We start from the raw sequence: 144,179 nt of genomic DNA, 5'->3' as shown, positions 1-144,179 counted from the left end.
TCTCCCCGTGCATGCTTTCGTTCCTTTCAGGTACTCCAGTTTCCTCCCACAGTCCAAAGACGTACTCGTTTGGTTAATTGGTGACTCTAAATTGCCCATAGATGTAAATGCGAGTGTGAATGGTCGTCCGTTATATGGATCAGCCCTTTTGATTGACAGGTGACCTGTCCACGGTGTAACCCGCCTCTCGTACAATGACAACTGGCAGTGACTCCTTCTTATAAATCCTCACATCTTATCCATATATTTGCAAAGTGCATATTGTTTTCTTCCACTGTATTGTTTATCCCATCCAAGTACCAGAGATATATTTAAACATGTGACAGCTACATCCACTCATTTAACTTGTTTATGTAGGTGAGGGACACTTTGTGCCACCAGCTGTTTCTTATTGCTATAAAACAAGGCCGTGTTTTGCAGAGAGAGGACACATTTACTATGACTCATTCTAACATTTCAGTGTCACATCCAAAGCCATTTATAAGAGGGAGGAAGAAAGAGACTTGTGCACTCTGTCAGCTGTTACAGGCGTGCTTATCTGCCCAGAAGGAGACAAGTGTTTGGTGAATGAAGACTGAACCGAGGTGACACATTGATGTTTTGTAATTGCACATTCAGAGAGAATGGGAGGATATTTTGTACAGTTCTCTCTGTCAGCTGTTTTAGGCGTCTTAACGGCATGAAAGGAGAGACGGACGTTTGAAACTGAAGCTGAATCACTCTCTGCGGCGGAGGGCCTGCTTTACTGTCAGGACCACCATCAAAAGACAGTGTGGTCCCATCCACAACATCTGCTGCAGAGCCACAGGGGCTGGCTTGCATGTGCGTGTCTGTGTGTGTGTGTGTGTGTGTGTGTGTGTGTGGTGATTATGAGTGTGTGCTGGGGGGGATGGAAAGGGGAGTCTTGTCAGTGATGTCCCATACAAAGAAGATAAAAGTACTAATGGCCTAGGCTTCCTGTAATGGAACGCTGAGCTGTGTGTTTGTGTGTTTGTGTGTTTGTGCATGTGTAAGTGTGTGTGTGTTTGTGTGTCAGTGCATCAACAAAGCAGCATTCAAAACGCCTCTTATTCATGGCTGTATTTAGGCCTGCTCTTTCTCTCTTCTATTTACAGCTCCCTCCCTCTCGTTTACATGTGGGCTTCCTTTCACATGCACCTACTGTACCAGGCTGTAGCTGCACGCAGCAGCCGCAGTGTGCGGCCTCTTTTCATCAACTCTCTTCCATACACCTCTATATCACACATATACCGGTTTATTACATCAAACCAGGGAACAGAGATGTATTTAACTGTTGATGGCCTGGTATTTCTTACACCGTACATACATGTACTCTTGTCCTTTGCAAAGGTCATGATACATTACTGACAAATTCACCTGTATAAAACAAAGAAATAACTTACAATGCATATTTTTTGTCTCAGTTTTGGCCTCCTTGATCAAAAGTAGCAGCCCAGCCATTTCACTCATTTGTGTTGGAAGTGAAAGAAAGATCCAACAGCCTGTTTTTCTTTCCTTTTGTTTTTCAAAGACCAGCTGTTTTCAGGATGAATGTTGATGGTTGTTTATGTATTTATTCAAGATTAATGACTTATTTAAGATTAAAAACAGTGTGACTTTTTACTCCTGGTTTAGTCTACAGCTCACAGATGTGGTTGCTCTGTAATAGAAATGTTGTTGATAAAGCTACAGCAAGATATAGCTCAGTAGCAGGACCAACAAGAATCTAACATTATATACGAAATTGGGGAATTACCGCCACCACTGTCCTAAGAACTTTACTTTCTATGTAATTTTTCTTTTGAAAACGATGGAAAGAACATCAGGAAGGAGTTAATCAGCTGCCGTAACAGTCGGGACAAACCTTAACTTTGGGAAAAAAGCTCATAATACACAAGCATTAACACCCTAAAAGGTCCCCCAGTATGAGACCGGACACTTAACACAGATTCACTGGCCGCACAGAGGACCACGATATCCTTCAGAAGTGGATCAACAGCTAGCTAGCATAATCAAGTAAGAGCTGCATGTAATCATTACAGACCAGCTGCACCAGCAAAAAATATATGTGCTCAATGAATATCTATATTAATCATATTTGCCAACGCAACAATTCTGTGATGATTAAATGCAACTGTTAAATAACGTTATATTACACAGCACTTCATCACAAAACATGGCAGATGGTCAAGTTTATTCTCCTTTTCTCCTTTATGTAATGAGGCTGTTGTTGTAACTGATGTCTAATGTTAAATCTAGATAATGTTAAGATGGCCTGATTAAGGTGTATCTTCATCAGTAACTGGAGGCAGCTGTCTAACATCTTTACTATCTATGCTGCTGTCACAATCAGCAGGCAGCAGCAGACACTGACTTGCCACGGCAGTAATGACGGCTACATAAGACAACACACAAATTGGTCACCAGATTCGTCTATAAGTCAGATGTTTTTCAACATTTTGAACCTGAAGTGCAGTAATGCACACGGCAAGGCCTCCAAATCTTTTTCATAATAAAATACACATGACATGTATCTATTTGTTTTTAGCAGTTTAACCAAAGAGAGCAATCTCCAAGAGGGTTTAATAATTATGGTCTTATGAGGAAATATTATCCATTATTTCACCAAAAAAGTCAAAAGTAGACAACATTCTGAACAAATAAACACAGTATTGTGTGTCAGGATTTTGTTTTTTCTTCTTCCCTACTCCATTTATCATCTCATGATCCCCTAGATTTATCTCAGGACCCTTTGGTTTAGGTTGGCAACCACTGAACAAAACTATCTACAGGACTCTATAAAGTTAAAATAGATCAGGCTCAACAAACTGAAACGGTATGCTGTTGACACAATGATAAATAACATATATTATTTACATATTTTAATAACATATCATGCACATTTCCTGCTTCCTTTTTTCTGAGTAATAAGCTCTACTTCAACCAGGTTCTTATTCATGAATGACTTATTTACATTTCATAACAGGAAAAGCACAGATGTTAATGATAACTCTATGTTTTTTTTTCTATAGATATTATGTATTTTATTTTGATTATTTACACCAGTGCTTCATCAACTGTCATTTTGAAACATCTTCCCTAATAATGTCAATATTAATGTGAATCTATTAGTTGCAGTAACAGTCAGTAGGTTACAGTGTAATATTGTAAACCAATGAGGATGAACATTCTGTTTGCATTTCACTTTTACACTTTAAAAAAAGAGACACACAGACCAAAACAAACATGTCTAAGTCCAATGCTTTGACTACATTTAGATAAACAGCGCCCTCTTGTGGTAAAAATGGTGTAGCATAAAATCAGTGGCAGTAGAAGTATTACCAAACTTCCAACAAAAGTACGGAAAAAATATCCCTGTGTGTGTGTTTTACTGTTATTTATGATGTTTTTGAATTAATTATCATTGGAATAATATTTTGTAATAGTTTTCTGAAGAAGTAGGAGGTTTTTCATAACCCATAAAGGAACACTTAATCTGAAAAATTACATTTGAAAACCGCAATATGCATGCTTTACTTTACCTTAGTACATAACTTAAGTACATGGACTTAGTTAAATTCCATCCCTGGGTTAAATAATAAAAAGCTCTATGATTTGTACATATTTTACTACTCTTTCACCAAATATTTAGGCATCCTCGGGCTTAGGTAAAGAATTGGGAGATGAGAGAACTGAAGAAAAGAATAAATATGCTCAGATTCCCCCATTCTCAAAATAACTCAAAGCAAAATTAGAGCTATAAGAGTTATGAATTGACTAGATACCACCTTCCCACAAGAAGTTCACAATATAAGATCAGTCAGAGCTAATCACATAATGACTTAATTCGCTAAGTGCAATAAGTGCATGAATTCATGTAGATGTCATTGGTGTAGAAATATCTACAAATAAAAAAGTAACATGCTTAATTTATCTGCATATATATATATATATATATATATACCAAATTCATGCACCAGTAATCTAATTGTAGGCTACAGAAGAAATACTTTTGACTGTTAGATGTATTTGATGACATAAAAGGCCTATATGCACCATGTAATGCAGGACGTTATTATTATCACCTTCCTTGGTAAAATCACAGTATTCCTAAAAAATCCTAATGGAATTTCTTTTCTCTTTTGGTTTTGTCATAATATATTTTATCAGTGCAGTAAAGTGCATAGGCCAAATACATTATTTCCAATTTCTGTTACAGCGTTTTTGTAAAGTATCTCTCAACATCACACCACCGTGCACGTGCGTTCACCGTAAAACGTGATGGTGGTTGTCGCATGATGGTTCGGTCTCTCCAAGAACCAATACGACGCTGTTCCGAAGTGAATGTGAACGTAATTGGGAATAGAGCGTTTTGCAGTTGGTTTGCGGAATTTACTGACAGCAACGAGTCCAATGGCAGATGCGCGAAGCGGATTGTTGGTAACGTAGTCTGACAGCGGAGAGACGACTTATTTTTAAGCTACAGCGCTACGCTTTCGACTACGTGTCCCATAACACACTGCGGCGTTCTGAGATGTGTGTATATGAGGCAGCGAGAGAGAGAGGGGAAGATTTAGGAATTCGTCTGCAGACTTGGAGCTGCGCTGTTAAAGAATAATGGTAAGAGCACGAACTAAAACCGAGCTATTGTTTAAATAATTGCCATACTTAGTATAAAATAACGGAGATTCTTCATCGGTTGTTGGCATAGTTTGCCAAAGACCGCTAACATCAGTGATTGCTCAAAGGAAATGAAACATTAGCTAACTTAAGCTAGCAAACAAGCCACTTTAGCCAGCTAATTATCGCAGCTTTAACGGACATTGGCAAAATGAGGGCTCGATAAGAAACTGCACTGCTGGTCGTCGTTTATAGTAGCTAACACGTATAAAGCTGTTACAGTCTTATGGGTAAGACGTTTGAACATTGAGCTAGCTAGCTGTCAGTATTCAACTTTAGTCCGTGGTGTGTGTGTTCCGCCCCCCTTCTCTTTACGGGAATCTCCTGGCTTGTGAAAAGGGACAGTGACGCTGGAGTGGATTAGGGGTCCTGGATAGTTTCTGCAGGCCATTAACATAAGAGCTGACAGTCTGCATACCTTTCTGTTTACATCAGTATCTCATTGTCCGCTTCACTGGTTTTTGGCTGTCACTTCTCCCTCTTCCCTTTGTCTGTGAGTTGCTCCCTCCCTCTGCCTCGCAGCCTTCCCTCTGTGTGTTTGAAGGTTTGCAGATGCTGGTCACTTTATACAGTTTCCTTCATTAAATTGTTGATAGGACGTGTGGTCAGTCAGACAGCTGTTCTGTGTTTTCCCAGCTTTCTTAGCTGCGTGTGTGTCAAGAGGAGGGCCACCAACTTCAACAAGGAAGCAAAAAAAGTGCACGGTTGTGTAGTATTGTATTTGTACATTATTAAATAAACAGTTAGTTCTGGAATTTTGCAATATTCTGCAAACCTGCTTAGTTAAGATGTTACTGTTTGCTGAATTTGTGCATTGAATTAATTTACATCTCTAGCTCACTTTTAATTACAGCAGGAAACAGTCGGCAGGAGAGAAACTATCCCATACTAAATGGCACATTTACTTAGACATTTTTTGTAGAGAATAATGCAACTTTGAGAACCTATAACATACATTGATATGAGAAAGTTCTTCTTTGCTGTAACAACTGAAGCAAAGTCACTATTTTTAATTGTGTGATTGTGCCTAAAGACAGTGAACTAGGTCAGTAATCTATTAAACAACGTAAATGCTATTGTGCAACTCCCATGATGCACTTATTTTTCACTCTACTTCCTTAAAGCTGTACTGTAGACGCTGGCAGTTGACAACATTTCTTGGGCCCATGTGTGGGTGTGCATTCTCTTTCTCTGTTAAACATAAAGCAAACTTCTGGCTTGCATTATCCTGATTTGAGTCAGGCTTCTGCAGTCTGGGTCAGAGGCAAATCCCCCTGGGATCTCATACTGTTGCGTGCAGGCCTTAAACAGGCGTACATCACATCCCAGCCAAAAGTTGTGATCTATGACAACAAACTTGATGGGAGAATATGCACACCAGTAAGCAAACTCTGAACCATGCAGGCAAACATTTTAGAGGCAGGGGAAATTGGCAATGCAGATGGTGGTGTGGTAAATTGAAGACAGATTGTACAAGATGCCTCTCAAATATTCAATTTCACTTCATTTCAAAGGTAAATGAGCGATCCACAGCACCATAAATCTTTAAATCAGCAGTGCTATTTGAACTCATGCCTCTACTGAGCCATAACTATCATCAAATAGCATTTAAGAACTTCATAACAGAGCATCAATCATTTTTACTCATACATTCTAATAGGGCTGCAACTAACAAGTATTTTGATAATCGATTAATCTGTTGATTATTTATACGATTAATCGATTATAAATCGGATAAAAAGAAAAAAGCGTAATTTTAGTATCAGCATTATATTCAAAACACAAAAAATATATCTTGTTTTCTTGTACAATGCAATGTTAATATATAAATTATGTAACTCAATTAATATCTTGCTGATTTACTTAATAATTTCACATGAAAAAGGAACGTACAGGCGAGGCCACTACAATAGAAAAACTGGACAGTGGGGATGAAGTGAGTATAATAGGGAAATTAAACTAACCAAACTATATTTAATGAAAGATTCACTCAAGTCTGTCTCTGACTAATGGCATGAAATATTCAAACTTCAGCATAAAGCATTAGCATTAGCTTAATCAAGAGTTGGCGCACCTCGTTCCGGTGCTGGTTACACAAACGGTATCAGGATTAGTCATTGAAAACAAACAAACTGGCGAGTTTTCGTTTTGCACTGAGCAACAAAAAAGTAGCAACTTTAAGTATTTCACTTAATTTGCTTCAATATTGCATGCCCTGCGATGTGAATATTGCACATGCTCAAATTGCAATTGCAGTTGTTAAGCGATATATCGTGCAGCCATAGTTCTGGCATTGTCATTGCATATCCTCATAATCAGCCCCAATAATAATGCAGGTCTAGTTCAAACCACTTAAATTACAAACTTCTGTTCACCAAACTTCCACCTTCAGATGATATCCCAGGGATAGCACTGATTAATGCAAACATTGTGACATAACGTGAAGTAATACTATGATTGCTGTGAACATAAATACTTTGACATTTGTGCGTAATGCTGGGTGATGGTTTGATGGCTCAACATCTTTCCTCCTCAACTCATTTCTACTTCCTTGTCCTCTTCCCTCTCCCCAGGCCTAGCCGTCCAGCTAGCTGCTAGCATTTCATCGTACATTTGTGTGCTTTTGGTTATGAGCAGTCGTAAGACACCTCACTACAAACAATATTTCCAAGGAGCAACAGCCACCACAACAGACCCCCCAAGCAGCTCCTCCAGCCCCCCACGCAGACTCAAGCAGTGGGGTAAGAGACTCTTCTAGAACATGAAGAAATATTTTAAATTAAAGCCCAGATTATACTGGTTTGGTGTGACATATTCCTTCTGCTACTACTCTTTTTGTTTTTAATAATGCTCTATTTAACTCAATACTGCCTCTTCACACATCTTCCTATCTATCCAACGCTCTTTTATAAAATGCAGAGCAGGATGGAGGCCTCATTTGGCCCAACCTTCGCAGCTGTGGCTGCTGGAACTAAAGGTGATACAAAAATATTCTCCACTCAAAATGCACTTTATTTTTCTTCTTTTTTTTTGTTTTTTGCTTAAAAGTAACTGAATTTGCCTTCTTGTGTTTTCAGCCGAAGGGTCCAGCAACTACAAGCAGCACAGGAGAACTCCCTCCTCCTCCAGCACTCTGACCTACTCTCCCCGGGATGACGACGATGGAATGGTACGATCTCACATCCTTTTAGGTTTTATTAGATATTTGAACAGGCTATGACCTCTTCTCTTCCCTGCTTCCTCCTGTCCCATCAGCCTCCTATCGGTACTCCTCGGAGGTCAGATTCAGCCATCTCTGTCAGATCTCTCCATTCTGAGTCCAACATGTCTCTGCGTTCCACCTTCTCTCTGCATGAGGAGGAAGAGGACACGGTATGATGCACAGGACACATATCACACTGAAATAAAAAGACAGTTTGTTTTGGAATTGAAACACCTCAAACTGGACAACATAACAAATGCTGTGCAATTGCAGGAGCCCCAGGTGTTTGCTGAACAGCCGTCAGTAAAACTTTGCTGCCAGTTGTGCTGTAACGTCTTTAAGGACCCCGTTATCACCACATGTGGGGTGAGTGTCCTTCTGTTTTTTCCCGCCTTTATCAGTTTGTCCATCTTGTTCTTTGTCTTTGCCTGTTTTCTGATTGTCTGCTTTCTTTTTTAAACCTTGTTAACTTTTTTTGTAAATGTTTTCAAGTTAACAGTTTGTCAATTGAGATATGCATCTATGTGTTCCTTAAAGTTGTAATCTTGAAGATCTCAGTTTCGTTCTCTTTGGTGGCACCGATAAATGGTAATTGCGGGAGCACACTTCCCAGATATCCGGACAGTGCTGCATGTGTGACATCCACGGTTGGCTCTCTTTGTAACGGTTGTAACTCTTGATTTTCCTCGTTTGCCTTCATTTGAGCGACAAATTTGTTTCTTTTTCTTTGGATTTTCACTTATTTTTGAAATTGCATCTGTAGCCTTCAATCTTTTCTTTGTTTGTTCAGCCATAGTAGATTACAGTTTACTCGCAACACTTTCAGAGAATGGAAAAGCAGCCGCTTAGCTCCGCCTACCCTCTCTGGCAGACCAACCACTGCTGGGTGATGGAAAACCCCTTACTAACTGGGCGCCGCTTGTGATTCTTTTCTGCGAATGTTGCACCAGTCACCCAGTCTGTAATACTGCAAATGCAAAGGCTTTCTTCAGTGGGCCATAGGCTCCATCACCATTAGTTTACCTCATTTGGAGATAGATAGTGACTTAATAGACATTTATTCACAAGAAAATCTTCGAGATTATACCTTCAAGGTGTTTGATGCACCACAAGCAAATTATAATTGGCAATTGGCTAAACCCCTCCACAAACTGTTACTAGGCACTGCAGGGCTTTTAAGCTTTGGATTTCAGGAAGTGGACAGTTTCTAGTTTTTACCCTCTCCAAAAAACAAAAATACAGAAACAGATGTGTGAAGGATACTCGTTTGCCGTTATGTCCAGCTAACTAGCTTTCTTCTCAAAAGCAGAACCTCAGTGTTTCTTCCAAGACCAAAAGCATTTCATACCTCATTATTTTTCAGACTGCTGGGTATTAAAAAGCGTTACTCTTTTACCCACTGAGCTGTGTTTGGCTACAGCTCCTGGATGCTACTATATCAGAGTTAGGTTGACATTAGATGAGCTCCTTGATGGATTATGGAAAGGTTACATGTCAGCAACTCCAGCCAAAGTCTTAATCTGAGGGAGCGTAACATTCTGAAAAACCCATTTGTTGGTTGTCATCCTAAAAGCCTTTTCTCTTATAAAATTAACAGTGAAACAGACTGTTTAAGAAAACGAACAATAAAGCAAAAAAGCTCTGTGTTGCTGATCTAATTAGATTAAAATAATGTTTCAGTTGGGAAATGGTCACTTGTGTTAAAAGATAAAGATTAAAAAAAAATGTGGACCTTTTTATAATGCTTGTTTTTTCTTGCTTCTGTAGCACACCTTCTGCAGACGATGTGCCTTGACTTCAGGTGAGACTTTAATGTATTGGTGAGCATAATAGATCTACGCCATGTTGGACATTGTCAAACACAGGTGGCAGAAATAACTAATGATATATGATATGTCATATTCAATTTTAATGAGCCAACATTACAGCTGTAGTAAAAAAAAACATGCAGTGAGAGTGTGATAACCTAACAATTATGTTTCTCCTCTCACAGACAAGTGCCCAGTGGATGCCGCTAAGCTAACGGTCGTAGTGAACAACATTGCAGTAGCTGAGCAGATTGGAGAGCTCTTCATTCACTGTAAATATGGCTGCAGGGCCACAGCCAGCAGCGCAGGCGCGGCTGCATCCTCCACCTCACAAGTGGCCGGTAAACCTGGAGCCTACGAGGTGGACCCCCTGGGCTGCCCGTTCACCATCAAACTGTCCACACGCAAGTAAGGACTACGGAGAGGGATACGATAGGATGTTGTCTCTCCCCTGCTTCCCCTTCCTTATGTGATATGTAGTTTTCTAAGGCAGAAACAAATGGCTAAGCTGGTACCAACTGTTGCCCTTGTATTTCTTATTTCTGCAGAGAACATGAAGCCAGCTGTGACTACAGGCCAGTCCGCTGCCCCAACAACCCCTCCTGCCCCCCACTGCTCACCATGAACCTAGAGGCTCACCTTAAAGAATGTGAACACATCAAATGTCCACACTCCAAATATGGGTGAATACCAAAAACATAAAACAATTTTTTGTACCTTTTTTTAAAAAATAATCTATTTCAGTCACTATTACCATATACCACATTCCTTTACCTTCCATCAATCTGCCTCTCCTCTCCTCCCTCACAGCTGTACATTCATTGGTAACCAGGACACGTATGAAACACACCTGGAGGTGTGTAAATTTGAGGGCCTGAAGGAGTTCCTGCAGCAGACTGATGACAGGTAAACATTAAGTACACTCATCTGATGAGCTAAGTGCTCAAATATCTAAATATATGTTGGATTGATTTTCTGTCTGCTTACCATGTGGTCAGCATACTTTCACAATTCAAATTAAGTTATACTGAATACATATAATAAAGTAATCATTGTATCTTTTCTCTCCGTATGTAATCTCTGACCTTTGACCTTGTTTAGGTTCCATGAGATGCAGCTGACTCTTGCCCAGAAGGATCAAGACATTGCTTTCCTGCGCTCCATGTTGGGCAAACTTTCAGAGAAGTTAGATCAGCTAGAGAAGAACCTGGAACTCAAGTTTGGTAAGATTCAGTAGAGAAAGAAGGGCCTCAACCAAACAAAAGGGATACTCTGAATTCAGTATTTTACTTCCATGAAGTTGAAGGACTTGTGAGAGATCAAAAGAGATCAAAAGAGGTCAAAATCAGTACAGCAGAGGCTGAGATATCCTGACTTTTATTTCGTAAAATGGATCAAGCTAAAAAAGGTTAATTCCACATTTTCAATGATGCAATTAGATAACCTCATTTAGAAGTTTAGAACCCCAAAGAACTACAGCTTGGATTTCTATTCTCAACCTTCACATGTGTTGCAAGCTAGCCACAAAACCACACTAGAAACACTTCAAATGGTGTCCCTAAATAGGTGCAGTATTATGGCCATGTATACATTTGACTCTGATATTCAGTCTGTATTCGCGCACAATTATACGGCCGGTGAAATGCAGAAGAACACGGGGCGACTCCACTGGTTGTAAAAGAAGTCTGGTTGTATTTTAGTCTATGAGAAAATTAGCCTGCTTCTCTCTACATGTATTGCCTCAGGAAACATCTTCCTAATGAGTTTATGGTCTCAAGCTCTAGTTCAAAGTCTTGTTCAATAAAGCATGATCTTTATTTAGTAAATTATGATACCATTTAGAGTCACATAGACCATAAAGCAGGGGAGGATTTAGTGTGGGGCTACCTGTGATTAACAGGTCGCTACTAGGCAACCTTAAAAATAACTATTAGTTGAACACCTACGTTAAGGCTGCTCATGTGCAATGCATCCTGGTAGATGTAGGTACTACCGATATGGCTTTGCAAGCAGGAGAACTTTGGTTCTGTCTGCTGATAGATAAATATTGATAGCAGTTATTGACTTCTTAAACACAGCATCCTTACTTTGTTGTGTATTGTGTGTTTTTCAGATGTGTTGGATGAGAATCAGAGCAAACTGAGCGAGGACCTGATGGAATTTCGTAGGGATGCCTCCATGCTTAACGTGAGTGTGTTTGTATCATACAAAGATAAATGTTTTAATTAGGTAGCCAGAATAAAAGCATTGGTGTTGCTGTGTTAGTGAAGCTTTTACTTGATATTCAGTTGCACTCAAGTAAATCTCAATCGTCTGTGTCTCTGCAGGATGAGCTGTCCCACATCAATGCCAGGCTCAACATGGGAATCCTGGGCTGTGAGTAATAGCCTTTTCATCTTCTATTTAAAGTCCTGTTTCTTCATTCTTTCTTATTCTGCACCTCCCTCAGTAAAGGAAAACGCTTGATAAGCCTTTGAGGTTTGCTGCAACATGTTAAGTTATTCAAGATTTTTCCATTTTAGCTCTTCTGATTTCGAACAAAATCTAGCTTTGACTGGTCTCTCAGACACACCTTTCTCCACTAACCTCCATCTGTTTCTTCCTTCCTCCTTTCCTCACCTACCTCTCAGTCCCCTTTTTACTCCCCCTGTTTCAGCTTCAGTTATTCTTCTCTCTTAAGTTTAGTTTACGTTGAAAAATACCTATCCAGTCTTACCCTTCTCTGTGCTTTTGTGCAGCATACGATCCCCAACAGATCTTCAAGTGCAAGGGGACGTTCGTTGGCCACCAGGGTCCCGTTTGGTGTCTGTGTGTCTACTCCACTGGAGACCTGCTTTTTTCTGGATCCTCAGATAAGACTATCAAGGTAATATCAAGTCACAAACGGAGGAAATGAAACAATTCAAATGTGGTTCTTTAAAGTTTCTGCCTCTCAACACCCCCTGTTGATGTAGACAGGAGCCTAGTCATGGATGTATTACTCAAACTTGACTCCAGGATTTCATCTTCTCCAGAGAACCTGCAGCACACACCCACACTTACCATTTTTTCTTTGACGCAGTGCTATTTTTGCCTGAATGCAGCCTACACCCACATACTTCAGAGATATTGTGATAAATTGTTTTGTATGAGAAATCAAGATTTAGCAATGCTTTAGAGGATACCTTACCTTAGGAAACCATAAACAACTGAAAAAATTGTTTGTTTAGAATGTCAATCCTTTTTCTCTCTCTTGCCTCCTCAGGTTTGGGACACCTGCACCACCTACAAGTGTCAGAAAACCCTTGAGGGTCATGATGGCATTGTTCTGGCCCTGTGTATCCAGGGGTAATTAAATACACATAAACAACACACAGACCTGAGATCATTAGATGCATGTCAACTGGGAATGACCATCCTCCCACAAAGCAGGACTCAGTGTTATCTTTCTTTGTCTCCATAGAAACAGGCTTTACAGTGGCTCTGCAGACTGCACCATCATCGTAAGTGGAGCTCCACGCTTCTTCTTTTTAAGACCAACTTAAGATTTTACTATTTAAGTAACATAATGACCGTGTTGCTGCTGCTTTGAACTTTGCGTAGGTGTGGGATATCCAGACCCTGCAGAAAGTCAATACTATCCGTGCCCATGACAACCCCGTATGTACGCTGGTCTCCTCTCACAACATGTTGTTCAGCGGCTCCCTCAAGGCCATTAAGGTAAAGTTGTGAACATGACACATCACCCAGTTTATGTTGTGTGGCGTTTAAAAAACGTACTGCATGTCTATCAGTTTATTTTCCACTTAAACTTAGTCAAGTCAGAATTAATTTAAAGTGCTTTTCACATTAAAGTACCTTTACACTTTAAAACAATAAAAAACCAACAGAAGTATCATACATACTGATGATATATACACACAAAGTGCAGTCTTTGATTGTTTTTGTTTTGTGTAGTCTTGGGAGGCATAAAAATAGCTTTTTCTAAGATCAGAAGCTCAAGGTGAGAACTTCCAAACACGTTTAGTGTGTTAAGGAGGAGAACTGAATGCATTTAACAAATCTCACTAAAACAGATAATTACAGAAATGGACAAATTCTGTCTTTATTATGGAGATGGTGAAAAGCAATATTTACAGTATGGTAAATGGACTGTACTTATACAGCGCTCTTCTAGTCATCTGACCACTCAAAGTGCTTTTATACATCATCACACATTCACCCTTTCACACACTGATGGCAAAGGCATCTATGCAAAGGAACTAACTGCATTTGGGGGATCAGTATCAGTGTGCAGGGATCAAACGGCAAACCTTCCGATTGGGAGACGACCTACTCTACCACTGAGCCACAACTGCCTTTACTAAATACAGGATTCAGTTAAAGGGCCGGTAAAATATGACACCAATTTTCCCTGAGAAATTACCCATCCATCAACACATCTTTGAATAAATGTATGCCTTTGGCTGGTCCCACAGTGAGAAGAAAACTAATATTTACACGATTCATTTTGCCATGTGTAACTTTGCATCACATGCTAGTAATGAAAATGGATTAGGCCAGTTGCAAACCTTGGAACAGAAGGTCACAGCCTGTCTGTCTCAAAGCAATTAATCAGATCATGGATGATCATCAAAGATGTCTTGTTAGACTCCACATCTGTCCTGTTGTGCTGAACCGGCTCTATGCTCCAGGTGATGTATCCTGACGAGCTGAACTTAATCTGAACTCTGTTCCACTACAACTGTCTCGTCTCGGATAAGCAATTGTTTGACCAGACCAAGACATGCAACGTGACTTAGCTTGACTTAGGTTAGTGTAGTTGCATGTTTTAGAATTCAATATCCAAATTAATCTTCACACATGATTAGCCAAATAAAAAATAACCTTATTTGGACATGTAAAGTATCTCTATGTGTAGTGCTGGATTAAATATTACCTTCCAAGGCGTTCTGCGACATATGTAGAGAAGGTAAGAGAGTCTGCGATGGGGTCTACTGTCACACCAGATCTTATCCTATAAGGGTCAAACAGTGCATAAATAGTTAAATTAATAATAAATAAGAGTAAAGAAATACCAAAGCACCGAGTTTAGACAGTCGAGATTAGTGTAAATATGTGGCTCAGTGAGGAGAGGAGGAGAGGCAGACATTTAAGTAAGATGTCTGTAGCCTTGTCTTAGTTACCATGGTTACAAGCGAGAGAGCGAGAAAAGGGAAGGGGTGACTGTGGGGCTGTGTGTGTATTTGTGTGTGTGTGTGTGTGTGTGTGTGTGTGTGTGTGATGTCAATCCTCCTACACAGGGACTTTCCTTTCTTACTCAACTCCACTCCATCGCCGCCCGCTCCCGTCTTCCAGCTTCTCCCTATTTCAGCTCAGTGACATCATGCACTTTAGTGGTTTTCCTGCTTTGTGTTTGCCCCAGCTCTGTTAGACACACTGTGTGTGTGTGTGTGTGTGTGTGTGTGTGTGTGTGTGTGTGTGTGTGTGTGTGTGTGTGTGTGTGTGTGTGTGTGTGTGTGTGTGTGTGTGTGTGTGTGTGTGTGTGTGTGTGTGGTGTGTTGAGTAGTGAAAAAGCCAGTGAAAGTACATTGTTAAAGTAATAAAATAAGTTCCCCATAAAATGTAATATAAACTTTGCGTGACAGAAGGCATGTCAGTATTAACTACTTGATCTCTTTGGTTTGAACTTTACTATTTTAATTTTAGTTTTCATCATCTCTATAAACCCTGTTCTTGTGTGTGTAGGTGTGGGACATCGTGGGTACGGAGCTGAAGCTGAAGAAGGAGCTGACTGGTCTGAATCACTGGGTTAGAGCGCTGGTGGCCTCCCAGAATCACCTGTACAGCGGCTCGTATCAGACCATCAAGGTAGGTGGAGGGGTGGGGAGTTATAGGGGAGACAGGTACATTCTGTCAGGCTGTGGATTTCTCAACTGGCTGAAGTGATGCGCATGTGGCTGTTGTATGGTAGCTGCCCCACATATACAGATGTGTAAGGGGCTGTATTTTAGCCTTTACGTCAATGGCCATGGTTTTTAAACATCTGCTCCTCTTAGGGGGGGAAGCTGCTTTTGTCTACTGAAGTGTGAAACCAAGGTGTGAAACCAGAGTGAACATTTCTGAGAATTTCAAACAGCATTTACCACTGTTTCATTGTAAACTTAATATGCTGTATGTAGAACTAAAATGGGAAGCTTGACATAAAGCAACAGTAACCAAGAAAGGCAAGTTTAAAGCTTGATCTGTCACTTCTATCTTGAATCTACACCTTAAGCCTCCCACATAGCCTGGCATGCATCTCAGCAGAAATATTAAATACACATTCCAGCAAAGCACACCACAACAGTTGTCACACTGAAACTTTGGAGGAAACTTTGCTAGACGTTAGTTCTGCAGCTAGCTGTGTTAGCGGGCTTCTACATAGAGCTATTACTCGAATGGTGTTTGCCCATCTCAACCATTGACTATAAAAAGACGGACGATATGACAGCTCCCTAAAAGTAAAGCCAAAACATTTCAAGCGCTCCCTGCTGACTGGCTACAGTATAGGTCATAAAGCCCACCTCCTCCATGTTAATATGAGTCAAACTATAAAATCAAAATACAAGTCAAATACAGTTTTCTCAAACATGGTTTCTGTCATTATAGTTAGTTGTTATCATGCTGATTTAAGTCCAAGTGTAAATTTTTCTGACAAGTTTAGTTTTAATTAGTTATTTGATGCTGTCAAAAGGATGATTGACAACTTAGTTGACAAATACGGCTCCTGCAGCCGATCTGTTCTGATTAGCTGAGTAGAGCAGGATCGGCAAGAGGAGACGTAACTAAAACAATCATTACAGTCATTGAAGTTCCCATATCCGTGAACGTTAACCTCAGACCAACACAAGAAGCTGTTCTGCTGTTAAATACGCCGATGTGTGGGATCCTTGCTGGTTTGTGTGTGTGTTTTGGTTAGCGGAAGTGGCTACAGCGGCTCCACCCGCTGGTCTCTACTGCGCAGCTCTGCCTCCAAATGACATCACCAGTGCAAGATGGCAGCGCCTGCCACGGGGGCTATTTTGGCATCAATTTTGTACAATAAGAGTACAGTATTTAGGCAGCCATTCCTTAAATATGTGCCCTACAGTAAATATTACTTTGTTTGATATTCATTTGTATTTTCTCTAAATCTATTTTGTGTGTGTGTTTTTTTTTTTATGTGATGCAGCAGAAAGTAGATTTGAAAGTGCTGTTTTTGGCATTTTTCTGTCAGTGACAAATTTGAGTGGGATTTGGAGGCTGGTGTTGACGAGTTGCTACAGCGACCAAAATAAAGCACCACTAGGTTTACTGGAAGGATCAGCCAAGTTTTTATCACTTGTGTGTCTTAGTTAATTAATAATAGTTAGCTTGTGTTGTAATGGAAACCTGGGCTAACACCTTCAAGTTGTTTAGCAATGTTTTCAAGTTCAAGTAAATAATGAACTTCTTTAGTTATTATATTCATCAGTGTGTCTCGGTTGTTGTCACCGCTGGCCACAGTCTGGGCTTAAGCTGCAGTGCAGAAACATTGTTGCTGTAACTGTGGAACTGTGTGTGTATGTGTGTGTGTGCGTGTGTGTGTGTGTGTGTGTGTGTTTCTATATTGTGCAGTGAAAGCTGTTAGGATATATTGTGTTCAGTAATTGGATTCTGTCCTCTCTATATAAAAAGGACTTTGTGTCTCTGTCTGACTGTCATCTTCATTCACTGCTCACTGTACAAGTTCTCTCTGTGCCTGTATGTGTTTCTCTGTCTGTGTGTGCATCTGTCTGTGTGTGTGCAAAAGTTGGTCACTAATGAATACCTCAGGGAGCCTGTAGAGAGATAAAGAGTAGAACAGAAAAGAAGGCAAGGAGAGGGGGACTTGTTTTGGGAATGAGGGACGTCTGTGGAAGGCTGAAGAATGAGGAGGGGGAGATGAAGGGACGGCTATTGAAGACTGAGCTTCTTTTTTATGGTGCTTAGAAGCAGAGCAGTTAGTCTCTGGCCAACACTTAGCCGCAGAGGTCGTTTAGAAAGTGTTTTGCTGCAGAAATTGCTTTGACAAATGTTGCCAATATTCTGTGAAACGACAAGATAGAAAAAATAAAGTTTTTGTCTGTGTCAAATATATTTGATTACCAAGTTAAGTTCCTAAAAAAGTCATAAAACAAAAACAATTTTGTACTGATTTCAATTCTAAAATTCAAGAAATTAACTTTTAGTTTGTATTTGTAATGTTTGATAAGGTAGAATAACTAGCTCGCGTGTAAACCTTTTTTAACGGTAATGTTTTTTTCCCAGATGTTTCTAATATGAAAATATATCCCTCGTCCTCCACCTTACAATTGTATATCTGTCAAGATTGCACAAAATACCGGTGTGACGGTTATTCTAGTTTTTACCTGCCAAAGGGGTCGTCATTGAATATTCTGTTGTTGTTGTTGTTGTTTTGAAGCCTACAACGAATCATATGTGTGTAATATTTAAGGTGCTAGATGTGCTGAACCCACAGAGAATTGCCATCCATCTCTGTAGTTCTGTATACATAAACCATAACAAAGACCTGAAAGATGTATTATCGGTTTGATTAAGGCTGTTAACTGTAACTGTTGGGCAGGCAGCTTCTTTTAGTAACTCTACAGGACCTGCATGGACAGACAAATCAATGCTAATGCTAATTGCTAATCAATGCTAATGAACATCGTGCAGCATTTACAGTAGAAAGGCCTTATAGACTAAAACAAAGCTACAAGGAGAAAGAAAGAGAATTACTTTCAATAGTTTACCGGAAAAATTTGCACGTGTTAGCTAACGGGTTGACCTTAAAGTGGTAATCTTGAAGATTTCAGTTTCGTTCTCTTTGGCAGCACCTATAGCAATAAATGGTAATTGTGGGAGCACACTTCCCAGATATCCAAACAGTGTCGCATGTGTGACATCCACACGGTTGGCTTCGGTTGTAACTCTTGATTTTCCTGGCTGACGGTCACTTTCCTTTTTAGACTGTTTGCCTTCATCTGAGCGTCAAATTTGTACTTTGTATTTTCACTTACTTTTAAAGTTGTATCTGAAGTCATTTTTTCTTTGTTTGTTCAGCCATAGTAGATTACTGTTTACTCGCAACACTTGCAGAGACCGGAAAAACAGCTGCTTAGCTCCGCCTACCCTCTCTGGCAGACCAACCACCGCTGGGAGATTTTTTTTCCGCGAAAGTCGCCACAGACACTCAGTCCATAATATTTCAAATGCAAAGGCTTTCATCAGTGGGTCATAGGCTCAATCACCATTGTGTTACCTCATTCACCAATAGATAGTGACTTAACAGACATTTATTTACATGAAAATCTTAGAGATTATCACGTTAAAATCTTTATAAAGACATAATACGTACCTATTGTGTTTCCAGCTTCCAACTTTTAGCTCTAGAAACATGGGATTTTTTTTTTAAGTACAAGATTAATCCAAATAAGGCTGCAACCCTCACTGATGCTCACAACAGCAAACTCTTTGTTCCTCCCTCTCTGTCAGATTTGGGACATCCGGTCACTGGAGTGTGTTCACGTCCTGCAGACCAGCGGGGGCAGCGTCTACTCCATCGCCGTCACCAACCATCACATCGTCTGTGGCACCTATGAAAACCTCATCCACGTAAGGGAGATACACACAAGCACACTTAAAGCGGACTAGACTGTGTTATTTTCCATTTTCTTTATTTTAATTTTACTTTAATTCATTCTTGCCTGATGGGCCAAACTGTCTCGCCCTCTCTTGCAAGGCATGAGGTAGCTTTTGGCTCCATTTATACTCAGCCTTGTTTTATTGTATTTTTGCTAATACTACTTCAACAAGCAAGAATGCTTTCTTGGACAAAGTTAAATTCTGGAATGTTTGTGTTTCAATGATGATGATGATAAGGTGTGTCTTCTCTGTAGGTGTGGGACATCGAGTCCAAAGAGCAGGTGCGGACCCTGACAGGTCATGTGGGAACAGTTTATGCTCTTGCTGTCATCTCCACCCCTGACCAGACCAAAGTGTTCAGCGCCTCCTACGACCGCTCACTCAGGGTGAGGACGGACAGTGTGTCCTTTTCTGTGTGTGTGTTAGTCGGTCAGTTAGTCAGTACTCAAGGAGAAAATTCTTTACCACTCTAGACACACAAACAAAGACATAAAGAAACAGAACAATACAAAAAACAGGATTTATAGGGACACTTCATAAACCAACAGAGACACAAACACCACAGTTCAGGTCAGTGTTAAAACATTAACGGTAACTGTGATGTGAAAAGTTTGAATGTTCATGCGCGAGTTTAGCGAGGATTCTTGTCAAATATTAACTCTCGAATTATGCTAATAAAGGGAGGGAGGTGGGGACATGCCAACAAAAGCTCTCTAGAATAGAGGGCTAGAGAAGCTAAGTAAATTTTAGCTTCTTATTATGAAACGTAGTTCAAAGCAAAAGTTTGCATTTGTGTGTTTGTTCTTAGGTGTGGAGCATGGACAACATGATCTGCACACAGACCCTTCTGAGACATCAGGGCAGTGTAACAGCTCTTGCTGTCTCCAGAGGGCGCCTCTTCTCTGGAGCTGTCGACAGCACCGTCAAGGTACCAAAGATCATCTCTCCATCAGATGCAACATACGTACTTCCTGTACATCTGTCTGTCTGTCTGTCTGTCGCTCTACTGCAATGTTTTCTGCTGTAGTCATTCAACATCCTGTATCTCCTGTCATGTTTGTTTGTTAATTCATACTTCATTATCATTTAAACATGTATTTGTTTTTCAAATGGCACAGAAGTATCAAACGTAACCATACTGAAAGACCAGCATCATAAAGAGCCTTTCAGAATAAAAGCCTTTAAAGTCCATTTAAAGTGGTTTTTATAGCTTTTCAACTTCATCCCTCAATTATGCTTCTTGATCTTTTCTTTATTCTCTAATCAGCCTAATGTTACATATTTACAGCATGCCTCCACTTTTATTTTATTTATATGATGCACTGTAACTTTAATATATCTTCTGAAGTATTTGTCTTTGTGTGTCTTTCAGGTGTGGACATGCTAAGCAAACAGTTTGCCCTACAGGAGTCCAATTACTTCTCTTTGTGCGTCAGAGAGACGCTTTTAACGGTAACATTACACATGATATCCTCCTCCACTTCTGTTTTCTTTGATTGTGAATTAACAGCCGCAGACCAGTTATAACCTCCACCTCACAATCAAGCTGCATCAGAACAGTTTTACTGTATGCATCGCTTTTAAAATTACAAACAAACACGCTGACACCTGGACCCCGAACGTCAGGGTCAAACCTGGTCCTGCTTCTTAGTGACCTTATCACCAGTGCATTATGGGGCAAAATAAGACAAGCTGCCTTACAGCTGTGCCGCTCTGCACCAGAACCGAAATTGACTGGACGCTGTACTCCGTGATCAGAGCAGGGAACGAGGAGTCTCCTGCCTGCATCCTGCGGGCACACCTGCCATTTAAGAACTGTACTGATGATGCCTACTGCATACTGTTCAAATACATCTAAAGGCTGGTTTCACAAACATGGAGTGACACCTAACTCACTCACTCCAAATCTATGTATTATGTTACCCAAAAATTGACCAAACAAAGACATTACCAGTGCAACATGGACAGGCGGAGATATTATAGCACATTTCTTTCTCCTTGCTCATTTTGGTTGTCATCCAGTTGAGTTGTGTGAAACCAGCCTTTGTATAAACATCTTTCTGTAAGTGAAGACTTTAAAGAGAATGACATTTCTATAGATTTACTGAGTTTTATATTAGTGCCATGATAGAGCTGTATTCAGAGCCACTCGACGGTTGTACAGTTGTGTAAAATAACAGATAGTGCCGAACCTGGACGTGTGCCCATGAGGATGACTCACACTGGCCTACATAACAGAGAGGGACAGCGAGAGGGGAGGACCGTCTGTGTGCATGAACATGTCTGTTATTGTGTATACGTGAGTGTGTTTCAATGAGTGCCATATGTGTGTATGAAAGAAAGGACAGACTGTAATGATGCGTCTTCTTCTCCCTTCTTTCTCTTTTCTCCCTCCTCCCTCTCTCTGATCCTCTCTAACCTCAGCTGGTTAGATTGAACATAACCACAGATTAACTGATTGTTGTTTTATGACTATAACACGCTGTGGACTTACGCCGGGAACACACCGGACGCCGAAGCGCCGCGAATAGCCGCGGAGCGGAGCCCGTTTCCTTTCGGTGCCCAACCGATTGTGTCGTTCACACCAGACGCGCCGCAGCGCGCACCTCCGCGGCCAGCTTTCGGCGTCTGGTCTCTCAAAACACACACGCAAACAGAGAGAGAGAGCATGATTAAAAAACAGCTCCAAATGTGAGTAAATGACAGCTGAGGAGCAGAGGCGCTTGTTGACCAGCGCGGAGAAATGCGCGTCTGGTGTGAACGGAAGTGCTCCGGCTCGCACGCGATTTTCAGTGCGCGGCGCTTCGCAGCGCTTCGGCATCCCCTGTGTCCCCGGCGTTATAGTGAAGGCGAGCAGGTGATTGTGTATTAACCTTTAAACTCCCAGAAGCAAACGCAAAGAAAGTGCCATGGAGTCCTGCTTTCCTAATTATTTCTCAGGACCCATATTGGGTTGAGAAAAAGCAAAATACCTAAATAAGGCTGGGAGGATAGTTTTACGTTCATGAGAACATGTTAATTCATCTAAATTTAGACGCATGGGCTAAAAGTTTTTACACATGTAAAAAAAAAAAGTATTTTGCCTTCATTCAAATGCAGATCTGACCACTACGTACAGTGGCCTTGGTGAGAGAGTTGTTGGGAAGAGAGGAAGTGTCTTCACTGGTCACAGTTTCAGTGATTTCTTGTATACATGTAAGCCTGAGTTGATCATTGATCAATAAAACCGTTGTACACTTTGGAACTCTTGATCTGATTTATTCACCTAAACTTTCTGCTTTTCATACTAATGTTCTTTATCATTTACATGTAATGCCAGAAACCATCCTTGAACAAAGACAGGAGTTAAGACCTTCATATACCTTCATACCTCCCTTCATATATGACCAATTATTATCACGGGATGGAAGTGTCAAAAAGTCTTGATGAAGACAAATTATTATTTTCACACCGGCTATTTTTCTCTGACGTCCAGCTCAAGGATGGATCTTCAAATGCTGCTACAATGTTGTACTAGTGTATGTAAGGTTTGCAAATTGTAGGTCTATAAACTCAAACGGGAATCTGACCAGTTCTCTTTGTTTATAAGCAACTAGAAAGACTGTGGAAATCCAGAGGGACATAAAGCTTTATTTTAGAGTAGGGAAGTATTTTGCTACAGACAGCTGATTCACAACAGCTGATGTTAAAACAAAACTGCCAGCTTACTTTTTTGATTGCTAGCTTACATTACCTATACTCGGGCGGCTGTGGCCCAGTGGTAGAGTTGGTCGTCTCTGAATCAGAAGGTTTGGGGTTCGATCCCTGACTGCTACAGTCACATATAGAAGTGTCTTTGGGCAAGACACTGAACTCCAAATGGCTCCTGGCCATCAGGTATAAATGTGCATAGATCTAATTGGAGATTGGCACTTAGGCCTTTGCCATGAGTGTGTGAATGGGTGAATGTGATGTACTGTAAAAACAGCTTTGAGTGGTCGTAAGACTAGAAAAGCTGTATAAGTACTGTCCATTTACCATTAGGCCCACTGTTAGCTAGGTATTTACGACTTTCGTAACGGCTGAATGTTTTTGTGTTGCTCTTTCATCAGAGCCACCTATTTATGTTGCCTTAGATGGTCGAAAGATAACTAGTGGCGTGGATACAAAAGTAGATTAATGTTTCATGCTATAAAAAAAGTTGGGACCAACTCATCTCATGGCTTGTTTTACAATTTATAGATAATAAAGAAGTTGGTATTATGTTGAAAAGTGACGTCAGTGCATATCTACCGTTATTAATGATGGTGAAACTGTTTCATCTATGCTTCCAGTAGTAGGTGGTTTGTTTTTTCTTCTTTTCAGTTGCTAATTCCAATTAGCTTTCAAGATAAATAACACACTAACTATGAAGTAACCAGCCAGAAGCCAGTTAGCTTAGCAGAAAGACTGGTAGCAGGAGGACACTGCTAGCATGTCAAATGTCTTCATACCAGCGTCTAAAGTTGTGGTTCTATGGAGGCGTCATGTGCCAGATCTAAACATACCATGTTGTCGTTAGACTTGAGTGTATATGAAATAAACAAACTAGAAAATTAATTTTAATTTGTATAACTTTATGAGCTTTGAAGGTGTTGGTTGGTGTATTTTGTTGCCTTTAGACAGAGGATAGCTAGCTAATACCTGTCTTTTTGCTAAGCTAACTGGCTGCTTCCTATAGCTTCATATTTACAGTAGAAACATGCGTTTAAGTCATTGGTGAAAACACCAGTGTGAGGTCAACAATGCTGTGAAGGGGCTTTCAAAGGCCTCATAAGAAATGCTTTGATAATTGAGTGCTGTATTGCAGTCATGTGCTGCCCCCTAGAGGAGGGGAAATACAAGGTTCACATCCTATCACAAAGGGAAACTGAGGACAGAGCAGTTTGTATAGAACATTTATTTATTCAGAGCAGATCGCCATAAGATGCAGTCACTGCAAGCACACCAATATCCAGTCATTACAACACACGCACTCACACACACAGGTTTCATACTGTCAATAGCAGAGCAACACATAACACACACGCTGCCTCTCTCAAGCATTCGCATACAGTCACTGCAGAGCAGAGGAGACACCGGTCCGGTATCTGTTCAGATAAGCACAGGCGGAAAATCAAATAAAAACAGCTTGACTTTCTCTTTTGATAAGAAAAAAAAAAAGAACAGTACTTTTGCTCCACATTTTTTGACCATCTGTGTTTTTTGTCCACCATCTGTGATATTTCACCTTTGTAGCTTCACCCCAATCCCAACACGCCAAACACACTTTATAGTAATTGCTTCAACATGAGAGATGACCAAAATGAGACCAAAGGAAGGAGGAGGAAAGTGTTGCATGACAGAGACGAGTTTATAAAGCAAGAACGTGTCAGTGTCAGTGCTGGAGCCGAGAGGTAAGACAGTCGGGTATGTCTGTGTTGTGGTATCAAGAGATCTAAAACTATAGCCTCAACAGGCTGATCAGGGAATGGAAATTCAGTTACCATGCAGTCATCGGCTATGATATACTTAGGAAACTCAAATTTATGATTGGAAAGTCCACATAAACTTTGTCTTGTTATCAACACTATGTATACTTACGCCCCAGATTAGATGTTAAATATACACCTACATTTATGACACATCTGGTAACAGCTGAACCAAACATCCAAACAGAGATTTTACTAATTAGTTTTCCCTTCAGGCATTTTTTTTTTTACAACATCCAATGTGATATTCTAAAAATAGGCTTATGTAGAGTAATAGATAAGAAGAGTGATAACCATCTCATGTAAGTACGCTTTTTACAAAGTTGCTAGCAATTGGTTAGCGTAGCTTAGCATAAAGGCTGAAAATAAAAAATAATAATAAACAACTAACCTGGCTCTTTCCAAAGGTAAGACAAAGGACATAAGGTGGATTTTACATTCAGATTTTGTACAAAGATCTTAAACTGTCAATTTGTAAGCTAGCTAGGTAGCATTTCCAGTTCTTATGCTAAGCTAAGCTTACTGGCTTCTGTTGGTGGCTTCATATATTTACTGTACGGACATATATATACTTGCCTTCATTTTTTTTATGTGAAGCTATATTTAGCAGATAGTTTGCTTAGCTTAGCACAAACACTGGAAACATGACAAAGCTAAGCTAGCTCTGTCCCAGAAAAACATTTTTTTAACAAGGTTTTTATAAAACTTTACCCACATTTACACTCTTTGTGCTAAGCTACGCAAAGCAAACCAGTTGTAGGCAGTAGCTTTATATTTAGTGACAGACACGAGGATGGTATCAATCCTTCCATATAATTCTAAGCAAGAAAATCTCTATTAATACCTTGAATTTTGTAATAAGATTGCAAATAGATTTGGCAGCTAACTTGGGCCACCCAGGTGTTGCATGCTCCTGCAAAAAAAATTCAAATGCCAAAAAAGTAAAGTTAACACTGTATGTGTTGACTTCAAACACTGATTGTGAATACCAGAACATCAAGATGTCACTTGTGGTTACCTTGGTTTTGTTAATGTCCGACGATTTCATGCTTCAAATATCACATCTCATTGGTGATGTTGGGAGGGCAGCACACTTTTTTATGATCGCATATCCATTAACAAAGCAAAACAGAACAAGAGAGATCCCCATATTTTTTTTACATACCCATCTACTGTATTGTAGTCTGACCAAAATCACAAAGCAAGGCACATGTTTCAAAGAAAAAAATAAAACAGAGCATTGCAATTCAAACAATACAAAAATAATAAAACAGAACAACAAAGAATCACTTTTATTATACACATCGCCACACCTGGACACATGTACACAAAAAATAAAAAAACAAACGCTTCCTTCAAATATCCCAACATGGTATCCTACAATGATTCATCAGCTTTGACCTCTGAAGCATGGAGAAGCAAACTCAGATTAGATCTGTTCACTTTGAAAAATAGTCTTCAGGAGGACACACACATCATAAATACACTTCTTTTTTTGCAAATATCCATATATATAATCTCTATCTGATCATAATTTAAATATCACAACTATTCTCTGAATTCGTGGTCATTTATATAAGGAGGTTGGCTTCTATAGGACTGTGAAACCTGGATTGTTATATTGGATGGAGGTGCTGACTGTTATTACACCTGGATGCAGTTTCTGGTTGATTCGAGTAACTTAAACAAACAATCCAGCTTCACAGATCTCTGCTGCCACTCGCTCCGTCTTTGCACATTTTTTTCTATCCAAAGAACAAGCTTTTATTGGCAACACACTGTGGAGTTACCATGGTGAGAGTAGTGAGGGTGATGATGTAGATTGTCATGGCAACAAGGGGTGGGAGGTAAGGAGAGTGTGGGACGAGAGCGATAGAGATGGAGAGAGGAGGGTTGTTCACTGAGGTGTTAGGAAGGGTTTTAGTGCTATTGTAATTTTACTCTTCATATAACAGTATACCAGACACAGATTCACAAAGGTTATGGATATTAAAATGAAAGATGAATCTTAAAAGAAGGAATGCACCGATATACTTGCCAGTACCAACCTCATTAACTTTTTGCTTTATTGTAAAATAGTAACTACCTCTTTCTTTTCCATTCATTAAAGTCAGGCTGCTGACTGGCAGGCTGAGATTTTAGAGCCATAGCAATCACAAATTACCTTTCATGAAAATCATTCCAATTAGTACCACAAATGTGGCACACATTTTTAAAGCCCCCCTCATGTCCAAAACGTGTGGGAGGCATCTAAAAGCTTGGGTAGGCAACTTTGGAGAAATCAGCAAGTTTGAAAAGTATCTAACTGTAAAATGGGTGTAAAATGTCAACTCCAAAACACATAAAAGCTTCTCTTACTGCTAATTTTGTATCGCTGGCTTGCTAGTGCCCAACATGTGCAGGCAGGCAGGCCATCCAATAATTTAATTAGGTCTGACTTATTGTTGGCAGACAGAAAATGCTTCTATAATAAATTACCTTGGCTTTAAACTAGTAGTGAGATAAAAAAAACCCAAAAAAACCAACATATTTATTCAAGAAGGACAATTTAACTATTTTTCCACTGATAATTTTAAAAAGCAGTTAAAGACATAATTTTTGTCTTTTGACCATGTAGCATAATTTTGTACAATTGCATTTTTCTATTCTGTGTTTTTGTATATTTTTTGGATCATTATCGTTGTTAAGATTGTACTGTGATTTTTTTTTGTGAAGCACTTTGTGGCCTCGCTCTGTTAAAGGTCCTATAACAAATACATTTTACTTATTTACTTACATATTAGATACAATTCATTATTATAATAATATTATTTCTTTATGTCCTACAATTGTGTTTGGAGTGGCACTAATAGCTACTGGTAATCTGTACCAGCCTGAGTTAAAGTGGGGTTATTATGCTGTTTTACATTTTAAGACACATATATAATGTTACAATGTTGGTGAAGTCTTGAATCTGCAGGTAAAAGTATGTTGGAGTTATCCCCAGGCTTCTCAGCTCAGTCTGCACGCTGCTGTGAACGCCAGGTTTCACACAGTTTTTTCTACACGCTGTTTGTGACATCACAAAGTGCAGCCTCAGCAGGCTTCAGAGAGCTGGCAAATCAGAAGAAAGTGAGTGAGTTGATTCAGGCAGAGGCTGTGTGAGGGCCTGCACAGAGCACCAGTGTGAGAAAGATGAGTTTTTTTTTAACTGTAAATTATGCTAAGCTACTTCACAGAGTGAAATATGAAGCTTTAAATAAGCATAATACCCCCCCGTTAAGGGACTGGAAGAGATAAAGTTAAGATCAATGCATCCCCTCTTAAAAGTGTTTTAAAATGAATCCATGTTCATGAAGCTCTCATATATTAAATCATAATCATAACTCAACAAGTTCATTAATCAAAAAGTTTCTGAGACTGAAAAAAACCCCTGAAACTATTTAAATCAATGTATTTAAATTAAAAGCTTGTGAGTGAGTTTGGGAAACCTGAACTTTGTTGTTGTTGTGTTTTTTCTAAATAGTTATCCTGAAAAACAGACCAATTCAATAACCTCTACCTTTCCCTGCTTACAACTTGCACCCCAAACATCTTTAACAGCCGCCTGAAATCCTTTTTTAAAACACTTTATCCATAAGACATAACATCTGCTTCCAGACAACCTGCTGTAGCCTTATTCACTTTTCTCCCTCCCTTCCCTTCTCTTGTTGAATTTATACTGTGCAGGCTCCCATGTGTGTGCAAGCTGGCTGCATGGGTCATTGTGCTTCTCCTAAGTAAGTGTGTGTGTGTGTGTGTGGTTGTGTGTGTGTTAAGGGTTATAATGGAAATGCAGCAGAGTGAATGGAAGCATCCAGGGCGTGAAACCAAATATGATCCTGAAATTCTGACAATCCGCAAGCTCAAATACACACGTCTATCTCTCACATACACACACGCACACACACATCAGGAGCTAAATAGTCTCGTTTTGGTCACAGATAAAAATCTTTCCACCACTTCATTTACGTCGTCACAACACCAGAGGTCACCATTCCACACAGAACCAAGACATCAAACCAAAGAGCTAGAGATTCATATTTATCGGTATATTATATATTACTGTGCTAATGCAGGACTTTTTCAGTAGATATAAACTCTCCATGCTTAGAATGTACACATACCATACTATGATTCATTACACAGTTGGTTTTTCAATCAGTATTAGTTTAGTTGAATTGTTCGCCACGATAGCTTCAAGAGTGTATGTGGAATTCTGAAAAGACCCACGTTTTGATTGCAGTCTCCTCCATCTTGTTGCATTTCTTCATCTTTCCATCATTTTTTTTTTTTATTTCTGCCCCACTTGAGTCATTTTGGTCCTTTTTTTTACCCTCTCTCTTTTAGTGTCCCTCTCTCTTTGTCCATTTTTCATTCTTGCACTCTCTCTGCCACTTGTCTTGTCCAGGCCTGTGGCGCCGGTCCATCATCATTTTCATCATCAGAGGCGAGAGATGCGAGGAAGAGGAGGACAAAAGAGGTTTTTTTTTTAAAGCAGCGACGAATGGACACCAGGAGGAGTTACAACAGGATGAGCACAGCAGAGAGAGAAGAATGAAGAGAAGGAGAGAGTTAAGAGAGAGATAGAGAGGCATGTTGCCCTATTGTGCCATCTGAGTCACTCCTCAAGTAGCGTTGCCATGGAGACGGGCTGACTGGTTTCTATGGTTACTCCAACATGGCGTCCAGCTGGTCGGCCAGGTCATCGAACATGCTGCCGATGTCGTCGAGGATGCTGACCGTGGTCTTCTGCTCAGCCACGGAGCTATGTACACACACAGAAACAGAAGCACAGCATTATACCAACTGAGGGGGACATACTTCATATGTTAGTTTGGGCCTGTATGGTTTTATAAGGGATAATGCCCACAAAAGGTGTCCATAATCAGGAATGAATGGACCAGAGGCCAGAACCGTCAGACCTGCAGGAAAGTCGTCACAAACTAGACTAAAGATTTCAAAGGCTAAAATGTGACTAAAACCAATAAGCATTTTTGTCAGAAGGCTAAGACTAAATCTAAAATGGCCAAAATGAACACTGGTCCATTACTTCATGGCAATGTGCACCTGAAAAGGCTTTATTTTGCTACCATGCTCCATTAAGTAGATCCAAGAAAAGAAAAAAATGTGGGTTTTCTTGCTTTTTGCTATTGAATTAGACTTGTGTTCCCTTTTAAACATCCACAAAAATGTAGCTTATGTGCACACTTTGGTTGGTACAGTTTGGTTCTCTTTTGTGGCACCTATGGCGATAAACGGTAATTGCGGGAGCACACTTGCCAGATATCCAGACAGTGGCTGTGTTCATATTGCCATACTATACTAGCAGTACATGGTGGCTGTGGCTCAGTGGTAGAGTCAGTCATCTTTCAATCGAAAGGTTGGAAGTTCAATCCCAGCTCAAAGCAGCTTTTTGCTATTGGTGGGCTATAGTTTACTTCCGCTTTCCAAAACTGGAAACTGGCGCTTGGCGTTGCATACTGCAAAATAAATTTGAACAGCTCTGTACTATATACTACCGCTGAAGCCAGTATGCAGAATGTAGTATGTAGTATCCAATTTTGAACACAGCAGTTGTTGCAAGAGTGACTCCCATTGTTGGCTCTGGTTGTAACGATTTATTTTCCTTTTTAGACTGTTTGCCTTCATCTGAGGGTCAAATTTGTTTCTTTTTCTTTGGATTTTCACTTATTTTTGAAGTTGTATCCGTAGTATTGATCTTTTCTTTGTTTGTTCATCCATAGTAGATTACTGTTTACTCGCAACACTTGCAGAGGCCGGAAAAGCAGCCGCTTAGCTCCGCCTACCCTCTCTGGCAGACCAACCACTGCTGGGTGATGGAAAACGTGTCACTAACTGGGCGCCGCTTGTGATTTTATATACAGCTACAGCTCTGAGGAGGCACCAGTCTATAAATGTTTAAGGGCCTATTTAAACAATCTATAGTGCAAGGTCTAAAATGTAACATGTAAAGTCTGTTTAGGCCGTTTCTCACTCCCCTTTTGCCAGTAAAATGGCGCACAATCTGGGCCCAAGTAAAGCGCAAGGCATAAAGGAGTTTATTTAGTCATATTTTTTACCACCATGAAAGAAGAAGCCTTGTTTGAACATGAGTGAGCATGGGAGTATTTGTTAGTGTGTGTTTGTTAGTGTATGCACAGGTGTGTGGTTCTTACTCCTCCTGCCGCATTATCTTATCCTCCACGGCCTGCAGAGCCGCAGCCAGGGATGCACTCGTCTCCTCCAGTTTCTGATGCACCAAAGAATCCACACCGAAGTCCGGTGTTGCAGGGGCCGGCGCCGTGACCCCCCCTCCCGTCATCCCGCTGTCCACCGACACACCCCCAATGGAAGAGCGGGGAGGCTTGACAGGTGGCGGGGTCGGGCTGGGAGTGGCGGGAGTCTGGGGCGTCTGTGGTGTAGTTGGGGTCTGCGGGGTATGCGGGCTCTGGGAAGACGGGCTCAGTGGCTTGGCGTTTGGCGGGCTTGGGATGTTGGAAGGCGGAAAACAAGGGGGTGAGCTGGTCTGTCTGGCCACCACAGAGTGCTTGATTGGGGCAGGGGCCGGGGTCGGAGAAGGTGGGCTGGTCATAGAGTGGATGAGCTTGGAAGGTTTGGGTGCCATGGGCGGGGGCGTCGGTTTGGGTGACACAGGAGGAGGAATCTTCTTTCCTTCCACTACAGAAAGAGAGAGGGAAAAAAGATGAATGCTGGAGCACTTACAGGTTTTGTAGTCAGCTGAGGGGCCTGAGTAAATTTCTGTAATCAAGAATTTGCACAATTCGCTAAATCTTCCAACCCCCGTGGAACAGCCATAGATACAAGACACCACTTCCTCACCTTCACCTAACAGAAACACGCAATCATACATGTGAGTACCTGGGCTTCCAGGCGTCCCAGGGCCAGGCAGGGGGACTCTCTTGTTGGAGACAGGGTGTGGGGGCGTCTGCGGGCCTCCCTGTCTCTTTATCTGTGCCATGACAGGCTTTGGGGAGACTGGAGGCTTTGGTTTTCTCACTGGGGCTCCTTCATTTGCCACTGGAGCCCCTTGGTCTGCACTGTTCCTGCGTGGAGCAGTGGTCACTTGCGGCTGAGGTTGAGGTTGAGGTTGAGGTTGATGTTGGGGTTGAGGTTGAGGTTGAGGCTGTGGCTGCTCCGTCACTCCAGCATCAGACACTGGGCGGCGTTTCACCGTACCCGTGCCGTTCTGACAGGACACCGGCTGCGTGGTGTTCGGCTGCCCACTCCCCACAGGCTCTCCGTTAGCCGCGTTCATGTCAGAGTAACCTTCAGGCTCTTTGTCGCGACTCTTGGGGCGTCGTTTGACGGTGGACGACTCCTGGAGGGTGAAGTCGGACCCGTTGGGGTGGGGCGTGGAGCTGCGAGGCCGTCGCTTTAGAGTAGATGTGGTCTCAACCCTGGGGACGTCCTCCTGCGTGTAGCCCCCGTCTCCCAGGGGACCCTCCCCGTCGCCCTGCAGACAAACACAAAATACACACTAACGGAAAATTCATACATTCATGACAAGAGTGAATTTTTGCACAAACATTCAAACAACAAAGATAAATGGAAAACACAAATATAGCTTACAGAATATAGAAGCTGCAATATGGATATGTAATGCAAAGCTGCACACTTTATTTTAGCACATTAGCATAACATTACATAAATGAATAATGTCAATACGATAGAGAGATAGCTATTTAGATCAACAGATCGACAGATAGATAGATCTATAGATAGATAGATAGATAGATAGATAGATTGATAGATTGATAGATAGATAGATAGATTGACAGATAGATAGATAGATAGATAGATAGATATAGACAAACATATATATAGATAGCTACCTGTCCTTCTCCTTCTCCTCGACCCTGGCGGCGGATCGTCAGACTTCCCTCTTCTGCAAACGGGAGGTTCTCAGATGAACTGCCGCTGCCTCCCGAGCTTGGGTGGGGGGAGGACGGAGGGTTGGGTGAGGTGGAATTTACCAGGACAGGGGTGGGGTCAGGCTGAGGTGAGGGAGAGGGTAAAGCGGAAGGAGTTGGCTGGTCACGTCTTGCAGCTGCGACCAGCTCACTAACAGGGCCGCTTATGGTCCGTCGTCGGTTCACCACTTCACCGTCCAGGCCAATGGCTTCACGTGTTTTCCCCACCTGGTAAACACACGACAGTACGACTAACTGAGCATGCTTTAACTTGTTTACAACACAAATTAATGTTTGTATTTTCCATTTAAGATAAGCAGATGTACTGTACTATATTCTTTTCTACAATACCTGCAGGAAATTCTTCTGCAGTGCCATGCCTTTGACTCCACCCCCTATAGAAGACATCTCCAACATGGCGGCAATGCTCCTCACACTACCCACACTGGTGGTCTCCACAACCCCCGTCTCCACAGACACCCCCAGGTCACTGGCTCGCCGCTGTTGGTTGAAAGGCACATCCAGCATCCCTCCTGTTGTGGTGGGCGTGTTTGGCTGTGTGTTAGCCTCCGTCAGGTTGGAGTTGGAGCTGGAGATGGCAGAGCTTGAGCGTTTGGGAGGCGGTGGGGGCGGACCCTTTTTCTTCTGACGCAGAGCAAAGGACTGCGTGTGGTTGCGGCTGATGGTTTTGTCCTGGTTGCGGACGGAGTGGCTGCGGCTGACACGGTGGGTCACTGTTGCGTATTTAACTCCTTCCCCTCTGACGACGGCAGGGCCCTGACCTCCCAACACCTCTGCGCCTCCTTCTCTGCCTCCACCTGCCTTCTCGTCACACTCACCATCCGAAGCAGCGTACCGGTTGAGGCTGTGAGCTCGTTTCTTCTGGAGCGCTGAAGGTTCTTCTCCTTCTCCCTCAGCCAGCTCAGCCTCTGGTGGGAGGCAGAGGAGAGGGACCTGGGGTTGTTGGCTCTCTCCCACCTCCATGACCTGTGTCTGCAGGTGGTGCTGAGGAGGTGCCTGTTGTTGCAGCTGGACTTGAGGCTGCTGTTGTTGCTGGGGCTGAGGCTGAGGCTGAGGCTGAGGCTGAGGCTGAGGCTGAGGCTGAGGCGGAGGCTGAGGCTGAGGCTGGGGACAAGGAGCACCACGGTGGGTTGGAGACTGAGGCGGATGGGAGCGTGGTGACTGAGGTCTCTCCCCCTGGCTGTACTGGGCGGACGGCTTGTGTTTGGCTTGCGGGGAAGCTGTGCTCTGGACGGAGGAGCTGGAGGAGGAAGAGGAGGTTCTAGCCTTCGTAGGAGTGTGAGGGGGGGTGTAAGGGGGAGCAGGCTGGGAATGGGAGTGGGAGTGACGGTGTTTGCCTTGAGAGGATACACTGCCTCGGTGAGAGGAGGTGCTTCCCTGGCTGCTCTGCTGCCTCATAGTCCGAGCCTCCTTCTTAGGTGGCCCACATCCTCCTCCTCCTCCTCCTCCTCCTCCTCCTCCTCCACCTCCACCTCCTCCTCCTCCACCTCCTGTTATCACCTCATCGTGCTCTTTGCTGAGGGTTCGTGATCGCTGAGCTTTGCAGACGTCTTGTCCTGGCTGGGTCATGGCCGTCTGTAGTTCTTTGCTCAACTCGCTGTCCTGGAAGGTGCCCATCTTTGGAGACATGACCTCTGCAGAAAGATAAAGAAGTGCTTAAAATGACAACTGTTAAAGAATAAAACTTTGATGGAAATATTTCTCACTACAGAAAGATCTCATTAGATAAGACATGCACACACTTCATTCATCATCATAATCTATTGGCTCACCTTCTTGAGGCGGGCCGTCCATTGACATGACGTCCTGCTGCTGTGTGATTGGTGGAGGCTTCTTTCTAAGAGAGCCTCGCCCTTCTGAACTGCGCTGCATTTCAGCGAGTCGCTTCACTGCCAACATCAGCTTTTTCTGGTGGCCTAAAACATTAGAAGATTGGTATTACAAGTCTTGTTTAATTTATATAACAATTATTATTCATAGTCATATTTTCATTTTTATCATCATTTTAATTGTATATAAATAGTTTGAATCACATCAATAAGTAATATCTGAAGGCAAATTGAAGGCAAAATTAAAATGGAGAGTAATCCGTTGGTCTAAATAAAGCATTTTTATTTTTGGTTGATTCAATTAAACTTTTAATATATTATTATTAAATAAAACATGTTTGCATCCTGCCTTTTTATTCTTTAAAATAATTTAATCTAATCATGCTAAAGCTAAACATTTGTCTAGTCTGTATATTTCCAACATAACATTTCCCTTTTTACAATCAGCTATTGAGCTAGCTAGCTTACACTAACTGGAAACACTTTTGGCTAAACACACTGGCTTTTACTGGTAACTCAAGCAGAAGCTTACTTATTCATAAATCCACACCAGCAAGTGTACAGAATCTCTGCACTGTACATACTGCTGTAGCATCACTGTTTAAACTCATCCTAAAAACACTAGCTAAAGCATTTTAGCCAGCAAGCTAAGAACAACGTACTTTTGTCTTTACATTAAAGTGCATGTGTTTGTCTTTAGTTGGACTCCAGTGGAAACGTTAAGTGGGGAATAAATACAAAATTACACATAGTTTATAGAATTAAAAGTAAGCTGGTTAAAGATAAATGGGAGCCAAATTTATCAAGTTTATGTTTTTGGACTGGAGGTTGAAGGAAAAGCTTTTTATTGTTTTGTTTTTTTCTTGTCTGATGACCATTAGTACATTTGGTCCATTTTGGGTCTCCATACGCAACATCTCTATGCGAAACTAGGATTATTTTGAACACATTCAACTCTTAATGTGTTACAATGTAGCTTTCTCCTTACAAAGTTCAGCACATAAATACTTGCCATGGATTACATAAGTCTAACCCTGGGTTAAATAAAGAGTAGTGCACACACTTAAAGAACCCTGCGTCAAAATGTATTGATATGATGAAAGTATAACTGTGGTTCTTACCCAGTTTGGTGATGCCTATCTCCTGCAGGTCCTCCCAGGTGATGTCGGTGATGAATTCGATATTCTCGTAGCCGTTCTGCACTAACACCTGGTGGTACTGGTTTAGACCAATAGCAGACAGCCACTCTCCCAGATTGGCCTACAGGAACACCACAAACATGAGTGCTCACCAGGCTAGCTGATACGGACGCTGTTAGCTTGCAGATGAAAACAGGTTAAGTAGCTAAACTAGAGCCTGACAGATATATTAGTCTGCTGATATTATCGGGACGATATAGGCCTATATTGTTTTGTTTTTTAACCAAACATATAATGTTGGAAAAAATCCATATTAATGTCATATATTCTTTACTAAAGGTATTTAGTTGTTATTTATTACATTTTAATATAAAATTAGTAATTGTATCTCAATTGTGTCTCAAAATTCCTGTAACAGTAAGTCTGTAGTCTAAACTATAGTGTTTGTGTGTTTGTGTTTTACTCACAGGTTTCTGCTCAGGAAGCCACTCATTGACACTTAGCTTGTTAATCTCTGATGTCATCTTCTTTCTGTGACCTGGTTTAGTTATTCCAATAGCTGTAAGATCCTACACACACACACACACACACATACATACAAAAGTAAGATACAGCAGTGGCACAATCATGCTTTTCCTCTACAGAGTAAATGAAAAGCGTCCCATGACTCCAGCAGTCTCTCTCACACATACACGCACACAAATATACATACACTGACTTACACACACACACAGAGGAAAACTTGCAACACAAAGAAACAAGTGACAGCGTGACATCTGATGGAGGCTTCTGCCAGTCGAGGAGAATAGAGCAGGAATGGGAATGTTTTAAAATCATACGAAAAAGCGAGGAAGGCAAAAGCAAATGTCTGCAGTGAAAAGGAAGCATCTAAATAAAGCATTGATTCTCCTTAATATTTCAGTTTAGCTATTAACACAAATTATTACTTAAGAAGCTCTTAATTAATTATTAACTAAGTGAAATAAAATTATAGTGTGCTGATTAGTTTGGAAATGTAATTAATGAATGATTCAGTGCATCATCCTGTCATTGTCTGTTCTGTTTTTTTCAGTGCTAATTGTGGTGGACAAGAACACATTTACATACAAACATGGACAATCCCCACACTCATCTCACACACACACACACACACACACACACACACACACACACACACACACACTTGGTTGTATAAGTCAATAATTAAATGCAGTTGCAGCAACACAAACATACAGTAGAAAAGGCCAGGATTCAACATCTATCTGGTAGCAAAACCCTTTTAAAGCCAGCTCAGTTCTAACCCATTCAGCATGCACAGCCCCAGAGTGTACATATATACAAATAATTTACGTATAATATAAATTATTTGTATGTAGGTGAGCGTGCCAGAGTGCATCAGTGTAGTTTCTCAGAAGAGGAGGGAGCAGCAGTGTTAAAGGTGATGGAGGGTCATGGGGTCGTGTAGATTCTTTGTATTAAAACGTTCCCTCTTTGGCTCATTGGTGCCATATGAACATAAGAAGCAGTTATGTTAAAGAGTATAGACAGGGGCTGATGAATGTATATATATATTTACTCTTTAAAGGGGTACTAGAGCCATTAAACATTGCATTTTCATTTTATTGGGGGACTTACATGGGACAGACGACCTGACTTTGAATCCCTAGTATGGCTCAAGGAATATGGATCTTACATTTCCCAGAATGCAACACATTTTTATTTGGGCTGTGTCCAAAATCACCCACTACTCACTTTATAGTAGACAATTATGAGTCTGAATAATGAGTGAGAATTATTATACCCTATATAGTGGACTCATTGTTTCCCACAATGCATAGTGCAAAGTAGTGTACAATCGATGGTCACTAACCAAGCACTATACTGTATACCATCATGCATTGCGGTGCAAGAGGAGACGAGAGGAGTGTGACCAGAGTGGTCTGAACTTCAAATGTAATTTGTTCGTAATTTGTATTGAAGTAATTTTCCTATTTCCCTTTTTATCATAAAGTCTATTTTATCATTTTCGGGGGGGTATGATGCTAATTTCAAGCTTCATATTTCACTCTGTGATACCTGTGGAGTAGCTTAGCATAATTTACAGTTAAAAAAACTCACACTGGTGCGCTGTGCGGGCCCTCATAGAGCCTCTACCTGAAACCACTCAGTCAGCTCTGTCCCTTTAAGAAACCCCGCCCCTACAAGCCTATTTTCTACTAATTGGCCAGCTCTCCGAAGCCTGCTGAGTCTGCACAAGTGCAGCGTGTAGAAAAAACTGTGTGAAACCTGGCGTTCACAGCAGCCTGCAAACTGAGCTGAGAAGCCTGGGGATTACTCCGACATACTTTTACCTACAGATTTGAATCTTCACCCACGTTTAGTCTGGACATCCAACATTGTAACATTATATAAGTCTATTTTATTATTTTTATTTTATCATTTATCGTTTTCGGGGGGGTATGATGCTAATTTCAAGCTTCATATTTCACTCTGTGATACCTGTGGAGTAGCTTAGCATAATTTACAGTTAAAAAAATTCCTCCGTTTTCTCACACTGGTGCTCTGTGCAGACCCTTATACAGCCTCTAACTGAAACGACAGCTCTGTCCCTTTCAGAAACCCCACCCCTCAAGCCCACTGCAGACTGAGCTGAAAACTGATTTGAAACTTCACCCACGTTTAGTCTGGACATCCGACATTGTAACATTATATATATAAATATATAACAAAATTGCATTGGAGTGTCACTTGAGCACTGGAGAAATATTAGCTGTCAGTTTATTTTATTCTCTTCAGGGAGTGATGACAATGTGGCCAAAATGATTCGGCTCTTTAGCAGGAAGCGTTTTGCTGCTGCAGCTGGATGGGAGAGAGACAGGTCAAATTCTTCTGAATGGGTCTCTTAATGTGATGTCATTTTATCATAGGTACAATTTACTATCATGACTAATTATATTGATACATTTGTGTCCTGTTTTTAATATATTTGTTACTTGTTATTACATTTTGTTGAGCAGTGTTGAAAGAGATGGATATAAATAAATGAGTTGTGGCGTGAAAATATGGTTTCATTATTTTATTAACAATACAGTATTTTATATCTTTTTTTTTTAAACTTATTTTGTGAAAATACGCTCAGTATAATATTAGTTATCACTTAAATCTAGGCCGTTTTTTATTATTGATCCTGGACACAGCCTTAGACAGTCCCTTCAATCAACCTCAGTTTTTTAACACAGGCTTTTTGATGACATCATAAAAAAGTGATTTGTGGGAAAAAGCATAGGTCAGTTTATGTAAGAGGAAGAGTATATGGTGGTTGACATAATAACTCACTGGTGTCATGTGATGTAAATTATTTAAAAAAATTAATCAGTTCAAAGGGCCCTGATATTTCCCCGATGCAAAAAACCTTGAAAATAAATTAAATAATAATTTAATAAGTTAGTAAAACACAGAATATCATGGAATTAGCCAAAGTGAAGATGCTATTTTAAAACAATTATTTTTTTTAATAACATATACATTATCTTCACTGCTCCTAGCCAGTGAACAGAAAACAACTGTGCTGCTTTGTTTTGGTGTCACTTATGGGCACGTTGCTTCTGTCCTCTGCTCTCTGTGTTGGTGTTGGGGCTCAGCTCCTCCATCAGACCAAACTCTTTTATTGTTGCAGGAAATGTTGCAGCTGTGTAAACTGTTGAGCTGAGACTCTGACGTCAACGGTGACTCAGCCTGTTAAATCCCAAGCAGCTGGTTTTAGAACTTGAGACACTTTTCAACAGCTTGTGGCAAAGTCAGCTGGTCAAAATGACATCACTAGTGGCTATACAAAATGTTTTGTTTGATATCTACTGAAGCCACTTCTTTGATAAAAGAAAAATGGTCTAACCACGTGATTATACGTCTTTCTGAGGCCAAAATGTGCTTCAATTGTAAAACACATTGATTATTAAGTTATTTTGGACCGCTAGGGGGTGGAAAGAGTTACCTTTAACCCCTGTATCACAACATCTTACAGTAAATCCTTTTATCTAATTGCTATAAGATAAGTACAAACCTATCATACAACATAAGCAAACAGAGTGGTTATTCTAGCCAACTGATTAGCTCATATTAGCTTACTTCATATGGCTATTACACTGTAGGGATGGTAAGAGCCACAAGACTCAACTGTACATAGTATGTGCAGGTTTTCAAGCATATACTAAAAAGGTAAAAGGGGTTACAATACAGTGATGGGTGAAGTTATTGAACCCGAAAAAGATCGTTTAACAGGGGTGACAGGTGAAAGGTTCAACCAGGACAGGGTTGGAAAAAGGGAAGGGAAAGTACAGCTGAGATCACTTCAGTTGATCATTTGAGAGGAAATTATGCACATGCATCTTAAAAACATGAACTTGAAAACAAATCAAAGTCGTGCAGACTTGTTTCCATTGTGGTCCTTGCAGGTGCCTGCAACCTCTCTGGGGTTCAAGGGTCAGGGTTTAGTTTGGTCTTACCTCTGGGGTCATTCGGCTAATGGTGGGCAAGTCATACCCAGCACCCAGGAAGTTTGGAGCGTAGGCCTGCAGCTGAAAGTCGCTCAGCCATTGGACAACGGCCTCTGAGCTCTACGGGAGAGAAGACAGGGGGCATGCTGTCACTTGCTCCATGTCTGCTTCTATAACAGCCACTTTTTCTCAGCAGGGCCAAGTAGAGCCAAACGGGCGGCACAATTAAGACACTGTAGCAAGTTTACTATATTCTATGTCAGAATATCTATAACACAAAGACAAATTCTTACACACTAATAGATGATTATTAATAACATAGCTGACTCCTGATCAAGTCTATGAATTTTGCCCTGATTAACCTTGCTTGGCCCTGTAGCGAAAACCAGGCTAAAGTTAGGAAGGAGAAGGACCTGCCTAAAGTGTCTCAAATGCTACAGCAACAGATGCAGTTTAGCAACATCAGGCTCTTCAGCATTTGACACTTTACAGCTGGAAAGTGAAGACATGGTATAAATGTAGTACATATTTTGCTCTTAAAATTGAGAGTACAACAAATGCTCTACTATGGTTGAGACAACCATCAACAATATATTGTAGACATGTACACAATCACTATCATACACTTGACACAAAATAAACTCGATCCTCAAATAATCTCAGACAAGTATGATGACGCCCTGTATATTAGATGTTGGTCCAAAATGTTCAGCCCAGTAAGACAAGACAAACAACGCTAACGCTAAGACATGCTACGATATTAACGCTAACGCTAAGATATTCGCCAATGGGGCAACTACTGATATGAAGTTTGGATAACTGTCCATCTCATGTCAGGCCAATTTCAAGCCAAAAAGCGACAATTAAATGCATGAGAGGTAGCACATAGTGAGTATTAAAAGCTTTAATACTGCTGCATGCAGCTAGCTACCCGCATCAGACAAAACTGATGCAATGAGGGCTGTGAGAGTGAAACAAAACAGTAAAGCTGAGTCCTTTAGAGCTACATAAGCCTTAAAGGGAGCTATGGGTTCAAGTGAGCAAGTACTTTTGTATTATATAGAATATTGATTAAAGCCTCTTTAACTGTGATATACTTTTTGAATTCTTTAAACTGTTAATGTTATGTTACACCTTGCGATGCTAAGCTGACTTCCTGTTAATATACAGTAGCTGATTGCTTTTATCTGGACAGCAATTTACACATTGAAGTCTTTACTAATAGACTGTTTATAAAAAGTGGATGGACAACTGATTTAAATCCTCGAGTTCGGATCGTTACACCGTCGCCATGTTGGTTTTTTGGAGCCAGAAGTGAGCACATATGGACAAAAGGGTGCGTAGCAGGTGTATCTACACCTGCTACGCCTCTATCTGGGGTGAGAGGTCACTGTGGTAGCAGCTTTTCAATCATTGGTAGTAAGAGCCTAAAGCATATCATCTTTTTAACCAAAATTGAAGTATTATTTACAAAGTAAACATCAGAAGTGTCGTCATTTTCTGGTGGTGTCACAGTCTGTCTCTCTCCGTACACCCCATACCAAAAAGATGGACGACATGACAGCTCCCTAAAAGTGAAGCCAAACAACTGTTGAAAAACACGACTCCTGCAGCCTATCTTTTCTGGATTAGCAGAGTAGAGGAGGAACAGCGAGAGGAAACGTAACTAAAACAATCACTACATTCATTGAAGTTTTCCTGCTGCTTGCTGTTGTGCTGTTAAATACACTGACGTGCAGGATTTTCGTTAAGTTTACCTTTTTTGTTAGCGGAAGTAGCTACGGCGGCTCCACCCCCCTATCTTTACTGCGCCATCTCTGGCTCAAAAAAACGTCACCAGCGCAAGATGACAGCGCCTGCCTTTTTTTTAACAATGAGAGTAGATGGAGATCTTTATATAAAGTCGTTGGTACGGGACTGTTATGCCTCGCTGTCTTTGTAAAAGTTACGGAGGCTGAAGTCGTTCTGGTGATGAGCCAGCAGCGGAGGTTGTAACAGGACAGAGCAGCATTGTGTGTATCTTCTAGCCTGCCTATCTACCAAACATGCCTGTAAGTCATCTATTCACAATAATGAAGGATACTAAACTACTTCAGCCTGCACTTAGGTGCTACTTTACTGCCTGCACTCATTGTAACAAGTAGATTTAAATACAATCCAATGTCTTTTGCAACCACAGGACCACAGGCTACGTCCACTTCTTTTATACTGTTTTAATGTTGAAACATGATTTTGTAAATCCGTACTTTAAAACTAACTTGTAGTTCCTACAATCTTAGGAAGGACTATACTGGTAAATAAGTAATGAGTTGGTGTAAGTGACTGTAGATTTACAACTGGGTTTAAATAGTAGATGACTCGCTGCATGTTGGACAGCAGGAACCAAAGCTACAGGACTGAGTGTAACTGTAAAACCTCTGCATCCCTTCTTCCCACGCTCTCCGTTTCTCTTTAAAACCCTTCATGCCTTTTGTCTTTCTCTATTCTGCCTCTCATTCTGTCTCTTCTTCTTCTCTTCATCTTACACCTCGACCCTCCTCCTCCTCCCTCCCTCTCTGACCCTCAAACCTAATTGGTTTTCCCTCCCATCTTACATCCTTGTTACCCTGCTGAGGGAAATATTAGGATGATGGGTGCTAAGGAATCAGGACTGAAGCTAACAGATGGCCATGAGAACATGGCTTACATGACAGCGCGTGCACACACACACACACACACACACACACATACACACGTACTGTAGGCAAGCGATGCAAACACAACCACCACGACCACCTGCTATTTAAATATGCTCATTGGTTTATCAAGCTTGAAATCGTTATACAACGAGACATGAACCTTAATGTGGGCCCACTCACGTATACAAGCACATACACACATTCTGCATTTAAACACACACACACGTACACACACACACTACAGTAAATAACAGCTTACTGTTCATGATGTAAGCTCAGATTTCACACTTCCTGGGCTGAGAAAGTCCGCCGGCCACATGCAAACTGCTGGGCACCTGCCAGCTCACACACAAACACACACACACACACACACACACACACACTGATATCTAGAGTTATGATTGCCTGAGGCACACCTACCAACCACTAATTGAGAGACACTTGTCTCTGCAACAGAAGAAAAATACCGCAATGGAAGAAGAGAAGCTGCAACTAAAAGGAGTGAATAAGGATGGATAGCAGGTAGCAGATAAACGAGAGAAGGACAGGACTCTCTCTCTCTAACACACACACACACACACACACACACACACATAAGATACTCCGCGGATCTTCCATTCACACACTCACCGTGTCATGGCTGCATCCGAACACTCGCAGAACGGACGAGGCCAGTTGGGAGAGAAACCGCTGGGACATCTTGTTGTGAGTGTGTGTGTATCACTAAGTCTGTGTTTGTGTGTGTGTGTGTGTGTGTGTGTGTGTGTGTTTGTGTGTGTAGAAGAGTTGTGGTTGAGGTGACTGAGGAGCTACATTCTCATTTTGCTGCAGTAAGATGTTGATAGTGATGATTGTCTGTGTGTGACTCGTGAGTGTTTGTATGAAAGAGGGAGAGAGGACTGAATATGTGGGAATTTGGGACTGTCCTACCTTCCCCTCGCCTGGCCCCTCCCCCTTCCTGGTTGCAGTGGCGTCGTAAGGCGGCGCCTCGTGGAGTGGACAGCCTGATTGGCTGGATGTCCGAGAGGAGCTGGCAGAGCCTGCTGGGAGAAATACCATTGGCCAGTTTCAAGCTGTCGCCCTATCACTGCACACTTGGGATCAATCAAAGATGAGTTTACTTGTCTTACAATCTGACCTGTCCACCAACTGATTTCACTTCTTTGCTTTAATATTGAACCAATCACATTCTTGCTTTCCAAAATATGAACAACATTAACCAATCACACCCTTCCACACTTCCTCCTACATCCCCTGCCTCCCCTGCCTTGGCCATCTGTCTGTTAAACAAGCCAAGATGTGTGTGTGAGCGTGTGCGAACAAGTGTTTGTGTGGAGAAGTCATATACATGACATTTTAAAAAGACCAGTGGATTATGACTCTTATTTTTCTAATTTAATCTTCTTCCTCATAACAATATATAACACTATGCACGTCTCAAATTCTAGTGGGCTTAACTGGTGAAATTGAAACACAGTATCTGGGTTGAAGAAGATCCTCTGTATGGCCCCTGTCTTACCTGGAGGCTGGTCCACAGACTTGGACTGCTCCATTAGATGCTCCTTGGCTTTGGCAGACTGGGACAACACTGTGGCTAGAAGCTGCAAACACACATACAAGCATACAAACAAACATGCATCAACATAAACAGGCATGTCGCAACTTACATTTTGTAATATTAGAGTAGCCGTCCTTTGTTCCAGGCTGCAAACATGCTTCGGGGTCATTCCTCCTACCTAGTAAGGAACTTACTAGACACAAAAGTCTGCAAAAGGTGTAGTTAAGATTTTTAACTAGTTGCCTATTTACACAAAATAGCATTCATTAGGAGTTGTGTTAGGAGCATAGGCTGTATGAAAAGACGGACGACATGACAGCTCCCTAAAAGTGAAGCCAAAACATTTCAAGCGCCCCCTGCTGACTGGCTGCAGTATAGGTCACAAAGCCCACCTCCTCCATGTCAACAGATGGGACATGAGTCAAACTATAAATTGACAATACACATCAAATAATGGTTTCTGTCATTATAGTTAGTAATTATCATGCTGATTTAGGTCCAAGTGTTCATTTTTCTGACAAGTTTAGTTTTAATTAGTTATTTGATGCTGTAAAAAGGATAATTGACAGCTCTGTTGACAAATACGACTCCTGCAGCTGATCTGTAGAGGAGGAACGGCGAGAGGAGAATTAACTAAAACAATCACTACAGTCATTGAAGTTTCCATATCTGTGAACGTAGCTTCAGACCAACACAAGAAGCTGTTCTGCTGTTAAATATGCTGACGTGCGGGATCCTTGCTGTTTTTTTTCGGTAACTTCACTGGCAGCGCCCACTTCAGGGGTATGATTTTTAGTTATCCTCCAGATTGCCTTTGCTATTTCTTTAAGGGGCAAACTGTCAATCAACTGGCTATCAGCTATGCTAAGGATCCGTCATTTTTCAATGTGGCTAATCAGAGGCTTTCAATCCTTGGTCAATCGAAATAAATTTCACCTAAGGGCCGCCTAAAAGACCAGGCGTCAATCTATTTTAATCTAATTAGAATTTTTAATTAACTTGATTAGTTCACGGTATTATAACAAGGCGGATTCAAAAGAGAGTTTATGGTATGATATTATATGATATATATGATGATATGATACATATATACACGCCCTCATATATCAGACATCCATTTTATTGCCTGTAGCGGTATATTTTGCTCATATGTTCCCAATTATAACCTACGGCAGCCGTCAGGAGACATATTGGTTGTGTTCTTTACTCTTCTCATTTGGTAACAAAATGATACAGAATTGCAACATTTATCACATTAAAATCTCAGCTCTGCTCCTTCCAGTGCCAGTGCTGCAATAACAATCTGACTGGTGCTGATGTGAATGGATTGAGACGCAGAGTAGCCAGATGCTACCAGGCAGTCGGGGCAGCAATTGGGTCTAGTTTTGCTGTGTAGATCTTTCTGGAGATTTAAAAAGTGCCTCGCTTGCAGCTTCTTAACAGGACACTTGCTGAAAATGTATGATATGTGCAGCTGGCTGACTAAATTAAGGCCTTGAGAAGCAGCTTTAGTGTGTTGGTGGTTGTACTGTAAATATTTGTATTAGATTAAAGCGCAGGGAGGAGTCGTGAGCCTCCAAATCACACCTACACAGTCCCAAAGAAGCAGTTTAGAATCTTAATAAATAATATCTTTACTTTTTTTTCTAAACTTGAATTGTTGGTAATTTAGTCTTAAGCTCTGTTCAGAACAAAAACGATGATAAGTTTTACCTTGCGTTATGTTTGTAATTTTTGTGTGTGCTTGTCGTACCTTAACCCCCTCAGCCTGTGCATGGAGGATGTGCGCGGCACTGCCGGCACTCTGACCACTGCCTGATGACCTCACACTGGTGACACTGCCAGAACTACCCACACTGCTGCGGTCTCCACCTGCAACACACACGCATACGCACATCCACGCAAAAACATACACATGCATTCACACACGCATGCAACCGCACAAACAATATGTATAGATTTTTCGCATACAAATGCACACATGCAACAACCAGATGGATGCATACATTCACACGCACACACGCACACACGCACACACAGGCACACACACATTGAGTGGTTTAGCTGATATCCAAAGCAGCGTGGTAACAGGTGTGACTCTCCTTTGAAATGCACTGGGCAGCATGTGGTCGGTTGGATGGACAGAACGGACAGACAGACGGGTTGATTGACGACTAAGCGACAAACACAAAGGTGGAGGAAACAAGACACACCTTTTGCTTTCATACACGACACGCACACACATCTTTTCTCTCAGCCTTCCCCTCTCTCATTTCTTGTCTCTCTCATCCAGAACATCTCCATACACCCAGTTGGAAAGACACACAGATTGTAGACCGATGCAGATGGCTGCAGTCCTACACATAAGGCTACTGAGCTCAGCTAAGCTTTAGATGGAGGGTTAAGCAGGACATGGGGGACTGTCAAGAGCAGGTCAAAGAGTATCTGAGAGCCTTCAAACGACATCATTTATAGGTCAAAGAAATTGATAAATGCTCTGGGGGACACTTGCTGACAGTGCCAGGCTGAATAGCTTTTTTTGAACTGGTGTCAGATACTGTTTGACCCCTGGTCAGACTTAGAGGAGTCAGGGACTGAGGGCTCAGCGCAGCGCGGCTTAGTTACCTGCCACGGGCTTGCGCAGTACCCAGATCTCTTCGTTGGAGCCTCCATGGGGCCCGCTGGATTGGGTGGGAGAGCTGTGAGGACTTGCCTCTGAGCCGCGACAACCTTTAACACAGAACACCACTGTTAGCCGCTAACCGACCCTAAACTGGCCTTGGAAGCATTGCTATTCTATTGCTATCAAAAACTAGCATTTAAAGCAGCAACGATTCATGATTTTATTAACTTTAGGGAAGTGGAACAGGTCGAAAATAAAACAATGAAAATTGTTTATCGTATGATCGTTACCGAATTAGCAAGAAGTGGCCTTCTCATACTTTGGCAGACACGATGCCATATTAGCATTAATTCATTACCTGTCATACCAACTGGTGAAAGTATGATTAACATTCACTCTGTTTAAGCTACGTTTAAGTTTGAGCCATCTCATAAAAAAGTTATCACAATAGCTGCTATATTCTCCACTATGTTTGCTAGCTAATTGCTAACTTTGTCTGTCTGCTGTGTGATGCTAGCTAGGTAAAGTTGCAGGCTGTAAAACCAAAAACATTAGCTTGAAGAGGCTACAAAGCCATGGCTAGCTAACATGTAGTGATAATTCTCTTTCAGTTAATCATTTCAACTGACTCATTTTACATTTAACATAGTTATTTGATCCATTGTGTATAACAATATTGTTTAGCGCAGCTTTAATGTTGGCTCAAACCATTATTTACATGAATGTATCCTTACAAATGACTTTAATTATGTGATAAAACCATGTTTGAAATTAGAATAATTTTATAGACGTAAAGTATTTAGAATTGGTTAAGGTTTTTAGTAGGCGCCTACATTTTATATGGTGGTAAAAAGAGGTCTATTTGAATGTTCAAGCTTCTCTGCACCCTCACACTATGCAAGCAAACTACCTCACTTGATTTTACAGATTACAGGTGTTGCTAGATTTTTCAAACAAAGAGGGTGAAGTAGGGGTAATTAAATCTATTTCAAACTATTCCGCGAAAAAAGACAACTTACAGAGGGGCCAGAAGGGTGGTTGGGTAAAGGCAGATAGGGGCGGCTTTTAGAAAAAAGGATATAAAAGTTTCACACTCACTTTCTCAGCACACTTACATTCTCACACATGCTCACACACACACATACACAGAAAAAATACAGCATATATAGATATAGATATATGAAAACATTTATATACCCATAGTACATAAATAAATCCATAACATGAATATCCGTGTATATACACATATATGCCATAATGTACATACACATACATATATAATGCATCCATATGTGTGTGATTATATATGTAAGTCTTGTCAGAATGGGGCTGCTGTAGTGCATTTGGAGAGAGTCATAAACCATTATAACCGTCTCAATAAGGGTTTATAAATGGTTTATATGTGTAAACCAACAGTGCTCCAGTGAAACACACATTAAAAAGTTTGCTTTCATGTAATGCCGCAGCTCCTTCTTGTGGCCATTTTGTATCCCTCCAAGTGACCTTGAACAAAGTACTGATCAGTCATTTAAAGACTGTGAGAAGCCTTCGTCCTCACATGAATCAATGAGTTCCAAACAAAAAATTGCTGTGGCAAAAGTGCTGTAGATACAAGCAAAACCAAATATGTTTTTTCTTAATTTGTGTGCCTCATTCCAATTTTTGTTTTTAGACAGGAAATCTGTCTAAGGGTGTTTAATAATCTCCTGGAGGAAACAAAGTGGTGTCCAGTGAAGGTTCCCATTCACAGAGTAAAAAGTTTACAGTCAGCAAATTCCTTACCTGAAAGTCATCCTGGGCGATATTTTCTAACTATGTGTTTGCGGCCCTTTGTAACTTGCAAATTCTTTCATGTAATTACGTGATTTCAAGCTGAAATGTTAATACCTTGTTTTCAAGACTCCAAGAATGGCTGTACCTCAGCTTAAGTTTAAAATATAAGATTACTTGCTGGATCTTTTAGCCAGACAAAAATATTACCAGTTAATTTAAGAGAGGTCCAACATGTCCAGCTAAACCTCTGACAAACTTCAATATCCTTAAAGCAAAGTCTTTCCAGAAAACAATGTTTGTACTCAGTAAGTAATTAAACAATTTTTTCACCCCTCCAAAGCCTGGCATGGACACTCAAATATTCAAGCCTTTCACTACCATTACAAACATTCAAACAAGCATACATTAAGGGTATAAGTGCAAGATGGGTAAAAGTGGTGTCAAAATGATCATCAGGCATGACGGTAACACACAGGACGAGGATTAAACAGAAAAGACGCTTGTACACAGTCTGGTCAGGGAGAAAGTTGTGTATGATGGATATGTGCTTAAAACTAGCAGGATCGTCTCAGTGGTTGGGACAGTGGTGGGATACAGGGAGAGAGGAAAGAACAAACAGGAAGGAATTAAGGAAAAAAAGAACCGCAAAATAAACCAAGGAACCATGAAGCATTAACCAACTCAGGTAACCTAGCTTAATGGTAAATACTTAGCTTTCCTCCAACCTGACATCCAATCCTCCTTACTGGCAAATAAAGCTATGAGCTATGTTTAAAGGTACACTGTTAGCGAATGTTTTTACTACCACCATAGTAGCACAGAGAGCAACTGTAAACTAGCTATGCTTGGAGTAGCTATCGTTAGCAAGACGTGGCTATCTTAGCTAGAGCTGTTTGGTACTGTTCTGTCTCTGTTTGATTAGTTGTGGACACTGCAAATAATGCGCCTAATGAAAATAAGAGTGTTATGCTGTGCTATGCTCAGTTCCCCAGTAGTAATAAAACTGAATTTTTATCTCAGTATATTTAAAAACTGGTATCCTGGCTAATCTCCATCACTACTAGGGGTGGGACAAAATATCGATACGGCAAAATATCGCCGTCCTGACTCGTCGCGCCAAATATCAATATTTAAATGTACTAAATTATGGCACTCTAAACAGATTTCCCTGTGATTTTGACACACCGTGTCACTACTTCATGCTGGCGGTGCTGCTTATGACATGAGTGAGGGATTAATTGGCCAAAGAACTTAATCAGATATCACGATGTATCATTATTTGATTGTCTTGCAATATATAAATTATCACAGAATCGCTGTATCACGATATTATCGTTATCGAAGGCCACGTATTGTGTATCGTGAATCGTGTATCGTTTCATATTGTATCGGAAGTTACCCTGCAATTTCCACCCCTTATCACTACCACCCTCTTGACTGCAGAAGGGCCAGCCCTGGTTTACTTGTAGGCCAGGATGCGTGTTTCGTCATGTACAAAAATAAAAGACTTCAAAATGTCTCATTCCGCCTGATCCAAAATCTTCTGTTCTGTTTTAACAAAGTACAGTTGCCTTTTAAATTGAACTTTAAATGACTTTAAAGCCTATTCAAGTGACCTTTTGTTGGATATGTTTTTAGGTCATACTTTGTGTAACTGTGTGACATATAAGTACTTCTCTTCTTATCTTCATTACATATTAAATAAGCCGTCATTTCAGTGCCCTTAACTCTTCACATTCCTGTCTTAAAGCTGACTTTGACTCGCAGTAATGGAGATGACAACAGCAAAAACAGAAAAACAAAAGTTACACAGTATGAGCAACACAATTACATAAAATTACATAAATAATGATCCATAACAGAAAACTTCAAAGGATGCCTTCCGCAAACAATATTTCAAATACGAATCAGAATAATGCATGACCAATCAAAAATAGAGATTACTGGCAGATACAAGATATAAGACGCCAGAGGAAAGCATCCCTTGAAGCTTTAACAATAATAATAATAATAATAATAATAATAATAATGAAAAGGGGGCGTGTACCTGGGGCAGTGGGTGTGTCTCCCATTGGGCTTGTCACGGGCGACTTGTTATAGCCAAAGGAAGTGAAAAGTGGAAGCAGTGGCTGATGGGAATGTGGTGGTGGAGGAGGCGGTGGAGGCAGGATATGGATCTGATGGAACGTGGTGTCGTTGCCGTTGACTACCGCGTTGGCAGGGGCAACCGTCGCCGGAGGAACCAGCGGTATCTTTTGAAACTGTTGAGTGCAAATGACTGTGCTGGCCAAACCTAGATAACACCCACCGTGACGTCACACCGACACACACACAACCAGCCAACAGTGAACCACCGCCACGGCACAAACAAACGACAAAACAGAGAATTACATGTAAGAAAAGGAGGAAAAAAGGAAATTAAAAACAAAGGCTGAAGTTACAAAATTAAACAGAAAATGAAAGGTGGTGAAAGACAAAGAGAAGGAGAAGACAAACCAATATGAATATTGTTGAAATGAAATGAATGGAAAGGTGAAAGAGAAGTGATCGATGGTGAAAGTGGAGATGGTTTGAGGGGCTGCAGGGAAGTTTACGTTGGCAATCAGTCGTGACGTATTTCTGTAAACGTGCTAAAATATTTCCGTCTTATTATGTGACACAGGATATGATTTATACAGTCCTATTGCATGCCATTAGCTACTTTCATACAACAATATGTGTAGCAAAAACATGTCATTCATAGCATTAAATGAATGCACTCATAAAAATAGTTAGCAAGCTGCATCAGAAATGTGTAACATGGTAACTTTTTAGGTGTCTCACTCCAAACTCACAGATCATTGTCAACATTTATCCAACGTGCCTTATGGCCATTTATATGTGCTGTAAGTGCTCCATTTGCACTTTGCTGCCATGCTCCTATACTCCTTCAGAGTATAGAGGCTCTACTTCAACACACCTATAAAGTAAATATTCTGCATAAACATTTCTTTTTGTGTCCCATGTGAGCTGACAAAGTGAACTGTACTTACTTCAAAGTTAGGCAAGGCTAGGCTAGGCTAGGTTAGGTTCGGATACTGGTTTGATTAACCTAGCATAGATCAAGAAGGTGAAGTTCTGTTCCGTGAGAATATAAATAGCTGCCATGTGTTGTTCTTGTATGGTTTTTGTGCATTCAAAAGCAATTATATTTAAAGTAAGCAGAGCCTACTAATGCCCTCGGACAATGATATAAGGTATTGATTTGGGTTCCACTTGTCCTTGCTAAATGCTAACAATATCAGTAAAATCTTTGGCTCATATAGCCTATTACACCAGAGTTCGTACAGTATAACAGGTTAAAACTTTGTGAACCAGACCATCCTTTTTTAATATATTTACAGCTGACTACTAGGACCTAGCTTAATTAGCTACTCATATAGACAGCCTTAAAAAGAATCCACAGGCTAACAGCAAGATTCCAACAGTCATTGTCACTATTTTTGTGATTTATTACAATAACCATAACAATAACAATAACTGTGTTGATCCCCAAAGGGAAATTAACTTGTCTGGCATCTCATCTACCATTTACTGAAGAATTAATAAATCCTGCACGAAGAGAAAGGAGCCGTCCACCACCGTTGTTTCTTTGGTCCATCAAGGTGTTATGAAATGAATGATCCGTGTTGTTTAAAGTAAAGTAATAGTTTAAAGTAATTTATATAGCTCATATGCTTATATGAAGTAGCTGCTAGCCTCCCACTCTGATTAGTCTAGAGAAATTTGTTCATATTTCTTTTTAGTTGAGATAAATCTGATGTAGTGTCCCCGTTAGCGTAAAAAGAAAGATGAAGTGAGAGGTAGAGTACATGTAGAAGAGACTGACTGTGGAGAATTGATGTGAAAAAAGAATAATTAAAAATTGATGAAGTTGAGTAAATGAAACCTCTTGCTAAAACAGCTGCTATAGCCCCAAGCGAGTGTGGCTGTGATTAGTCAGTATGTCTGTGCAGGCTGGGTGGGGGGTTTCAAGCTGTTTTCTACTGTATCCACAGCTGCTCTTTACTGTACGTCAGGCGAGATGCAGCCACAATTGAGAGCAGGTTCCATAGTGATATATGGGCAATGAAGTATAAATACAAGTGATCACAGAAGAAAAGTATGACCAGATGAGGTGACTACATAATAAAGGATGATGTGAATGATAGAGGTTAGTTAGCATTATTTGATCATGGAGGATTAATGCAGACATTAACAGAGAGACAGGCTACAGACTGAGACAACTAGACATAATACTACAGAGAAGACATACGAATGGACGGACAGAGACACCAGACCTACAGACGGACACCAATAAACAGTTAAAAACATCTGAGCCTCTTTGGGACTGTGCATGACACTTTGGGATGAAGGGATGGAGGTGAATGTGCTCTGTAGATCTCACCAGAGAGTTAAAAAGCTTATAATAGTGATATAAAATAGAGAAAGGGGGTTAAAATAGTTTTTGGGAGATTAAATCATTAGCTTAGCATTTAAAAACATAGAGATGACACCAAAATTATACCTGTAACCCCTTTGCTGATCTTTTGATTTGACTAGCAAACACTTTTTTTGCATTGCGCTTATTAGCTTTCTTTCCACACGTTAGATGAGAACGTATACCATCACATCTGTATGGTAAATAATATGGTACCTTTAGCCAGTTAGCTTACTTTAGCACAAACAATGGAAGCAGGTGGAAAAAGTTAGCCTGGCTCCACAGTAGGCCTAAGTAGTGCTTGTGAGTGGATTTTTTTTACCTTTGAACGGAGCAAAGCTAGATTTTTTTCTATGCTGATCTAAGCTAACTATCTGTTGTTTGCAGTTGCGCAATAACCCATAGACTATATATGAGAAGTAGACATAGCCTCTAAGTCTGAGAGCTGTTGCCTTAACCCTGCACTCTTTCTAACAGGGGGTGACTCCACTGGTTAGTGTTTGTTAGAAAATAATGTAAGGCCTGATTTTAGCTAGACAAAATTAGCATCTAAGTTAAATAATTAAATAATTTGTTCATTATCTCTGTTACCATGAATTTCATATAACACTTTGCTAACCAAGCTAGTGGACATAGCCTCTAAGTCTGAGAGCTGTTGCCTTAACCCTGCACTCTTTCTAATGGCCAACAGGGGGTTGACTCCACTGGTTCCTATTTTTTTGGTAACCATTTTTTTAAAAGCCTGATCTTAGTTAGTATGAAATTGGCATCTAATTTTAATAATTAAATCAGTAATTCATTATCAATGTTACCATTAATTTCAGAAGCACCTTGCTAACCAGGCTAGCACTAGCATTAGCCGATAGGGTTTGTTAACCTCTTACTCGTCTCCTGCATAGCTGACAAGTATTTTGTTACTCATTGAAAGAATTAGCCAAAGTGAAGCTTAGATAGCTATATTGGATCAATATTCAATATTCAAACCATAGACTGTATAAAAAGATGGACGACATGACAGCTCCGTAAAAGTGAAGCCAAAACATTTCGGGCGCCCCCTGCTGACTGGCTGCAGTATAGGTCATAAAGCCCGCCTCCTCCATGTTAATAGCTGGGACACTGGTCAAACTATAAAATCAAAATACACGCCCAATACATTTTTCTCAAACATTGTTTATTATAGCTAGTTATTATCATGCTGATTCACTTCCAAGTTTATTTTTAATTAGTTATTTGATGCTGTCAAAATGATGACTGACAGCTCTGTTGACAAATTCGGCTCCTGCAGCCAATCAGTTCCGGTTGAGCAGAGTGGAGGACGATCCGCAAGTGGAAACGTAACTAAAACAATCACTACAGTCATTGAAGTTTCTATACCTGTGAACTTTAACCTCAGACCAACACAGAGAAGCTATTCTGCTGTTAAACACGCCGGCATGCGGGATCCTTGCTGTTTTTTCGGTAAGTTAAGTGTGTGTTTGGGTTAGCGGAAGTGGCTACGGCCGCTTCACTCGCCGATCTCTACTGCGCAGTCTCTGGCTTCATATGACATCGCCATCGCAAGATGGCAGCGCCTATCACTGGGGCTATTTTGCATCAATTACGTACAATGGGAGCAGATGGAGACGCGTTGTCCATCTATATATACAGTCATTGATTCCAAACCCAGAAAGAAAAATATAATGTAGGTTAACTTTTTGAGATTGTTCAGTGTTTGCAAGCCATCATTCAGCAGGTACTGCTAAGTGTTCACAAGGAGCACACATCAGCAGCCAGGGAAATGTGGATGATTTTGGTGTCTATCTTTGTCCAGTTGAACTTATCAAACATTTGTGCTTTCATTCAGGTCAAGTGGTAGCACAGTTAAAGTGTAACTTAAATAGTTCACAAACATTAAACTTGCATACACTTTCAGTAATGTAGGAATGACAGCTGGGTGTTTGGTACCACTGTTCAACATGACCTCACACACGTTCGCTCTCTGAGTGTGTGAGATGGAAGACATAAAATTCTGTGATATGATTTTCATTCTAACCTGAGTTCATCCAGGAAAATTAACTAACATGAAAGTAAGGTTAGGTATCTTCATCTTCTTCTTCGTTCTTTTCTATATTCCTCCAAGTTCTTCTTCTGTGTTTAGCCCAAATATGTGCAATATATTCCCATGACACTCCCATCAGTAAGCCACAATTTCACAATACCAATAGTAACAGCACACTCACATACACACACATATACGAGTGCACACACACCTGTGCGTTTGCTGATGACTTCCACCATGGTCGAGGGGAAGTAGCCCACTCTGTCATTTCCTGTTCGGTTGTCATGGATACAGCCTTTCCAGCGTCCATCAGGGTGCTGCTCCAAAACCTGTAAGGTAGACATGTTATGATTTCTTTGACGTAAAAATTGATTCATTTTTGTTTCTATAAGAAAGCAAGAGCCGATTATTTTCAGTTATTTTTATCTTGTGATAAGAAACTGAAGCATACGCACTGCTTTCCTTTTTTATTGCTGTAATAGGTACCCAGAGGCTGTATAAAAGCTCATAAATATTCATTGGTGGTTGGCGGACTGCATGTAGCAAGAGAATACATGTTTTTGTAAAACAAATTCATAGTAAATGAGAGCGGCTGAAACCACTCATTCTTGCATATTCATTAGTAATCTCACCAAAACACGAGGCTTATAGATGACAAAGATTTGAGGGAGCCCAAAACAAACTGAATGTTCTCCAGCTGTTCAGGCTTCTGAGCACTTGAGATTGTGGAGTGTTGCTTGGCAGGCACATTTTTAAATCTACTTCAAGTATTTTTTACACGTAACACTCCAGCAATGCCTGATTTACACACATATGATACACGTAGAGACTGAGACACAGTTTCACAACCCTCTACACATGTCGTTTGCAAATAATGCTGCAAAAATATCACCCCCATACTTCATCTGCAACATTGGAGCGTGACATATAGCTCCCTCTAGGGATTAGAACAAGGAATTGCCATGAGGGAGGTTGTAATTAATGTCAGTAGTTTCCAACCTTTTCTGCATTTGACCCTAATAATATCAAGTCATGTCAACCTCTTATCAGAGGTTAGAGCAGTTCAATAGGGGAAAGATTTCCCCCTATTGCAACTGTCTTAAACCTAATTACAGTTAACAAATAGAGTTTGGCAAAGTATCCCTTTTCAGCATTAATGTTGAATGTTGAAATGCTCAGGATGTGAGTGTGTGGTTGTGCGTGCATGTGTGTGTGAGTCTTACCGTAATGACATCTCCTGCTTTGATGTTGAGGCTGGTCAGGTCGTAGTTGTTGCAGTAATCCTTCAGCGCTCGAACCTGAAGGGCCGCTGATGCATCTACAACTCAGAGAGAGACAGTAGATGAAATTATACTGTACATTACAATAAATGTAAATGACTTATTTTTCATCTATACCATGTGCAGTAAAAGAGTTCAGGTTATGGAGAATCTTTCTGGACCCAGAATGCTATACTGTCACGTATCAAAATGTCACTTTTGACTCTTGACTTTTGACCCTGTTTACAGTCTCTGTGCTAAGCTAAGCTGACAGGCCAATGCAATAGATTAAATATATACTGACAGACATGGAGTGTTATCAATTGTTTCCTTTAATTCTCTTAAGTTAATGACTAGATTTCCCAAAATCAGTTAAGCTAACTTTCCTTAGATCCATTTTTGTCAATTATCTTATTCATAAAAAAATACTGACTTCATATTTTCTAGTTTCCTCTGAAAAACTTCCTATTCTGCTTCATGTCTCCCCCTCCCTCCCCCCTCTATCCCTCCCCCCCTCTATCCATCATTTACCCTACCTCTCAGCAGCTGTTTGATCTCTCTGCTGGCTTGTGTTGCAGTGAACTGGTAGACGATGTCCAGCGCAGTCTGGCTGTAGGTGTTTCTTACGGTGGCGTTGATGCCACTCTGTAGAGGAGAAAAGGAGAAGGAATTTGTTGTTTACACATAAAATGAGAGATCACAAAGTAAAAAAAAAAAATCAATTTCAATAGAATGTGCAGCATAAATTAAACTTGTTTTTACAATAATAACTCATTTATGATCACATAAAATTATATGTACCAGTTCATACGAGAAAAATCAAAACGTTCAGAATCCAGTTACTTAACACTCATACGTGTGTCTTTAGTTTACCACCATGAGGTCAGGAGAAAATAACCATTTATAAAGAGCAGTATTTTATTTTGATATGTTAAATCAAATGCAGACCAAAGAACAGAGATAAATTCAGTTTAAAGACATGTCAGGGCATGGACTCGTAACCTTTCACAGCCCGGGGCCTAAATGACAAAGTTAGTTTCTCATGCTCTCATTAAAGCATATTGCCTCTTTTGTTTTCATAAACCCCGTGGCATTTTAGCGTCACCGGCACAAGTTGGTAATGTTCTTCACCTCACTCTTGCCTTGCATTTGAGCTACATTTTTCATAACTGTGCCTCAACATGATCACACGGGAAAGTAGGGATTTTCCAAGCCTTTAATAAACAGGCAATAAGCCTCAGACCCCCACTGCATTTAATGAATTTCTTCCCAAAGAAGCCTCTCTACTAAGAATACTTTTATAATGATGAGACTGTCTACAATAGGAGGGGTCACAACTGTAGACACATAGTAAAATACGTCTGAAGGAAGGAAGTAATATATTATATTAATATGTGAACCTTTACTTTTGGTTTTTATGAATGTTTTAACAAAATAAGGGTCTTTTAATAGCATATATGCTCTGTTATGTCTATATAGTTTATACTTAATATGCATTTTGTTTCACTGACAATTACAGTACAGTTGTACAGTTTGTCTTTAGCCTTTTTGTGTGATGGCCTTATTTTTCTTTATTTTTTATTTCCTAGTGACATGTTTGAGACATGTAAAGACAAAAAAAATATTTATTATATTTTAAAATGTTATTATATTTAAAACAAATTTCTGAAGGTAAATTACCTCATTTAAAACAATTTAAAGTAATCTACCCAGCTGTTGTAATATAAATTAGATTGTAATGGTCCTTTAAGTGAACTCCAACCCAGGAGTCAGTCAAGGAGACTTTCAGTGAAGTTCCACTTACGTCCAGCAGAAGTCTCACTGCCTCGGTCTTTCCACACAGGGCAGCTTCATGCAGGGCAGTGCCTGCTTTGGTCTGTCTGTTGATGTCGATACCCGCCTGGATCAACAGTCTGACAGCAGGGGCAGAGGGCAGAGGGAATGGAAAGTGAGGGAAGGAAGTAGAAAGAGTAGAAAGAGATGTAAAAGCAGGGATGGAGAAGAATAGTGTGGAGAATAGCAGAGAGAGTATGAAGACATGAGAGAGTGAGAAATGCAGATGCAAAAGTAAAATCACGGCAAACTGCACCTGTTTTAAAGGCTAATGCTGTCAATACTCAGAACATTTCTCTTATTATTACTAAATCTCATGAAATGACCAAAACTGACAATGTGTGTCCTCCTGCAATTTAAAATAGCCAGCTGGGTATTGTAGTTTAAGCATGTTATTCAAGCTGGTACAAATAGTACATAACGCATATTTAGTGAGTAAGTGAGCATTTACAGCAGCAAGTTAGTGTAGGTTTGGTTGACTTTAAAGTTTAACCACAATAAGGGAATATCTTTCTACTTTTTGCTGCACTTTGGCCTCTCTTGCAAAAGACATATTGATCCATTATCTATACAGCAGGTCGCAGGGGGCTGGAGCCAATCCCAGCTGTCGTTGGGGGAGAGGCGGGGTCACCAGTCAATCACAGGGCTGACACACAGAGACAGACCTTTCACCTCACACCTACGGGCAATTTTAGAGTCACCAATGAACATAACGAGCATGTCTTTGGACTGTGGGAGGAGGCCAGAGTACCTGGAGAGAACCCACGCATGCACAGGGATAACATGTAAACTCCACACAGAAAGGCCTCCTACGTCCACGAACTAGGAACCTTCTATGCTGTGAGGCGAAAGCACTAACCACTGCACCACCATTTTGATCCAGTGAGACCAAAAATAAGATCAAAATTATTAGTGTTACAAGTTTAATTTAACATTAATTTAATTCTGGACATCATCATAACATAATCTTAAAATGATCAGCTTGGCAATGACTGCTTGGTCAACACTCTTTGTCTGACAAAAAGAACCATATTATATTGAGAGAACAACTACATCATGACTTCCGGCTGCTTTCAAATAGAATACTCCCTTACTCCCTTGCTTATCTCCTGCTCCTCTCTGTCCCACACTTGTTCTGCTGGGGTGGGATGCATGAAGCCAGTGCATACAGCTACACATATTAAAATATGCCGTCTCTGTTACATGAGACATGCAAGTAAAAAAAATACTCTAAACAAAATTGAACTGATTAGCCTGCAGCTAGCATGCTAGCAAGCTCAACTCAGATGTTGACCTTGGCTATTATAACAATGCTAAACATAAGCTTGTTAGCATGTTTTCATTGTGAGTGTATTGGCTAATGCTGTTAGCATTAGGACCAGAGTACAGAGAAAGTAAGCCCTCGCAGAGCTGCTAACATGGCTGCAGAACTAGGCAGTCTGATTGGTGGAGAGGTTTATTGTTGTTGTTGTTCTTTTCACGAAATTTGCTGACATTGACAAGAACAGAATAACTCCAGCCTGACACTTTAAAGGGCAGGGTGAAGAAGAGGTGTGAGGTTGAAAAATAAACTGTTGTTCAGGGGAAAAAAAGCTGCTAAAAACACATAATTTTGTTTTGTCTAATGACTAACAGTCAGTGTTTGTAAGTGTGTGTGTTTATGTAAGTGTGTATCTTCCACAGACTGCTGGCCATGCCTTAAAGTCATTAATCAAAGTCAGTTGTATAGAGGCTCTCTCTGCTCTATCAACTATGACAGGCTTTATTCTCCCTCTGTTTCTTGCGTTCTGTTTTAAATCTCTCTCTCTTTATTTCTCTACCCCTCTTCTCTCCATCTCTCTCTGATCTTCCCCTGGTTGCAGTCTTCTCTCATCTCTCATCGTCTCTCTCCATAGCATCAACGCTCTGTCTGTGTCTGCCAGCCAAGCAAACTCCTGCACTGACACACATACAGCCAGGAGTTACTTAAAAGTGGTTTGGAGTGATGAGAGGAAAAATAGACTTTGTTGTGTGTGTTGTTGGTTTTTTTTGCCTTGGCATACTGTTCAGCTGGGATCATTCATCCAGAAGCTTTGTACTCAAAGCTGACATCACCTTGGCACAAAGTTACTTTGCCATGATGCTCTTTTACAAAAACATAAACAAAAATTAGGCACACTTCCCAGTCGAGAGGGGATTATAATGAGTTGACATTAAGTGCGACAGGGTGCCAGATCTGCAGAGTTTCCAGTCTCTAAATTGTATTAGTAGCATCTGACTGACGCATCACTTCATGACAACACATGTGTCCCATTACTCCTGACGGTAATTGGATTACATTGTTCCCCCTGTTGTGTTATATAACTGTTTTCTCAGCAAGCTCAGGTGGACTTCTAAAGCCAGCGTTTCATTAGAAACAGTTTGTTTTTGAGAGATGGACCTCTCTGCTTTGGCGGATTGTAGAAGCTAGTGTGTGTGAGCACGTGTGTGTACCTTATGATGTCTATGTGTCCGTTCTTGGCAGCCAGGTGGAGTGGAGATGTCCCGTTGGGGTCGTGGGTGTCTCCTTTTTTGGGCTCCAGCAGAGCAGCACACATGTTACTGGACAGCAACAACTGAACCACCTTTACACACACAGACAGAACACAAGAGACACATTTGATCATCACTTTCCTGTTGATTATCTCCAGTTGCTGCCGTTTTTGAATATAAACTAAAACTATTAGTTCTTACCCCAACTCTGCCGAACTCACAGGCCAGGTCCAGAGGTGTTTTCCCTGCGTTGTCCACAATACAAGGGTTGGACTGGTGCTGCAGCAGCATCTCCGACTAGTAATAGGAAACACAATTTTCAGCAGTGACAGAGACAAGAACGCTCTGAAACTGAAGTCAGTTCTGAGAAATCCCTCACACCCACTGCATGGCCTGGAGGTGATTCAGCAGAGCTCTTTCAGTCACAGAGTGTTTTCATCGAGGTTCAGGACTGAAGTCCTTTCTCTGAACTACCATCAGACTATTTTTAATGGGTAGTTATAAAATATACACGTATGTATACTCACGTAAAGGAAAGCAGTTTCATATGCTTATATTTATACATTGTATTTATACATATACACTGTACATGTTTATATTGATAATAGATTTTTAGACATTACAGGTCACTTTTGCACACAAGATATTTAATTACATACCATAGATATCTATTATTGTCTCATTTGTACATCTTTAGTACATTTTTAGAAACTTACATCTATCTATCTAAATATATTAATTGATTATTAAGGCAGGGCACATCCAGGAAATGTCACCAGCCAGACTATCACAAGGCTAACATACACCTAAACTTACAGAATATAGCAGTTTTAGGTATTAAAAATAACTATAGAAAATAATAAATTTTGTCGCTGATGGTCTGGTTTGCTTTTGTAGGTCATGAAGAGTAATCAGAATTAATTTCAGTCTGTTTTATAACCAGCAAAAAAACTCCTGACAGGAGCTTTAATTCATTATTCTTACCACTCTCCATACAGCAATTATGCAATCTTAGCTTAGCATTTGCTAAGTGATTGTGTTGATGTCCTTTTCATGCTAGCCTGTTCCACTACTTTTGGTATGTCAACACCTCACTTAGCTTCTCCTAAATTGCTATTTCATTGCAACATTAGGTTGTTGGGTTACAGGTTAAGTAAAAAAAAATAATAATCAAGACTGGCAAATCCACTGTGGAGTATCTCCTCAATACATAGTTTAGGCTAGTTATGGGGGTTGGCTAGATATGGGTTTACACGACTGAATTTAGCCTTAGATTTAAATTTGCAGTTAGATAGCAGTTATTAAAAGCCTCAAGACTCATATTAAAAGCCTCTGCTGTTACAACATTAAGCAAGAAAACTTACTGTTACAATACAAAAAACTAAACAGCATAACTCTGTCTGTTTTGGTCATTTAAATGTAAGCTAAGCAGCCAAACAGGTTATGTTAGAGTCTGATCTTACAATTTTCTCTATCATAATTACAACACAGTAGTAGGACTAAGTCTACAATGCAATACAAGAATAATGCTGTTTCCTAATTTCTATCTCCTCTATTTGGATTATCAGCTAGTGTGGTTGAACACTTTTTACCAAGGACATTTAGCGTTAGCCTCAATTTTTAAACCCAAAAATTGATTTTAATTAATATCATGCAGGTAGTCATCAAGTTAATACTTACTACCCCTTTTCACAATATTAAAGAAGTCAGCTGGAAACATTAAAATCAGCAGGAGACAGACTGACGAGTAAAAGATCCCAGCTAAGCACTAGCTTAATTAGCTAGAAAAATCTGCTAGCACCAACCCACAAAACTCATGCTTACCAGCTAAATATGAGAAGCCTGCTTTGTCTACCTCTGTCTGAAATCAAGGACCCATTGTTTCAAGAACTGCTCAGAATTGTAAGAGGTACATCTGTCGCTGTAATCGTTGCAGTGATTGCATGCTGTATGAGAATGGGAGGGTTAGCATGAAGCAACAATAACAAAAAAGGTGGGGGCTTGCTTTTCCTTGGACAAGGGCCAAGCAATGTTCAAAAATTACAAATATAAAAGGACATAATTATGTAATACATCCACAAAGACACAGAAATTATACAAAACCGAAAAGCTTGCTCAGAAAGATGTCATGCTGTATTAAAAATCAAAAGCACCACAGATGTCCTCAGGAAAATAGGGCTGTGCTGATAAACACATTAGCCAGGACACATTAATATGTTTTTAGATTTCCATGTAAAATATCTTTATACAATAATTCTGAACCTTAATGTTTTAAGCCTTTGTGTATGTTAAATGTGTATATAAATACGTATAAAAATCACAGTATGAAAATGACTCAGAGGGAAGGCAGCAAGCTTTTAGCTTAGAGAGGTTAAGTGAATGATTAAAAAAGCTGAGATTTGCTGGTTTTGAGATGATTCTCCGAGAATTCATCCCTGTAGGTTGTTCCTGTAAAGAAACCCTTTAGAGAAGCACTGTGACATGAAGTGAAAGTAAAAGCTTGGTTACAGTGGTTAAAGACTTAAAAGGATAAATTCCCCCCTCACTAAAGGAATTATTTAATTGTGCTTTCAGTTTTTTAATGCACTTTAAAATGGAACAAATTAGAAGATATGCCAAATTACATTCTCTTGTCCCAGATAAATACACTCTCTGACCATGCTTGTTTTTAAAGAAAATGTCTTTCAAATCTCTTCTGTGCCTCTCAGATGTTGAATAATTGATTTTTTTAAACTGTGGTCTGTTTCAATTTCTGTAATTTTTTATTTATTTGCCCTGCACACTGGGAGCAGCTGTGGATTACAGCCCCGGCCCCAGTTTCTTACCCTTCGTAAATCATGCGTATTTAATCAAATAGAAGCAGCCGTTCTTCGGTTTTCAGAGCCTGTGATTGCTGAGCAACACTCTCCTCCAGGAAATGTAAGGCTGTAGTGATTCTGCTATATTTCATTGTTGGTGCTTTGGCAAGCCTGCAGCGGCACTGCAGTGATTCCCCCTGATTCTCCTTTCTGAGCTGAAAAAGCTGCAAAGATAAAATCCTCTACAGCTCATTTTTTTAATTTTGTTTCTTAACACATCGGCCTTACATGGTGTTTTTTTTCTGTACATATTTGACTAAGATACAGAGGGCACTAAGTATAAGGCGGTCATAGTGCACTCTACACTACTGTTTATAACGTGGTGATCTAGGCATTGGGGCTTATTGTCGGTATCATGTGGGTATGATGGTCCCAAAGTAAAGTTAAAGGTAGTCTGATGCCCAGTCAGAGTCAAGGCTTGTGTTGTGGCAAAATACCCTTTTACAGCAGACATTCTGACTCAGCTAGGTAGCTCCAAAGCTACATGCACAAAACCAAAAACCAGAAATGGCCACTATTGTGTATGATCGTTTTATAGATTAATGTATAGCTTTATTACATATTTTTTTGATCAGTGTGAAATTCTTTAAGTTAGCTGTTTTAAGAATTGTCACTGCAAGATTTATTGTCAACTGAATGTCAGGATGAGTGGAGTAAAAATGGCAATTCAGTCTGATTCATAATAAGAATTATAATTGATATGAACATTTCATATAAGAAATTCAGCTATAAGTGCTTCAATAAGAAACATGAACACACTAAGTGCTTCACATGAAAAAAAACAAAAGATTACAAAAAAAGGACATAGTGCCTTGATTATAATAGGATCAAAGGTAAAGCCCAACTGATAATAAAATAAGATGAAAATAAAGATTCAGAAATATACTGCAATTACTGCTGTTTCGGAGTCAGCTTGTTAAGCTGTGTACCCACACTGACATATCATCCCCTTTTGAAATGATGTGGTAAGCATGTTTGCTGTTGTCTATTAACACATCTAGCATAAGGGGTAGATGGTAGTTGAGTCTGTGGGGACTTGGCTTGGGAACCAGAGGGTGGCCGGTTCAAGTCCAGGTATGGACCAAGTGTGGAATTGGGGCTGGTAGCTGCCAGTTTCTGTCCTGGGCTTCATTGATGTGTGAGCAAGGCACTGAATCCAACACTGCTCGAGGCGCATGTCCATGTGCAGCATCTCTCCATTAGTGCATGTGCTGTTTGTGCATGTGTGTATTCCAGGCCTATGTGTGTGTAGTATGTCTGTACTAACAGAGTGAAAAAATTGAATTTCCCCTTGTGGATTAACAAAGTTTCTCTTATAAAGAGCAACATAAGCACTGATTTTGTTTCTTGCCACCTGAGAAATGTACCGTATGTCACTGTTTTTCAACTCTGCTTTTGGTCACTACCTACTCCTGGTGTTAATATGTTTTTTTGTGCCTTGTTGCCCTCTTTGTCTGTCTACTGTAATAAGCTGGACAGGAAGTGTACAGTGACTTCAAAGAGATATTTTACTGAAAAGAGCTATGAGAACAGAGAGTCAACCAAAACGAAGTAACAAGCCAGAAAACTAAAACAATGCTGAAACTGAAAGCAACAGCAGAGTCAGTTAATCATTTTAAGTAGGATGTTCAGTATGACGTTTATCAACTGATATTAAAAAAGAATAAAATTATAGCAGCCTTAGAGTTGCCAAAAATTGCTACTGATTAGAAATGTGCCCAGCTGCCAAATTCAGCTACTTAAATATAGTTAATTAAATTTGAATTATGATGGATAAGCTGTTATATGAGTTATGTTTATTTAGTATGCAAACAACACGTCTGAACCTCACTCACCACGTCGTAGTGGCCGTGCTGCGCTGCCAGGTGGAGAGGAATCTGTCCTTCATCTGATTGGCCGTTGACAGATGAACCAGATTTCAGCAGCATCTTCATAGGTTCCGCCTTCCCCTGCCAGGCTGCGTAATGCAGCGGCCGCATACCTGCTCACACACAAACACACACAAGCGCAATGTTAACACACAGGCCATATATATCACACACTGAGATATATGATATTATTGATCGGTGAGGATTTATGTGTGAGAGGGCGACATGTACAGTACTTCCTGTATGTGCAAAGCTCAATTTTCTCTCTCCTTCTTTTGCGCTAACATATGTCTATCTATGTGTGTGCGTGTGTGTGTGTGTGCATTTTCCCCTTACCTTTCTGGTCTCTGATGTCGACAGCAGCCTGTGACTCCAGCAGCAGAGTGATGAGCTCTAGGTTCCCATTGAGCGACGCATGATGCAGCGGAGAAAACCTATAGTACACACACACAAACACATCTATATATCATATTTGTGAATTAGATGTATATCCAGCTTATTAAATAAATAAAATCCCTCTGTTTGCACTTAATGTATCTGGACTAAACAACCATGTCAAAACAAGAGCATACACATATAGACTTTTTTCTCTCTGTCTCTCTCCCGAGCACGCACATACACACACAGGTCAGTCATAATGGCAAAGCTTAGCATGACAAATAGCTTTAATAGCAGAGGATTAAAAGCAAATACCACAGATGGGATGGTGGGAGATGAAAAAATATACACAAGGGAAAAGGTTTTATGTAATGTAAAGTATACAAGTGTGTGTGTGGGGGTCTGTGTCTGTGCGAGACCAGAGAGTGTATGCTGAGTAGATGAGATTAACATGTCAGTCTTGATGGATAAGCACGAGAAAGGTTAGAAGGAGTAAAAAGCATCACATAACCTGAGGACAGAGACAGGCGAAGATAAAAACACACACAAAAAGATGATGATCTATCAGATTCAGTGACATTCGTCTCTTCGCTTCTCTCTGTGACTCTTCTTCTCTCTCGAGATTTATTGTTTGGTGTCATACAGACAGCTTTATGAGGAGTTCAAATGTGACCCATGAAGCTAAGGCGGCAGGTAAGTTCCCTTTAACAGTCAGATGTTCCATAAATGGAGCTATGTTCCCGACCAAGCCTTCCCCTTTAAGAAGAGAGGACTTTAATATATTTTGTGTGTAAAATCATTTACTAATAAAACTAATTTGTAACAAGCTGTCGATTTATAATAAACAAGCACAATACTTTAGTACATGTACTTAGTGATTCCACAGCTGGTGTTTTCACAGACAAAAGCACAGAGGACAGAGCTGCTTGCTAGCATGAAATTTCACCTGTTGAGGAAACGTGTTGTCATCATCGATCAACAACACATTTGACACCCTGTGGTGCCACGGCTGCTGGAGCAGTGTTGTTGTGTGTTGGAACACTTCTCCCTCTGGCTTGTTGCTGTCATCAATAATATGCTTTGGTGTGTTGGCTTTATAATTGTCGTTGTACATAGGCAAAATTACTTGTATACTATTACTGGTGTTTTACAACTGTATATCCATATCCATTTATATATACATAATAATATACCGGATATTGCACCATATAAAAAACAGGGTCCTTTTCCAACAACTACATCATGTCATAGTCAATGTTTCATTTCCATCCATCATCTGTGGATTCAGTACAAAGTAGTGCAACCTTCAGAGCTATAATTTAAAATCTATTCAATAAATGAAAATAAAAACTAAAGTGCTAAAAAAATTATAAATTTATATTTAAACTACAAATAAATACTTACAATGCAATCTTTGTAATAAAATGTTGCCAGATCAGTTAAAATGAATTCACGCTCATTGTACTTCATTACTGGCTGTAAAATACATAGCGCTTCACATTGACGTCAGACAGGCCTTTTCCTCGGCACTATGTCTTACTCTGCACAATGGCTCTGTATACCTACGCATGCAGCGCATGGTATCACAACAGCCAACAAATAATAGAAAATACAGTATTATGGAAACAACAAAATGCAGTTCACGGTGGGGAATAGAGAATATTGTTTTCCTACGCATTCTGTGAAGTGTATTATGCCGTATGTCAGCTGTTTGGGCCAGAAAGTGTCACGGCGAGCACAGACTGAAATCAAACTTCACTTTTCTGAAGATATTACTGTTGGTGCTAACTTGTTTTATTTACAGACTGTTAAAACAAAGAGTGTCCTGGTTAGCTTATAGATTACATCAAATTCTTGAGTGATAATAGCGTTAGATAGTGGAGGCTAGCTCGACTGAATGTAAACACCAACACTCCACAGGCAACACTGAGACAGCTCCACGTCTGCACCGATCATATTTCTGATTATGCAAGGATTATGCAAAACCAATGTCACTTTTGTCCAAAGCGACGTACATCTGAGAGTTAATACAACAAAAGCAACGATCAAGACAGGAGGGAACAAAGTCAAAGTGCCAAAAAACAGCTTCAAGTGCGATCAGACACTGGTGCCAACAGGCAGTGCACAGGGCGTTCTTTTTTGTTTATTTGTTTTTTGGGGGGGGGTTGGGGTTTTTTTTCGTTTTATAATCATGATCAGCAACATCAACAAGATCAGTATAGTCATCATCATCATCATGAAAATCCTAGTCAGCATAAACTACATCCTTGATGTCATCATCATCAATAGCATCAATATCATTAAGTGCAGAGGTGTTCATGAAAGAGCTGGGTCTTTAGCTTCTTCTTAAAGGTGGAAAGGGACTCTGCAGACTGAATGGTAGTTTGGTAGCTCATTCCACCACCTGAGGACTACTGAGGAGAAGAGTCTAGTTAGCGACTTACGGCTCTGTTGTGATGGGAGTACCAGGCACCTTTCATTGGCAGAGCGTAGTGGGCAGTAGGGAGTGTAGAACTAGATGAGGGCGTTCAGGTAGGCGGGAGCTGTTTTTGTTGCTGTTTTGTAAGCAGGCAACAGGGGTTTGAATTTGATGCGAGCGGCAACTGGAAGCCAGAGGAGGGATATGAGCAGTGGAGTGACGTGATGTTTTTGGTTTATTGAAGACCAGATGGCTGCTGCGTTCTGGATCATCTGCAGAGGTTTGAATGTGCATGCAGGAAGGCCTGCCAGTAGGGAGTTGCAGTAATCAATTTGTGATATCACGAGAGCCTGTACCAGCAGTTGTGTTGCATGCTCTGAAAGGTATGATCTTCCTGATGTTGTACAGGGCAAGTTAGCCGGTCGTCAATTGTGACACCCAGGTTCCGGGTAGACTTAGTGGGTATGACTTCAGTTTGGCCAAGCTGGATATTGATCTGTGGTTGCATGGAGGGACCGGCTGGGATGACAAGGAGCTCAGTCTTGGATAGGTTGAGCTGAAAGTGGCATTCTTTCATCCATTTAGAGATATCGGCAAGGTATGACGAGATACGCGCCAAGACTGTAGTGCCGTCTGGTGGGAATGACAGGAAGAGCTGGGTATCGTCCGCATAGCAATGATATGAGAAACTATGGGAGCGAATGATGTAGTACACTTACTATTGATAAGTACCTCATACAACCCCACTTTAAATAATCCAAACTATCCCTTTAAGTTCCATGTTTATTGGCGCCACTCAATACAAGTACCTCAAAATAAAAGCATTGTTTTGAAACACGGTTTTAGACAGTGTTGCCCAAATTCAGAATTCACCTACATGAACTGTGAACAACTAATTGGAAACCGGTGCCTTGAAGGCTAAAGTCCAAGGAACAAAAGTGTCTACTGTGCTGAATTAATTTAAATATTTAAATGGTGATTCCTCCCACCCAGAGGTGCATATAGGCCATATAGGCAAGGCTACACCTCTGCTGGTTTCTGTATGTAAAGCGTGAATTCACATGTCTTTAAAGTAGCCCTATATTTGACAGTGGCACGTTGAGCCCTCTTATCACAACAAACAGACAGAGGAGTGTTCTCACTGTGCATGTGTCATAACCCACTTCTGGATCTCAGCGATGACTGCATCTTCCTTCCTTCGCTTTCCCTCCAGGGTTAAACAGGGATACCGTTACACAATGCTGCACTAGGCTTAGCATTCTGTGCGTGTGCAGCCCTGCAGAGTGTGTCAGGGGGATGCATGTATGGTAGAGGGGGAGGGGAAGGGAAGCCCTCGCTTTTGCCAAGTAGTAAAAGCTGCCATGCAATATTCATACCCCCTTCTCCTCTTCCCCCCTCTTCCTCACTCTATTCTTCCTTCAGATTTCTCTCTTGCACTCTTCACCTGCCCCTTTAGCCTTTGACAATTTCACCTCTTCCCTCCACAGCTCCGTCCTGTCTCTCCTCCAGTTGCTTCCTTTCTGCCTCTAACTCTCTTCTCTTCCCTTTTATAAATCCATCACTCTCCATCAACCTGTGGCAGATCGCTACACCTCTCATTCGTGATAAGAAGTGTGTAGATGAAGGTATACCCCAAATACACCTTTCTAGACCGACTTGAATGAGGATTTGTTAGTTGTGGAATTCACCTTTCAAAATTCACAATAAAACTAGGGAAAAGAACTTCGCAACAAAAATGACACTCTACTGTTACACTAATAAAAATTCACAATCAGTAACTACCAACTGAAAAGGAGGAGCAGAAGATAAGATAAGATAAAACTTTATTAATCCCAAAGGAAATTTGAATGGATGTCTGGAATGTCTGAAATTTGTCCAACTTAAAGGATCCCGTATTTTGCAGACCAAACCCATCCATAGCCTTCTCTAAAGAAATGTTTGATATTTTGGCATTCTTGCCCAGAGTGAGATGAGAAGATTGATACCACACTCAAGTGTGTACGCTTAATATGAAACTACTGCCTGCAGCTAGTTAGCTTAGCACAATGACTGGAAAAGGGAAAAGCTAATCTATCTTACATATCTAACATAGTTTATCTTACAGCACCTACTGGTTGCTACCCTAACTGGTTTCCGTAAGCCAGCTGTTTCTGTGTTAACTCAACAGCAGCAGTTGTTTTGTGCCTCGGTCGCCGGATTCGCCACACATTCACAAACGCATCACCGACGATTTTCAACTCTCCTCTCATATAAACTGCGGCAAAAATGGTTGTAAAAGTGAGCAGCTCATCACAACCACCAACGAAAATAAACGAATGTAAGAAAATGAAGTATTTGCAAGCACGTGTCAGCCTGGTTTCGATCTCACCTGAGAAATAATATAATGCTCCATAACCCCACCCACTTACCGCTGTGGGCCATTGTGACGACACACTAGCATGGTCTGTGTCACGTATTAAATAATTATGTCAGCATTTATGTAACATTTAGTTTTGGGCTCATCTAAAACAACTGGTTTCCTTGAGCTTGTGTGAGGAAATACCCGAACACAGTATAAAATGAAATGAAATACTATATACTATATAAAATCGACCATAGCAATACACATGTATATCATGCACATATAGAAAAACTGGTATACTCATCTTTCCCATCAAACACTTCTTTTTAAGTACAAGTTACTTTGTGTGCACAAAACAACACCTATGCCTCAGTCACAACAAATGATCAAAACGTTTAAACTGACATCAATGACAGCCTGAGGGGTTTTGAGGTCAAGTGAGAGCAACTTTCTAAAACATCCCTGCACAGCTGCTTCTGAACCCACGTCTTATGCATCTCCATATCACGAACCAAACCCTGTTTCATATCCTGCTTTTTCAATCCCTCTCTCCAGCTGCTTCTGTTTACTGCCGCTCATCTCCGCCTCTCTTATGATCCACTCAAAGTCTGCACGACTTTCTCCTCCCTTCCTCTCACCCTGTCTATATATACTGTACATGTTTATATATATCGCTGACTAGTTTGATCACCCCTGCCACATTTTTCACTCATAAGCTTTTCATGCATCTGCACATCAGCCCTTAAACAAGCTTAACAACACTTCTGTTCACCTATCACACACACACAGGTTGACCCCATTCCAGGCCCTCCCAAAATGCACTGCTTCATGGACAGTGAAGGAAGGAATACGGCATCTATCTTCTTCCGTCTGCTGGTGTGTGCTCAGGTGTGTACGCAGAACAAGTCCACGTTCTGCTGGCTCGTGTATCATGTCGTCTTGTGTCTCTGTTCTTTGATAATCAGTGTCTGTCACTCTGCCTGTGTGTGTGTGTGTGTCCCAGGTGTTATCTGTCCTAAAAACACAGACTCCAGATTATCTAAGAGGGAGTTATGTTTTTGATGTCTTCCTGCTAGGAGAAGATGTTTCTGCTGGTCCTTTTCAAACATTAAATCGGGGTAAAAATGCCCTGGAGATGTGTTAAAGGAAACATGAATTAATTCAGCCATCGCTTAACACGGTGAAATCTATTCTCGTAAAATGTTCTTTCACAATGTATAACGTCATGGCCGTGTTGTCAGAAAACTCTGACTCACTTGTTAAATGGCTTCTCATAATCACATGTACCTTTAAGGCATCAATCGCTCAAGATAGATCTACTTTTTTACAGTGAAGAATGGTTGTTTTGATCGTCTCATTATTTCCTCTTTAGCTGCTAAAGACTTACGGAGAACAGACACCATGAAAGCAACAGCATTTCATTCCTTTTTTTGATGGGGTGAATTTGCAAAAAAAAAAGTCATAGATGTTCATAGATTTAACCATTTATTGCCAAATACATTTACACTTGGCACTGGTGGCTTCTCTCTTAAGATGCTACCTGGGTTAGCCAAGCAGCATGCTATGGTTTTACAGGAAGCACAATGCAAACAATCAATCAATCAGCAGGCGGTCGGCTCATAGAAGCTCAGGTGTACAACTTCTGTGTCCTAACAGTGACACTTGGTCAGAACCATAGACTGTATAAAAAGATGCACTGGCTGCAGTATAGATCATAAAGCCTGCCTCCTCCATGTTAACAGATGGGACATGAGTCAAACTATAAAATCAAAATACACGCCAAATAAATGTTTTAATTAGTTATTTGATGCTGTGAAAAGGATGATTGACAGCTCTGTCAACAAATATGGCTCCTGCAGCCGATCTGTTCCAGATTAGCAGAGTAGAGAGTTGAGGATTAAAGAGAGGAAACGTAACTAAAACAATCACTACAGTAATTGAAGTTTCCATATCTGTGAACGTTAACTTCAGACCAACACAAGAAGCTGTTCTGCTGTTAAATACGCCGACATGCGGGATCTTTGCTGGGTTTTTTTCAGTAAGTTAACTGTGTGTTTTGGTTTGCAGATGTGGCTACTCTACTGTGCAACTCTGGCTGCAAATTATGTCAATTATGAGAGCAGATAGAAATTCATCGTCCATCGATACACTAATCCGGGGAATTACCGGAAGTTGACAAGCCGCCACTACTGCAGTGGCGTCCCCATACAACATCTGTGTGTTTGAACGCAAGCTGTCGTCAGAAGTGAACAATTTTCCATTACTTTCTGTGTAACTTTACTTTTGGCAACCATGTGAATGACATCGGGAAGAACCTGTGGAGTCATTGGCTAAGGACTAATATATCCTTCAGAAGTGAAATAAGAATATTATAATTATTATATTATTGTTTCGGCCCTCTCTGAGGGACCCTTAGATGCATTTTTGCAAAATGATAGCGTAAATTATGTTCCTCTACTAGCTAGTTAGCATAATCAAGTGAGAGCTGCATGTAATCATTACAGAGCAGCTGTAGTAGCAGAAAAAAAGAAAATATGTGCTGAATGAAGTTAACTAATTAAGCTGCCGTCACAGTCAGCAGGCAGCAGCAGATCCGGAGTGGCCACCACAGTAATAGCAGCTCCACAAGAGGGCAGCACGCACAAATTGGTCACCGGATTAGTCTATATATACAGCCATTGGTCAGAATCAAGTTTACAGTAGGGGGGTTAAACACCCCTATCCTAAAGTGGTACAGCCCAGAGTAAAGACAAAAGCGACAATATAGGTGAGGAACAAGACAACATCTCAAGCAGGTTCAGTTTCTACATTTAAAATATTAAACATTGTATCATATTTTAGCATAAAATGTCCAGCTTTGGGAGACAAAAAATAGCCTGTTATATTGATAAGGATTTTAGCAAATGATCAAATAGAATATGGGAGGCGTAGTTCTTTCTTTCTTTGTAGCATTTTTTTTATCATTGCAGGATGACGATACAAGGCAGCATTAAATAGAAAGGTAACAATATATCTGTCAAGATTTTCTTAAGGTCACACAGAACTCCATGTAGGACTTGAAATCATTTATTCTGAAACTACAATATTTTGAGTTGATTCTAAGCTTCTGTATATAAATACATGACATGCTTCTTGTGTGTCTGCTCGCATATTTATACAGTTTGTCTCCATGCCTTTATATATAGGGTGAAAATGTGATGAAGTGCCTCCCTTTCTTATTCTTTCCTTTCTTCAAAACCTTCCTGCCTGCACAAACACACTCACATAGAGCGCATATAGAGCAGTGCATCTCTCCTGTAATGTTCTCTCACGTCTCAATGGGAATCTCCTTGTCAGGGTTTATAAAGAGCAGAGACTCTAAGTGCTTTGTTGCTGTCACATCCCCAGTCTCATGTGAGCTTCTCCACATACCCATGTGACAAACTCTCTCTTTTTTTCTATTCATGTCTCGGCTACGTATCCCTCCATCACATGTCCACTATGCTTCTACCGTGTTTTCTAATCATCTTAATATCACATAAACACTAACCATCGGCTGATTGACACCACTTAGCAATGCTGTGTTCTACACACACTGCAGAGGAGGAAAATCTCTAGTGAAAGATCCCAATTAAGAGCTTTTTTTTAACACTGTGCTCATTAAGAGTCTTCAAAGTAAGCCAATGAATGTAAAATGAATACGCGTGTGCAGACTCATTAGCCATGTGTGCTCATTAGAAAGTAGAATTCCCCTTGATCCATGCGTTTTCATCATAAACTTTATTTATGACTTATCCGTGCAGCAGACGAACGCACACATCCACATTAGCATCGAGCTAATATGGAGCACTTAATACTGTGGGAGGAATTAAGGGGCAAAGAGGCAATAACAGTAAACACACTAATTAGATTACACTGTTCGGTTTCACTTAGAGCGGCAAAGCAGCGCTGTGAGGATTACTTTTGATCTTTATCTTTACAGAAAACACTTTATTCAGCGCAGTTTGCAGTCTTTTAGCTCATTTAAAAGGACCCTCACAAGGACAGCAGCTGGCATGACTCATGGTTGTAGGAATCTAGCTGGTGTTTTTTCCTGCTGCACTGTGAGACAGTCGTGTATTGTGGATACTGTACAGAAAGCGCCAAATTAATGGAAATGTTAGGGAGCCACTGGGGGCATTTGGAAGAGTTTCAATGATGTTGAAGCCGTTCCAAAGTATGTGTGGAACAGCTTCAGCAATCCTCAGCATGGATTCACATGCAGCACCAGATTGTGTGTCTTTAAATTCACACATGCTTGTGTAAATTCCTCAACAACAGACCCGAAATTAATATTTAATGACGCATCTAATTGTCATCTCTTGTAAAGGCATTTTACCAGCATTTTTTGTAGCTTACACTATTTATAATATACAGATATACCACAGAGATTCAACTGGATTACATATGGGCACAAGGTACCATAGTTGAGCTGAATTATACTTGTAAATGCCTGTAACAATGCAAAGCAAAGTAACTCTAAGCTATAATGGAAATGTGACATGACAGAACTTTTGAAGACATTCAGGTAAAAGTGGACGCTAGAAGAGAAGGAACTCTCCCAGGGGACCAGGACCCTGTTGAGGAACTCCGAAGAACTTAACTACGGTGGCAATAAGGGCAATAGCGCTGCAACGGCCGACATTGTTTCCACTGGAAGAAACACACTGCAAAAGTCCAAACAAATGCAACAACGGAAACGCCCTGCAAATGTAAAAAAACGTGCCGCAAAAGGCCCTAACAAATGCATTCACATCAAACGCGCTGCAAATACGGAAACGATGCAAAGTCAAAAACACACAAACCCAGAAGACTGTCAGCTGATAGCACACAGCTAACTCGATCCGTAGCTAATGGAAACAACACATTGCTCCTAGCTGTTACACCGAGCGCCCCTACAGGCCTGGAGCACTTCCATTGTGTTGACTGGATTTGCAGCATGTTTTTCTTTGCATGTGTTTTTGACTTTGCATCGTTTCTGTATTTGTAGCGTGTTTGATGTTAATGCATTTGTTCGGGCCTTTTGCAGCACGTTTATTTAATTTGCAGAGAGTTTCTGTCTTGCAATTTGTTTTTGATTTTTGCATGCGTTTTTAAATCGCCATCGTTTCTGAATTTGCAGCCTGTTTCTTCTAATGGAAACGGTTTGGGCCGTTGCAGCACGATTGCCCTTGTCAGCCAAATTTCCAACCAGGAAGGAACCAGGCACTCCTTTTAGTTTCTGAACATTTCCAGGTTTAAATAATTGTATTAGTTAGGGACAAACATCCCTGTTTACATGACTGACTAGTATTAAAATGGACAAGGGCTGGACTTTAGAGAGAGGGTTGCAAACGACAGAGCGAGAGAGAGCAGCGCCCAAGAGAGCTAGTAAGTGAATATATTATATTTGCAGACTGTTTCATGGCGGTCATGTTCAAAAGTAGACACAAATAACCATTAAAATCGTTCTCCATCTTGACCTCTGCATGTCTCCTTTTCACTCAATTATCAAATCCAACACAAACATCAGAGTCACGCAACAGGAAATACAAACAATGGCATGATGACTCATCATCATTGTTTCCTCGTGCATGAAAAATTGCAGTTCAAAGGGACTTCTAACTCCAACTTTAATTCCTAAATATGGTTCCTCTTTTTCCATGGAACAGTTCCTGGAACTATTCGACCAAAAGATGGGCGAGAGGTGGTTCTTTGGGTGGTCACATGTGTTGAGATATAAAAACTTCCTCTTGTGTCGTGTATAAAAGCATCGTCATCTGTCTTTTCCTTTCTCTTTGGTGGTACTCTCAATGCTCTCTGTGACAAAACAAAAACCAGATTGGGAGGAAAGGCACGTATAGCCACAAACTGTACACATGCGAGGCTTTTTAATGACATTAATACTCCCAGTAGCACACACATAAACACGCCATTCTAGTCTGAACTTGAGCTAAGTGCTATCAGGGTTAATCCTTCATCTTTTAATACTATAGAGACACAAGTAAATCTAGCAGCTTTTACATGAATGGGACCGGAGGAAGAGCGGGAGGGGACAGACGGGGAGGATGGATGTTAAAAAGAGGGGGAAAGAGGAGGAGGGGAGAGAGAGATAATGGCAGAGGGAACGGGGAGAGCGAGTGTTAGAAATTGAGCTAACGAAAGAAGAAAGGAGAGGAACTCACCCGTCTGTATCCTGGAAGTTGACATTCACTTTCTTTGCAGAACCGAGGAGCTCTGAAACACAAAGAAAGAGAATATTAGTTTATTCCTAGAGACAAAAAAAGATAGTACGAGCCGGTGAATGCCTTTTTATGATGATAAGGCACGTGTTAAGTTTAGGATCTATGGTTTCAGCATCATTGTGTATCGGTTGTTATTTCTTTTCAAGATTGAAGATAAAGATACGATTCATTCATTCCAAACATTCAAAGATTTTTCCCTTTTTTCTTTTCCTTTCTTACATAATGACAGAGTGCCGTTAGAAGCTGTCACATTATGAGTCACATTGTCGTCATATTTCCTGGCCTGTGGTTTGCAGTCATTACCTCGAGTTCAGGCCCCGTGGTGATAATATCTGTCTGTCATTCAGAGTATTTACCTCATTCAGAGCACTGCGGCTGTGTGTGGTTATGCATTGAGTGATGTAATAGGAATGCAGGATTCCCAATCGAAACCTCACGCAAAAATTTAATTAAATTACCAAAACATAAAATATGTGCAGCTAGATAAGCTAGCATGCAAAGCTAGCAAAATAGCATCCTTGTAGCCATTTCACCATAAAGATATCAAATTAAATGACCCAATATTTAAAGACCAGGTAAAGCTAAGGCCTTCAACTATCGGTAGTTCTCTGGCTCTGTCTCAAGTAACAAAAAATCAGTAGTTGTTACATTAGCCTACAATTAGCTAGCTAGCCTTGCAGAACTACCCACAAATGCCTCTTCCCACAGTGCTGGAATTTGCAAAAAAGCTCTGTCACCTTAAAAAAAATCTCAAAAATGAGGTTAATGTTATTAAATGTTATGTTATTGAAATGTGATTTTATATAATCAATGATTTCATTCATCACTCATATTTGGCAGGGTGCCTGGTAACATGTTTTTCTGTGGTCTGACAAACTCAAAATCTGTTTTTGCTTTACCTGGTCTCTAAGTGCTCTTCATGAATACATTTTAATTGACTTTGCACACCTCTCTTATGTATTCATATTACAGTTGTGCAGGTTTTAAACAAACAATATACCTACATTTTAACACCAAAAATATAAAAAAAGACTAGGTTATAGCTTGATATGGTAATAGTAAGGCTGTGGCTAACAAGTAATATTACATAGCTACCAGCGTTAAGGGTATAACTATACATCCAATCATGTAATCTGAATGTTACGATTACAAGGGGGTATTATGCTAATTCCAAGCTTCATATTTCACTCTGTGATACCTGTGGAGTAGCTTAGCATAATTTACAGTTAAAAAAGAATTTTTCTCACACTGGTGCCCTGTGCAGGCCCTCATAGAGCCTCTACCTGAAACCACTCAGTCAGCTCTGTCCCTTTAAGAAACCCCGCCCCTTACAAGCCTACTTTCTACAAATTGGCTAGCTCTCCGAAGCCTGCTGAGGCTGCACTTTGTGACATCACAAAGTGCAGCATGTAGAGAAAACTGTGTGAAACCTGGCGTTCACAGCAGCCTGCAAACTGAGCTGAGAAGCCTGGGGATTACTCCGACATACTTTCACCTATAGATTTGAATCTTCACCCACGTTTAGTCTGGACATCCAACATTGTAACATTATATATGTGTCTTAAAATGTAGAACAGCATAATAGCCCCTCTTTAAAGAAAATGTATTTGTTTACGTAAGAAATCAGTCCAGAGACCATGTGGAGACTAGTATAGACACATAGAGCGCAGTTTAGGGCCCTTAAGTCTTCTCCTCCAATAACGGAACCCAATGTCATTTCTGTTCCAAACCAGTTAGCATGTGATGTAACTGAACTTATAAACTTCCCACTGCAAGTCACTGTGGCACCCTTCCACAGATGAGAGTGTGATGTAGTGGGGAGGGACAGTTTGCTTTGGCTCTTGTTCTCTGTGACGGACTGTCTCAATGCCAGGGCAATGTCGCACCTCAGAATACTACCTGCAGGGTCGATGTCCTTTCTCACGATATGACACTGCTAATTAGACCAACCAATAAAATATAAGCACAAATACAGCTTCTAGAATAACTTACATACAGGTAGCCAAGACATATTGATCATGTAAATACACAACCTCATATATGTTCATCACATGCAGACACACAAGTAAGAATGTATAACATTTATCTTCTATTTTTCATTGCCTGGTTTTTATTACTCGAGCTAGCTGATGATGCAGAACAGAGGCACAGCCAAGATGAGTCTGCTCTCTCTCTCTTTCTACTTTCTCTCTTTCACTCTCTCCACACACTCACGCACACACGCACACACTCCCTCCAGGGTGCAGGAAACAGGACAGTCCCTCTATTGTGGAGGAGACAGCTCCCAGCGCCACTGGGAGAGGAACATTGATTTCCTAACAGGCTATTTCTGGCCGGTAAATGCAGGGATTCACTCGCTCACTCTCTCTTTCGCATGCAAACACACACACAAACATATGGACGGATGCACTATCTATATCCTTTGTGTGTGTAAGTGTGTGAACTTGTAAGAGGGGTGTAATACAATAGAAACTGATATGTAGCCAATTCATTAATAGTGTCAGAGAAACTGAAATCAAACTTTCAAAAAGAAGGAGACAAAGATAAAATGAATAAAATACTTTAAACATTTTAATATCACTGACAGGCTCCAAACAATGACTGCTTCAAAGACACACACACACGCACGCACACACACACACGCACGCACACACACGCACGCACACACACACACACACACACACACACACACACACACACACACACACACACACACACACAGTTGTCTTTGTCCACAATATTTAACATCTGTACAGCAGCCGTCAGCTGTGACCCTTTACTCCATAACATCATGGCTACCAACTGTCTGACCCCTGCTTTTATGCAGCAATGTTATATGAGAGGACACACCCGACAGAACAGGGAGAAAATCACTTCTTTGATCTGTTGGTGTTTTATAGGCCAGACCATTAAATAAGGCAGCTTTGCTTTTTTAGTTTAAAATGTGATCATGTTGGTACCATTCAAGCATCATTTCTGCACTCTCTCCTCTTGACTAAAGACGTGAGACTTTCACCCTTGCAACTGGGATTCCCGCATTAAACCGTTGTTAATTAAAATGTTGACATCTTTGTAAAGGTCTTTTCCTTAACCTGACCAGGTGCTTTCATTGCCCAAACCTAACCAAACTGCAACAGCGTCCTAACATTAACCACATGTCTGTTAACCACATCGTTACCAACCAAAAACTACACCACAATAATTTTTTATTTGTTTCAGTAGCTTTATTTTGAAAGTTTAACCTCACTTTGCTATTTATTAGACTGCTAACTAAACCACTTTATATTGAAAGTCTAGCCAGATGTTGTAAATCTATTATTGTTAATAGGAATGGGTATTGTTAGGATTTTATAGATACCGGTATTGATACCGATACTAAATGATTCTAGTCTCCATTATTTGGTGCAAAAAATAATGATGTCTTTATTTAGGATGTCTTGGGATGTGCCTCTGGAAGGGGGGGTTGTAGCTGTTAAGCGCTGTAGTCATCTTCCGACAGTAACAACAGTTAACATTATCAGTCAGTAAATGTAGTAACAGTAACAATTATAAGCAATACAAAAATATTTTTTCTGGCTGTCATGGCAACTTAAAATTCATACTTAGGCGAGTTATCATTTATTAGCATACCTAAACCAACTGGACTTCACTGTAGTGAAGTAAATCTTCTACCCCAATCTTGGTGACAGCTCTGTGACATTGTGCGTTTTTTTTTATGTGTAATTTTCCCTTGTTTATCGATGGAGAATGGGTTTAACTGGGGTGTCTGACTTCTGCAAACATTACCCACTGCAGATGAAGCTGGGGCTGCTCCATCACTGTGGATTCAATTGGAACATAACTTAGAAGTGATAATAACCGAAGCTAGCTAACAACAGTGACTGAATAACTACAGGCTTATTTATAAGAAGCATGCGTTTTAACTGACTACGATTTTAGTTGGTTAATCCCATCTGCAGCACTGCCATCTGAGCCATCGGGACTCAAAGGCTGCACTGAGGAAGTAATAGCAGTAACGCTAGCAATGGTGTTAGCAGTCAAACACGCTGCACTGCTTTAGATTTATAGACTGTTGAACGCTTCTGATTTTCATGTGGAAAAAATCCACTTTGATTTCATTTCGTATTTTTGTCTCTTGCTTTTTCAATATTTATTGTTGTGGCTCAATAACAACTGTTGCAAAGAGAAGTGTCAGCCGTAACTTGCATCCAACAGACTTTTCAACATTTCCAGCTAGCTCATTTCAAAATGAGATCCATGAAACAGGTCACCACTTTGGAGGGCATTGCTGTCTGCTGTTACCATTCCTGGAAAAATTTAGAGACCCTTGGCTGAGATGGACACACACCCAAACACACTTAAACACACAACGAGGAACGCCCACACACCCAAATACACCTGGTTTATAAGGAAAAGTTCGTAATAAATAACTCATATCGATGGTTTGGTATTACATCACATAACACATTACGTGTTTGTTACTGTTGCTCAGAGATGCTGAACAGAAACATATTAGTACACAGTCATAACTAACTGTGAAACCATGGTTATAGAGAAGCCAGCCAGCTGAAAAGAACACATTCCTTTAAAACACTCCACACCCACAGATCTGCAGCCTCACGGGATGGACTCTGTGGACACACATAAATACATTCATGTCCCAATAAAAAATGATGCAAAAACTTAGATGCACGAAGAGTACACACAAACACATTCAAAAAACCATCTGTCTCTGCCTTTCTACTTCATATGTAGGTGTTGTAATGTTGCAAAGGCTGCAGGCCTTAAAGAGTCGCTGCCACAGTATCAAGATACCAGCCTTGACCTGCCTGCAGCAAGGCCAGTATGTAGTGTAAAGTTAAAGTGATTTTAAAAAAATAATAGTAATAAGTAAAATACGAATATCATCACCAGTTCTGGAATCTAAAAATCAACTTTCAAACTAAAAAAAAAACTGGACTAAAAATGCTGGAGGCAAGTTAACTTTATGAAAATAGCAAGACAGAAAAAAGAAGTAATAATGATTCAGCCTTGGGGATTTTGGGAGGTGGTTTTCTGTGCCTATGTAAGTCAGGATGTTGGCATACTGCCACTGTTAATAAGATAAAACTGAAAACAACATAAGACTGAGCTGCATTAAATACACTGTTTATACCAAATACAGCAAATTATGGCCTGCAGCTATTGGGGTGAGTAAAGTACAGAGTGCATAATACCAGAAACTGATGCAAGAAATTAGTGGTAACACCCGCTAATGATTTAAATGCAAGTCCTACACCAATTAACTTTTCAGGCGGTTTGACTGGTGCAGACACTTTTCCAATGTTACAGTAGAATCAGCAGAGTTGTGCCAAAGTGCAAAACTGCTGCTCTCTATTTTTTGGTGAAAGGTTGTCCCAAAACTCGGAACTGTTTGTACCCGTCCTTTTCCTGTCTAGACATTTCATTCAAGTAACACTTTAATCTTGGCAAACAAATTGTGAAGTTCAATGACGTGAACATTGCTGGACACTGTTTTAACCATGTTAGCAGCAGTTAGCCCTGGTGAAGGTTTAAAATTTTAAGCAAGAAGGAAATAGCTTGCTAGCAGCCTGCTAGCTAATAATGCTAAAGCTAACGTGACCTCAATCAATACAAATAACACAACCCACTGCACACACAAGAGCTGCTGAGGCCAAAAGCTGCTTCTTTTTGTGTTCCACTGTTCCACGATTATAACATGTTAGCAAGACATTGCATTCAACAGAAAGTACAGTTAAAGCTAAAGGGAATGTCATAGGTTTGGTCTGTATTTTAATTGGCCCACAGTGTAAGTGATGCAACCGATGTTACAACAACTCATCTTGAGCATTACATGAGTTTTTGTACCAAAGTTCAGGGCAGTCTGTCCTACAGTTTTTCAGATATTTCATTCTGGACCAATGTGCTAGCTAAAATAATAGAGCCATGCCGCTGGCGTGGCTAAAAATCACCCTCCTCGTCCAGACAAATTAAACTGCTCTGTTGAGTTGTTAAATAATGTTGTGTTCCTGGCTGGAGTTTTAGTCATTTGCATTATTACAAATGCCCATTGGGGTTTTGAAATGAGGTTTTCTTACTCATTTTCTTCTAGTTTCTGTTTCACCTCGGCAATAGACATGAGGCACAAGTGTGTGAGACTCTTAGGGAAACCATATCCACCAACCCAAAGCTGGATTAACACCACAGTCCACTCTTCTCTGGTTCTCATGTCCATCCTGATGGGCTATTGATCGCTCACTCTTAACATGCCCCAGTAAAGGTCCAAGGTCGGGAGAGCTGAAAGGCATGGTGACTTTTAAAGTGTGGTGCCTATGCATGCGTAAGCGTGCATGTTGGAAAAGGTTAAATATACCCTCATTCCAAAAATAAAGGTAAAATAAGATAGAGTGTTTTTTTTCCAGAGAGGATTATTTGCAGTCTGATGATTCTTTGTTTTCTTACCCTTGGCAAAATGGGCTGTTTAATTCTCATGGGAAAGCAAAAGGGAACAGTGTCATTGCTTTTCTTAATATGCGGTGCTGTTACATAATGTCTATCCCTGGGAAGACTGAGTCTGTTGAACTTAAAAAAAAGGGAGTTGATTTTGTTCTATCACAAGAAATACATTTGCATTACAGAAAGGAGATGAAGGGACAGGAAGATTCCATGGCCCTGTTAGCTTATAGCTTTAACTCTTTGCCTCTCTTCTGTCTCTCAAAATCTCTTTTACCTCCCTCTCCTCCTCTCTTTCCCCCGCTCTCCCTGGCAGTGATGATGGAAAAGAGTGCGCTGGACCCTGGAGAGCTCTCTGAAAGTAGACCTGTTGTCTTGGCCACTATCGATCTGTCCCCATTTCCCCTCCTTTGAGTATTTCCTTCAACTTTCTTTGTCTGTTTCTCCATTTTCTCCTTTCTTCTTGTGCCATCCTTTCCTTTTGGTAGGCAAAAGAGAAAGGTGAACTCTTTTGTCTCTCATGCAATCGTTCTCCCTCATGCATTTATTCTGCATCATCAAGGTGGAATCTATTCTTGATTTGGAAAACTACACTCTCATGCTCTTCAACTTTTCTCTCACTGTGGTTAACCCAAAAATGTCCTGAAATGTTTTAGAAAAAAATTAATTTCTTTTTCTATTTCACAGGTGCCAGGGGCTCCAGCACCCACGGTCTATTGTGAGCACCCACCAAGATACTGTATTATAAATTGTGTTGCTCTGATGATCATGATGAAGCAACAGAAAATGATTCCTTGTTTAACAGGGTTTTGGTTTTGTGAATGGCTTTCTTGTTTCGGTTCTGAAGTATTGTTTTTGGCTGCAGGAGGCAGCTATTTCAAATGATACCCTTACGTATCGGTCCAGCACTGAACAACGTTAGCTTGCTAGTAACATAGAGGAGCATCTAAAGAGACAGGTATTTCTTTCAGGAGCTGGTTGTGACCAAAAACAGAGCTAAAAGTCAAGTGAATGTTTTCACTTCATATTGCCAGACACGAATCCACATGCATGTTGCTCCTTATTTGCTATATGTGTAAACAGGCAACTGTTTGCTTACTTATACAGAGGCAGTTGCAGAGTGAAGTTGTGTTGACCACTATAAAACTTTTCTTCTATCGCCACTCCAACAAGTCTCATGCTTAACCTGTAAGATTCACATTTATCAGAGTATTCCATAAAGTTATAAGCCAGCTGCCTACTTTTTGAGTATTTCAAGAGACATCAATGTTGTTTTATTTTGACGGGTTATGGAATTTAAGTCAGCTCAGGTGCTACAGTTACTGCTAGCTTGGCATGCAGTCCCCAAGGCTCTACTGAAGAGTGTTGGAGAGACACTGATTTTAATCTGGAACTGCTTTATAAAGTGTTTTAATTACTGGTCTGTTTTGCAGAACATTGAACATTGAAGGAATAGATACGAACCTACAAACAAGCTAGCAGCAGCAGCTATGCTAGCAGTTCCTTCGGATGTGCCGTCAAAAAGCAAAGAAAAGAAGCAAAGAAACACCAGCCTGTGAGACGTCAGATGTTAAACTGCTTTATTCAGAGTTTTAACTACCTGGTCTGTTTTGCTGAACATTGAAGGGTTATGAACATACGCACAAGCTAGCAGAAGCTAAGCTAGCAGTTCCCTCAGAAGTGCTGAGGCCGTTGAAAAAGCAAAAAAAAAAAAAGGAGACAAAATCAAAGAATTGCTAGTTTATGAAACGTGAAATGTTAAACTGCTTTATTCAGTGTCTTACCTATCAGGCCTGTTTTGCCAAACATTGAAGGAATAGCCTACTATCCTACAAACGAGCTAGCAGCAACTGAGTTAACAGTAACGCTTTGGACGTGCTGAGGCCGACAAAAAGCACAGAAAAGAAGCATGATCAAAGAAATGAAACATCAAATGTTAAACTGCTTTATTCAGTGTTTTTGCCTGCTTTAAAAACCAGCTCTGTTTGTTTTACAGAGGAGGCGACCTTTGCAGATAATTCTGCTACTGGCAAAAACCTTCTGAACAAAAAAACAGACCTTTGCAGTCTGCCATTATGCTCCTGCATTGCTCTTTGTACATTGACACAACAAAGGGCAAAAGTGCAGAGGTTTGACTGACAAATGCGATCCAACTTAGGGTGTCTCTAATGAGGTTTCAAATTTTAAATTTTATGGGAGCAGCCCTCAAAAGAGATGTTTGCAAGGTTAAACAGATACAGCTAGAAATGTGGTAACAAGGAGCATATTATACGAGCTGCTCCAGTTTCTGATAAAATAAACTTTAGTAATAGTTAGCATGTTTAGCTTGTCTGTATTTATTTAGCTGTGATTATTTTCTTTGCTTACACACACATACTGTATATACACACAAACAGCTGGTTCAGTTAACATACAGAGAGCATGCCTGCGTGCTCGTGTGTGTGTTAGATGAATACTTGTTTTGTTATAAGGACGGGGTCTTTGTGCGAGACATCATATAAGGACAGAGTGGGTAAGAGTGGGAGCGCTGCCAACATCATCCTCTGCCTGCCAGATGTACACACACAGTAAATCGGCCGACACACACATTCATCTCAAAGTGCTGCATCATGAATGTATACACACACAGTGACAGGCAAGATCACATCCAAGCTAAATACACATACAAACGCGTGGCACACACACACACACACACACACACACATACACATGAAAGTGATTTGTGAACAAGCACATAACTCTGATGTCTCAGTATAAATAATTAGCAGTAATAATTTATCTGCATATAAATACTACTGGACAGATGAACCGTGTGTGTGTGTCTGTGTGTGTGTGTGTGTGTGTGTGTCAGCATGGTAACTGCAGGAGCTGTTTGATCCTCATTGACCCTCTCTGCTTCCTCCCTCCTCATCAACACTTCCTGGTCAGAGCTTCCTGAGCAGGTAGCACACACCCGCCATCTGTTCACGGCCCACACACACACAAACACACAAAGACACGCACACCCACACACAACACCCGCACACCTTTTTTTTTAATGAAATCCTTCAAAACCCAATAACCCAATAAATAAGGCCAACCAATGAGCAAACATCCTGGTTTGCCGCCTCTTTAACCCAGATAAAGCTGTCAAACACCGCACTGTATTTTCAGAAGCAGAATTGAGCCAACTATTATAAAATATGCAGAGATCCTGAAAAAGTGGGTCGATAGATCAAATGTGCAGCGCCGCAGGAACTCGGCGAGTCCAGCCAGGAATAGTGTAGCGGCGGGAATTGGAGGTAATTTTGGTGTTAGTTCCACATCTGTTGATGTTTCAGTCCAAGTAACCAAAGCTCAGATGAAAGCAGGTATTACAGCTGAGCACAAAGGCATGGAGTGGGTGCTACAATGTACAATTATATCTATATATATTTGTACGGATTTATATGTATTTAGACTGTTTTTCAACTCTTAATGTGAATGGAATTTAATTTAGAGCATTAAGACTGTACTAATACAGCGCTTTTCGAGTCTTCCGACGATTCAAAGCGCTTTTACACTACATGTCACATTCACCCACACACACATTCACACACTGATGGCAAAGGCCTAACTGCCAATCAGGAACTATGGACATTCATAGAGCAATTTGGGGTTAAGTGTCTTGCCCAAGGACACTTTGACATGTGACTGTAGCAGTCAGCGATCGAACCCCAAACCTGATTGAGAGACGGCCGACTCTACGACTGAGCCACAGCCGCCTCATCATAAGACCCTGGGATAAAATGTAGGCCTACATGTTTCCTAGTGTTAAAGATGGAATATACTTCAGAGTGCCCTAAATATGTACCTTTGTTAAAGTCTATATTTGTTTACACCTTGGCAAATTGGAATCATTATCATGTTTTCAGCATTAGCTATTAGAAGTTGGCTTCTAATAGCTAATGTGGCTGTACAAATAACTATCACTGAAAATCTCATTAATCTCAGGCAAGTGGATTTCTAAGCAAATTTATTGACGATTATTTGCAATGGATAGTTTGTGTACCTCACTATGAGGAACTTTCCAGAATAATTTTTATGACACAAAGCTGGAGACAACTGTGGAGTAAAATATAAACAGTAAAGCCGCCAAAACAGCCCTGACCCGTTGAGGCATGGACACCACTAGACCTCTGAAGGTGTGCTGTGGTATCTGGCACCAGGACATTAACAGCAGATCCATTTGTTTGGCCAGCGCATCCCACAGACGCTCGATTGGATTGAGATCTGGGGAATTTGGAGGCCAAGTTCCCCAGATCCCGTTGTTGTGTTCCTCAAACCATTCCTGAGCCATTTCTGCAGTGTGGCAGGGCACAGTGGAGATGTGAAGTCGCTCACATCCTTACGCTTGCCCATTTTTCCTGCTTCAATTACATCAACATTTAGGACATTAAGTTAACTGGCTGCATTAACATATCCAACCCACTGACAGGTGCCATTGTAAAGAAATAATCAATGTTATTCTCTTAACCTGTCAGTGGTCAAAATGCAGTCCAGTTTTCTCTCTATGGCCCTGAGAATATTTCTCTTGTTTTGTCATAATGAGAGCAGCAACTGGTCCTTGACTCTTATATTAGTGTTGCTCGTGTATGTGCTTGCTAATACTAGCTGACATGTTTCCTCATTATTCATTGTTGCATGTACCTCAGAGGTTTTAGTGACAGCAAGACTCGCTGTGAATTGTGCTAAAACTTTTGGTGCATTTTATTCGGAGTGACAATTAAAGCCCATTGGCACAAATGTTATTTGTACCACCAATAAAGCCCTCTTACTTTAGCACGCACATGCAGTGTAAGTGAATGAAGTTTGTTCTTTGTCCATTTAGTCCAGAAAACACCTGTGTGGGTCGACTGTGTGCAAATACCACAGGAAATCCAGTTTTAAAGCAAGTAAAGCATCTACTGGAATAATTGTGGATTGTTTGTTGTATCAGCTGCTTGTCTCATTATGTCCCTGTTCCACACACACACGCACATATATCATGCATGCATACACACACAAACACACCCTGAATAACTTCACTATTTCATAGCCTGCCGCAGCAGAACTCTGGAAAAATACGGATTTCATGATGTTGCTGCAACCCATCAGCCTGCAGCCTAACTCTCTGCTTCCCTCCCTCCACACACACACACATACACGCACACACACTCAAAACTGCATAGAGCTGGTTGCTAGGCAACAAGCATCCCCTAGCTCTCCCTATACATGGAGAAGCGTTCTGCGCACACAGCCAAAACACAGGGACTCAGAATCACATTCACACACGCAGAGAAATTCATATTATCGTAATGACAGTTGTGACAGTGTGAGTGTGACATCCTTATTTCCACATGAACTATGTGTGAAACAGAATCTGCTTCCTCCGGAGAGACCCAGAGTGAAGAAATGCGATTAAATGAGGACTCTTCCACTCATTTAACCGCCTGCTCTGGTCTGATCAGCTGGGCTCAATGCAGCATCAGTTCATTACCGCAGTTAACTCATTTATTACTGTAAGTATAGAATATCGCTCTTGAATTAAACGCACTAATTGTGTATTTTAACGTCTTTCAAACAGCCTGATTCTCATTTCCAGGGAGCTCTGTGTAAATGAAAGCAAAGCAAAAGGGAGCAGTAAGTCATTAAAACAGAAGGCAGTGCAATTATAATCATAGACGGGAAAAACAAAGCACAAACACATTAAGACAAACCACTGAGACACCTGGGAGAAACTGCAGCAATTCATGTTATAATGAGGGATTCTTTTCTTATTATCATTATTTAAGTGAAACTCTGCTTTTAAAAGTCTGTTTTTATAATTTTGCGTTGATTTGTGGAGTGTTGCGAACTCTCCTGCCCTCCTGTAGCTGTGTAGATTAATTAGATGATCTATAACAAAGTACTGTGGTCAAATTTCTGAAGAGCCCATAAATCACACACAGAGGGGACAAGTTGGCTCAGATAATATTCTAAACATAATATGCAGCATGAATTAAACATACATGGGTGTCTGGGATGCATAAACAGAGGATTGATATATTACATGAGCCGAGTGTCTGTCGTGTGATTTGTCTTCCTGCTTGTTCATTGTAAGGAATATTTAAGTGAATCATTGAGATATTAAATATGGAGGATATTGGTAAACCAATATTTCTTAATCTTGTACTTGGTCATACTGCAAAAAAAAATTAATTAATTTATGGACTCAAGATTCAGTCACTGTCTTTTTTGTGGCTTTCGGGTGCATCTCACACTCGGGTGTCAGTTGTTAAAGTTTAGTGCCTGCACGGCACTACACGAAACACTTGAATGTGTGTGTGAAAGGGTGAATGTGACCTAAAGTTTAACAGAAAGAAAGAAAGGCACTATATAAGTACAGTCGATTTACTATTTTGACCAATAAATAACCATTTGAGATTCTTAAAAGTGATGTATTGCTGCTTTTCTTTTAGTTGTACAGGAGACTAAACCTTCTATATTTGGGTTTCAGAGTGGTCTAAAGAAAAAGACATTTGAATTTGTTACCTTGGCTCTGGAAAGGGATCTAGGAAATGTGTGCGTTTTCCTTATTGAGACCCCTTTTGGAGGTTTCACTGTGCAGAATGATGAATGCATGTTAGTCTGTTGTTTGGTGTGTTGACATCACACACCCTCTAGTTCAGAAGCTAATCAGAGTCCAATATGCAACTTAAAGGGGGGGTATTATGCTAATTCCAAGCTTCATATTTCACTCTGTGATACCTGTGGAGTAGCTTAGCATCATTTACAGTTTTAATAAAATCATCATTTTTCTCTCACTGGGTGCTCTGTGCTCTCACACAGCCTCTGCCTGAAACCACTCAGTCAGCTCTGTCTCTTTAAGAAACCCTGCCCCTACAAGCCCACTTTCTTCTGGTTGGCCAGCTCTCCAAAGCCTGCTGAGGCTGCACTTTGTGACGTCATAAAGTGTAGAAAAAACTGTCTGAAACCTGGTGTTCACAGCAGCCTGCAGACAGAGCTGAGAAGCCTGGGGATTACTCTAACATGCTTTCACCGACAGATTTAAAACTTCACCCACGTTTAGTATGGGCATCCAATATCCAGCATAATAGCCCCTCTTTAAGGATAGAGAAAGAGTAGATGTCAGTTTAAGAAGTTGAAATAAGGAAATGTAACTTTTTATTAACGTAAATATATCAGACACAAATAAGCAACAAAAAAGCATTTTATTTTTATATCCCTTGAAACATGTCCGCAGGGGCCTTTGAAGATGTATACTCCTATAAAATAGTTCCTTTAGCGACACACTCATTTGATTATGAGGGTCGTATAAGCTGTATAAATAGCTATAAAAAAAATAATTAACAAACTCAATATTACAACTAGATTAGTCTTAAATAGATTACTATCAATGACCACACTGTCTATATAATCTCTGTCACTATGAGTGCTGCCATGGGACAACTTCATTGATTGACAGCTGCATTATGAGAAAGCAGCAGTCAATAACTGTGCGCTGTGAGGCTGGACGACTTCACATGATGGATGCATCGCAACACATAAGATGGAACTGCTAAGCGTGCAATGGCTGTGTAAACACAACGACATGATAAACACATGTACAACCAAAGCATGCAGGCAGCCAGTACACACACACACACACACACAAACCTACACACACACATATACACGTACACTCATACAAACAGATGAGTATTGTTCAGAGTGTGTGCCAGAGGAAGTCAGAGGTCCTGCCAGCAGAATACATTTACTATAAATACACGTCATATCCTTGCTAACTCTACACACACACATACACACAATTATGAGAGCACAAACACTCTGAGAGCCCTTGTGTACTCCCTCAAACACATGTGATCCTGACACATCTGTTTCTGAGGCCTCCGACACAGAAGGGAGGGTGAGAGTAGAGGAAAATCATCTGATGGGGGAGAGGGAGAGAGTGCGTGCGCATGTTTGTGTGTGTGTTTGTGTGATAAACTGACTGCAAGATGAAGCCAACAGACCAACCCATCTTTCTGATTCCATTACCTGATCAATTACTCCGTTTGCTCTCTTGTCTTCTCCGCCATATCTGCCTTCTCCTCTCTCTGATTTCCCTCCTCTTCTCTCCTCCCATCCCGTACATCTTTCCTCCCATCTGCTCACTCAATTTTCTCCTGGTCCTTTCACCTGCTATCTTTACTGCCCCTTTATTCTTTCTCTTGACTGCTGAATCACTTTCTGTCTGGCTTTCTGTGTCATGCTAGTGTGGCTAAAAGTAGCAAACCTTATAGTTAAAAGCATAATCACAAACACAAAAAATGATGTTCCAGCTAGGATAAAGTCCTGGTTATGTTGTAAGCAATAAATGCTATCACATGTGAACTACAGAGAATATGACACAACACATCTCGGCAGTTACCCCATTAATAATTCAACAATACTTCATCGATTACTACTGTTGCACTTTGTCAGTTCATCCAGAAATATCTCAAGAACTACAGGATAGATTGAACAGAACATTCTGCACAGATATTCATGGTCTCCAGAGGATTAATCCTGCTGACTTTGACCTACTGAGGCTTGAAAACAAAAACCTAAGCAGCATGAAAACACATGATAAATATCATACTAATAAATATTAGCAAGATAGCATTGTCTCTGCAGGCAGCATGCTGACATTAGCAGTTAGCTTAAAGTTCATCCTGTGCATATAGAGCTTCTAACAAGGCTGAATAGGCACACTGGCATGCTGAAGCTTTTGCACCAGCCTGCAGGCTGCAGTATAAATAAGGCACTTATGTGCATGTGTGCATGAGTGTGTTTTTGTTTGTGTTCACAATAGTTGGTTAAGTGCACAGGACAGGATGACAAGTGGTGATTAGTTCAAAGCTACCGATTAATATTTGCTCAGCTGCACACACACTCGTGCTGCTAGGTAAACAGGAAGTACGGTGATTGAATTACAGAGCGGAGAATATCCAAATGGATACAGGACCATCTGAGAGAAAAGAGAGCAAAGATGGAAAGGGAGGGAAAGTAAGGAGAAAAAGCAGGACAGGAAGCACTAATACAGGAAGTGATTATGAGACAAACCGATCAATGCAGGCAGACTGTAATAGACCACATTATGTCTGTGTTGTTTAACAATATTACGAATGTGCACCAACATGCCTCTTATGTTTGCTGACAGCTTGATTTATAGGAGTTTTTATTAGTGTCATTTGCCATTTATCCGTGTGCTTTCCCTTTGCTGTTCCGGGATCTTATTTCTATACAATTTACCGACATGCTCTTTGCCAAGAAACTGAAATGTACTCAACTGGAAGGAAGAGAGTAGCATTGCTTTTAGCAACTGGCAATTCTTTTTTTAGCCAAACCCATACAATAACAATAAACTAATTATGCTAATAACAACAACAGAATAAAGCTATCCATATTAAGGAATTGGGGTGGTTTTGTTTTATACACATAAACAGTGTGTTTTTCTACAAATGTTGATTCTATTGTATGAACATGAATAGTATGAATAGTGTTACTTGCAAAGAGCATGTAATTCACTCACTCTCAGTCATCTTGGGCTTTGTTTGTTGTATTTGTCCTCAGTCTAGAAGCTGTACAAAATGCTACCAGAGTTTAGGCTAACGTTAGCTGCTCTGTCCAGCTCCTTGTTGTATTGGGAAAAGTTTGCACCCCAGTGGAATAACTCTTATTAACTATAATACATGAATGTTACCAGCTGATTAACATCCACATGGATAATAAGTTGGTGAGGATGCTGACAATATGCCCGGAACATGAAGGCCTAGCTTATCCTCATTATCTCGTTAAGCATTGAACTCAAGCTGTAGCCATTCAGTGCAGAATAAGGGCCTTTTAGGGGAGGCTGTGGGGACAGTTTGTCGTCTCTCAATCAGAAGGTTGGGGGTTCGATCACTGACTGCAACAGTCTACATGTCGAAGGGTCCTTGGGCAAGACAGTGAACCCCAAATTGCTCCTGAAGGCATCGCCCTCGGTGTATGAATGCAGTTAGTTAGGTCTTGATTGGTAAGTGACACTTTGCAAAGAAGCTTTTTTGCCATCAGTGTATGAATGTGTGTGTGAAAGGGTGAATGTGACAGGGTGAAGTGCTTTGAGTTGTCGGAAGACAAGAAAAGCACTCTGTAAGTGCATGTACCATTTTACACAGTTCTCGTTGTACACTTAGCCAGCTAGAAGCATTGAAAGGTCAGCAGGAGATAGTAGTTGTATCACAATCCAGGGGCTGCATCCTTCGAAGGGCGTATTTGAAGGTCGATTGCGTCACAGCGGCGTGTCCCAATTCTAAGACTGGTGATGAAAACAGGAACTCCGTAGACCAGACCGTCTCGTTTCAGTTCGGCTTTAGCGGTCTACGCAGGCTATGAATGGCGCATCCTCCTTAGATCGCCAAAGGCTGCAGCCCCTTAATTGAAACACAGCTAGTGTTTTTAACCAACTAACAAGCTAATATTACTGTTGTCAGCTAGCTAGCTACTTAAATCTGCCGGCAACAGCTGTCATTTTAGCTTGCAAAATAGCTACTGTTACAGCTACATCAACAGTTACTGGTTTGAAACGAGAAGCTTGGTTTTTATCTATCAAATTTTGATAGCAAATCTTCCTAACTGAATCACTGTAAGCTGAATAGGTGCCATGTGAGAGTGGAAGGCGTAGCAACATAGCTAAAGGGGTGAGGCAATCTGTTTATTCATTGTCAATTGTAACCAAGAGTTATTCAGTGTTGCCAACTATATGTTTAACCTTTACTGTTCAAGTAGGCTACTATGTCTCTAAAGTTATAGTAGGCGTAAACCAGAAAAGCATCATGGCGGTGGTAGTAGTGTGTGGTGCACTATAGGCTCCCGCAGACTGGAGGCTTGTACTGGGATGGTGGGTTGTTTCCATTATAACCTGCTATTTATACACACAGTGAAACTCTAACCTCTGCTCGGTTTGACCACACACTCACACACACTCAGCTTACCGCGGGAGGCAGTCTCCATGGATACAAGAGTGCTCCTTCATTGAACTCCTGCTGTATTATCTAACTAACAATGACACTTACTGGCCGGCCCCATTGAAACCAATCAGAAAGGGGGAGGCCATGGCTCTCTATCTCTGAGACGCAGAATGAAGCAGTGCTGTAGAGATAAGCTGAGCGGACATCGTACAGAGCTGAGAGGTCAAACATGGCATCTTGTGACCTCGATGTGTTAGGACTAACCGTATATGAGCAGCTAGGGGGAGGGTCGAGGGAGCAAGGGGGGTATTGGGTTTCCCCCAAACTGATCAGATGTCCTCAGGATTACATAAAAAGAGATACCAGAACAACAACAGGACATTTGTTTCTGTTTGGCCTCATCATATTCAACATATCCCTGCATCTAGTATCATATCAAGGCCACTTTTTAATATGTGTCTGATTAACAATGGGCAATTATGTGTACAGAAAACTGCCTTTCGACAGGATCATAACAAATCCCTCACTGACGTCCTGTAAACAACACTGCTGCCGTCACCGTTACAGAAATAACTTCTATTAGTAGAACTGAGCATCAAACACATCTAAAGTCCTAAAGCTCCATCTGGTTATCAGTGCCTTTCTACCTCCTCATCATTTTCCCTCAAACCACTTATATTCCAACAAAATCAAATGCCTCATGAGCCCGAACAGAACAAGTGCAGTTTTGTCAACAGCCGACAATAGAAGGGCTCACAGTCTCTTCAAACAGGGCCCAGCTGCGAACCAAATTAAATTAAAAAAGGATGAAGTGTGTGTTTTATGTATTGATTATCATTACCCACAAGCCCTTGTACTTGAAACTTTACAACTGCCACAGTCAGAGGTACACTGGCACTCTATAGTTATCTAGCAACAGTTTTCTCAGCCGCTATCAAGGTTATCTCCTGGGTGGCTAACAAGTTTGTCATAGCCACACACACACACACACACACACACACTGATGCGTGTTTGAATGCAATGCACATTCCTGAAAACAAGCAAACATCTGTTCTGCTCTACTTCTTGTAAGTGTATGTAAGTGGAAGAGGAAAGATGCATTACATATAGGCTAAGTGTAATGTATTTGTCCATGTGTTGCCTTTACTACCTGATCTGATGTAATAGTGTTTCCTGCGGATGTCATCAGACTGGTATATTAAATATTAAAGTCTGCATTAGACATTTTGGATAGCTTAAGTAGATCCTCAGATTTATCCAGAATGCATAGGTGCCCAATTGATTTCATTGCTTTTTGGCCATTACATTTTTGTATTTAACCTGAGCTGGGCACAATTAGCATGCAAAGCTAATTTTGTAGGAATGTGAGCATGTTTACTTTGTAATTGAGCAAGTTTACTTTGTAATTATAAGCATTTAAGCATGATAATAATGTTAGCATTGAGCTTAAAGCACTACTTTACTGTAAATAGTTGCAATATATGCAATAACTATTATTTATAAGATCATTTTAACAGCTGTAAAATTTATCAATCACCGAGCTGGACTCAGTGGTTCAGAGATGTGATTAAGCATCTCAAACTTGAAAAAGTTAGATTTTCTTTACATGGCTCCTCTGACAACTTCGAGAACATGTGGAAACCATTCATGGACTACATTAAAGTTAAGCTTTTTATTTACCATTATATGGCTGCGTTGTTTGTTAAAAAAGAAAACCAATTAAAATCTCAGGGAAAAAGTGCTGTATTTCTTCTTCTAATATTGTCATTCTGAATAATCTTTCAACTAGCTACCTACAGCTTAAATACAGTTAGTTGTAAAGGTGCACAAAAACTGAGTAAATGATGCGAGGCAAAAGTTTGCTTTACCTTCTGCCTGAACACACATTTAGTCTTGTTAAAACTACATCATAGCATTTTTGGCTGGGATTTTTTTTTTTTTGCAATACTTTAGTCATGATACTGTACTATGATTTTAAAAAGTGTTGAAATATACTTAGTATTGTGAATATAAAGTATACTGCCAATTATGTCCACAAAGAAAATCTGACAACATTGTTTTTTTTTTAGTTTGTTCATCTGACTTCAGTCATTTTTATGCATTAATTGTCAACCATAAATGTTTCATTTATTTTGAATAATGAACTTGTATTACTTTTATTTGTACTTAAACTTGTTGACATAAATACTATTAACTGCTATTATGTATTTAACTTTTATTCTGGCAATTATATTGAATTCTGGCATTCATATTTAAATGACCATAGATACATTTCTCAGCATTTAATCTTTTATATTTATTTCTTATTTTATTGTATATATAATGCACATATTTCTCCATACTAATCTCTGTATCAGAGCAACTGTAACACCCGAATTTCCCCCCTGGGGATAAATAAAGTATTTCTGATTCTGATTCTGATCACAGTCTCTATAATACATTTTATGTACATGGTGTGTACTTATGTTTAATTACAGTAATTTTGGATAACAATAATAATCTAGCTACAAAAAAACTTCTGCTCAGGTTAAATGGTTGATATGATAATGACCTAGGAGAGGAACATCAATGATCAACTGTTGATAATGTTTGTAGTACTCCTTCAACACTTTAAATCAAAGTGTCTGAGCTGTGTCTTGGGCCAAAATGAGACACATAAACATGCAGTCCAGTCTGATTGTCATTTGACATCGGAGCCTGTTTGCCTGGAGAAATGCTAAACACAATGAAGTCCAAGTGCAGACACACACGCCACTTCCAATCCGCATATTCTTAACACGCCGAGACATGCAGACGGCGTGAGGACACCCACACAGATGGGCGAGCACACTGGCGGGCAGAGAGAGACTTACAGAGGACCATAACACACCCCGGGGACAGTCACATGGCTCAGTGATCAATAGAGACCATGTGTCTGCTGTATAATGCTCCTCTCTGCCTGTCTCTCTGTCGCTCTCACTCTTTTCACTGCTTTCCCACACTCTGCTCGCTCCCTTTCCGTTTCTCTTTTCCTGAGCCACGACCATTTCTGTGTTAATTATTTCTTTTCCCGCACTGTCTCATTATCACCCCAACACAATTTCATGATTTCTCTGAAGTGGTCCTTCTTGACTTCCCTCCAGTCGCCAATTCTTGGTTCATTGATTTTTTCTTTCTCTCTCGACCTGTTCTTCTCTGATCTGCAATTAGGAGATTCTAATCAACTGTGTCCACTTCTGTGCCTCCCGATGTGACCTTGCACCAATACTTCACACCTCATAAAGCATATTACAGCTCATTTAACAATCTACAGTGTACTGAACCACTAACTTCAGTTCAAAAGACTTGATATCATCAAGAAAATAGGATTCACAATTTCACAGTATGTGCCATCTTCCAGATTTTTAGTATAGCAGATTAGCTACGGTAATGAAGCATGGTGTTGCCAACCCAAAATCCTAACTTTGTGCAAGATAGTGAAATAATTGACAGTAAAGCTGGGCAAGTATGTACTAAACCACCCAGAATAGGATTGCTGATCCTGCATTACTCTGTAATTCATTCACAAGGATGAGAAAGGAAGATTTTCTGCTGAGACAGCACTCCTGCTCTCAGAAGCCTGATGTATTATAGATACTGGTGTATATCTTATAGTCTGAGATCTCATCTGGGTCTTGAGCAAAAATCAGTTTACGGTCGGCTTCTTTATCGTCATTTAACTATAAACATAGGATACTGTTGGTAGCGTTTTATTTGTGTCGAGGTTTGCAAACAAAAAAATGAGTAGAGGCCTTTTGAGATAGCTGTGTACAGAGGGACTCTGTCTGCTGGTTAGGTAAAAAGCATTATAGGCAGAATTCATGGCATTTAGAGGTAATCCAAAACACTGCCTTCAAGCCAGAGTATCACTTAATGGGTCGAGTACAAGGCTAAAAGAAAATACAGCTTCTGTTACTTGTGAGCTGTTATCGAATCTAACTGATGTTGTGTCCTTTTGAAAAGTAAAAGGGATTAAACAAGACTTGACAGCCATGCTCTGTGACGCCGCACAGCTAATTTCTTGCTAACACACTCACCATTATATTGCCAAGCAAGTATAATGTCTAACCATCTTAGCTTGATGTTGGCATGTTAACAAGGGCGCTGATCAGTACCATGAATCTGAGGAGCACATGACAATGACCCCATGGTGGCGCTAGAAAAAAAGACAGGGCATCAACAAACTCAGAAATCACCCTTCAAGGGACCATGAATGTCAACTTGAATGTCCATACCAAATCTCATAGCAATTGGGGAGATATTTTTTTAAGGACCAAAGTGGTGGACCAACTGAAAATGCCATATATAACACAGCTAGCATGGCTTCAAATACTTTTATAGATTTAAAATTAGATTTAAAAAAGAATATTACTTGTATTTGTCATTTAAAAATCCAATGAGACAATGAGTACTTGACCATTTCACAGTGCAATATCCATTCAGTGTCAAATGTCAATAGAGTTGTTTTGGTGGAGGATTATTGGATTAGCTTGGAAGACGACTGAGTGTCTTTTAATTAAGTAGTCTGGTGCACTTTAACAGGCTACAATACAGGAGAAATTTAAGTAAGCTGTATAAGTGTATAAGTCGTTGGGGCAATGGGTTGACTGCAATGTGACTATTTTAAATTCCCACGACCCCCCTGACCTTTCATCTCCCTCTGCCATCAGGTGTAAATATTTCCTGGACCAAAACTCTGTAATTACAAAACACAAATGGCTGTACTTCCACTGACCTGTGCTTTGTTTGAAGTGGGACATCACCGGAGGAAGAAACATGTGATTTTCTCTTCCGATCCTCTTTTCTGTCTGTGCTGCTTAACATCACCATAGTAACAAATTACCAAAGACATGATCTTAAAAGATGAACAAGAGGTCAAATGCTGCTTCGAGGTTTCCCTGCAGTGCAAAAACAGAATGCATGATATTTGCCGGACAAAGACACACACACACAAACACACTAAAATACCATGTATGACAATACTTAAGCCATGTACCAAAATTCTTATAAAAATATAGCATGTTTTGTATTTGAGCCAGTAGCGCTATATAAAGTGCTTTAACTTTTTGGATAAAACATGTCATTGGGGCGGCTGTGGCTCAGTGGTAGAGTCGGTCGTCTTTCATTGGGAAGGTCCGAGGTTCGATCCCCAGCTCCCTCAGGCTACATGTCAAAGTGTCCTTGGGCAAGACACTGAACCCCAAATTGCCACCGGTGGCATAGCCAACGGGTATGAATGTGATAGCTGATTGACAGTTGGGCACTTTACGTAGTGTGAATGGGTGAATGTGATATGTCGTGTAAAAGCAGCTTTGAGTGGTCACAAGACTAGAAAACCGCTATATAAGTGCAGTCCATTTAACATTGCAATAACTTTTTGTTCGGCGATATTTATTGTGATTTTAATAAAATACAGGTAATTATATCAGATAACCGCTGTGTTTTCATGTCCATATAAACAATTTACTATTGTATTTGTTATTATTTGTGACTTTAAAGTTGGGAATTTAAATTGTCCTCTAACAAAAAACCCCTCTCCTACTTTTAACACACTAGGTTCAGCGACTCTGACGCCTGAATAGCCACCTCGCGTAACGGAGGGTCTGCCTTGAACATCCTGCTGACATGACCTGTGACAGCAGCAGCGCGTGCATATTTACAGTTTACAGGCAGGTGACACACAGACTCTGCTGCACAGCAATCAGTTCACTCTGTGAACTCTCATAAAAGGCTGCACCAAAGATTTTGATTTTGGTTTTGCACCGAGCAACAATAAAGTAACAGTTGATGTGTTTCTCTTAATTTGCCTCACTATCGCACGTCCTGCGATGTGACTACTGCACATCTGACATCCCAATCGTGATAGTTAAATGATGCGATCTTTATTGTGATGCAAATCGAATGCCAAATTCTTCCCAGTGTAAAGCCTTGTTTAACGATCAGAAAATATAGTTAAAACATAATGCATTCTTTTTCTCAACTGCATTTGAACTGGAAAAACTATTTTTAACCATTTGTATGCACTTTTGAGACGGTCCCTTACTTTTATCTCATCAATTCAAGAGCAGTTTCCCAGTTTCCCAGCCACAATGTTAATGTTATAGAGACTGTGTCTGCCCCCCAACCCAGGCCTTTTATTACAGTTAATTCAAACTCAAATAAAAAAGGAGTAAATCAAAAACATTTAATAAAAATTAAAACAACAACTGAAGTTATGCCAAAAAATATTAAGAATTAAATGTGGTCTGTTAAATATCAGATCCCTGTCATCTAAAGCTCTATTAGTGAACGATCAGATATCAGATTATCATATTGATTTACTCTCTTTAACTGAGACTTGGCTGTGTCAGGAAGAATATGTCAGCTTAAATGAATCCACTCCTCCCAGTCATCTTAATGCTCATATTCCTCGAGACACTGGTCGAGGTGGTGGAGTGGCAGCTATCTTCAGTTCTAGTGTTCTAATCAACCCTAGACCAAAACTTAGTTTCAGCTCTTTTGAAAGCCTTGTTCTGAGTTTTTCACACCCAGCTTGGAAAACTTTACAGCCTGTTTTATTTGTGATAGTATACCGCCCTCCTGGCGCATACTCTGATTTTCTAACTGAATTCTCAGAGTTTTTATCAGATTTAGTCCTGAGTTCAGATAAAATAATTATTGTAGGGGACTTCAATATTCATGTAGATGTTGATAATGATAGTCTTAGCATGGCATTTATGTCCCTTTTGGACTCTATTGGTTTCACTCAAAGTATAAACCAGCCTACTCATCGCTTTAACCACACCCTCGACCTTGTTCTAGCTTATGGCCTTGAAACCGAAAACTTAATTGTCTTCCCACAAAATCCTCTTCTATCAGATCACTATTTAGTAACATTCGATGTCCTATTAACCGACTACTCTCCAGTTAACAAAAATGTACTCACAAGATGTTTGTCTGATAGGACTGTAGCTAAATTTAAGGAAACAATTCCAGCTGCTTTTAATTCTTTACCACATCTGTTTACTACAGAAAGCTCTTATGCTAATGTTAGTCCCTCTCAGCTTGATCAGTTTGTTGATAGTACTGCAGGTTTGCTGAGAAGTACTCTAGACTCGATTGCCCCCTTAAAAAAGAAGATTATTAAACGACAGAGGCTAGTTCCATGGTATGACTCAGAAACTCGTAACTTGAAGCAAATGTCGCATAAATCTGAAAGAATGTGGCGATCCACCAAAACAGAAGAGTCTCGTTTACTCTGGCAAAATAGTCTTAATAAATACAGGAAGGCCCTACAGCATGCTCGAGGTGTCTACTACTCCTCCCTCATAGAAGAAAATAAAAACAATCCCAGGTACCTTTTCAGCACTGTAGCTTGGCTGACAGAGAGTCACAGCTCCACTGAGCCAAGTATTCCTATAGGCCTCATCAGTGACGATTTCATGAGCTTCTTTAATGACAAAATCCTAAAGATTAGAGACAAAATTCGTAACCTCCTGCCGTTAACTGGTGCAGATGTATCTTTGGAAACTGCTCAAAAACCTGACGTTTACCTTGACTGTTTTTCTCCAATTGACCTTCCTGAGCTAAATTCTCTGATATCTTCGTCTAAACCATCAACCTGTCTTTTAGACCCGATTCCAACCAAGCTGCTTAAGGAAGTCTTTCCCTCAATTAGCACTTCTTTACTAGATATGATCAATATGTCTTTATCGACGGGCTATGTACCCCAGTCTTTTAAACTAGCTGTAATTAAGCCACTTCTTAAAAAGCCTACCCTAGATTCAGGCACCTTAGGTAACTATAGACCTATATCTAACCTTCCTTTTATCTCAAAGATCCTTGAGAAAGCAGTCGCTAATCAATTATGTGACTTTCTTCATAACAACAGTTTATTTGAGGACTTTCAGTCAGGATTTAGAGTCCACCACAGCACTGAGACAGCACTTGTGCGAGTTTCAAATGATCTACTTACTGCTTCAGACAGAGGACTTCTCTCTGTACTCGTCCTGTTAGATCTTAGTGCCGCTTTCGACACGATAGACCATCACATCCTGTTACAGAGATTAGAACATTTAATTGGCATTACAGGATCTGCACTAAGTTGGTTTAAATCTTATTTATCAGATCGATCTCAGTTTGTTAATGTTCATGATGTGTCCTCTATGCACACCAAAGTTAGTCATGGAGTTCCACAAGGTTCTGTGCTCGGACCGATTCTTTTTACCTTATATATGCTTCCTCTGGGTAATATCATGAGGAAACACTCCATTAATTTTCATTGTTATGCAGATGATACTCAATTATACTTATCTATGAAGCCAGACGAAACCAATCAGCTATCTAAACTAGAAGCATGCCTTAAGGACATTAAGATCTGGATTACTAGAAACTTTCTGCTACTTAATTCAGACAAAACTGAAGTTATTGTGCTCGGCCCAAAACACCTTAGAGATTCTTTCTCTAATGATATAGCTGCCCTAGATGGCATCAGCCTGGCATCCAGCACTACTGTTAGGAATCTGGGAGTTCTATTTGATCAGGATATGTCCTTCATCTCCCACATCAAACAAATATCAAGGACAGCCTTCTTTCATCTTCGCAACATAGCAAAAATCAGACACATCTTGTCTCAAAACGATGCAGAAAAACTAGTCCATGCATTCGTTACTTCCAGGTTGGATTATTGTAACTCGTTACTATCAGGCTGCTCTAATAAGTCACTAAAAACTCTGCAGCTGGTACAAAATGCTGCAGCGCGTGTGCTGACAAGACCTAGGAAGAGAGATCACATCTCTCCTGTATTAGCCTCTCTGCACTGGCTTCCTGTAAAATCTAGAATAGAATTTAAAATTCTTCTTCGTACTTACAAAGCTCTTAATGGTCAGGCACCATCATATCTTAAAGAGCTCATAGTGCCATATTACCCCTCTAGAACATTGCGCTCCCAGGATGCAGGCCTGCTTGTGGTACCTAAAGTCTCTAAGAGTAGTGTTGGAGGTAGAGCCTTCAATTACCAGGCCCCCCTCCTCTGGAACAATCTACCAGTCAGGGTCCGGGAGGCAGACACCCTCTCTTCTTTTAAGAGTAGACTTAAAACTTTCCTCTTTGATAAAGCTTATAGTTAGGGCTGGCTCAGGCTTGGACTAGCCCATAGTTACGCTGCTATAGGTTTAGACTGCCGGGGGATCTGACACACCAAGCTTCTCTCTCTCTCTCCCTCTCTCTCTCTCTCTCTCTCTCTGTGTTTCTCTGTCTCTCTCCCTCTCTGTCTCTCTGTCTCTCTCTCTGTCATATTAATGCAGCTCATTAACTCTGTATCTTCTGGTCCCATTAACATTACTAACCACATATCTTCCCGGGAGTTCTTGTGCTCCCTTGTCTTGAAGGTTCCTGGGGATCGTTGCTGCAGACCACCTGCTGCTGTGGACCTGCTCAACTGCAACAACTACTAACATCAGCCTTCCCCATAGTATCATTATTGTTGCTGCTATCATTATTGTTGCTGCTAATGCTAATAGTAGACCTGTTGACTTCAACTGTTACAATTACGATTACCTCAGCCTTTATCATTACTCTGCTTCTCTCGCTAATTTATTTATTTATTTATTTAGCCAATCTTCACCCTAGTCTACCACTATTATTGGCATTGTAACAAGAACATATGTTGTTGTTGCTCTCTTTGCCTGTCTCTATCCTGCATCTCCTTCTATCCCATTTTCGGCCCATCCAGTCGAGGCAGATGGCTGTTCAACATGAGTCTGGTTCTGCTCGAGGTTTCTGCCTGTTAAAAGGAAGTTTTTCCTTGCCAATGTGCCGAATTGCTAAGTGCTACTCATGGTGGATTCATGTTGGGCCTCTCTTTAAATAACTTAACAAAGAGTCGGTCTAGACCTGCTCTTTCTGTAAAGATAACCCTGGTTATGATTTGGCGCTATACAAATAAAATTTGATTGATTTGATTGAATTCCTCTGAAATTCAAGGTGCTAGGGCCCTAATGTTGGTTAGAGTGTAACGATTTTTGTTTATATTTTGGCAAATCTTTATTATGTAAAGGCATGACGCTTTAGCAATTTCTGTCTGCGTTGTACGTTCTGAGCAAAGATTTTGCAGTTATAACGAAGGAGCCATTCTTTTATATTGCAAATTTAATTTCGAAATGAATCCATGACTGTGTATCTTCAATTGACTCCAGACATGCCACCACTGTAAAAAGTGAGTGAGTTATGACTCTGACAGAAGAAGTAAGTAGTATGTGGGTCATTATTTGGAATATGAGATGGTTTATTTTCATATATTTTGCTTTGCAAAGTAAATATGGCCACACACAAATTCACAAACCCAGGCAAATACAGACTTAACTCTTGCGGTGTTGATAGCGCAGCTAAGTGCCTGTCTATCGACTTGAGAGGATCTCATTATTGTCAGATTAAGCAGCTCTGGTGCAGTGTAGACTGTGCCACTGTCGGGACTAAACACAGCGATAGCGAAGCCCTAAAATCCCACAAAGAACAAGACAGGAAGTGAGAGGGGAGGGATTAACAGGCGAGGTCATGACTTCAAGGTTTGATGTCAAAACAAGAAACTTCATAAAAGCATTCATGCTGGTTATATACATGATGGCATTTGAGTTTAATACATTCATCTTGTGAATTACAGAGTGCGTGTTATAGAGTGTTCTCTAGAAGTCTTTTTATTTTGTCAGGCTTTACCAGTATGTGCTGCTTAGTAGTGTTTGTTTTGTTGAGTGTGATAATTGACTTTATGGCCTTTCTTCAAAAACCTCAAGGCAGCAACATGATTACTCAACTCAACTAACAATGACCTAAACACACACACGCACACACACATAGAGGATGGAAATACTCTACAATAAGTGTAAACACCTGGAGGACATTTAAGTCACAGGCCATCATTATGTCGCCAGTCTCCTTCATCAAAGAAGCCACATATTTGTTTGTCATTAAGCAGAAGCAGAGGGAGGCGAGAGTAAAGGAGGAAGAGGATCAGCAGAGTGTGGGAGGAAAACAAAGATGGCTGGAGGGCTGGAGGAAAACACGACTTACAGACTAAACAATAAGTAAGGATATGTGTGTCAGTGCCCTCAGAGGTGACCCATATGAGCTTATTATTTCAGGGATGGAAAGAAACTGACCACATTTACTAAACTGCTGTACTTAAGCACAAATTTAAGATGGTTACAAGGTGGTGCAGTGGTTAGCCCTGTCTCCTAGTTCGAGTCCCAGTTTGGACGAAGAGAGCCTTTCTGTGTGGAGTTTGCATGTTCTCCCTGTGCATGCGTGGGTTCCCTCTGGGTACTCCGGCTTTCCCAAAGACATGCTTGTTCGGTTAATTGGTGACTAACCCGTAGGTGTGAGTGTGAGCATGAATGGTTGTCTATATCTATGTGTCAGCCTTATGATTGACTGGCGATCAGGTTTTACCCAATGACAGCTCCGATTGGCTCGAGTGTTGTTTTTAAAATAACAATACATTTGGGTGCTTGGGGACCACAGGACAAGCTATAAATACTATTTTTCAAGTATAACATAGTATCAGTTGTATAAGAAATTAATATATTTTTAAGGCCTGGATATGATTGCATCCACTTTTGCAAATGGCCATCCAGGTTTTGCTTCGACATATTGTCCTGAAACGCTATTTTCCCATAGGCCACATTATAAAAGAGATATCTATAAAACCATTTACATGACTCCACGAAAGCAGGGTCAGTAATGATGATCTATGGTGGATTATATTAAATCCTCAATATAAAATCTATGGGCCAAGTATGAACTTTGGAGCCAGGCCAAGGGGGGAAACACTCCTGAGCCAGGTAAGCAATTGTTATTGGACTGAATCATGAAAGATGGAAAATGCTTCTCCATCTACTCTACATTGTACTCATTGCTTGCATCACGTTTTTTTTTTTGTCATCTTGCACTAGTGACTTTTTTTGGAGCCAGAGTTGCGATGCCGAAATCGGCGGGTGGAGCCACCGTAGCCACTTCTGCTAACCAAAACACAAAGTCCAAAGTATGTGGGCACATACAAGGAATAAAGAATTTGACTCCGGGTTTTCTTTGCTCTCAATGTACAGACACGCATACTAAACAGACACACTGAACGTAAAAACAAGTACAGGTTAGACAAGGTAACATAGACACTTAGACACTAAAAACTAAATCTAAAAATATTATATACAGACCTAGACCAGAGACAATAGACAATAGTGCAGTGAAAGAGTGCAAAGGTGCAGAGATAAATATGGTTGTGAATCAGGTTGTTATGTACACAAGGTAGGTGGTTGTAGTATTGACAGTATTTACAGAGAATGTGGATTGACCTTTGATGTAGTGATAATATATACAAGGGTGAATTAAGCAATAAATAAACAATAAATAATAAATAACATATCTCCCATGCACAGTGGATGTTTGTAAAACTCACACATTTAACTTACAAAAATAAAAAACAGCAAAGATCCCGCACGTGTTGGTATGAAGCAGACGTTCACAGATATGTAAACTTCAATGACTGCAGTGATTGTTTTGGTTACGTCTCCTCTCGCCGTTCCTCCTCTACTCTGCTAATCCGGAATAGGTCAACTGCAGGAGCCATACTTGTTAACAGAGCTGTCAATCATCTTTTTTACAGCATCAAATAACTAATTAAAACTAAACTTGTCAGAAGAATTAACACTTGGCTGTGAATCAGCATGATAAGAACTAACTATAATGACAGAAACCATGTTTGAGAAAAATTTAATTAGCATGTATTTTGATTATATAGTTCCACTCATGTCCCATCTGTTGACATGGAAGAGGTGGGCTTAGAGACCTATACTGCAGCCAGTCAGCAGGGAGCTGTCATGCCGCCCATCTTTTTATACGGTCCATCGACTGAACATGTGGCAACTTTGGGTCAGGTCTTTATAACACACCCATGGGGTAGGGGGTCTCTGTCAGATATTTTGCACCCAAAAACCCAAACAAACATTTTCTTCTTTCAGACAACGCTCATTATTTGCAGCATCACAAGAGATCCCTGTCTTGTAAGCATCCCTTTAGGATATTTGAGCAAACAACCATTGCTGCCATTATTCCACTGAGGGCGGTCTAATGAAAGAGGGCCTACAACATGCTGGGGAAAGAGGTGGAGAAGACAGAGAAGATATAAACAGGACAGTGAAAATCTCAACAACACGGGCTAAGAAAGTGGTGAAATAAGGAGAGACCGAAGAAGTGGAGGAGTACTTGGAAAAAATACGCCGAAGGCTGTGTTGGGTGGAGTGAAAATGAGAAGGGGGAAGAGAGATAGAGATGACAAATTCATCACAAACCTGGCAACGATCATGGCCAGGAGTATGCCAGCGCTGGATTAGAAAACAGACTCAGAGCTGCAGGCTTAAACACAACAATGACAACAACAACAAACACCACTACCCTGCTGGTTTACAGTCCTCTTCCTCCCCCCCTTTAACCCTTTCAATTTTACATTCTCCATTTCTCCCTGCGCTGTTATTCATCGCCTATCAATATCTCCCTCCATCTTTCTCTCTTCTGCTCTCCGTCCCTCTATTATAACCCAGCAGCGTGGGCTCACACTATTATGGAATATTCTGATTGCTCGCTACATTTAGACAGTGAGAGGAGGAGAGGGGGAGGTGAAATGGAGAGATAGAGTGAGATGGAAAGACAAAGATAGAGATAGAGTGAGATGAAGAAAAAAAACGTGTACGACCTTTCACGTAAAGCTTGTTAGCCTTGGGGTGTTAATAAAGCAGAAAAGGTGTGTGTGTGTGTGTGTGCGTGTGTGTGTGTGTGTGTGTGTGTGTGTGTGTGTGTGTGTGTGTGTGTGTGTGTGTGTGTGTGTGTGTGTGTGTGTGTGTGTGCATCTGTCTGGCCTTTCCAAGCTGCAGTAAATCTGTGCCTATACAATAGATGAGAAGAGAAGAGGAGAGGGGAGGAGAACAGAGGAGGCGTGGGGAGAGGAGAACTTTGTTGTCCCACTTTTACTTTGACCTCTATTTGTCTATCTGTCCCTCTCCTCCCTGATGACACCACACAGATTATGTGCAGCTCCAGAAGGCCTTTTGAAGCCTGGGACTGTCAATGATCTGTTTCCCCAGCGGCACCCATCCTCCCTGGGTATGACTCATAATAAACACCCCCCCTTCACACCACCACCACTCATCCTCCTCCTCCTCCTCTTCCTCCTCCCCATTCTTCTACCAAGGGTCCTCCACTTACCAGCAACTCTCCACTCCAGCTCTCACTCCTCCTCCCATCTCTCATTGCACCTCTGTGCTATCTCTTTCCTCCTCCTGCACTCCTTTTCCTCTCTCTTATTCTTGTCTTGCTGCGCTCTCCATCATCCTCCTAAACCATCCCAGCTGGCTAGTAAACTCCCATTTCCCTTTTCTCTCCTAGTTGCTTTTTAGGCTCTCCCTCCTCTGTCATCCGCTTACTCCTCTTCCGAGCAGTGCCGTGTTATCTTCTGCTTTCAGGCTGAAATTGACTCTGGAAAACAGCCAGGACTGGTTAAAGCCACCCGCCCGCACACACACATACACACAAAAACACACGATTACACATGCACACAACATATCAAACATAATTAACAAATAAAACAAACACGTCTTATGATATAGTACTGGTGTATGTCCATAAAATCAAATGTGTGATTGACCACTCTAGCGAACTCGACAGCCTGGTCTGGGGCACTATGCTGCAAATTATCTAGCAACCCTGTTAATCCGTTTGACATGTGCAGGACTCCTTGGTCAAGTAAGATACATATAAACTGTCATGTTAGAAATTTAAAGTAAAGCAGTCAACTTAGCTAATACAAATAAGCAACATTTCAAACATTTTCAAAACAAGACTTACTGACAAACATTATTACTATTTGTTTTATAGGGAAATCAAACCCCTGGTCAACTTGATATAAGTCCCATGATTGTTTGTCCCATCCATCCCCCCTCCATCTACTACATCACCTGACTTCGACATCACATAAAAACAATAAGCTTAAGGAGAAGGTCCAGAAATTACGCTACAGCATTTTGATTTTAAATGTTTGGCTACTAACCAAGCTGCCATATTTGACAACATGGGAGTAAAACATTGTAATTACTGAAACAAAAAGTCATTTATCCAGGCTTCTATTTTCCAGCTGATGGCCACTGTTCGTATTGGTTAAAATGACAACTGTTGCTTGTGAATTTTATCAGCTGTAGCTAGCTTACTAATTACGCTAACGTTAGTTTCATTAGTTGGTTTACAGTACAGTATTTCCCATATTGTTAACCCTAAATAAAATCATAATACGAATATTAAACTTGTTTTGTCTCCGTCATTATTGCCTAACAAAACATAAACACAAATGCATCACACGTCCAGGCTGTTACTAGCCTATGAGTCTTAGACAAGCGTCAGACACAGCTTTCTCTGATATTGCCAGTTTGCTAATGGTTAGCTGTCATGACAAAGAGAAAGACTATTTTCTTAACATCTCCAGGAGGTTTCTTTCAGGTAACATATCCAACAAATGCTGGTAACAAATGCTAATGCTTGGCAGATGTAGGCTAATGCTAAGTTGGGTTACAGTACTGGTGTTGCTAGCTTACCCAAATTTTTAAAAGCCAGACAAATACCTTCCTGTAGTGTTGTGGACTACACTACAACACAGGGGAGTTGCTAGTCAAAATCAGGGCTCGCTTGTATGTAACCAGTTACCTCACACAACATATAGTTTGTTAAAGATCCCTGGCCTTGGTAGAAATGCTATGTTACTAGTGTAGACATAAGCTAGTCGGCCAATAAATGCTAACAATTTTAACTTTACCTGCGGGCAGGTAAACACAGTGTTAATATAATGTGTTTTTGGTTTTGGGAAGTCTTTAACATAGACTACATTCTTATTTTAAGGAATGCTGCTGCTCTGTAATATTACAGTACCAAGGACACTGTTTCAGCAAGTTGACAAAGCTTGACAGGCCTGCTAGATGCTAAGCTGACTGGGCCATCACTGTTGAGAGAAGGGGTTAGCCAACAGTTAATTAGATAAACTATAATCCCTCACACACACGAGACATACAAATGCACAACCACCTACACGTGACAATGATGTCAGCAGCCCCTGGACTATCAGAATGTCGTATAAAGCAGTGTGGGACTCTAAAATCTGGCTCCTGTTATAGCTCATAAATCAGGCTGGCTGCTCTGATTCAACAATGCATCACTCAGTCGGTGTGTTTGTGTGTGTGTGTGTGTGTGTGTGTGTGTCTGAGTTTGAAAGCAAATTGAATATAGCTGCTGTGTATCTCTAATTATTGTGCAGATCAATTACCAGCAGTAAATTACCCTGCCGCTATACTTACATAATTATCACAGACAAATGTCAGCTGAACAAGAGCGTGCAGGCAAATGTCTGTGCAAATTCATTCTTTTACCACCATAGTAATCAAATATTTTATCATTACAGCTGAATACTTGAGCAGGTAGGGTTTGTGACTGGAAAATTAGATGTTTTCCAAAGTGAGCAATTACGTCTGAGGTGGGTTTGGAACTTATTAATTTAAAATTACCTGACATGACTTTTATTTTGAAAGCATTTAATATTTGATAAGAAAAATGGACAAACTCAGCATATGGGAAAATGGAACCAGATAATGGTCCGACGCCTGGCCAATAAAGCTAATTCTGATTCTGATTAGGCCTAATTATTCTAATTATCAAAAATAGATAAATTTACTTATTTAGTTGATTCTTTTAATTGTTTGGTAATATGCTAAACTTAATATTTAAAACCCGAAATTAACTTGACAATGAAATGTAATTGCTAACCAGCAGCAATAGAGAGGCACAAATGTTGTCATTAAGTTGCTGATGCAGTGGCCTGTTCTGAAAAGACATTAAATGACAATCTGAAAATAACTAAATTACACAACAAATAAGCACTACCCAGGTTACACATATTGAAGGACAAAGTGCTTCCCTAACAGGTGAGTTTAAACAGCTTTTTAAATCTGTTCACTGACTCTTTTTATACCTGAAAGAAGACAGTTACAGAGTCTGGGAGTCTGAACTGCCAACGCTTGTTCACCTTTGGTTTTGAGCATGAAACTTGGAACAGCCAGGAGGCTTTGGTCAGCAAACCTGAGTGATCTCACCTTGGCCAAGGGACACAATAATCCAGAAATAGAAAGTGGAACCAGCCTGCGTCGTGCTTCTTAGGTGATTAAAGAATTTTAATATCCACTCTGCATTTCTATTGGTGATACTGTTCGACCCACATCTTTTACAAGTTAAAAGTCTAGCGGCTACATTTTGGACCAACAGGTGCTGAGACATAGACAAGTGACTTGGGGTGGTAAACAGTGAGTTACAATATTGAAGATATAACAAGATTTATAATACACTTTTAATGTTTTTTGAAGGAAAAAATTACAGGATTAGACAACTTTCTCTGTGTGCCAACCAATGCCTTACAGCTGTTAGGCACTCTTGCATTTACTGAGGCCATTCGAATTGCAAGATAAGTATAGCTGTATGTTGTCCCCCCCAACAGCGCTTAGAAATGCCCTACAATCAACTAACCAAGGATTCAAGGGGGAGCATGAACTGGGGAAAAGAATAGGACTAAGTATAGAACCCTGGGGTACACCACACGTCAGTTGAGGAGTTGCAAAGGCATAATGATGAATGGCCACAGATTCTGTCTGACAAACAACACAGCCCCTGTTGTACTGACCTATTGCAGAAGCCTATTAAGTAGAATAAAGCAGTCAACAGTGTTTTAAGCTGCACTTAGGTCAGCCAGAAACATAGTGTGATAACCTTATCATTTAATTATGGAAATACCATCCATTATCCCAGATTTCTAGTTTGTTGCACACTGAACCTCAACGCCTTTGGGACCTCTGAGGTTCTAAGGTCATTTTGCTAATCCAGTCTTGGTGTAAATGATATGAAAAAAGACCAAAAGATACAGAGGCATTAAGTATTGTAACACTGAATTAAGGAGTTACAGACACAATCAATTAGAGTACAAAAGCAACAAACTATCAATGTTGCTGTTTTCTTTCATCAAAAGCAACTTTGAGGAGGCAATAAGTGATAAATTATAAATCAGCTGATTATCAATATCGTGGCATCAAGGAACTGTAGTTGACATGAATATTTTAATACAAAAATAACCTTCTGGGTTAGAAGAAAAACAAATTTAAGATAGCAAACGCCTGGTGTTAGAATTGACAGGAAATATGGGCAAGTGCCTAAGAGAGAGAGAGAGTGAGTGAGAGAGCAAGAGAAAGGCCAAGTTCAGGAAGGCTTTGAGTGCAAGATGGTGCATCCTTCTCACAGTGTAAATGTCAGGTTTCTAACAGAGAACGCCCAGGGAGAGAGTCTAACCCTGTGTGTAAGTGTCTGTGTGTGTGTGTGTGATGTGCAGCAGTGTAGCACTCAAGCACACACACACACAGACACTTACACGCAGAGAGGTCCTGGTAGGGATCTATTCCAGTTCACTACTGGTACACATAGGGCTATTTCTGTCTGACTGCTGGGAAACAAGGACCCAGATGGATGGATGAAGATTAAGTGGAGGGAAGGAAGAAAGAATGGAGAATGCATATATTATAATAACAATATTATAATAATAAAATACATTGATTAAAGGAGGGGGGACAGAAAGAAGAACAGGAGATTAAAGCGACAGGTGTTGATAAAGATTAACACTATTTTTAATTACAGTTAAATTAACATGACGAATTCTAAAAAGGCTGACATTATGATTCACCCTAATGTTTGAAAACACTTTACATACTGTAGCAATCTTGAAAACAAGCCTGTAAGGTTTAAGATTCTCCGATATGACGTTTTGACCTAAAAATACCAAAAGCAGACCTAAAAAGCCCAAATCGGAAGTGCACAGAGTTAAAATGAGGTTACAAGAGAGGGAGACATTTAAGGAGGGATACGCAGAGAGGTGGGTGAGAAAGAGAAAGCACAAGAAAGTTAAAGAGACAAGCAGGGGAGAAAGGAGGATTTGGGGGATATTAAGAGATTTTTCAGGACTTATGGGCATGGGAAGAGTGGCTGAGACAAGGGTCTACGGCTTTGCTAGCAATCTGTGTCTGTTCACAGTGGTGTTTTGAGCTGAATGCTGGCCTTAACATGCTAACATTTACACACTGACAATGTGTGCAATGTGACTCTGACTGACAATGCTAAAATGCTGATTACAATATATAGGGTGTTCTCTATTATAGCTTAGCATGTTAGCATGCCTGTCTCTATCCTGCATCTCCTTCTATCCCATTTTCGGCCCATCCAGTCGAGGCAGATGGCTGTTCAACATGAGTCTGGTTCTCCTCGAGGTTTCTGCCTGTTAAAGGAAGTTTTTCTGCCAATGTGCCGAATTGCTAAGTGCTACTCATGGTGGATTGATGTTGGGCCTCTCTTTAAATAACTTAACAAAGAGTCGGTCTAGACCTGCTCTTTCTGTAAAGTGTCTCGAGATAACCCTGGTTATGATTTGGCGCTATACAAATAAAATTTGATTGATTGATTGATTGATAGCATGCTAACATCTTCTTATTAGCAAAAAACAACCAGTAAAATTGAGGCAAAGTGGAATGTCATTAGTTTGGCAGGTATTAGGTCAGCTAACTCCTTAAAAACCCAGCATTTTACCCCGGGGAGGTGGGGGTTGCCTAATGTTCTGCGTCATACACAATGACTGTATATAAATATGGGCAACACATCTCCATCTGCTCTCGTTGTACAAAACTGAGGCCAAAATACCCCCCATGACAGGCATTGCCATCTTGCGCTGATGACATTTTTTGGAGCCAGAGCCGTGCAGAAAAAATCGGCGAGTGGAGCCGTCGTAGCCACTTCCACGGACCAAAACATACATTTAACCGCATTAAAAGCGGCAAAGATCCCGCTCGCAGCCTTTTTAAAAGCAGAACAGCTTCTTTGCTGATCTGAAGCAGACGTTCACAGATATGTAAACTTCAATGACTGCAGTGATTGTTTTAGTTATGTTTCCTCTCGCTGATCCTCCTCTATCTGCTAATCTGGAACAGATTGGCTGCAGCAGCCGTATTTGTCAACAGAGCTGTCAATCATCCTTTTTACAGCATCAAATAACTCATTAAAAATTAACACTTGGACATTAATCAGCATGATAATATAACTAACTAACTATAATGACAGAAACCATGTTTGAGAAAAATTTGGTGTGAATTTTGATTTTATATTTTCACTCATATCCCTCCTGATAACATGGAGGAGGCAGGCTTTATGATCTATACTGCAGCAAGTCAGCAGGGGGCGCTCAAAATGTTTTGGCTTCACTTTTAGGGAGCTGTCATGTCGTTCATCTTTTTATACAGTCTACGATCAAGGCAGGTGGAAAACATGGGAAGCAGCAAATTACAATGAAAGCAGATGAGTAAAAAAATTTATTTAAATCTGTAAAAACACAGGAAACTGGAGGTAGAGGCCTGTTTCTAATATAAGACATGAGAGAAATAACAAACAGGTCAAGAGTTTGATCTGTGCTTCTCTGAAATTTTGTCGACACACCCTGATGTCTGGTTCTCTCTCTCCTTCACACACACACAAACACGCACAAACACAGACACACTCACAAACGTGCACATCCATTACAGAGCAAGGGGATAGATTTACAATCACAGGAAGCCAATCCCACAGACACAGAACCACCAACCCTCCCTGGTCTGAACCTGATCCAACAGACACAAGTCAAGGCCAACATAATACTGCTCTCTATCTCTCTACCTCCATTATCAGCTTCACTCTCATTCTTACATTTATATTGCAAAAAAAAGCTTCCCTCTGAGTACAACCATACTTTGAGTGTGGTCCTGGGTAGATATACGTCTTTTCAATCATATTTTAGGGTACAAAATGTTATACGAAAGACTTGTTACTTGACTTGTGACTTGAATATCCTGTGACTTGAATTCCTGCAGAATTCAAACAATCCTGGTGCGGATGTTGTTTCCGTGTCCGAGCTGTGATATTAATAGCAAAAGATAAAGAAAGCCTCTCTGGATATTAAGATTTATCGTTGTACCAAATTACAACGCTTGTCCATCTTATTTTGAAAGTTGTCCTGAAAGGCCCCTATGAGTAGAACTTAATTAGGATATCATAACACTATTGCATGTAAATGAAAGGGACATTTGAATTAACTAATAGTATGAAATCTTTAGTAATGAGTGGAGTGGAGAGGAGAGAGGAAGCATGAAGAGGATGATGTGATCAGCTCTGAGACTACTGTATGTAGAGTCCACTGGGGCATGTAATGAACTGATATCATGCCGAGTCAGCAGCAGCCCCTAATTTACCTTTATAGATTATCCCTCTGAGAGAGTTACACATTGAGTGGGACAGTTAGAGTGGAGAAAAACACAAGAACATGCAGGTGAAGTGTTTTTCCTTCAAAGACGCTTGAATTAATCTGGATAGTGTACTTGCAGTTATATTTTACCTTCAATGAGCAACTCTGAGCCTTTGATGTAATGCTAACGGGTTAGCTCGCAAAGTAGCACCAGCTTTAGACGATAGTGCTTCCTTGGTAGATAAAAAGCACTTGTTGAAACACACGTAGGAACTGAATATGACACAAAGAGGGAGTCTACAGTTGGCCACAATGCCACGCTTATGTGATGCCGACTGCGGGGGGTTATGATTTAAATATCATAGACCTACTTGCCTACTTAAAATCCCAGGTTCAATAAATTAACTGTCTTTTATCGACGCCCGTCCCTAATAAAGGCTGGGTGACTTTATAGATTTAAGTAAATAAAAGCAAAAAAATGTGGGAGCAGAACATGAGACAAAGAGGGGGTCTACAGCAAATGTCTGCATGCTTATGTGCTTATGATACCAATGGTGCATGCAGATAATTTAAAGGTAGAAAGTAAATTTGTCACTTCTGGGTGCTGAGAGGTCGGCAGCCTGTTGCAGCAGCTCCGAGCCACTATTTCTTATTATGACTCTTTTTTTCCCTACTTTTCACGAAGTAATGTTTGATTATTTTTTGTTGACTTGTTTGCACACCTGCAGCGTTTTAGCTGTGGTATTACAAGTGGAGTTTACCTCTTATTTTATTTATTTTGTGTATTCTTATTTCTATTTGTATTTACCTTCTTGCTATTTTGTCTTTGTGCTGTTGCAACACCCAAATTGCCCATCGGTTAATCAATAAAGAATGATCTTATCTTGTCTAAAATCTGTGGCTGATCTAAAGTTGCAAATTGCACAATTTTTAATTTTAACTGAAAGGCTTTTTACACTGCCAGTTCAAGGCGGGATTATTACGCCTCTGTTACGTTACATCTTCTATGTAGAACGCATGGTGGAGGAATGGTGGGGCGAAGCCTCTGTGCGTAACGGCGTCAGTGTAAACTGTGCAGCAAGCAGGGCGGAACAGTGCCTTGTGTGTCCTTTACACCATCAGATGAGTTAGTAAAATCTTTACAGTCATTTTATTTAAATGTTTCCGTCGTAATAGAAAATCTTGCAATACCCCATCGACACGTAAGGACGAAAGCAATATTCTAAACATGTGTGGTTATACACAGAGAAAGTCATCACTGACTTGAGACATGACTTGTTTTATTCAAATGTAAGTTTGCATATTTACATATTTAAATTATTACAGCAATTTTTACCAGGGACAGTGCTGACTTTAATGTTACCGGTGCTTTAAGCGTTCTAAGTGCACATGTGACTCATGTGACACATAAGTACGTATAAGACGACATAAAAATATACCTCTGTGCTGTAACTGTCCTCGCATTTTTCAACTGATCAAATCATCAAAATGTGAGTGTGAAGAAGAGTCTAATAACAAGGCACACATGGAATGAACTGTCACACTTGTGAGGTGATATAAAGCCAGTAGCTGTGACAGCGAATGAATCAGCCTTTAAAACTGATACATCCCGAGTTTAAAGAGCACACTGAGATCTTTGAAACCAGGCACCCGAGAGCTCTCTTTCTCTCTCTCTCTCCCTCTCTGAATTCTCAACCTATCAAATGTCTCATTGTGTCTCCCCTATTAACACACACTAACCAATGAAAAGCTTTGGATCGCTTCACTAACTGAGAGAGTGTGTGTATGATTTTCACAACAGCTTTTTCTGTTTTGTGAGAAGTGAGTGCACTAATAGGATTTTACTGGTTTCAAAACTAAATGCACTGCAGGTGTGTGTGTGTGTGTGTGTGTGTGTGTGAGTGTGAGAGAGAGAGACTGAAACAGGGAGAGTAAAAAAGTGAGGGAGACTGTGAGGACCTGAGTGGTGTGTGTGGTAGAGTTACACAGAGAACAATAGCTGTATTGTACCTGTGTCTGCAGCTACTGTCTGTGCTGTGTCGATGGTTCAGCTCTGCACTCAGCCCAACTCTCTGTATAACAGATTAGTTTCAACATTTAGATGAGGTACTTTCTTCAGTAATGAGGTTTTCTATCCAGAGCCTCTAGTGTAAAGCTACTGAGTGGTGTAAAAAATAACTTTTAAGTATTCATTCCTTAGTAGCGTGGCACGGTGCAAGGTTATGTCTCTTACTAGGCCTCATTTACAACTGTTATTAACACATCTGTTTCTGCATACATTATCTGAATGACGAAATCCAACCTGTGATCAGATCGCAACATGTAAATTAGTTGGGTGTTACAGGCAGACCTGGTTATTCCTAAAAGAAACAATATTAATGTCTGGGTTCTACATTTTTCCTTTGCAGAGGAAGCGTTCGCAATTATTTTTAAATCCCTTGTTGCTGCCGAACACTTGCTTGAGACAGCAGGCAATTTTTGATTGGATTTTTTCCTATAGAAAGTGAACAGCTGTACGTAGCGCAGTCAAACCTAGATTGGATCCTAACTCAGTGTGATCCAGATCGCTTCCAAATGTGGTCTGACTAATCCAATCAAATTCTGATCGCAATGCGGTTCTACTTTTTTTCCCACCTTGCACTTACTGTACATGCATCTTACTGCAGTGTCAGGAGTAAAAAAGGGAAAAACATTATTGAAGGACTAAGTCCGCTCTTAGCTCTGGCGATGGGGGGCTCTTGTTACATAATATCAGACTGACTTTTCTTGTCATAAAGAGTGAAAACCTTGCAAGGTTTCCTTTTGTATGAAGCAGCAAAAATGAGCATGACTTGTTTTATTCTATTTGCATTTTTAGCATTATTGATGTTTTCCTTTTGGTGGTGAGGGTTAACCTAAGCCCGCAGAAAAGGAGTTATGAGTCATACCTGATGAAACTTTTAAAGATGAAAATTGTAAGATAAAAAAGCAGCAAAATTGCACATTTAAGTACAATTTTTCAATTTCTTTGGTAGTTTTGTCTGATTTAAGGCCTATAACACACAAACATATTACATTTTTCAGAGCATTTCCTAAATATTTGCAAATATTGTCAACTTATTGATAAATCGTTTAAGGTCTGAATATAATAGGTTCACACCTGTGCTACCTGGCCTTGAGTGTCAAGATGACCCTACAACCCGTGCAGACTTGAGTCCAATACAGTACTTTCCCCAGTACATTGATAACAAAGTTTTCAAAGATTTGGCAGCATTCACTAATCAAAGAGAACTACAAAGATATTCTTTGGCATATCAGTGCACATGGCCTTCCTTGGCTATCCCAGGATTTAAATGTTTTGGGCCAAAAAATACAAAAGTGCCAGTTATAAGCAGCAAAATGGCAAGAGAAGGGGCTGTAACAGAGGAAACAAGAATGCATGAAGATGCAGAAATAAGGGCTGCAAATGCAAGACGTACATGAGGTGAATCAAGTGCAGGATGTTTCTCTGCATTGCTAAAAAGAGAAAATGCTTCCATGATTATCACCGCAAAAAATAATTAATTAATTAACGCAACTTAATCACAATAAAAACAAATGTATCTGTTCTACTATAGTTCTACTGTTCACTGTTTAAAGAAACACATTTAAAGGACTCAAAGGGATCAAACGTTATGGACATATAATGACAGATAATGACACTGTGTTGTGATGATGATAAAGATCCTTGCAACCAACAAGAGGAAAAATCCAAAATGATAAATAATTTAGTTTTTACAATTTGAGTGGAATGCATTCCTGGTTAAATATCACTCTGTAGCCGTAATCTGGTCATGTTCATGTTTTCTAAATTTGGCTGTATTTTCACACTATAATGGTCCTGTGGTCCACTACAGTGGACATGCTGTCAAATTAAAAATACATTTCGAAAAGTTTAATTTTAGGCAGAAAATGACATAAAAAATGTATTGTCAGACTAGGAAGATATACTTCTTAACCTGTCCCGTATCAACTAAAGCACTTACATGCAGTGTCTGAACCTGCTGAGATGTCTCTCCTGACATTAGTGGACCAGTGGAGTTGCTATGTTGCATCTTTGTGCAAACAAAATCAGCTAAAGCAAACAAAGAAATTGTAAATGAGTGTTTGAAAGAGGAACTGCAAAAGCGCTGAACTCAACTAAAACAAGTTTCCCTTTTGCTGCCCACCAAAGACCATCCCCCCTAAGTTGGCACTCGGCCCTGCAACCATAGAAGCACCCAGAGGAGGCCCACCGTCCCCCTGCTAGGATAACTGGGTGAGGGTGCAGCGAGAGAGAGAGAGAGAGAGAAAAGAGATGATGCAGACAAAGATAAAAGTCTAAAGATCAAGAGTGATTAGGGGGAAAATCGTGTGAAAGGGAATTTCTCGTCTGCAGTCCCACGAGGCAAGGGAAGAGGTTTGGATGAATGAGAAATTAGAGGAGGGGATGGCAGGAGCAAAAGCAGGATGAGATTCAAACCGGAAAAGTGCAAATGAGGAGAAAGAAAGAAAATGGGAGATAAAAGAGAGATGAAAGGGATGGACAGGAGGATGTTGGTGAGGGGAAAAGATGAGGCAGCATGGCAGAATTAGGAAGGAGAAAGTAGACAAAATGAGGATGAGAGAAAGTTTTTAAAAAGGTTTCAGAGGATGAAGAGAAGGAGGGGAAACAGAGATGGAGGGATGAGAAGATTAAGCTGATAAAATTTAAAAAGAAAGAATGAAACAACATACTGAATATATAATAGCCAGTGGGCCAGTAGGTCTGCTGTGCTAATCTGTATTGTCAGATTAAAGTGTAATCCCATGCTACAACACATACACACACACTAACACAAGGACACACACAGTGCAGGGCTAAAGTGTCCGACCGGACCCCGCGGTGCTGAGTTTCAGAAAGTGTTGGACATCCAGAAATTTCCTGGATCAGCACTGCTTGCTTGTTGCCATGGCGATTGGCTCCAGAAAAAAGAGAGCTGGAAAGCGAGGAAAGATAAGAGTGGAGGAGAGAGGGAGGAGGGATGGAAGAAAAGTAGGAAACTGAGACCAGAACCAGGCGGGCCACAGCGGGTTTGGCACCAGTCATACACACACAAACACACACACACACATATATATATATGTGCACCACACACACAAATGTGCAGATCCCAACCCACGTGTTCTGCATGTGTTCAACAGCTGCATACAACCAGCTTATTAGCCAGAACACACAAACAACGGTTCTCATTGGCTCAGGGACGCCACTACTTCTCCATCATTGGCTGAAGGGCTGGATAACAACCGCTGGATAGGCCAAAAGTAACACACACCCTCTGTAGCAGAGAGATCAAAGGAGGTGAGTTAACTGAAGACGGATGTTGAAGAACAGAATAAACACACACACGCTGCTCAGAAAGGCTCAGCAGAGCTCATGATTTTGAAACGTATGCTTAACGTCAACTTTGATTTAATGCTTCCCAAAGGAATCAACACGTCCTAAACTATTTCCTATTTCTTTGCTTGAAATTAGTGATGCCAGATTTTTTTCCATCACTACATTCATCATGAGAAACATTGGGTATACCAGTCTGTGAAGGTTCTCAGTCATCCAGGTCACGGTAAGTCTAAACTTAATCCAATAGGCAAGAACTTCAACCAAGTCCGGTTGCCTTTTGGATTAAGCTTGGAATCAGTGTTGCCAATTTCACCAGATAGACTGTTTACAATTTAAGAGACTCAAGCAGAGCAATAAAAGTAGGTGATGTCGGTGGAGAATGTCTTCAACAGTAGCGTATGAGGCAATTCCAGCTCGAGTGAAACTATTTGAACTGAATCAGGTGTTAAATTAAGCTGCCTCACACAATAAGAAAACATTGCGTTCTCAGGCCAATGAATCTTTCTGGACGACAACTTGGAAAAAAATCAAGATCGAAATATTGGGTCGAGCTAATACTTCTGTGGAGCAAGACCTTAAAAAAAGGATTTCTTTATTTACCCATCGTGAGGGCCCTTTATGGTCGATCTGAGAGAGGTGATCTGGACAACAAACAGGTAATAGTTTTTCCGCCTTGCCATTCTATCAGGCGATGTTGTGTGTCTGCTGTACAATGTCTATTTGAATTACTGTGAATTCAGCATGACCTTTGACATCAGGTCCCCTGCCAATTGGGATGATTATCAGCTACCTGTTGATGGCTCTGGGCCGAATGATAACACCCTTTTAAAAAAGCAAAATGATGGTTGGGATGCCCAAGCACTATGTAACAATGAATACCACCTGCCAAAGTAACCCTACTTGAAATCAAGTTTTCTGTATTTATTGAATAAAAAGTAGCTCTGGCTGTAACCTCCCCTTTCTACAGGTGGAAATTTAGCTTAAGCTATGCTTGATCCTGCTTTATGCTCTTTGACATAAAGCAAAACTTGCCCCTTATGTCTTGGAACTGACTGTGATCACAGTTACAAGACAAGAAGAGTTTATGATCAAGTCTTTAAAGAGGTCGCTTGATACGAATGCAGAATCTGTAGGATGAGGGACAAGATTATCTGTGTAGGTAGTGATCCAGTACTTTGTAGGTAGTCAGAGAGAATTTACCAATCACTTTTGCGCAGGCTTACAGTCTGTGTGAGGAGCAAAGGAGGCTGAACGCATTGGCAGATTTTGCAGTTGCTGGATCCCATTGGCCCTGGATTAAACAACTTCGCAACAAAAATGCAGTTCGACTGTAAAAAGGAAGTCTTGGCTTGTATATATAATGTCAGCTCTCTGGATATTTGCTGGCTACATAGGAAGCCCCTCAGTATTGGGTGTCACCCTCCGAGGCTGAATTGTCGTCATACTATAGCCGATAGGTTCCAAGATTGGCAGTCAAGCTAGCAGCTCTGTGAAGCTGGTCCTAGCCACAGCAGGTGCAAACATCCTCTTAAGGACAGTGTTAACATAATATTGGTAATATTAACCAATATATACCTCGTTAGTTTAGCGTGCTAACATTGATTTAGAAGTATTAATGTCAACGTATAGCTGAGGACGAGGGGAAGGTAGTGTGATTTGAGTTTCACTCTGAACTACAAATATAAATCTGATTGTTTGTTAAAGGAAAAGTCCAGTGGTCACCAAAGTCAGACGCATTTATCCTCTGGGTACCATGAATGGCTGCATGTAATCATCCAAAACACACGCAAACACAGAGCTATCTGTAGTCTAAGAAGCAAAAACACATGCTCTTCTCTGGGACAGAAACAGAGGACAGATGTTGAACAATCATTGTGGCTCATCTGGATCAAATTCTTAACAGAAAAATATAGTCTGGGACCTTTGCCGCATGTGTCCTTTTTCACCCCATCCTGTCTCTTCCCTGAAAACACTGAAATAAATTGCAAAAATATAAAGGAGAAAAAAAAAAGAGAAGGGGGCAGCTGTTGCTCTGGTGGAATCTTCTAGAATCCCTTCTTTCCTGTAGTCAGCTCGGGCCGTTCAGATCCTGGCCCGGTTCGACATGACTAATCACCTTCACCGGCTCCCTGACAGCAACACACTGCCAGCCAGACTGATTCATTGGGCAGGCAGAGAGTAACAGGGGGAGGGGTGGGGGTGCGGAAGAGTGAAGGAAATAAAGATGTAGAGAGAGAAAGGATGGAGGAGGGCACTGCACACGACCGACGCTTGAGGAATTTATGATCTGTGAAACCACAGTAACAAATATAGATGTAGATAGATAGATAGATAGATAGATAGATAGATAGCAACATTTCACACAGCATGTTTGTGTGGGTGTGCGTGCGTGCAACATATCACATGTCGTAGCATGAGGTCTGAAGTCACTTAGCACACAAAGAGAGATGCATCAGTTAATAGAGAGGGAACTGTGACACACAAAACACTGAGGGCAAGATTTCCAATGAACTCAACTTTCCATTTTCTCTTCCTCTTTTCATCTTCCTCACAGCTGATTTGTTCCTTTCTTTCTAGAGGGAGGACGGAGGCCTTCACACTCACTCAACATGCCCAAGTTTCCCCAGATGCTCGGAGGATTGGGCTCAGATGGTCTGAACGTCCTGCAGTCACAAGTTCACTGATCATCTCCAACCATCGGTTTTTAGGCATATTTCAGAAGTATTCCTGGAAAATAAATCTGACCCAGATACCTTCCCTCAAACCAACACAGGAGGCGTCTTCACAGCGATGAGATCACACAGGCTGAGAGGTTGAAATATTAAAGTCAGGTGAAAGGGAGGCCTTCTTTGAACAGCATGTATGCTACCAACAGACATTCAGCTACCTGTAATGTTGAGTTAACACAATTTAACAGTCTGATTCTCCTGCTTAATAACAATATATTGCAAACATAGAGGAATCTATATTCACTTTGCACCATTTAATGTTTGTTAGAATAAGTAGAAAAGGGGACAAAGGAGACTGTCAAAAAAGAAGAAGAATTGCAAGTAGAAAAATATGCTATTTTAAAAGTAGCAGTACAAATCATTTTAAATGTTCTCGGCAGATAGATTTCCAGGGTTTAAATATGAATTCAAACTTGTTCAACATTTGGATTAAAGCAGGAAATCCATCTATCAAACCATCCATCATCTATACCACTTATCCTGTTTAGGTTCACAAGGGAGCTGGAGCCTATCCCTGCTGTCATTGGGCAAGAGGCGGGGTACACCCTGACACATAGAGACAGACAACCTTTCACGCTCACACTCGCACCTACGGGCAATCCAGAGTCACCAAAGAACCTAACGAGCATGTCTTTGGACTGTGGGAGGAAGCCTGACACCTCGATCCCACAGGATCTGTCTCCGGCGCGTTCCGTCTGCGCCCAGTTTCTGGTCTGTCAGCGGCGCGAGCCCTCACCCACAGGAAGCGTGTCTGGTCCGCAGCGCAGCGTAGCGCTGGCCCAATCAGCTGGATTTGCGAGATCACAAGATCGCGGGAGAACTACATTATGGCGAATTGAAAAATCACGCAATAACATCAATGTTAGCAGAGCAACGCACAAACTACAGGTTGATTATCTGCTCATTTGGAAATCATTCTGTGATTTTTGTGCTTCCACCATGGAGGAGTACACGACTTAATTCTTGTGTAAAAAGTGTTCTTTTTTTCAAGGTTTCAGTGTGTTGATCTTAAAATAAACAGAAAAAAACAGGAGTCTGTACCGGTCTGAACATGGTGTTTTATTTTGAAATGACCAGACACCGTATGCTGTTTTTGTGTGTGACTTCCTGTTTGGAACGATCTGCTCAGTTCAGCTTGATGCGTGTTTGAAGCGGCCTCCGTCAAAAATAGACCCGGCGCGTCCCAGAAGCGCGTCTCCGCTAAAGACACACGCCGGGTCTATTTCTGACGGAGGCCGCTTCAAACACGTGGAGACGTGGCGCGTGCTGTGGAATCACTATCACTGACTTGAATGGGCGCGATCGACTCCGGAGGTTGCAGCGTACACGGAACGTGCCGGAGACGGATCCTGTGGAATCGAAGGGAGAGTACCCGGAGGGAAACCATGCATTCACAGACAGAACATTCAACCTCCACACAGAAAGGCCGACTTTGTCCAAATCGGGATACAAACCAGGAACCTTCTAGCTGTGAGGCAACAGCGCTAACCTCTGCGCCAGTAGGAAATCCTTACTTCCTAAATTATCTAATCCTTAGAAGCTGCAACTGTAACATTTTTGACATATTTGTTTAATAATTAAATCAAACAACAAACAGTCTCCTGCTCTGCAAATGTATTCATCCATGAAGTACTTAATTTAAGGAAATCAGGTGATGATGCTCTTTGAGCTCCTGTCTTAAAAAGTGCTATAAAAATAAAGTATTATTTCATGGTGTTTCATCTAGTAACAAAGACCTACATGCTGTATTACAGCTGCACAAAGTAACTGATATCAGTTTTCATATATTTTTTAGCTTCTGTGTCTGCATCTGTAATGTTTTTCAATTTGTGCGCCTTTTAAACCTGTTAGTGCAGCTCACTGGTCAGCAGCAAAGCAGGCCAGATTTCATTGTTATATCATTATAACATAATATTTCAGGATAATTTGACATTGCTCTATGGAGAATGAAACTGCCCTGTTTTCAGTATCGTTTTCACTGTGAAATTAATTAGCAGCAGCAACAGCTGTAGCTACTTTTAACACACCTGCTGCTGCATTGATGCCGCAGCTTAAAATGCTGTGTTTGTCCTGCAGTGCTAATGCAGGGCGGCGGAGTTTCCTCTCATAAAAGTGACTGAAGAAGGTTAATATGGGAGAGAGTGATTTCGCAGTGCTGACTTTTACAAGAGGGAATGCATCCAGCCAAACACAGTGAGACAGTGAGTTACTGAAAATGAATCATATGTACTGGGTCAAAATAAAATAGTGTTAAATGGCTCACAACAAGTAATTATTAAATAAGCTAGATGTGAAAGAATTTGCTCATGCATTTTAACTTGCAATTACACACTAACACACACACAAACAAACACATATGATAACATAAAAATGCGCCTGACCTGGGATACATGCTAACGTACCCCAGGTCAGGTGCATTAGGCCTGTATGGAATCTTTGGCAAATCTGTAGCTGCGTGGGCAAAGATCCAACAACCAACATCTGTTCAACCACTGGATCACACATTTGTCTATGTATGGGCACACTCACACACAAACACCACTAAACACACACATGCACACACACATTAGTCCAGACTCAACATCTGTCCTGGTAGCCAGTCCCTTCTGGTCTCTGGTCACTGCCTCCTTTATGAGGACACACACATACACACCAATGATATATGAAGATGGACGATGCGTCTCCATCTGCTCTCATTGTCCAAAATTGAAGCCAAAATAACCTCGAGGCGGGCGCTGCCATCTTGGGCTGCATGGTGACATCATTTGGAGCCAGAGCTGTGCAGTAGAGATCAGCGGTTGGAGCCGCCTTAGCCACTTCTGCTAACCAAAACACACATTTAATTTATCGGGGGAAAAAAGCGGCAAAGATCCCACACGTTGGCGTATTTAGCAGCAGAACAGCATCTTGTGTTGGTCTGAAGCAGACGTTCACAGATATGGAAACTTCAGTGACTGTAGGGATTGTTCTAGGTTCGTCTCCTCTCGATGTTCCTCCTCTACTCTGCTAATCCAGAGCAGGGTAGAGGGAGGGAACTGTCATGTTGTCCATCTTTTTATACAGTTTATGGTAGACACGCAAATATATATGCTTTTAAAGATAGCAAATCGCATGAATGGACTGCTACCTTTTATTAGAGGTCAAGAGTAAGAGACGGGACAGAAAAGTCAACAGAAGCAGCACGAATTGAACCGTGTGTTTCCCCCATAACACAAGCTTAAATAGTTAGCATATCAGCAAATACCTGTAGTACCTTCAGTTACCAAACATAACTTACAAGGCTTAAAAATGAAATCCTGAATGGTATCAGAGTACAGGTTGATATTTCTGAAGCAGTTATGTTCTGCTCTTTATTGGACTTTGGGAAATGTTAAGAAACCACAGCCACGCATCTGTTAATCCTCATGCTGAGATTAATGCTTGAAGTCCCCTCCAGGCATGTTTAAAGGTTTAAAAAAAAAAAAAACTTCATTGAAGGGTGATTTGTGTCTGATGTGTTTCCACTTAGTTAAATCCTGTCTGCTAACTCTCCTTCATTGAAATCCAGAATCCAGAATAGGCGAATGTGTTTTAAAGTCATTCTCACACTTAATATGCGTAATCGAGCCAGAAGTTAGGCTAATTATAATGTCACCAAATCATCTCATACATCAACATGTTATAATGAGATTTAGTGTCAGCACAGACAAACTTCCTCCCCTTTCTGCAGATGAATGTGACGACAGCTTTCTAGTGTCAAACTTTGCACATAGATCATTCTGCTCGGTGAAACTCAAACAGCCAAGACAAGTAACAATAAGCTGAAGTCTTTTCAGAGTGGGGGGAATTCAAAGGTATAGACTAACAATGCATCCAAGAATAATGCTGACTTTATTAAAATTTCTTCTGCATAGATGATAAACTGGTGAGGATACTGACCTTTTGCCTGGGACATGTAGCTTTAGCTTCAGTCTTTTATTGCCTGATTTCATGTACTAAGGCCCTTTCTCTTTAAAAAAGAAAAAGAAAAAGGCAGCTGAAAACAATAGGCCTGTGTTCACAAAGCACCTTTTTACTAAACAAAACCAATGCAGTTCAGCGTTTTCTGCGCAAAAACATCCTCGGCATCAGCTGTTTTTTGACACGGCACTCACAGCACCCTTAGTTAAAAATAGTTCAACTTTTGGAACAACGCCGTGCTCGTCAATATCACTTCTCCCAGACCAATCAAAATCAAAAAGGGGCGGGCACTGGTTTAGCTCAGTCGGAAGAGCAGGCGCCCCATGTACAGAGGCTACAATCCTCATCGCACTAATAGCAGGTTCGACTTCCTGTCTGTTGATCATTTGGTGCATGTCATCCTCCACTCTCTCCTCCCCATATTTGCTGTCTCTCTACAGCTGTCCTATGAATAAAGGCAAAAAGCCAAAAAATAATGAAGGGGCGGGATTAACATTGTCAGCAACAATGGCGGAGGAAAAGCTAATTCTATCGTTTTTTCAAAGGGAAAATTTCCAGGAGTAGAGCTGCTGCTTACGCTAAGACACGATTCCTTTTCATTGTTTTTGTTTCCTTTGTAAAATTTCCGTGACTAAAAGCAAATATTAAGCCTACAGAGCGATATAAAACAGACTTAACAGTCACTACCAAGGGAAGCAGAACTGCAGCCAGACAACGTTCGTAACCTAGCAACTGTAAGCGCAGGTGAGAAGCGCTCTAAAATTGAGGTTGTGGGCGCTGCTATCACAAAAAACGCTGTTAGTGGACACAGGCCTTTATGGTCAGGCGAAGAAAGCATTTCCGAGATTAAAGGACTGTATCCAAGTATCTAAGTACAGTCAGTTATTCATCCACTGGTGTTTGGCAAATGTGAGAAATCAGCTAGAGTGAAAAAAAATTCTGTAACAAAGTTCTAAATTATAACCCATAAGAGACCTAAGGGTGTGTCAGCGTACGACACATTTTCCCAAGCCGTGAACACACCTGAACTGTGTCACAGGCCTGTTTTTAGCCACCTGCACTCACAGAGCAAGAGCACCAGCATTCATTCACAAAGTCCCAAGGCGATGCTAAATGTATTCACTGTGGGAGCAGGGAGGAACGTTTCTAAGAGCCTCTCATGTCGAGTACAGTAGAAACCTTGTCTGGAACATGTTAGTTTAAGTTTCGGAGCTGAGTCTGAAAAATACATAATTTCCTGCCTTTATTAGCAGCTCAAACATTCATCTGAAGCCCTAAGAATATATCCAATGTTACGAATTCAGGGTGTGAGTGGAAAAATCCTGCAACGCAAAGAGAAAGCACAGTCGGACTCTGCAGCAGCTCTTTAAGACACACACACACACCTTTGCAAGCTTGCACACACCTACACATGCATACAGCTACTGTACGAGTTACATAAAAATTCTCTAATGACACGGCTCAGCTGTCTGTTTCTCTTTCTGTTGTTATCTATTTCCTCTAGTTCATATCTCTGAGATCGCAGTCTGCAGGAGATGTACGTTTGTGTGTGTGCGTGTGTGAGCGTGACAACTTTTGCCCCCTGTCTGCAATGCCCGACTTACACTGATAATGTAAATTCCAACAGAGTCTGTACCTCTCTGTGCCAGTCCTATGATGGTGGGGGACATTTGTGTGTGTGCGCGCGCGTGTGTGTTATAAGCCACTACAGCAGGTGGTTAATGCCACCTCTATAATCGAGACTGATTGTGCACGGGAGGTCCCACCCCGCTGCCCTTCTCATTTTGTGGGTGGTCTTTCTATCCAGACTAAACCACTTACCCCCCTTCCCCTCTCATCCAGTTAATCTGCCGCGTAGCTACAATATAATAGAAAAGAAGAGAATAGACGTCTTGGTATTCAGCATTAACTGTCATCACACTTCATACGGCATATGGCACTTAATCTATTTCTGTCCCACCTTGTTGCTGCTCCTCCTTATTCTCACCTCCACCCTCATTAACATTTATCTTCCTTTGCTCTCCTCTCTCTCTCTTGCTAATCACTTCCTAAACATCCTGGTTACCTTTCCTTTTTTTTCCTGTTGCTTGTATCATTTTGTGCCTTTCCTTTCCTTCCCTCCTTTCTTGTCCCTTGCTTCCATTTCTTGCCATCTTCTTTCCTTCCTGTTGTTGTCTTGTCCTGTTCTGACCTGTCCTTTTCCTTTCTTTTTCTGTCTTGTCCTCTTCTTTTTAGTCATGTTGTCCTTTCCTTTCCCGTGCTTCCACTTCTTTTCCTCTCCAGTCTTCTTCTTTCCTTTCCTTTCAGTTCCTCTTTCTGTCTTTCCTGACCTTACCTGACCTGTTTTTGCTTCCCTTTTTCTGATCCTTTCTTTTCTTTTCCTTTCCTTTGCTTTCCTTTTTCTTCTGTTATATGCCTTTCCTTACCAGTTATTTAATTCCCTCGACTTTCTGGTAATTTTCCCTTACTTCCTTTTCCTGTCCTTTTCCTGTCCTCTTCTTTCCTTTCCTTTCCTGTCCTGTTTTTTCTTTCCTATCCCGTCCTTCGGCCATAACCCATCCTTTCCCCTCCTCCCATCTCCTCACTTCACCTGTGCTCTCCTTTTCTCCCTGAACTTGCCACTGACCCATTAAACTATGTGGATGTTATTTTTGGTGCAGTGCATCGTGAGATGAGTAAGTGCGTGCGTGCGTGCGCGTGTGTGTGTAAGAATGACAGACCAAGAGTTTTAATGTCTGCAATAAAAGTGAGGTGAAAATGATGCTGCTCAGCTATCCCTCTGTTTCATCACCTTGTTCCCTTGTTCTCTCTTTCATCACCCCTCCCCCACCCGTCCCACCGCATCAAATACAAATCATCCCCTCCTCCTTTATATCGCTCACTCTTCCTGTTTCTCTTTCTTCTGTCTATTTTCTGGAGCACCGTTCCCATTTCCACAAAGCCAAAGTATCCATCCACCTCTCTTTCTCTCCCCCATCTGTTCTGTAATTCAATCACTGAGGCAGTCAGCAGAGACCTGAGTGATGATGTTTTGGAGGAAAGTGCAGAGAACTCAGCCAGCCAATACTCCACTTTCTCAATATTATTGTTTCTAATTCCATTTTCAAGATAAAACTCAAAATCCATAAACCCAGGTTAGCATATTTGCTAAGTCCTAATGTATATATTGGCTAAAATGAACCGCTTTAGGTACACTTGACTGACTCGCTCTGACAGTATTATTATGAACAGGGAGCAGTTTCTCTGACAAGTAGCTGTGCTGCTGGCATTCTATTGAACAGAGAAGAAATCCTGCTGTAATAAACCCCCACACTTTATGCCATCACTTCAAGGCTCTCTGAGATGATATAAAAGAGAAATACCCCCAACACACACATCAATCACGTCGTCCACCTCATCTCTTCTAAAGGACCTGCTAGATGTGGTAGGATCATCGTACATTAAAATCAGCAAAGGAAATGTGAACAAAATTTGGTGCAATTTGCATTTAAGAAAAATTGCACAACAATAATTGATCTTTATCGATACTCTTATCAATACTACTCTCCATTATTTGCTGCAAAAAATAAAGATGTCTGATAATGTGCCTCTGGAAGGGGGGTTGTAACTGCCGTTAAGGGCTGTGGTCATCTTTCTACAACAACAGTTAACATTAACAGTGAATGCAGTAACAGTAACAATCACATACAATACAAAAATGGTTTCCTGGCTGTCATGGCAACTCAATATTCACTCTCTGGCGAGCTATCACTTACTAGCGTACCTAAACTAACTGGACTCCACAGTATTGAAGGGAAGTCCTTAACAGTAAACTTGGTGACAGCTCCGAGACATTCTGCTGTTTTTGTCATTTTCCCTCGTTTAGCGATGGAGAGTGGGTTTAACTTAAGGTGTCTGACTTCTGCTAACATTACCCTCTGCAGATGAAGCTGGGGCTGCTGCTTGACAGACGCTGTCTATGGATTCAATTGGAACATAACTTAGAAGTGCTAATAACCGAAGCTAGCTAACAACAGTGACTGAATAACTACAGACTTATTTATAAGAACCTGGCATTTTAACTGCAAACGTTTGGTGTTCATTATCTTGCCCAAGGATACTTGAACCTGGAGACTGAAGGAGCTGGGGATCGACACACTGACCTTCTGATTGGGCGACCTACTCTACCTCTGAGCTGTAGCCACCAACTGAGTTTGCTTAGGCCCAGCAGGTGGCTGTGCTTGCAATACAGGAGGAAACCCTGTATTTTAAGGGAATAGGAGGTTAGATGAGTTGTAGGAAATGAAAGAATTTGTATTCTTTTAGCTTGAGTTTGACTATAATGATAAAAGGTCTCTTACAAGAGATTTTTTATCTGTATTGTTCACCCATTTATGGATGTGCAATACAAGTACTGAATTCATCCTCCCCCACTGGCTGTTGAGGGTAGACTTTTCAATATGTAAATATAACAAGCTTAAAGCGTATAGCTTATATAACAAGTTCAAAGCCCGACTTTGTGCTTTTACATTTATCCATTTGACTCTGTAGATTCTGACTGTACAGATGAACATGTAATCCTTTAATTCAAACTAAAGCATGACTAAAGCATGAAAAAGGCTAGAGAAATGTGATATGATTTTTTATATAACTCATTTATAAGGCTTCTGCGCTTTGGGCACTACGCCACATATTCTCCTTCTTCACACCATTTTTCTCTCAGCGAAGCATGTAGTCGCAGACAGAGCACAGTTAACCAATATGAAGACTCTGACTGACAGTATGTGAAGCTTCCTCTCTGCTCGCCTGCCTGCTCCTTTGTGAATGTGCACTGGTGTGGATGCAATCATCTGCTCTACTCCTCTGCCAGCCTTGCACATCAACGCAGAGAGATGGGGGAGAGGGAGACAGGGGGGTTGTTTCTAGTAAGGTCCTCAAGCGTTAGCATCTCTCCTGGCTTCAATGAAAGAAAAGGAAGCAGGCAGATAGCGCTGTGTAGCGATGGAAGCCTAAGTCAGTCTCTCATTGCAGTAAACAGAGAGAGGTCATTTCACTGATGCAACAGACACACAAGCAGATCTATTTCCCCATCATGCACACACACATAGCCTTTAATGACACAAAATAAACAACCATCAATACAGATTACACCCCCTGCCTTGACACTCAAACACTAAAACAGCCCATTAACAAACACAGGCCTCAGGTCACACTCAAGGTCTGCTCCATGTACACACACACACACACACTCGTGACCTCGTCTAGGGCCATGTGCAGAGGAGACGCTGACAGCAAACTGATGAAGACCCTCCAGATGGCAACAGATGTGTCTGCATGTGTGTGTGCGTGCATGTGTGTGCCTGTATCTGTGATGCAGGTGAATATGTGCAGGCTGTTGGTCTGGCCTGAGTGGGAGTAAATGAGTTGCAGCAGGGCAGAGCCTTTGCCAGAACACATTAAATATACACACACACACACACACACACTTACAGACACACAAAACCAAACCAAATCCTACCTGCTCCTTCACATACATACAGATGTCTGTGCACACACAATTCAACCACACAACCATCTTTTGCCACTTCAAAACACACACACACACACACACACACACACACACACACACACACACACACACACAGCTGTCCTGTGAGCTTGGTGTTTAATACTAGATGACAAACAGGTCTGTGTTAACATCAGCCTGGCGTTACACTTCCCTGCTGTTTGTCTGGGACTCGGAGCTCCACTCTGTCATTACTGCCTGGTCGCTTCTTTCTGCCCTGTTTGGTTTTTGTTTTTGTTTTTCTGCTGAAAGAACGGACCACTGTCCGCCTCATGTAATATCAGTGTCCTGCAGACGCTCTGCAGGCAATCTCCCAAAGCACGCCGCTTTTCAGGAACTGAGAGAAACCTGTTTTCAGCCACAAATGAAATTTCACAAAGCATGACTTTATACACAAAGCTGTTTCTGTGGAGCGTCAGCAGCCAATTACTCAGATCATACAATAAAGTGTGAAGCTGAAAAAGGCAGGGCTCTGCTCTACAGAAGAAGAAGAGGGAGGGAGCAACGACAAGGCTAAGCGAGGACTGACCTTGATGGTTTGTTTAAACCTTCATTTAAGGCAAGATGACTCTTTCAAACACACACACAAGTGTAAGTTATAGAAGGGCAAACCCCAAGATGTGACAATCAATTGTCAGCAAGTGATGTGACGATGACAAGTGATTACGTGTTTATCGGGGAGTGATGGTGGTCTGTATCATTAGCTGCCAGATGAATGATTGATTGTCATATTTATACTGCTCCATTAAATATGATAGGAAACACGAGTATACAGGAAGTGGACAGAACAACAGGAATACTTGGCAATAACACAAGATGTATTTAAGGCATGCAGCTGTTTAAAGGCTATTCCAACAAAGGTCTTGAGCCACCTGTATTGGACTACATTAAAGTACTCAGATATAGAAGTTAAAGTATCATACCTTTTACCAGCTTAAGAGTCGAAATACGAGTTCTCATTCTGCAGAATAATAGGGCAATTATAAAGAATGTGAAAATGCTAATACTCACATAAAGTAAAAGTAAGTAAAAAATTGGAGGCTACTTAACTTTTGTACTAGAACATTTATCACTTCATGCACTTTCCTTGTGTTATAAGACAATAATTTGTCGCAAACTAAGAAACTCTCAAACCTAGCATCATGTTGAATCAACGTCTCCTCACACATGAGAAGTGAGCATCCGGGTTTGAACTGTGATACATCAAAGAGTCATTCTTCTACGTTATTTTGTCCCAGTGTGGTTCAGATTTCTTAACAAAGCACAACACATTTAGCTCTGACTCAACTGTTTTTAATAAGACACATTAATGTTTCCTTCAGGGAGCAGCAAAGTACATTCTGTATGTTATAATTACAAGACGTAATAAATACTGCGCATGGTTTCAAGCTGCTACCTCTTTCACGTTCATGGCAATGTGTATGCACTTACTGTGTGTTTTTAGTCTGTATTTGATGTACTACACAGCAGCCTGAGAGGGGCCTGCAGCTGAAGTGCACTTCACTGTAGCCTAAAGGTCATTTTGTGACAAGCTTTTATACATAATGTACTCCACTGAGTACCACAGACACTATTTTGGGCTGTACCTGAATATGCCGGACCCTATCAACCCTCTTTTTCATCAAAGGATGTCTGTATTTGCACCAGACTATAGTCTGGAGATTATCTTAAATCCTCTGGGTTTCCTGTATGTACTCTGCTCCACTGTAGCCTGCAGACTTTTATTTGGGCGCCTGCCGGCATGCAGTGCGCCCCACTGATTCCTACAAACTGTTTTGAGGCCATGTGCTGTACTCTACTGAGTCCTGGAGAGTGAGCTTTGCCATCTGCGGCGGAGCAGCGTTCAAGTGAGCTCGGTAAAAAACAAGACCCCCAAAAAAGTGACGTATTCTGTGTTTCCTAAAATTAGATTCAAGCAAAATCACTTAGACACGTTATAAAATACTACATTAAATGTATTTTCTGATACAGATATAAGAAAATGTATACACTCTTCTTCTGTGTTTGCTCTTCTAAGGTCTATTCCTGAAAAATAAAATCACAAAGAAAGGATTTAGTATTTTGGCTAGATGAGGACACAAGTATTGAACCCGCATTAACTCCTTTATGGGCGTATAAAAGTCAATTAAAGGTCCAACACGGGTGTGGTAGAGGTCTAATTTTCTAGAATTAGCTATTCAGTCTCAATATTGGTCAAAATATAGAATGTTTAGAATAAGAATAATGCTCTTATTTATTTAATTCAAAGTGAAACTATCACATGCATTAAATATATATTTCAGGAAGAATATTGTTCATTAATTACGGCTCTATTATTCAAATGAGGTCCACCTGCTGCCTGGACAGCACTGGGTCACCGGCTGCAAACCCTCCTGACTGGAGCAGTTCAATTGAGAACCAGTCACATGATGGGTGGGCTGCAGCTACTGTAGCAGCTTTTTTTTTTCTTAAATGCATTCCAAAACTCAATTAGTGACTGTGTCTAAGCATAAATATTGCAAATTACATCTGCAGAAACTGCAACTCATGCAGCTGTGCCCCCTGCAGCATGTGTCCCCGTCTGCTGATAACTGTATCAGCTGGGTATTCATAAGCAGGAGTATCAGAATGGCAGCTAACAGCCTCTACAGAATGATCTATCTGCAGCCCTCGCTGGCTTCACTCTGTATTGCCCACACATTAGAGTGGGCTGTGGAAGCAAAACATTGTTGGATACTGTAGTGCTTTATTGCCTGCAGAAATTAAACAAGTAAAGGAGCAGAGAGTCACACAGAGCAGAGAAAGCAGAAGAGAAGTGACTCACTTTGACAAGGTTTAACCCACCCATGTTTGAAGCCCTGTATGCATGTGCTGTGTTTGTCATTGGAGTTGATGTTGACCCTTTACAATCACAAGGCCACCGACAGCATCCCTCACTTGTGTGTGAGACAGGGTCACACAGATCCCTCATCCAAAAAAACAATACTCTCCCCCTCCCTGTATCCCTCCCACTTTCTCCAACTCTGCTGCAGTGCTCTCAGACAGGGGTCTCAAGATGGGCTGTCAGTCTCCAATCACACCACTAATCTTCTCTGATACACCCTGATGCATGCAAGCCCTCATCTCTCTCCATCCCGCCCTCTCAATCACACACACACACACACACACACACACACACACACACACACACACACACACATGCACACACATTTACATCATCACCCTCAGTTAGGTAATGGTAATGGTATGTGAGAAATATCATCACACAACCGTGGAGGGGTGGGTTTCAATAAAAAAAAATAGCTGTGTTTTTATCTTGTGCAATAGATCAGAATAGAATGCCTTACTTGCTTTCCCTGGCCGGGGCCTTTGCAGCAGCTTCTGCACGGTGAGCAGGTCCTCGGTCTTCACCGCCTGCAGCAGTTCCTGGTCCTTCCCCATCTTCCGCTCTGAGCCGCTCTACTCCCGTAGCATCCTCCGACACAGCGGCGCTTCAGCCCAGCCTCACCGCGGAGGGTGCGTCCACCGCGGCCACGAACAGCCTCCCTCCTCCCCCCTGGTTCCCAACTAGATGAGACCCCCTAGATTTCTGGCATACGGCATACGATGGGGTGAGGGAGGCAGGAAAAAAGAGGGAGAGAGGGAGGGATAGACTCGGTAGGATGGAGAGATGCTCTCAGGTTCCCCTAGCTTAGTGCAGCGCTCCTGGACGGGGATTTGACCGGGTTTTGTTGGACCGCTCTAGATTCCAGTAACAGCGCACTGGCGTCGCGTGCGTGATATTTTCACGGTGGGGTATCGTTTCCACGGTTTTCGCGGTCCTCATCTGGAGGCTGATCGCTTTCCCTTGCAGCTGCGCTCCACAATCACGAACGGAAGACAGCGCCGATCCTCGCGGAGGGAGGGAGACGTCAAGCGGACTGATGTAGCGAGAAGCCTCGCGGGCTCAGACACTGAATGATTGTGCGTTTTAAAATCGGGTGCGCGCGGTGTCTGTATCTCCCGAGGTTGTGCCGCTCTCGTGCTCTGCGTCGTAAACACAATCCAGGGCTGCTGCTGCTGCTACTGCAGCCATCGCTCCGCGTGCGCTCGGGCTCTGTATTTGGTAATGATTTTCTCCGCGTGGGGGCAGGGGTAGTGAGGGGGGCACGTACACGCGCCCGCGCGCTCTACAGCTGGCCCAGCTCGTACCGCTAAATGGCTCGTGCTGCAACTTGGGGGCGGACCAGGAGCGAGGTGCTCTCCCGCCTCCTTTTTCATCTCTTTGGCTCTGTTTCTATGGCCCTCTCTCGCTGATTTCAGGAGCTGCAGAGATTTACTCAGCTGCCAAGGAAGGAACAGACAAAGTGAATAAACAATGTGTCCATCTCTCTTCTTTTTATTGGCTCGATATACGTTTATGAGGCTGTTTTTGCTGGACCTACATCATAGCTAATTCCCAAGTGATGTCAGAGTTAAATGTTATCTATTATATTTAGCACACATTGTCTGAGCTAGTGATTTCTGGTCTTCCTTTACATTACATAAAGAGACACCTCAGGGCCTCCTGAGCAGGGGCTTAGCTAGGAATTCTGGTTCCCCTTAAAGAATGCCCATCTCCACTTCCCCTTTTTCTCGACTACCAAGCAGTAACGCCCGCTGCGTCATATTACACAAAAAAATTGAGAAACTAACAGGAAAACAAGAATAGGAGTGTCTAGCCACGCTCTTTGAGGATGTATACAAATATAAAAATGAACAAAATAAATTATATTGTGTTGGAAAGTTGGAAAGCTATGGGATCGCTAAAATCACCAGGAAACATCCTTTGGGAAGCATGGATATATGTATAAAATTCCATGGCCATGCAGCAGATAGGCTAGTTGTTCAAAGAGTTTAGTCTAAACCAAAGTGGTGGACCTAGCAACCAACAAAGCCATCACTAAATCCATGCAGCTATTGCTAAAATGGATTAGCATTCCAGAAATAGAATTTCAGAAGTATCAACAAATTGGTGCAAAAAAAAATTCTACAAGTCATCAGGTCTTTATGAAGATATACACATATCGATGAATTGAAGTCCATCTGCGGCTTGTTAAATTACAGCGTGCTTTACTTGTTTGGTGATCCTTTCACTTTTCATCTTGAAAGTTCCTCAGGTTGAAACTTCAAATGGTCAAGAACTGTTTCCAAATCGGGCCCACCTGCAAAGCTAATGACATTCCCATCAGCCTTTAATTCCCATGAAAGGACTGTATTATGGAGCAATTACTGAAGTGACATTGAAGTGTGTACTTTCCACTTGGATCATTCTGTACAGTATATCACACTGCTCGGAGAGGGGCATGTAACTTCCTTATTAAAATGCAAGTATAAACTCTTCTAGGCTATAAAATAAATTAACCTTTCAGTATAATATTTCAGTATGTTCAAGAATGATGGATGTCGTTTTCTTTCCTTTTTGAAAGGGTCTGAAGAATCCCTTCTGTTTAGCTACACTGTTTAAATATTTAATTTAGTTTGCCCAATCTTTTTTTGATGCATCTGTATTTGGGAAATATGTTTATTCCTTTTTATGCAAACAGTTGGATGAACAGATTACTACCACAGTAATGGCTGTAGGCTACAGTAAATTTGAACGTACCACCAGCTGCATGCGCATACATTTTGTTACCTGTGCAGAGAGAAGCTAGCTGCTTCCCCAATTTGCCATCTTTATGCTAAGTTAAGCTAACTGCTAGGTGCAGGCTGGGACATAAATGTGTCTCCCTAACACTGTTCAACCTGCATTTAGTCTCCAAACAGAACCTTCTGTGAATGCATATGCTTTGGTCTCAAAGACAATTACAGAGAGAGGAGCACAAAGCTATCAGTGAATTTGACCCTGACTTCTAACTTCAACATCCAACTCCTCTTCTTTTACTGTCCAACCTCCTCCAGATTTTTAACTCAGTTCTCATCTCTATCATGTGGTTCTCTCTGTGTATGTGTGTGTGTGTGTGTGTGTGTGTGTGTGTGTGGGCAGTGTGCAGTGTGCAGTGCTTGGATGCTGCTCTCTGCCTCCTCCACATATCCAGTTAGTTATGTAAGAACGCTGAAGAGTAGCCCATATGGTAGTGAGAGCGTATTTATAAAGCGGTCTCTGTTAATGCAGAAGCTGCTCACCGCCCTGGAGCTGTGTTAACTCTAATGCTCGATGTATAAATTCTTAATTATTGGAGTGTTTACCTGCAACAACAAACCCTTCTCCCTCTTTCTGTGTGGAGCTTCCTGGTATTGTTGAACAAAAAGAGGAGGCATCAAGCAGGTTTCAATAAACCTCCAAGGCAGGAAACGATTGATTCATGAGCACCTCAGCTGTAGCTATCACACACAAGCACATACAGTCATGTTCTCCCTCTCTCTTAAACTGTGTATATGTGTGTGAGAGAGGGACTTCTCCGATACACATTCAACAGATGCTATAAGAGTAAAGGAAGTCATTTCATGATCCCTCCGTAAACATATTGCCGATTGAGTGTCAAATACTCACAACTAAATGAGATGTATCTACACAATCTCTTTCCACTTCAAAAAGCATCTCTGACTGACTCATCCTGGTAGGAAGTGTTTAAATGGCGATACAATCAGAATTTGTTTTATTGGCCAAGTATGTGCACTTATGAGGAATTTGACTCTGGTTTAACTCTTAATGTACAGACACAGAAAAAGACAAACACTTAAAACAAGGACAACAGGTTCAACAAAGGTAACACAAACACTTAACTACAGGCCTATAGAAATATATATTAAAAAGATTCAATATATACATTATATACAGAAAAAACACAACAACACACTTGTAAACAGGAGACAAAAGATAAGAGTGCAATGGAGAAAGGTGCATATGTACCAGGTTGCTTTAGGCCTACAAGGAATTAAAATAGCTAATAGCAAAAAGTACCGTTTTTTTACATATAGAAACATGTTTATTGCCATTATTATTATTATTATTATTTGTCACTTCTTAAAAGTAACTGAAGAGGGGGAAGTTGGGTAAAGCATTCAGAAAAACACACTGCCCTCAAGTGGCCTCTCACAAAGCACACACCTCCCAGAAGTGCTTACAGAGTTCAGTCAGTTAGTTACTGAAGTTACTGTGAGACTGAGCAATGATGAGTGAAGATTGTTATTTTTAAAGCCTATTTTAACAATAACAAATGTCTAAAACAAACATCTAAAATTGTAAGATGTTGTTATACCCAATTGTATGTTGGTAAATGTTCAGTCAACACATCAGAATGAAAATAAAGTAACAGTAAAAAACCATTAAAATATTCAATATTTCAATACTATTTATACTAAATTCTTCCATCCATTTTACTTTCGAAACATCAGGGCGTTGAGTTCACGATAACCAGAAATTAAGCAAACAAGCCATCACTATGTAACTATAGATTTTAAAGGTATTTTGATATTGGATTCAGTGAGTGAACTGACAACCACACATTAACAACACTTGAACGAAAAGCTTTTTTAATCGTTTGCTTTTCAAGATTAAACGTCAGTTTTGGGCAGCAATTAAATCAGTTCTAACGTTCATCCATTATTTCTCTCTCAATAACAACCTTATGATTTCCAAGGTTTATAAAGAGCACTTGAATGCATCTTTTTGACGCCCCTTCTTGAGTTCATGGCCTTTGATTGGTCGGGATTCTACGTCCATTAAAACTGCACATCGCAAGCAGTCGGAGTGAGGGGAACAGGTTGAAAAGAGCTGAAGGCTTGTACATTCAAATACTGTTGGTTGCAGATTGTAACCGGACACAACACACAAACTGGTGAGGAGTATTATTGTGCTTTATTTGCCCTTTTAAACAGTCGTTATTTTATTTCAGCGAGCTTCTTAGAAAGACTTGTTTTCTGATTCATGAGAAATCAATTCGCGCATTCAAGAGCCATGCCGGAGCAAGATTATTTCTTGCGAGCTATCGCGTTAGTACTTGTTTGTTAACGTTAGCTCACGCTATCTCATATTGTTACAGTCTTACATTTAATATTAGATTACATTTATTTGACTTTATTAGTGTAAATGTTCTTATACAACAGTCAGTGTGACCTCAACTTCAACACACGGGTTATTAACTTCTGAACACCTTCATTCGAGAGAAATATACGGCATGGTGAACGTCAAAATCCTGTGTTGTCCTGCTAGCTTAGCAACATGAGGAAGCTAATGTCGTGACTGTGTTGATAGTTGGGATGGACGATATCTACCTCCTGTTAAATGCGCGATCTAGCCAGTTAAACGCAATTGAGCATCTAAAAGAAAATTCCCAATGGTAAAATACGTTTTTATCTAAAAAAAATAAACCATCCAGTTGTCTTAAGTTCCACATATTCTGGTTGCACATGGTTGCATATGGCATCTGGTTGCAGCCCAGCCTTTGTGTTTGCTCTGTGTTATTGTTCCACAAACCTCCTCAAGTGTAACGATATGTGCAAGCAGATACACTAAAAACTTAGACTCTTGTAAGCACTGCATGCTTTAGACTACACATGCTACCAGACACACAACATTCATACACAGATTCAGAAAGCAGAGAAGAATGTACAATGAAATTCAAAGTAATCTAGAAATTATAGAAAATAGTTGAGACAAAAATGAAAATAAGAAGATACAGCTGTAGTAGTGTGTTGTATGACAATGCTGCCCCTCAATCTAAAAGGAGAACTCCTCCTGACTTTTTGCAGGAAGTTTATAAAGAACTCGGTCATATTTTGAAGTACAAGGATCTTAAATCCTGTTTGAACTTTGAGGTTATGTCGCAGTGTGTTCTCTCTTGTAACTTCAACCCAGCCAAGAAGGGCGTAGAATAAATACAATGTTGATTTAAAGTAAACGAGATTAAATAAGAATTTTAGACTGTTCCTACTTTACTCGAGTCACGAGAAATGACACATTGATTTTAAAGGAAGTGTTCCTTCCCTACGTCTCGACTGCAGGAAGGGCTCAGCGCAGCGTGGGTGCCCAGGGATCCACTGCCTGAGTGCGGGGAGAGCAGCGGCCGAGACCCCACAGACATGAACCACACAAAGGGCGGCCTGGTCATCTTCACCGCAAACTCGCACCCCTCCAGCCGCGAGCTGGGCAAGAGGATTGCAGAGTGAGTTCAGGAGAGCATATCACTTACACACACACACAAATGTTGTGCAGTTATGCAGGCATCAACATCCCAAATACATGATTCCAGAAAAGGTTAGCTGCAAAAGCTGTTTAGTGTAAAAGGGATTTAGGGACTTTATAAGAAACATGAAATAACTTACTAAGTTGTGTTTACGTCTGAATTGCTGGTAATGCATGTGTCACCATATGTATAAATTATCTAACACTCAAATGCTGCTTAGTTTCACAAAAGACAATATAGAAGAATATAGACAAATTCACAACCTGTGCAAAAATATTTTCTTGCAAAGCCGTTATCTTACTCACAATGACGCAGTATTTCCTGCAGCTTGGTATTATATCTTGGTGAAGTAGACAGTTAACAGTGTGTAAGATTTCAGTATAGCAAGGGTAAAACAGTAACATTTATTGTATGCATGACAAAAAAGAGAGTATTTATATTTTTCTTTATATGGCTCTTCTTTCAAAATGATATACATTTTTTTTAAAATTATACCCCTTTTATGAGCTTCTTAAAAGTGATTTGATCTCTTTAAATAGAGAAGAATACACCTTTGGGAAATTATGGCACTAAGCTTAAATAATGTCTTAATCCTAGAGCCGAGAACTATTGTTAAACAGTCGGTCCATTGCAACTGCCTGTATATTTAGAGAACAGTCCCTGCAGCTAAAAGAATATGAAATAAATGCAAATTCATCACTATACAAACCCCATGTGGCCCCCTTTTATAATATAAAAATTCTAGTTGTGTGATGAGCTGTAACATTATCCATATTTGATGCTGTTACGTGGAAACAATGCGTACTCAAAATGCACACAACCTACTCCTGGCCTCAACAATGACATTGGAGTCTGTGCGTGTTTATAAAACAAATAGAGTATTCAGCCGAGCTTATCAGACACTACATTCCCGCTGTGTGTGAGAGAAAGAGAGAGGGGGAATGAAGCGCAGCATGTTAACAGTTAACAAGAAGAAAATGTGCTGTCTGCAGAGTGAGCAGGGCAGGCTTTCTAAAAAGAAGTAATGTAACAAAAGTACATTTCTCCTGGAGCATTTGTTCTTTCTGTATGTGTGTAAACAACCCTTCAACTATATAACTCTTCGCAACAACAGTTATAGCAATAAAGGTCTTCTGTCCTGACCTCAAAGCCTAACCTGAGGCTCTCTCTATTTTTCTCTCTCTCTCTCTCTCTCTCTCTCTCTCTCTCTCTCTTCCTCTCAGGCGGTTAGGGGTGGAGATTGGCAAGGCGCAGGTGTACCAGGAAGCTAACAGAGGTAAGATGATGTCACACAGGTATGTACACACAAGGAATTTGACTCTGACTTAACTTCGCTCTCTATGTACATGTTAACATTAAATATTAAACTAAAAACTACAAGTCTACCTTAGACATTAAATATTAAACATTAAACCAATATGTACAAGCCACGAGAGACAATAGTGCAATGGTGAGGAGCGCAAAGGGAGCTGAAATAATGTGATAAAAAAATGAAATTATGTTACAGAGGTAGTTTTTCAGTATTTACAGTAAAAACAGTGTGCA

At 40.7% G+C, this 144,179-nt stretch overlaps 3 protein-coding genes across 3 annotated transcripts in view; 2 read left to right on the top strand and 1 right to left on the bottom strand.

Moving 5' to 3' along the window:
• Positions 1-4,552: 4,552 nt before the first annotated feature.
• Positions 4,553-20,946, top strand: traf7 (TNF receptor-associated factor 7). Its single transcript, XM_069674661.1, is given in 23 exon segments — positions 4,553-4,620; positions 7,254-7,402; positions 7,404-7,421; positions 7,600-7,657; positions 7,758-7,849; positions 7,936-8,052; positions 8,156-8,248; positions 9,650-9,683; positions 9,876-10,098; positions 10,239-10,373; positions 10,501-10,596; positions 10,792-10,913; positions 11,804-11,877; positions 12,018-12,066; positions 12,429-12,556; positions 12,935-13,017; positions 13,133-13,172; positions 13,273-13,389; positions 15,418-15,540; positions 19,207-19,326; positions 19,611-19,742; positions 20,165-20,284; positions 20,729-20,946. Coding segments are annotated over 22 exon segments (2,082 nt in total). The 5' UTR covers positions 4,553-4,620; positions 7,254-7,309; the 3' UTR covers positions 20,744-20,946.
• Positions 20,947-24,256: 3,310 nt separating this feature from the next.
• Positions 24,257-137,419, bottom strand: caskin1 (CASK interacting protein 1). The gene is made up of 24 exons (XM_069673958.1): positions 136,836-137,419; positions 77,058-77,109; positions 66,074-66,171; positions 65,705-65,853; positions 61,213-61,308; positions 60,973-61,103; positions 58,472-58,580; positions 57,204-57,312; positions 56,632-56,726; positions 55,620-55,737; positions 50,959-51,204; positions 47,141-47,245; positions 46,269-46,387; positions 44,477-44,558; positions 43,888-44,000; positions 40,289-40,399; positions 36,254-36,355; positions 35,769-35,907; positions 34,591-34,734; positions 33,149-34,452; positions 32,720-33,025; positions 31,746-32,364; positions 31,043-31,544; positions 24,257-29,631 (listed from the first exon to the last, which is right to left on the bottom strand). The coding sequence occupies exons 1-24, from the start codon at positions 136,927-136,929 to the stop codon at positions 29,535-29,537; spliced, it is 5,040 nt and encodes a 1,679-aa protein (XP_069530059.1). The 5' UTR covers positions 136,930-137,419; the 3' UTR covers positions 24,257-29,534.
• Positions 137,420-141,199: 3,780 nt separating this feature from the next.
• The window catches only part of LOC138602858 (phosphoribosyl pyrophosphate synthase-associated protein 2), a 14,328-nt gene continuing 11,348 nt past the window's right edge, over positions 141,200-144,179 (top strand). The window contains exons 1-3 of the mRNA XM_069674457.1: positions 141,200-141,287; positions 142,453-142,613; positions 143,858-143,910. Of these exons, the coding sequence (XP_069530558.1) occupies positions 142,531-142,613; positions 143,858-143,910 (136 nt within the window). The 5' untranslated portion in view covers positions 141,200-141,287; positions 142,453-142,530. The remainder of the gene's footprint in view (positions 141,288-142,452; positions 142,614-143,857; positions 143,911-144,179) is intronic.

The sequence above is a fragment of the Semicossyphus pulcher genome, unplaced genomic scaffold, assembly GCF_022749685.1.
Source record: "Semicossyphus pulcher isolate SPU_LCO1_2020_fin unplaced genomic scaffold, fSemPul1.0.p SCAF_23, whole genome shotgun sequence".
Lineage (NCBI taxonomy): Eukaryota > Metazoa > Chordata > Actinopteri > Labriformes > Labridae > Semicossyphus > Semicossyphus pulcher.
Note: the sequence above shows the minus strand (reverse complement) of the source record. Positions and strands in the feature narration are given on the sequence as shown.

Excerpts from the sequence above, each read along its gene's own strand:
- caskin1 (XM_069673958.1), bottom strand. The coding sequence starts at position 136,929 with ATGGGGAAGGACCAGGAACTGCTGCAGGCGGTGAAGACCGAGGACCTG. Across the intron at positions 55,738-56,631 it reads AAGCAGGAGATGTCATTACG|GTTTTGGAGCAGCACCCTGA; the intron begins GTAAGACTCACA and ends TCTACCTTACAG. Across the intron at positions 32,365-32,719 it reads GAGGAGAAGGAGAAGGACAG|TGTGTATTTTGTGTTTGTCT; the intron begins GTAGCTATCTAT and ends ATTTTCCGTTAG.